This window comes from Sciurus carolinensis, chromosome 16, assembly GCF_902686445.1.
Source record: "Sciurus carolinensis chromosome 16, mSciCar1.2, whole genome shotgun sequence".
NCBI lineage: Eukaryota > Metazoa > Chordata > Mammalia > Rodentia > Sciuridae > Sciurus > Sciurus carolinensis.
Window position 1 is genome coordinate 55180671 of NC_062228.1, and position 144179 is coordinate 55324849.

At 40.6% G+C, this 144179-nt stretch overlaps 1 protein-coding gene and 3 pseudogenes across 9 annotated transcripts; 1 reads left to right on the top strand and 3 right to left on the bottom strand.

The window, feature by feature from the left end:
• Positions 1-44299: 44299 nt before the first annotated feature.
• On the bottom strand, positions 44300-83105 carry LOC124966154 (zinc finger protein 189-like; annotated as a pseudogene).
• Positions 83106-99353: 16248 nt separating this feature from the next.
• On the bottom strand, positions 99354-100484 carry LOC124966803 (actin, cytoplasmic 1-like; annotated as a pseudogene).
• A 6799-nt stretch (positions 100485-107283) lies between these two features.
• On the bottom strand, positions 107284-115991 carry LOC124966031 (insulin growth factor-like family member 4). Of its 9 annotated transcripts, XR_007105310.1 has the most exons (6): positions 115885-115991; positions 115463-115510; positions 115115-115374; positions 112442-112612; positions 108099-108319; positions 107284-108018 (listed from the first exon to the last, which is right to left on the bottom strand). XR_007105310.1 is itself a non-coding variant. In XM_047527127.1 (4 exons), exons 1-4 carry the CDS (start codon positions 115901-115903, stop codon positions 112568-112570), a joined length of 372 nt encoding a protein of 123 aa, XP_047383083.1. In that variant the 5' UTR covers positions 115904-115991; the 3' UTR covers positions 111797-112567. The 9 variants fall into 9 exon arrangements, 3 of the variants coding, with proteins under 3 accessions (XP_047383083.1, XP_047383086.1, XP_047383085.1); XR_007105311.1 differs by lacking the exon at positions 108099-108319 and having other exon boundaries at positions 107288-108018; XR_007105309.1 differs by lacking the exon at positions 107284-108018 and having other exon boundaries at positions 108026-108319.
• Positions 115992-140452: 24461 nt separating this feature from the next.
• On the top strand, positions 140453-141277 carry LOC124966155 (voltage-dependent anion-selective channel protein 1-like; annotated as a pseudogene).
• Positions 141278-144179: the final 2902 nt, after the last annotated feature.

The window sequence follows — 144179 nt, forward strand, 5'->3', positions numbered from 1 at the left end:
CAGCAAGCCTGCATGCGTTTGGCGAGGGATCACACACAGTGCTGCTTCTGAGTCTGTCTTTAGTTTCACAAATGCATTTTCCACATTCTTTTCTTCTTCAGCCACCTCTTCCTTCATCCTTTCTCTCTCTCTCTCCTTCTCTTCCCTGAGATTCTACTGCCTGTTCCTTTGGATTATTGACTTATGTTAGTTATGAAGTCTTTGTTACCCTCAACAAATACTTGGTATGTGTTTTGTTCTTTTTCCAGTTGCATGATGCTGGTGCAGACTCATGTTGAAATTCAACTGCTGTTGTGGGGGCATCAGGAGGTGGATCCTTTAAGAGGTGAATGGATGATTAAGAGCAATTAATGTATGTGTGAACCAGGTGCAGTGGCCGCAACTGTAATACCAGGGATTTGGGAAGCTGAGGCAGGAGAATTGCAATTTGAGGCCAAGCTAGAAAACTTAGTGAGATCTGTTTCAAAACAAAAAAATAAAAAGGACTAGGGATGCGGCTCAGTGGTAAAGCACCCCTGGGTTTCAGCCCCAGTGCTACAGAGAGGGTGGGAGGATTGCTGTCTATTTTGCAGTAGTGCATACTTACTCTTGCAGGTCTGGATTAGTTAATAAGAGCTGACTCTTATACAGCAAGACTGCCCCTCAGGTCTTGCTTCTTTCACCCCTGCCAGAGTGCCCTTCTGCTTTCCCATGAGTAGAAACCACATGAGGTTCCGCCAGAAGCTTCACAGATGCTAAGACCAGACTCTTCAATAAACCTATATTCTTCATAAATCACCCAATGTCAGGTATTCTGTTATAGCAAGAGAGAATTGTCAAAAACTTGAAATGGAAAATAACAAGAGTAAAGCCATTTTGTTGTGACCTGACTCTATTGTATGCTTGCTTATAATCTTTTCCTTTCAGGCTCCTGAAGCTGTATCTATGTAGGTCCTTCCCTCAGCCCTGACTATAGCTCTGATGCATAACAAAATGACTCTGAAATGTGTCATCAAAACAGTTCTCTCATGTAATCAAAATATCTGTCTCCACAGGGTCTTTCTCACCTACATGTACCTCAGTTATTCTCTACCCAAACTTTATAAACTCTGGACTTCTAAATCTCAGGTGCTGGTAGTTCTTTGAGGCATTAGCCTGCTCCCAGCCACCCTTTGCCTGACTTTCTCATTAAAGAACACTTTTTCCTTTTCAGTTTGGCTCAGCATTCATTGGGGGTGTGTGATTCTCATGCATTCCATAACATTTTGAGGCCCCAGTGAGATTGGGGTTTGAAAGGCCACCCAATACCTGGGACTCAGTTTTACTTAAGATATTTAAGGCTGTTCTTTGATTTTGTTAACCTGTAAATGCCTATGATTATTGTTATCATACACCCTGTATTCTAAATTGTACTTTAAAAAGTTAAACTTAGTTATATGTAAAGCTTAGAAAAATACTTTGTCAAGTTGGTGCTCTCCAAACTAAAATTATGTGTAACAAAAGTCTTAGATTTGTATAAGCACAACAATTTGATTCATATTTATTCACATCATTTGATGTTTTATAACTGTATAAAGTGACCTGTTGTGAATAAGTCATATATAAAATTTTGTGTTATTCTTTGTAAGCACAAAAGGATGGGAACAGACCTAGACTGATTCAAAGAAGACTTTATCCATGTGCAGATTCAGGCACCATTGGGCCCACTTTCCAAATGTGAAAATGGCCCTCAGTTACACAGTAGAGTTTGGTTGTAGGGTATAATGATGTAATTATTGGGATGTGCAGTATTGACTGTCAGGGGCTAATTGAACAGGTTAAGACTTTAATTTATGAAGGTGGTTGTACAAAGGTTAAAACTCATTGTTATCTGGGGAGAAAAGAGTCCAGATCCCAGGGATGAGTACTCAGTTCTTGCCCATTGGTATTTACTGTGCCTCCATTTAGGACTAATTAGCCATGGGGGAAGGTCATGGTTTATGGCTCAGCATTCAGTTTCTGCCCCTTCCTCCCAAGGCCCATTGTTCCTTGGCTAGATTCCCCTCCCTCCTCCTGAGCCACGCCTCTGTCCACTTTTCTTTGGGGGCTATGTTGCAGAAATATTATTTTTCATAACCCTTCATTCCAGACTCTGAAAGGAGAGAAAGAATTAGGGTGCTGAGTCAGATTTGGCTGCTTTGAGCTGAGAAGGGGTGAAGTGGAGAGACCCTTACTTTCAGAGTTCTGGAGCCCAAGCATGGAGACCCTGGTGGGGAGAAATGTGGTGGGGGGACCTTTATGTCATTATATTTGGAGTCCTACTTTTGTGATTTCAGAAAGTCAGGCTGTGACTGTGAGGAGGTGTGTTCTGGAGGCAGTTTGAACTGGGCAGGTTACTGCATTATGAAACTGCTTCTGCACAAAATTAAGAATAGGGAGAAGAAAGGTTATTATTAGAAAGGTGAGCATTAATTAATTCGCTAGTGCTAGGAAAACAATTTTCTAGTGTCAAAACAGGACTTGTTTTCTAAAATGCCAGGAACATACACCCCAAAAACATATCAGGTAAAATAGTTGGGACCCTATTTTCCTTATCAAGGCTGTTGTGCCTCATTTAATTTTAGGGTGCACTATCCGTGATTTCAGGATCCTGGGTCAGGCTTATTTTCTATATTCCAGGTGGTCCTAGAGTTGTTTAACCTTTTCTCTCATCACTCCAGATTGGTTTACATAAAAATGGCATTCTTCCCTGATTGGTTGTAGAATGACAGATGTCATGGAGTTCAGTTGAGTTTGCAAAGTCAGTGCCAAATCAGTGACCCATTGGATATCTTCAATAACTGTGCTATTTTTTATAGTGAATAGAGGTTTGTAACCCTGCTGCTCCTGTGTTAATTCTGGTGGATGTTTTTAGTCCTATGAGTAAGGGAATAATTTGAGGGTGGGGCTCCTGCATCTAGTGTGTGTACTATTATTGAAATGGGTAGGCTTTGGTTGTGAGGTGAAGTGTCAGTTTGAGGAGTAATTTTGATAGGCAGGGATAAATATGAGTTCCCAAAGGTGGGGGAAAATAAACCTCAGAATTTGGGGACATTATGTCTGTGGGACTAACACAAATGTAGATCTTAAGTTCCAATAAAGGAACTATTGTCTTTTCTTTTAAACCTAGTTATGGCTTATTTTGTTTATAACTATTTTGCCGAATATTCAAGACCAAGCTGGTCAAATTGACCTTGTTCCTATTTGCTGTTAAGAGTCAGCTGAGTTTCCACAGGGGTCACTCAGGAAGCTGAAGAGCAGCTTCTTAGCTCCTGCTGTGTGCTAGTTAGGGTCTTCTTGATGAGGTGGCTTCCCTTGGAAGAATTAGGGATGACTCCCTTTTCCAATGACCCTCCTCTTTGCAGCAGGTGCACTGATTGACTTTCTGTTCTCCAGGTGTCAGAGGTCTCACTAATCTCCCTGATCAGGAGGTCATATGGCCCAGAGTTGCAAAGCTCCTTAGAGAAGTTCTCCCATACCCTGGGTTCAGACCTATTCTGAGGGCAAGAGCCAAATACTGGTTTTCTTGATCTTTTTGTTAATCTTGATCTTAAACTTGATCTTAAATATCCAGTAAGGCAGTTTCACCAGTCTTAAAGTAAGAATACTGGGCTTTAACTTTAATGTCTATAACCTTACATTTACAATTTTATTTAACTCAGGTCTGTATTAATATTTGAAGTTACTATTATATACTATCTGTCCTGCAGGTGATGGTTTATTATGTCAGGTTAACCTAAGTTGTGTGTTCTTGAAGGAGAGCCACTGCAAAATCTAACAGGTAACAGTTTTATAAAATAAAATTAGCAAGAGTAAAAACATATTCAGCTTGCATGATAGCTAGCTTCAATCTTACTGAGTTATATATTATATCCCCTATTTGAGATTGCAACAAAAATAAATCTTTTGAACACAACTTTAAATGAATTGGAGTCTGGCCTACTGTGGAGTCATTCTAGCATGCAGTGAGGTGGGAGGCAGAGCCTTATCTTAGTTAAGGTGGGGCTCTGAACAAATTTTAGAGAATGTATTCTAATTCTGATTCTGATCTTTGCCTCTTTCTTAAATGTCATTTTAAGAAGTTTACATATATTGTTTCCTGAATCTACATGAACATTAGTTAATACAATGTAACATTATATCTAAAACATGAATCAAAGAACGGCTGAGAGAACATTTAACTTTTCTTTTGTGTGGCATAATGCTTTCCTGTTTCATAATATAAACTTTAAACAGATCAGGCTCTCATTATCTTTTAGATATTCATTTACATTTTTATCCCAGTGTAGAAAGTAACCTAAGGTTCAGGTCCAGTTACAGAACATTAAATGATATGAATAACTCCCCAATAAAATTCACTATTCCTATAAGTTTAAAATTACCATTACAGACAAGTTTAGTTTGGAGAACAGCAGCCTGATAAAAATATTCATTTAAATTTTCTGCTTTAAAGACTTGTATACCTGGAAGATATGAACATTTAGTTTGTCATACTGATATTTTAAATTAACCAAGTTTAGCTTTTAAAGGGAAATTTAGACTCTGTAATGTAGCATAGTACTCTAACAGTTGTTGTTTAACCATAATTGTACAAACCCCAGCTTTTTCAAGACCAATTCTTTTAAAGAATAAGACTTAACAGACACAGTGTTAAGAGTAAATTAGTGTTTTTAAGAAATCCTTGTCAGTTCAACATATGGATTAAACTTTGATTTATATCAGTACATTAGTATTTGACCTTAGGATAAATCTTAAATAGCTTTAGTTGATTGTCTCACATACATAGATCCAATTTAGTTACACATAAACTTGTTGAAATTTGTCCTTTACTTACATTCAGATTTTCTTAGCACTTATGTGTTTCATCACACAAAGACTTTCCTACTCAGAAACATTTTCTTTTTCCTTCAACTGAATTTATTTCCATTTCTAAAACCTTCTAGTTTCCCTTTCCCATTAGTTCACATTCTGAAACAACTCATGAAATTTTTTAATTTAGATAAATTACTCCACTTTAATAAGAATAAATACTTTGTTATTTACAGTACTCTAATTGAAACAATTGAAACTTTTGGATCCCTTTGTACAAGTTTGTTTATCAACTTATGAAAACACAATGTTCAAGTGTATCAAGTGTATCACCCCAAGGAATTCAAGAAGTTAAGATACTTTGTTATATTTGTTAGCATATTAACTTTGCAAACTGTGAGCTCAAAAATATAGCATTTAAGAATGACAAAGCAAAACAAGAGTCCTAGAAGAAAAAATGACAATGTCCATTAATTCTTTTAGTAAAATATCATGAGAGAGTGAGAAAGAGAGAAAGACAGAGAGAGGGAAGGAGGGAAAGAGAGAGAGAGAGAGAGAGAGAGAGGGAGAGAGAGAGTGTCTTAAAACCATTTTCTGTGTTGCAGCCCAGGAGAAGTTTAAAATGGACATTTTTTTCTTCAATCTCAGGTTGGTCCCTAGCTGAGCCTACTGGTTTACATTCCAATAGAGGCTTCAGCAAGGCTAGGCCAGGGAAATTTCTACCTAGGGCTTTTTAACAGGTCAGGTTTGGATACAGACAATTATGAAATATTATCGCCCACTACTATTGAGGAATGGAGCTACTATATCAAAGTCCTTACTGAGACATGCCACCAGTTTTTGGTCTGGTTATGGTTATTTTTTCTTTCTCTCAGGGACAGGCAGGTTTTTTGCTCCATAGTTAAGTTGAGGGTAGGGCCTTAAAATAAGGCTTTTTACATAACTTTGGACTGGGACCTCACTTCATTTGCCATTTTACAATAAGTGATTTTTTTAATTTTTGGAGAATTTCTTGATCAAATGTTCCATATTTGGGCCATTGGTGTAGATTATCTAATTTGTAGTGTGGCCAAATTCGAGTGCTGAGCTTAATGAGGCTTTTGATTTTGAGGTAATTGATTGATTCCTATGTTTTGGGGGTTTGAATGGGATGTCAGATGAAACCAAAGCATCCCCTGGATTCTTTCCAACATCAAGATGAACCATGCCGGCGATCCAAGATGGCGGACTGGAGGGTGACTGCACCCCCAGTCGCTCCAGAACCCAGGAGTTAAGAAGGGGAGGCATTGAGAGACTCGGACTGAAATAGAGCCACGGGTGAGTCTGCCCACTGGGTAAAGCTCCGCCCCGGTGGCAGGCCCAGATAGAGGTGACTTATCGGAGCAGGGCAGGGCAGCTAGAGTCTTCCACAGGCAGCCCAGCACACTCCGGTGGTGGGCCCTGCCCACACAGTCAGCTTCTCCAGGTTCTAGGGGAGCAGGCCCCCTAGTGAGAGCCTTTCTGACCAGAACAAGCTCCAAGTCCCGGAGCCAGTGCAGCGTACTCCGGCACGCAAGCAGCTTCAGGGACCAGGATAGGGCAGCCAGAGACTTCCCCAAGCAGCCTGGACCCCTGCGGTGGGAGGTGCCTTTCAAGGCTAGCTTCTTGGAGCAGACCGCCCAGTGAGAGCCTTTCTACATAGAGCCAGCCACAAGTCCCCGAGCCAACGGAGAACTTCGATCCACAAGCAGTCTCTGGGATCAGGACAGGGCAGCCAGAGACCTCTTCAGGCGGCTCTGCCCACTCTGGCCGCAGGCTCTTTCCATGGGGCGATCCAAGATGGCAGACTAGAGGGTGACTGCACCCCCAGTCGCTCCAGAACCCAGGAGTTAAGAAGGGGAGGCATTGAGAGACTCAGACTGAAATAGAGCCACGGGAGAGTCTGCCCACTGGGTAAAGCTGGGCCCGGGTGGCAGGCCCAGATAGAGGTGGCTTATCGGAGCCGGGCAGGGCAGCTAGAGTCTTCCACAGGTAGCCTTCCACACTCCGGCGGTGGGCTCCTCCCACATGGCCAGTTGCATGGTGCAGGCCCACAGTGAGAGCCTTTTCGCACAGAGCCAGCTCCAAACCCTGGAACCAGTAGGGGGCTAGGGGCAGCTTTCTTCAGATACACTGCATTATCAAATTCCTCCAAGACATCAGGCTACTGAAGGCTGGGAGGTGATACACTGGAAATCTACCAGGACACTATAAGCCAATAGCGGAAATCTGCAATATCTCAGGGTCCCACTGACAGCTGACCAATATGAGAAAACAAGGGAAGAAAATGTCCCAAACAAACCTAGATACTACATCAATAAAATCCAATGACAGCACAGCAGAAGAAATGTCAGAAAGGGAGTTCAGAATGTACGTAATTAAAACGATCAGGGAAGCTAATGAGGAGATGAAAGAGCAAATGCAGGCATTGAAGGAGGAGATGAAAGAGCAAATGCAGGCATTAAATGATCGCACCAATCAACAGTTAAAAGACCAAATATGGGAAGCAAGAGATCATTTCAATAAAGAGTTTGAGATACTGAAAAAAAAACAAACTGAAATACTTGAATTGAAGGAAAAAATAAACCAAGTTAAAAACTCCATAGAAAGCATAACCAATAGGATAGAACACCTGGAAGACAGAACCTCAGACATTGAAGAAAAATTATTTAATCTTGAAAACAAAATTGGCCAAACAGAGAAGATGGTAAGAAATCATGAACAGAATCTACAAGAATTATGGGATATCATGAAAAGGCCAAATTTAAGAATTATTGGGATTGAGGAAGGCTTAGAGAAACAAACCAAAGGAATGAACATTCTATTCAATGAAATAATATCAGAAAATTTGCCAAATCTGAAGAATGAAATGGAAAACCAAGTACAAGAGGCTTATAGAACTCCAAACATACAAAATTACAACAGACTCACACCAAGGCACATTATTATGAAAATACCTAACATACAAAATAAAGACAGAATTTTAAAGGCCACGAGAGAAAATAATCAAATTACATTCAGAGGGAAACCAATAAGAATATCAGCAGATTTTTCAATCCAGACCCTAAAAGCTAGAAGGGCCTGGAACAACATTTACCAAGCACTGAAAGAAAATGGATGCCAACCAAAAATCTTATACCCAGCAAAACTTACCTTCAAATTTGATGATGAAATAAGATCCTTCCATGATAAACAAAAGCTAAGGGAATTTACAAAAAGAAAGCCAGCATTATAGAACATTCTCAGCAAAATATTCCATGAGGAAGAGATGAAAAACAACGATGCAAATCAGCAACAGGAGGCACTAGCCTAAAGGAATAGCCAAATAAAGGAGAAACCAAATCATGTCAAAAACAAATATGAATCAATTGACTGGGAATACAAATCATATCACAATAATAACCCTGAATGTTAATGTCCTGAACTCATCAATCAAAAGACATAGACTGGCAGATTGGATTAAAAAGAAAAATCCAACAATATGCTGCCTGCAAGAGACTCATCTCATAGAAAGAGATACCCATAGATTAAAGGTGAAAGGATGCGGAAAAACATACCATGCACATGGACACAGCAAAAAAGCTGGAGTATCCATCCTCATTTCAGATAATGTGGACTTCAAACCAAAACTAGTCAGAAGGGATAAGAAGGACATTACATGCTGCTTAAGGGAAGCATAAATCAGCAAGACATAACAATCATAAATATCTATGCCCCGAACATTGGCTCATCCACGTACATCAAACAAATCCTTCTCAATTTCAGAAATCAAATAGACCACAACACAATAATACTAGGCAATTTTAACACACCTCTCTCACCACTGGATCGATCGTCCAAACAAAAATTGAATAAAGAAATTATAGATATCAATAACACAATCAACAATTTAGACTTAATGGACATATATAGAATATACCATCCAACAAAGAACGAATACACTATATTCTCAGCAGCACATGGATCCTTCTCTAAAATAGACCATATTTTATGACACAAAGCTACTGTTAGCAAATACAAGAAGATAGAGATACTACCTTGTGTTCTATCAGATCATAATTGATTGAAATTAGAAATAAATGACAGAATAAAAAACAGAAATATCTCCAATACCTGGAGATTAAATAATACACTATTATATGATGAATGGATAGCAGAAGACATCAGGAGGGAAATAAAAGAATTCTTAGAAGTAAACGAGAACAAAGACACATCATATCAAAATCTCTGGGACACTATGAAAGCAGTACTTAGCGGAAGATTTATTTCATGGGGCGCATTCAAAAAAAGAAGTAGAAATCAACAAATAAACGACTTAACACTACAGCTCAAAGCGCTAGAAAAAGAAGAGCAGACCAATACCAAAAGTAGTAGAAGACAGGAAATAGTTAAAATCAGAGCCAAAATCAACAAAATTGAAACAAAAGAAACAATTGGAAAAATTATCAAAATAAATAGTTGGTTCTTTGAAAAAATAAACAAAATTGATAAACCCTTAGCCACACTAACAAAGAGAAAGAGGGAGAAAACTCAAATTACTAAAATTCGGAATGAACAAGGAAACATCACAACAGACACGAGTGAAATACAAAACATAATTAGAAGCTATTTTGAAAATCTATACTCCAACAAAACAGAAAACCTCGAAGACACCAACAAATTTCTAGAGACATATGAATTACCGAAACTGAACGAGGAGGACATACACAACTTAAATAAACCAATTTCAAGCAATGAAATAGAAGAGGTCATCAAAAGCCTACCAACAAAGAAAAGTCCAGGACCAGATGGGTTCTCAGCTGAGTTCTACAAAACCTATAAAGAAGAGCTCATTCCAAGACTCCTCAAACAATTCCATGAAATAGAACAGGAGGGAACCCTCCCAAACTCGTTCTATGAAGCCAATATCACCCTGATACCTAAACCAGACAGAGACACATCGAGGAAAGAAAATTTTAGACCAATATCCTTAATGAACATCGACGCAAAAATTCTCAACAAAATTTTAGCAAATTGCATACAAAAATACATTAAAAAGATAGTGCACCATGATCAAGTGGGTTTCATCCCAGGGATGCAAGGTTGGTTCAACATCCAGAAATCAATAAATGTCATTCACCATATCAACAGACTTAAAGTTAAGAATCACATGATTATTTCAATAGATGCAGAAAAAGCATTCAATAAAATACAGCATCCCTTCATGCTCAAAACACTAGAAAAAATTGGGGTAGTGGGAACATTCCTTAATATTATAAAGGCCATCTACGCTAAGCCCATGGCCAATATCATTCTAAATGGTGAAAAACTGAAAGCGTTCCCCCTAAAAACTGGAACAAGGCACGGATGCCCTCTTTCACCACTTCTATTCAACATCGTCCTTGAGACTCTAGCCAGAGCAATTAGACAAACCAAAGAAATTATAGGGATACGAATAGGAAAAGAAGAACTCAAACTATCCCTGTTTGCTGATGACATGATTATATATTTAGAGGAACCTGGAAATTCCACCAGAAAACTTTTAGAACTCATACGTGAATTCAGTAAAGTATCAGGTTACAAGATCAATGCTCATAAGTCCAAGGCATTTTTATACATAAGTGATGAATCTTCAGAAAGAGAAATTAGGAAAACTACCCCATTCACAATAGCATCAAAAAAAATAAAATACTTGGGAATCAATCTCACAAAAGAGGTGAAAGACCTCTACAATGAGAACTACAGAACACTAAAGAAAGAAATTAAAGAAAACCTTAGAAGATGGAAAGATCTCCCATGTTCCTGGATAGGCAGAATTAATATTGTCAAAATGGCTATACTACCTAAAGTGCTATACAGATTCAATACAATTCCAATTAAAATCCCAATGATGTACCTTGCAGAAATAGAGCAAGCAATTATGAAATTCATCTGGAAGAATAAAAAACCTAGAATAGCTAAAGCAATCTTCAGTAGCAAGAGCGAAGCAGGGGGTATTGCAATACCAGATCTTCAACTCTACTACAATGCAATAGTAACAAAAACGGCATGGTATTGGTACCAAAATAGACAGGTAGATCAATGGTACAGAATAGAGGACATGGATACAAACCCAAATAAATACAATTTTCTCATACTAGACAAAGGTTCCAAAAATATGCAATGGAGAAAAGATAGCCTCTTCAACAAATGGTGCTGGGAAAACTGGAAAACCATATGCAATAGAATGAAATTAAACCCCTATCTCTCACCCTACACAAAACTCAACTCAAAATGGATCAAGGACCTCGGAATCAGACCAGAGACCCTGCATCTTATAGAAGAAAAAGTAGGTCCAAATCTTCAACTTGTTGGCTTAGGATCAGACTTCCTTAACAGGACTCCCATAGCACAAGAAATAAAAGCAAGAATCGACAACTGGGATAGATTCAAACTAAAAAGCTTTCTCTCAGCAAAGGAAACTATCAGCAATGTGAAGAGAGAGCCTACAGAGTGGGAGAATATCTTTGCCAACCATACTTCAGATAGAGCACTAATTTCCAGAATCTATAAAGAACACAAAAAACTCTACACGAAGAATACAAATAATCCAATCAACAAATGGGCTAAGGAAATGAACAGACACTTCACAGAAGAAGATGTACAAGTAATCAACAGATATATGAAAAAATGTTCAACATCCCTAGTAATAAGGGAAATCAAATCAAAACTACCCTAAGATTTCATCTCACCCCAACTAGAATGGCAATTTTCAAGAACACAAGCAACAATAGGTGTTGGCGAGGATGTGGTGAAAAAGGAACACTCATACATTGCTGGTGGGGTTGCAAATTAGTGCAGCCACTCTGGAAAGCAGTGTGGAGATTCCTCAGAAAGCTTGGAATGGAAACACAATTTGACCCAGCTATCCCACTCCTTGGCCTATAACCAAAGGACTTAAAATCAGCATACTACAGAGATACAGCCACATCAATGTTCATTGCTGCTCAATTCACCATAGCCAGATTGTGGAACCAACCTAGATGCCCTTCAGTTGATGAATGGATAAAGAAACTGTGGCATATATATACAATGGAATATTACTCTGCAATGAAGAATGATAAAATTATGGCATTTACAGGCAAATGGATGAAATTGGAGAATATCATGCTAAGTGAGATAAGCCAATCTCAAAAAACTAAAGGACGAATGATCTCGCTGATAAGCGGATGAGGACATATAATGGGGGGTGGGAGGGGTTAGCATTAGGTTTAGGGTTATGGATAAGGAGAGTGGTAAGAATGAAGGAAAGAAGGACTGTATAGAGGGAAAAGAGGGGTGGGAGGGGTGGGGGAGAAGGGAAAAAATAATCAAACGTCATTGCCCTATGTAAACGTATGATTACAAAAATGGTATGCCTTGACTCTATGTACAAATAGAGAAACAACATGTATCCCATTTGTATACAATAATAATAATAAAAAAAAAGATGAACCATGCCACCAAAATGAGGGCCAAAAGGTGGGGTCTCAGGGCAGGGTACCTATCTGCTAGAGACCAGAAATACCAAAGTTTCACACCAATAGAAGGACACCGGGTCCCGTGGACCAAAATGCATGGATCTTAGGGCATGGCACCTATCTGCTAGAGACCAGTGTGGGGACCCCCAGAGTCATGTTGGCCAAAAGGTGTGGGTCTCAGGACAGGGTGCCTATCTGCTAAAAATTGGATGGACAAATGGAAAGATGGACTCAATTGGACGGACGGGATTTTACCTCTCTGGATAATTTAACGGCTGGTGTTGGATGCAGGAGCAAAATGGCCAAAAATAGGGTTCTCTGGTCCAGAGGTCTGTGGGGTATCAGGAAGGGAGGAATCAGGGAGAGGATGGCAAGGGTGTGGGAAGGAGGTCAGAAAGAGGATACCTCCAACACCAGTAAAGTACTTCATACAAATCCTTGCATCATCCACGTAGCATAGGCCTCGAAAACCTAGCCCATGGTTCGGGTTGGTTACGGGTCACGTACCAACAGTCAGCCAACCAAAGTGGACTTGCAGGGTGTGGAGAATCTCTTTCCACAGGGTAGGGTGTGCACAGTCAGTTTGGGGATTCAGCCATATCATAAGCAGTGGGAGGGGGAACACCTGGCTTCAGAGAACCATAGGGGTGCTGGGCTCTAAACAGTCACTCCCCAGTTATCATCAGCTATTTAACCTAACTGCAGGGGAAGGGGAATGGGTAAGAGGGAAGGATCAATTTTACCTTACACCCATTTCCCAGTCAGGGAACCAAAATGTAAGCATAAAAGGACGGGAAGCAGACCTTGATGGATTTAGAGAATCCTTTACTCCTTCACAGACTTGGACACCATTGGGGCCCATTTTCTGGATGGGGAAAATGACGCTCAGTTACAGAGGGGACTTTGGTTTTATAGGGTACAATGATATAACCATTAGGAGATGTGTACATGCACTTTTGACACCCAGGGGCTAGTTGAACAGGTTAAAACTTCAATTTAGGAAGGTAATTGTTAAAAGGTTGAACTCAGTGTTGTTTGGGGAGATAAGCATCCAGACCCCAGGGATGAGTACTCAATTCTTACCCACTGGTATTTGCTGTGCTTCTATTCAGGACTACCTAGCCATGGGGGAAGGTCATGGTTTAGGGCCCAGCATTCAGTATCAGTCCCTTTCCCCCAGGACCCACTGTTCCTTGGCTAGTTTCTCCTCCCTCCTCTGGAGCTGCACCTCTCTCCATTTTCCTTTGGGGGCTATGTTGCAGGGATATTATTTTCCATAACCCTTTACTAGAACCCTGAATAAAAGCTTGCTTTCTTTTCCCCCAATGCTCACCTATCAGACATTGACTTTCCATGTGATGGGCTTCCAAACCTGAGTTTAGTAACAGAAGCCACAATTAAGCATCATATTTGCCTTTGTATTGCTTTATTTTGAATTCTATCATGATGGGAGATGATACTCAGAGCACATGGTCTCTAAAGTCTTGAATGTATCCTGTCCACCCCTGAATTTCAGAGCCAGATTGACCTATCCCTCCTTCTAAGCTGCTGCAGGAAATGGTTCTGAACTCCCTGCAGGTCTTTCTTCTCCTTTCTTGGCATGCGTTCTGGGGTTAGTTTTAAGTGATAGCTTGTGATTGAGTCTTTGTGAATCTTGGTCATTGGAGAGGATGCAATGTCCCTGGGAGTGATCTTTGGCTGTCTGGAACTAGGAAGGTGAAGACATAAAGGAATTCTACTAAAAGACAAGATGAGAGTCTAGGGAAGAGGGTTTCCTGGGTTGTTATGGGGTGCAACTTAAGAACAGACTGATCACCACTGAGAAATACAAATTTGAGAGTCTTTATAAAGTCAGTCGACTGACTGTCTCACACAATGCCCCCAAAAATGGCTATTGGGAGAACATTTCTGACCATAGGGTTGTAGGGGTTCTTATACCAAAAATTACATCAATCACAAGTGTCCATTGCTGTGATTCAAAATTACACATTAACACCATGAGATCATTGACAGAGGGGGAAGTGGGTCAAAATGACCCTTACCTAGGTACAAACTAAAGAATGGTTACTAACATCCACAGGATCACTGTTCACATGGTACATTGTTTAGAAGCAATAGGAATCAAAAGAGAGCAATTTTTCTTTACATAGGAATTAGCATTCTGTATTGTTAAACATGTCACACTAAGTAACTGATGATGGGCACAGAGGCGGGTGTTCCCATGGGAGAAGCTTATTTCCTACATAACATTGAATCTCAGAGAAAAATGGAGTCTGTTTAGTCATTTCCCTTATATAACATTCTCATGGAGCCAGACCTGTCAGCCCATCACAGGGTGTGTGGAGGGTGGTGCTGGGGCTGAGGTACTACAGGGGTGATGAATGAGCAAGTGGGAATGGAGATGGTAGGTGTGGACAGGAGTGGGGACGTGCTGGGCCTGGGGCTGGACTCAAGTTGGGTTCTTCCTTATCTAAGATGCAGTTTGTATTTCCCAATCTTTTCAAATGACCTTAAGCAGAATGGAAACTGGAGGATTTGAAACAGGGACTTAGTGCAGCTTGAAGCCTACATGTGCCTCTGGGAGGGTTTTTTCCACATGTTTATTGGTGCATGATAGTTGTACATATGAATGGGATGAATTGTTATATATTCATACATGCACAAAATGGAACACTGTAATTTGGCCAATATCACTCCCTAGCACTTCCCTCCTCCCTCTCTGCCTCCCTCCCCTTGATCCTTTCCTGCACTGATCTCCCTTTGATTTTTAAGAGATATGCCCTCACCATTGTTTTCCTTTTTCCTATTTTCTGCACGATGAGAAAAAACATAACTTTAACCTTCTGAATTTGATTTATTTCACTTAACATGATAAGGGGATGTACGGGATGTGAAGCATTCCACCTGCACAGGTGGCTTTCTTCCCATCCACTTTAATAATAAAACATATACATATCACATTTTCCTTGTTCATTCATCCATTGATGGATGCCTAGGCTGGTTCCATAGTTTGGTTATTTTGAATTGTGCTGCTATAAACATGGGTGTGCAAGTATCACTATAGTAAAATGACCTTCATTCTTCAGGAAAAATACCAAGGAGTGGCAGAGTTGGGTCATATGTGGTTCCATGCCTAATCTTTGGAGGAACCTTCATACTGGTTCCCATAGCAGAAGTACTAATTTCCAGTCCCACCAACAGTGTAAAACTGTTCCTTTTTCTCCGCATACTCTCCAGCATCTATTATCATTTCTGTTCTTGATGACTGCCACTCTGGTTGGTGAGAGACAGGATCTCAGTGTAGTCTTGCTGTGCATTTCCCTAATTGCTAATGATGTGAACATTTTTTCATAGACCCTTAGTGGTCCAGCTTCCTCTGTGTCTTCATCTGCCACCTCCACTTCTGAGTCACTGGAACTAGTGCTGAGCAGGTCACATGTCCGAGGGCCCCAGTTCTCACTAGTCGCTAGCACCCTAGTGCAGGTTCTGGGCCGGCATGTCTCCTCAGGTTAACTGTGGGCATGGCTTGACGTGCAGATATTCCTCTGTAGGTTCTGATCAGGCGTCTCTCTCAGTTTGGACTCTTCCTAGCTCCATGTCTGTGGTTAAGCTTAAGGACACAGTGGGGTCTTGTCAGCCCTGCGGCAGCAACCAGTTTGAATGCTGCTTCTGACACTTGTAGCACCCCTCTTCGTGTGTTTAGGGGATCCCTGTGCTCATGCGGTCATCCCCACCCTTCCAGTGGGGAAGCTACCTCCAACGACATCCAGGCTGGATTTCCCCACAAAGCCCACATCACTTCCATCTCCTGAATCAACCAATCTCTCTCTGGGATCCTGCCCATTGTGCCCATTGTTCAACCCCAGGACTGCAAAGGTTCCAGGTACTGTTTTTCAATCCCAAAGACAGAACTTGGAAGACTCCTTGGAGAGGCTTTGGCCATTTTATTCCTACCTTGTTCCTTTGTTGTTTGGCCTACTCCATTTATGCCAGCAGTGCTGGGCGCACAGGCTGCAGGACTATACAGGATAGATGCCTGCCCCGGTGCAGGAGGCTGTCTTCAGGTATCTATGAACAAAGACAGTAAAACACTTGCCAGTGTTATCATGAAGTGAGCTTCATCCCAGGCAGGAGTAATTCAAAATGACTTGAGTTTACCTCTCGAATAACGTATTTCTAAGAACTAAGCCTCAGAGGTTATAATTTAGACAACAGTTATTTGGTGTTGCAATTAAGTTATGCAGCTACATTCCTACAGAGTGTACAGGAAGAAGAAACTCTTTTTACATGCATCTCTTAAATCTTTGGCCTTGAAAACTTGGCACAGGGGTGCTTACATTTCAAGAGGGATTAGCCAGAATCTGAGACAACTATATACAATCGTATAGGTAGGGACCCAGGGTGAATCCTATAGGTAGGTTCCTTGAAGAGAGGCTGACAGGAGGGGAAGGGAGTTAACCCTTTCCCCCAGCATTGGTTTTTCATCATGAAGTTCTCAGAATTTTATTTTATAATCATGTCTGGTTTTTCCAATACACAAAGTATTAAAATTCTAACCAATGTAATTCTACATGCATACAAAAAGTTTCAGCCATGTTTTGATTAAAATGCTGTAAAGAGTAAGTATTTCATTTCATTAAAGGAATAAGATTTGTTTAAATAAGAAAAAATAAATCTCTCCTGATGTGAGGGGAAAACTAGTGAAAGGCTTTTCCACTTGGGTGTAGTAGTCTGGGGACTTATGACTTCGAGATGAAGACATTGGTCACAGTCCATACTGAAGAAACATTACAAAGTGTCAGGGGTAATGACTGGAATCTATGTGGTACAGGCATTGGAAAGACACCACAGCTATTGGCGTGGTCCATGATTTTCTATTTGATTATGCCCTGTAATTCTTGAATCAAAGGAACCTTGACTGGGCCCATTACTCTGAGTACCTGAAAATCAGCTATCCTGTCTTGTTGGGTGATGATGGGGGGATAAAAACTGCTAGCAGAAAAGAATAATGATTTTCAACACTAAAAGAAAGTTATAGATACAAAAATATGCTTGAAGAAAAATTAGAAGATAAAAGAAATATTTCTGAATGCAAAAATATCTTTGTATGGTCAAATAATAATGTTCTAAAGTTCAGGATGAAAGAGAACAAAACTAAGGATGTAAACAAGTTATAGAATGTCTAAGCTGCAGAAGGCTTAGCAAAGGTAAATCTCAAAAAGTTTGCATATGTGATTATGTAACCAAAAGCTTGGTCCTTGTCCCTTATGCCAATTCAATAATGAGGACACGGATTTGAGTATTGGCATCAGATCTGCTATTTTGCCACTGCCATTATTCTGCTCCCCCACACCACTTGACAACCCAGATTGTTAGCCTGCAAACTTCCTAGCCAGCAATTTGTCCAGATTGTTAGTGTGCAAACCTCCTTACCAACCACTGGTCTGTTGTTATTAGCTTGTGAAATTCCACTGCTTAAGAATATCTCCCCCACCCATTTTCTCTCTCTCTCCTCCTGGCTTTTACTCTCCCTCTCTTTTGCACACACTCTCCCTCTCACCCAGCAGGGAGACACTGTCCGTCCACTTGATAAACAGTCTTATGTGAGTTCCCTTGTCCGTAGTGGTTTCTGGGTGCTTACATTGAGAAAGGAAAAAGAAATTTTATTGCTTTGCTAGCAAAGTAGAGCACAGAGGACTCCTGTACCAAAGGCTGTGATTCTGCCCACCAGGAGGAACAGGGGTTTTTAAAGGAGCTCTTCAAAGGCTACATTCCAGGTGTGCCCTGACAGGGCGTCCCAGGGTACCCTGATGGTATGTTAACATTCCCCTGTTAATTTGGGAGATATTTACTTCCTAGGTCCTCTGACAGACATCTCTCCTTCTTGCAGAGCACAGATAGCTCAATGTAACCTGGTACCCTGCACCCAGGTTAGGGAGTGAGAGAGGGAGAAGAGGAAGAGGAAAACAGGTCCCTTTAAAAAATAAGCCTCAGAGCTATATTCAAAAGGTGAAGTGGACCACTGTTACAATTAAATTGACTATAAGTAGCACCATCCATTAAAATTATTCAAATTTAATAGGAAGCAAAGTCTGAGCATTGATCTGTTCTTATCTATCAAGATAATTTCTTGTGTATGTTAGGTTTTATTATTCAGTGGACTAATCTATAAAGAATTATGGTTCATATAGTTCTGGTGAAGCAAACAACTGTAATTGCAGGTTATTACTCTATACTGTGGATTCTAAATTTTTCTTCAAAGATTGAACTTGGTTAATATAAGGGCATCTGTGTAATTGTGATGTTGTTACTGGCTTCTTTGTATATTAGATATATCCATGTCTTTCAGGTAAAATGTAAAGTCTAGGAGAGCACTTTACTAAGCTGGTGTTCTCCAAACTAAAGTTGTCTGTAGCAGTTTTCTCTCAGACTTACATAGAAATAACAAATTTGGTTGTGTACTTATTTACATTATTTAATACTTTGTAATTAGATAAAAATAACCTATCGTCAATAAGTGACATGTATAAATTTTTTACTCTTTACACTAGGATGAAAATTTAGATGTATTTTTGGAAGATAATAAGGTGAGCCTAATTTATTTAAAGGTTAACAAGTTGGAACATTTTGCCACTTTTTCACAAAAAGAAAGTTAAGAGCTCTTATTTTTTATTCGATTCATGTTTCAGATGTAATCTTGTATTGTGTTATTTGTAAAGAGTTCCATCTTACCTGAGGTAAGACTCTACCTCTCACCCTACTCCATGTTAGGTGGCTCCAAAGTAGGCTAAATTTAAGGTTATTTAAAGATATGTGTAAGCTCAAGGGCCAGTGCTGGTGGCCAAACAAAAGTGGGCAGAAAGCAACCAAAGCAAAGCTTTATTGGAATTTGGATCTCAGGTGAAATTCCCAGGTCAGGGTGGAGAGCCAGAGAAAATCGCACATGGACCTGGCTGCCCAGGGTATTTATAGGCCAGAATAGGTGGGGGGGGGTCCTTCTGAGTAATAGGTGGTTGTATGGGTCAGTGGGGTTTTTCTGCCCCTGTTTGATTGGTCGCTGTTTAGCGTGCTGCCTACTACCTCAGTCATTTTGCTCTGTCTCATATAGCTACTCAAATCCCAACCTAACATCATGTTTGAAAGATAGATTTTTGTGTAAACATTAATAGATATGGAAAATGAAAAACTCCCCAAGATAATGTGACCTGGAGAAATGGAGTAAAAAGAGGACCATGCACTGACAGCCTTCATCTTCAAAGACAAATGTTTCCCAGGTGCTGGCTGCTGACAGGGAGGAAGCATATTCTCACACCTAAAGTAACCATCTCTAGGGGGTGTTAATCTCCTTCAACATAAATCCTCTACAGATGCTCCCCAAAAAACCCCAACTCCCAAAAGTTCAAATTCCTGAGTGCCCAAGGAAACTGATACGTTCACTAGATCACCCCTCAAAATAACCTATATAAACCCAGTCCCTTTCTTTGTTCAGTGGCTCATTTTCCACCAGGAAGATGGGTCCACTGGTGCCATTTCCTCCCTGTATCTCGTCTTCCTGTGTGAAACTTTGTTCCTGAATAAACAGCTGAGATGATTCATGAGGTTTACATCCTGCCTGGTCTTTTTTGTGCTAATAAAGACTACTGTGATCTCAAAATAACCAAGGGATATAATACAAAACTAAGAAAAGGTAAATTATAAAAGATAAGTAAATTTGTAAGAATTTTAGAAAAAAGTAAAATTTGTAAAGTGTCTCATGTGATTTCATTGATAAATTTATAGATCTTTCTGGAGGCAAAATAGACAGCAAGGATACATTATTGTTATTATAGAAATTATTAGATTGGATTCAGCTGGATGGAAGAGAGGGAGCAGAACAGGCAGCTCACTTGCACCAAAGAACAACAAAATCAGACACTGGCAGATGAACCCTAATGCCATCTTTTATCCACTTGTCACTCCGTGGGACACTCCAGATAATTCAAGACTATAAAGTCCCCAGCCAGCTGGAGTCACATGTAGATTCCTGGGCCCTCTACCCTTGCCTTTATCCTGGAGGACTAGTGAATCTTGCCTGAGAGCCAAACCCCAATAAAACCTTTTCGGCCACTTTTGGTCTGACTCCTATCTGGTCGCCTGCATCTGACCTTACATTTGGTACCAAGACCTGGGAAGGTCTTTGGATCTCCCCCATTGGGATTTGAGGTTCACCCTCTTCCTCAAACAAACCAGGAATTTCCTGTACTGCTGTGTTTCTCCTCATCTGGACCAACAGAAGTGGAGTAAGTTCCCTCCCTTGGCCTCTCAGTTTACCCTTCACTACAGGTCTCTGTCCGTGAGTTGTGCCTGCCACAGATCCCTGCCCATTCTGTTTTGGCACTGGCAGACTGAAGATGTTCCAGGCTCAGGCTAGACCCACCTTTGGTTCTGGGCCCCCAAAGGCTGCAGAGATGTCTCGGCTTCTGGCTCACCCACTTTCCATTCCTCGGGTGAACACGAGCAGAATTTGGGATGCCTCTTTCTGCTCCTGTTCACCCCCTGGGTAATACTGAAAGGCCATGGGAAATGCTGGATCCTCCCTAGACCCCAAGACTCCTTTGGGCTGTCTGTACCTTAATTTCACTAAATTAGTACTTGCCCAAGTCTTAGTCATAAGCAGCTGGTCTTTTACTTGACTGCTGCCTGGCCCCAGTACGTTTTGGGTAATGGCTCAAAATGGCTTCCAGAGGAAACTTTTGATTTTCAAATCCTCACTGATTTGGACAATTACTGTCGCCGGACAGAGAAATGGTCAAAATTACTTTTTATTCAGGCTTTTTGGGATTTATGCACTCACTCTTTCTTTTGTTCTACCTGTTCTATTGCCCTGGTTTCCTTGTCAGAGATGGTCCCAAACCTCTCCCCCATTGTTTTTCTCCTTCTTCTTCCATGTTTTCTGATCCACTGGAACTACTTTTGTCTCTGCCTTCTCCTCATCACCCTCCTTACTCAGGTCAGACTTCCCCCTCCTCTTCCTCCCCTGCTCCCATATCTATAACTCTGCTCCTTCCTCCTAGAGCTATAACTCCTCCTCCTCTTCCTCCAAGGCTCTCCCCTCCCCTTTTTCTCCTCCCCCAGAATGTCCCTCCACCCACCCAACTCCCTCCTCCCCTGTTACCACTCACACCAAACCCATCAGACCCTCCCACCCCCCAACCTGGAACTCCTCGTCCCCTACAGGAGGGAGCTGACACAGAGGGCATTGTGCAAGTCCATGTCCCATTCTCACTCCAGGATCTTTCCCAGATTGAGAAGCATCTAGGGTCTTTCTCTGCTGAGTCCTCTACTTATATTAAGGAATTTAGGTATCTTTCCCAGACTTATACTCTTATCTGACATGACGTTCATGTCATTCTTTCTTCTACTCTCACCCCAGATGAATGAGCCCACATCCAACAGGCAGTACAGGATCCTGCTGATGAGGTCTGCCTAACAGACATAACCTTACCCACAGGGACAGCAGCTGTCCCAATAACTGAACCAAATTGGGACTATCAGGAAGGCCAGCAGGGCAACCATTTTTGTGCTTGCATGGTCCAATACCTCATGGTAGGCATGCAGGCAGTCTCCAATAAGGTGGTGAACTTTGATAAACTGAGGGAAATTACCCAGGAACCAGATGAGAATTCAACTTTATATCTTAACCACCTTACAGAGCCCCTTACTAAATGTGCTAAACTGGACCCTGAATCTCCCTCTGGGGCTACAGTGCTAGAAACCCACTTTATTTCTCAATCAGCCCCTGATATAAGAGAAAAGCTCAAATGAGTTGAGTAGGGCCCTGAAATCCCTATCCAAGATCTGGTTAAAATGGCCTTCATAGTCTATAATGCCCTAGAGGAAATGGTCAGGCAGGCTTGTTTACAGAAAAAGGTGACACTCTAATCCCAAGCCTTTGTAGCTGCTTGTGGTCTGTGGCTTCAGCGAGAGCTTCAAAGGGAGGCCAGAAATCCTCTCCACCAGGGGCTTGCTTCAAGTGTGGATGCAAATGTCACTGGGCCCATCGATGCCCAAACCCATGACCCCCCACCAGGCCATGTCCCACATGCAAACATGCAGGACACTGGAAGAGTGATTGTCCTATGACTGGCTCCTCTCCAGCACCTCCACATGAGAGTGTGACCAGTCAGGCAGTCCCTTCCCTTGAGCTTTTTGGATTCACAGAGGACTGAGGGAACCCAGAGTCAAGGACTCCCATCACCCTCACCAAGCCCAGGGTAATACTCCAGGTACAGGGTAAGTTCATAACTTTTCTTGGGAAACAGGGGTCTACCTATTCCTATTCTGTCTTGCCAGCCCACTCTGGTCTTTGTTTCCTTCCAAGGTTTTGGCTATGGGAATTGATGGAAAACCCTCCTTCCCAAGTAGAAGAGCTAGGTTGCCCTGGGTCCTGGAAGGACATCCTTTTACACACTCTTTCCTGGTCTTTCCCTCCTGTTCAGTTCCCCTCCTAGGCAGAGATGTTCTCCAACTCCTAGGAGCCACCCTACAACTTCTTCCCAGGCACACTGCTAGTACTCACTTTCTTCTACCTCAGTTTCTTACATTCTCTAGCACCCTCACACCTCCTATCCTACAGTGCCCCAGACCTGGTCAACCCCCAAGTCTGGGACACCTCCAAGCCAGTCATAGCCTCTCACTACAAGTCAGTCCTTATCCAACTAAAACCTCAAACTAAATTTCCTTCACATCCCCAGTTTCCTATTTCTCCTACCCACAGGGAAGGACTTAAACCCATCATAGACTGTTTACCTACTCAGGGACAACTCATCCCTACTGATGCTCCCTGTAGCACCCCATATAGCCAGTACGTAACCCTCAGGGATCTATCGGTTGGTCCAGGATCTCCACCTAATTAATGAGGCAGTTATTCCTATTCACCCACTGGTTCCCAACCATTACACCCTTCTTTCCCATGTTCCTCTATCTACCACTCACTTCACAGTCCTGGATCTGAAAGATGCATTATTTACAGTTCCTCTTCAGTTCCTCTTTACCCTGACTCCTATTACCTCTTTGCCTTCACATAGGAGGATCCTACATCCTTTAGGTCTCAACAATTGACATGGACAGTTTTACCCCAAGGTTTCAGGGACAATCCCCACCTTTTTGGGCAAGCCCTGGCTCAGGATTTGGCTACTTGTTCCTTGGGAGATAGCACACTTCTACAATATGTGGGTAACCTCCTCCTATGTAGCCCATCCCTCAAGGCCTCCCAGACTCACACTGCCCAGCTCTTTAACTTCCTGGGTTCTTGAAGCTATCAGGTCTCTCCAACCAAGGTCCAGCTTACCACCTCTTCAGTCACATATTTAGGCATATTCCTCACTCCTACCTCTAAGAGCCGCATGACAGAATCCAAGCCCCGTGTGACTTACAGCCACCTAAGATGGCAGATTATATTCTCTCCTTCCTAGGTTTGGCTGGCTTCTTCAAACATTGGGTCCCTAACTCTGTGCTTCTTGCCAGACCCCTACATCAAACAGCAAAGGAGACCCCTCATAGGCCCCTCACCTTCCCCAAAATGATAGGTAAATTTTTTACAAGCTCAGAGATGCTCTCACATCCTCCCCCACTCTTTCTATCCCCAACCCTAACCGTCCTTTCTGCCTTTTTATAGATGAAAAACAGAGTGTTGCCACTGGCCTCCTCGTGCAACCAACCAAACCTTCCTACAGACTGGTGGCAAATCTCTCCATAGTTTGGTTCTACTATTTGTGGGTGGCTATCATGCCTCTGGGCACTGGCAGCAGCAGCTGAACTAAGAAAACCCTAAAACTCACCCTACTCCAACCAATAACTGTGTTCTTCATCCATCGACTACAGGATCTCATAAGCCATAAAACCCTTCCACTTCTGAACCCATCATGGATTCAGGAATTTCATCTCCTCTTTATAGAAAACCCCACCATTACTCAGAGTTCTTCTTTTTCTCTCAACCCTGCTACACTTCTCCCTCTGTCCCCTCCTCCCTCAACCATCAACCATTCCTGTCCACACATGCTAGAGGCCCTAAGTTCACCCAGTGAAGACCTCTTCAATCACCCATTCCCCTAACCTGACCTAACCTTTTTTGTAGCTGGCAGTTCTGAGCTGGGTCCCGATGGACACCATAGAGTCACTTACACAGTAGCTACCACTGCCTCAGTTCTGGAAACCAGCTGCCTTCCAGAAGAGACCACTTCCCAAAATGCCGAACTCTTTGCTCTGATTAGGGCCCTAATTCTGTCCAAAGGTAAACAGGTTAACATCTACACAGATTCCAAATATGCCATCTTGATTGCTCACTCACATCTGGCTATTTGGAAGGAGCACGGATTCCTAACCATGAAGATGTCACCAGTGGTCAACACCTACCCTAATTAGTAAGCTCTTAGAGGCACTTCAGCTGCCATTTGAAGATGCCATCATACACTGCCAAGGACACCAAAATTCTTCAGACCCTATATCCATGGGTAATAGCAAGGCAGACTCTATAGCATGGGGGCTAACAACAAAGTTCTCAACAGCCTCTGCCCTATTCCTACCAACTACCATTAACCTAAATATTTTCCACATGAACAGAAGGACCTAATAACACAAGGTGGCTATTTCAGGGATGATGGGTGGATTTTCCCGGGGGACCAGATTGCCCTTCTTAAGCAGCAAGCTTACAACTTATTGATGGGCATTTATAACTCTTCATATTGGCCCCATGCCTATTTTGCAGTTTCTCCAACTCCTCTTTTATCTTCCAGAAGTGAGAACCACTCTCTAGCAGGTCCACTCAGCTTGTCTTGTCTGTTCCACAGTATCACCACAAGGGAGCATCAAACCCAGGCTCCCAACACATCAGATGAGAGGCCATCAGTCAGGCGAAGGCTGGCAGATCACATGCCTAGACACAAAAAGCTCCATTACTTACTTACCTTGGTTGATAATTTTTCAGGCTGGAAAGTAGCCTTCCCCATCCCCATGGAAACTGCAGACATTGTTGCCTCCATCCTCCTTGAGCAGATTATTCCCAGATTGACTTCCTGCACCCATCCTGTCAGACAATGGTCCAACCTTCACCTCTCAGGTTGTTCAACTAGTCTCCAAAAACCTCAACATCACCTGGAGGCTCCATATCCCCTACCGACCCCAATCCTCAGGTAAGGTTGAAAGGGCTAATGGCATTCTCAAGGATAATCTCACTACACTCCCTATTGAATTTATACTTTCTTGGCCCAATCTCCTTCCATTGGCCCTTGCTTGATTCTGGGCAGCCTCTAGAGCCCCCTCAGGCATCAGCCCCTTAAAGTTACTCTATGGGTGCCCTTTCCTAATCAACCAAAACTTCCCAATCACCCCTCCTCCCCTGGCATCTTATCTACCCTACCTCACACTTTTGTACAAATTCCTCAGGGAACATGCAAATCACTCCCTTCCAGCGCTGTCCACAATCTCATCTCCAGGCAGACCACAAACCAAATTGGCTATTGTTCCTCTTCACCAGGCAACACTGTTTTGCTTCAAGAATTACATCCTCAATAACTACAACCTTGCTGGACTTGTTATACTTACCACTCCAATGGCGGCCAAACTTCTGGGTCATTTCCTTGGTACCATGTCTCCCACCTTAAAAAAGTGCCCTTCTCAGATATCCAGAGCTGGGCTTCCACCATGCTGGGACCCACCAAACTCAAAATCTCTCACCAATCCCTTATTATTCTTAGTACTCATTAACCTCTCTCAAGCCTCTATCCCAGCCTACAGGTGGCATTTCTACACTCAGGAAACATGGCAGCAGGATGGAACCTCCCACTCTAAGATCTTAGCTTAAATGGACTGTTCCTCCACAGGATGTGACTGGGAAATCACCTTTGATCTCAAAAATTTAAAAACTATATCTGACCCTTATTGTTTCACCTGTATGGTTAGCTTTCTATGACCAAACCAACACATATTGCAAAATGGAACCCACCATATATGCAGGGTGCCCTTACAATAGCTGTAGAAGACATTTCCCTAAGCATAACTGGGAAAAAGCAGTAAGAATGAACATCAAAGACCCCTGATGGGGGTTGATGGTAAAGTTTACAGAGGGCCAACAGCCAGCTGTCCCATCGTTTCACTTAGAATCTGGAGAGTTTATACTCAGGTGGTTTCTCAGGTTCATCTAACCATCCAGGAGCAGGAAAAGAAGATCCAACACCAGTTCAATGCAGATACTCAGTCAGCCTCATGCTAATCCTTTCTCATGGCTTACTTTGATACATCAAGTTCTTCAGTGTCAGTCTTTCCAGAGTCAATAACACCTCAGATTGCTTTCTCTGTGCAGGTCTGGACTGGATCTCCCTAACAGCCATTCCCATGAGTACCCCCCCTTAACACTTCCTCAGCACCTCAAAGAACCCCCTCTTCACCTTTGAAGGGAGTTCCCATTTATCACAACTCCTCAGAGAACTTTGCTTACTGCTATACTTCCTCTACCTCGGTACCTGGCTGAACCACACAGGTCTCTTCTCCAGTGTTTGCTCCTCCAGGATTCTTTTTCTGGTATAATTGCACTCTGACTAAAATATCAGGTTCCAATATGCCCTTTGCTTTCTGTGTCCCTCATCTTTGGTTCCTCAGTTGACACTATGTAGTGAAATGGAATTAATCTGACTTGCTCAAAATCCCATCCCTAGGGTGAAATGGGCTATTTTCCTACCAGTGGTGGTGGGAATCTCCCTAGCCTCCTCACTCATGGCCTCTGGGTTGGGAGCAGGAGGACTTGGTCATGCAGTCACTGCCATCCAAAGGTTAGAACAGCAACTCCAAGAGACAGTAGAGTCATCTGCTGCCTCCCTGGCATCCCTACAAAGACAAATAATGTCTATTGCCCAAGTTTCCTTACAGAACCGCCGAGTGCTGGATCTTCTGATAGTGGCCAAAGGGGTAAAATGTCTGTTCCTAAAAGAAGAATGCTGCTACTACATCAATGAAACTGGGCTGGTTAAGAAAAACATCACAACTCTCAGGCATCTGAGTGAAAGACTGAAGCAACAACAGTCAAATGACCCTTGACCAGGATGGCTGAACCCCACTCCTGTCACCTGGTTGACCCCCATCCTCACTCCAATATTAGTAATAGGATTCTTACTAATGATTGCTCCCTGTCTCCTCAGGTTTGCCTGGAGTCACATAAGCGAGGTTGCCAGGGTAACATACAACAAAATGCTCCTGCACCCTTATAACTGCCTCCCCACCAAATCAGCACCCTAACCTTTCCTTCCCCATGACACTCCCTAATAAGGAAATAGCCAGATGGACTTTGGTGCCCTCTATCACCAAAAAGGTCAGAACATTAGGTTGGATTCAGGCAGATGGCTGAGAGGAAGCAGAACATCAAGCAGCCCACGCATGCCAAAGAACAACCAATCAGAGGGTGGCAGATGAACCCTAGTGGCACCTCGCTCCCACTTGTCACTCAGTGGGACCCCTAGCCAATTTTGGACTATAAAGGCCCCAGCCAACTGGAACCATGTGCAGATTCCCTGACCCTCTACCCTGGCCTTCACCCTGGAGGACAGGTGAATGTTGCCTGAGAGCCAAACACCAATAAACCCCTTGTTCAGCTGCTTTCAGTCTGATTTCTATCTGGTCACTCACATCTGACCTTACAGAAATTATGTTTCTTGGTTCAAAGCTATTATACAAACTAAATATCTTTGTGGTCTTGTTAATTTCATTTTGTATTTTCCTAATAGAACTTTATAACTTTTCACTGTTAGTGTTTTAAAGAAATACTCCTTCTAACAGGACATTCTAAGTTAATTTTGAAATAAGCCATAACCTATAGGACAGACAAAATATAAGGCTGTCTTCCAGTGCTAATGTTGACACCCAATTTAATGGAAAGGATAAATAACTGTAACATTATAAACATAGAAGTTAAAACCCAGTTCTCCCATTTTAAGACTAGTGAAATTGACCTGTTGGATGGTTAAGACCAAAACAAAGTTAGGAAGTTAAAAGACTAAAGGAAAATAGCCAATATTTGGCTCTTGCCCTCTGAGGGCTGCTATGACCCAGAGAACAATGGGTCTTCTCTAAGGGCTTTGCAATTCTGGGTCACATGACCTCCACATCAGGGGAATCAAAAGGACCCTGGAGAACAGGAGGTCAGCCAGTGCACATTCTTCAAAGAGCAGAGTCACTGGAAATGGAAATGTCCCTGATGCTTTGAAGGGAAGCCTCATGTGATTAGCAAGACCCAAGAGTGATCCCCTGAGGAATCTCAGTTAACAATTAGTAATAGATAGACATAAATTCAATTTTAACCTATCTCTATCCATTTACCACTAAATGCCATAATTTCATTCTTCTTTAAGGCTGAGTAATATTCTCAAATATATATAATATATATTATATATTATATATATCATACTATATAATATAATAGATATATCATATATAATATATATCAACAATATTATATTATATATAATATATATTGATATTATATATATATATATCAACAATAGTTCTTTTAATGTACAAAGAGATGTACATTTTTGTCAGCACTCCCAAAAGTAAATAAAACTGGGAAGAAAATGTTTTTATACAGAATACCTAATGCATGAGTTTTTTTCTGTGTCATTTTGAGACCTGCAGGTTTTCCTAACCTCCTACACAGGCAGACTTGAACTGTTCCTGGGTTTTTTTGTTTGTTTGTTTTTGTTTTTGCAGTATGGTTATTACAAACTATTGCTTGGCCTCCACTTCTAGAATTTGCAATTCATCACTTCTCCTTGATGACTTGGTTTTAATCAAGACCTGAGAAGAAGAGAGTCTTCAACTGAGCTGGAAAGGACCTCACCAAGTGCTCCTGATCACTTGGATGGCTATCTGAACTGCTAGAAAGGGGAAAACTCAGTAACAGGCATAGTTTTCACCTCAAAAAGTTTATACCTAGGAGAGATGACAATACCCAAGGGTGCAATGAAAATAAAACCAAAAGGTATTAAAATAAAAAGGAGGGATTTGTGAGAAATAGAAAGTGTGGTGTCCATTTTCAGAATATTCACCCTTAATTTGATTCAAATCTAGTCCCTCCCCTTTGTCCACTCTAATTGGAAAATTAGCCAATCAAGTAGGTTGTAACCCAGAACTCCTTCAATTAGAGTGAAGGGCCGTGCTGTGGCAGGTTAGACATATAGGTGGCGGACTGCCTGCCCAGGAGCCAGGACTTGCCAGCCAGGTTCTGGTGGGGCGCTCTTCTGGCAGAAGTAAACATTTGCCCACCCACTTTTGAGTACGTATTTGATTTCTTGCCTCACCTCTGTTGATAACAAGTCTGAGAGAAAAACAAGTATTTTTTTGTCAAACCAAAGAGACAGCATTTTAGTTAATTTTCTAGCCTGCCATTTTCTTTCAACCTAGCCTCCTCTCTAAAGTTAGTAGCTCCCCAGTAGTAATAGTAATCCACACCAAAGAATGTGCCGAGGACAACAACCAACATACAATGGGTAATGGTCAAGTACCCTTGCATCAGGGACAAAAGCTCAGTGCACCTGCTTTCAGTGTTAATTGCTATCCACCCTTCTACACATAGAAGTAAAATTCTTGCCCTCCTGATAAAGTTGATTAGGCTCCAAGTGTTTATTTCAGCCCTTGGGTTTCCCAGGATCCCCTCTCCCCTGCCATTAATTCCAACACATCCAAGCACTAAACTAGATAATGTCAACCGAAAGGTTCTGAGAAGAGCCAGGCCACTGTGACATGCTCTGTGCTCCAAGATCAAAAGACTCATCTTATTAAGCTGACAGTACCTCACCCCTCATGCTCACCATTTAGAGTTTCCTTTAGAAGAAAAAACTTGAGGCCTCAAAAGTGCCTCTTGCTCTCAAGCACCCACCCTCCCTCTGCCTTTGAGTGTGGATCTTGCTCCACTATTTGTTTTCCTAAGTAAACCTCCTTGCTCTCCCAAATAAGTCTGCTTTTGTCTCTTTTGAAGTGTCCTGAAATGCTTTTCTGTGTAAATCAAGAACCTTCCAGGGATGAGATGAGGTCCCCTTTTCCTTCTTGGGACCTCCTCAGACCCCATCTTGTGACATCAATGAAACAAAATGGGTAAATGAGGTCATAATGGTGGGGCACTGACCCAAAATATTTAGTGTCCTGAAAGCTAAAAAAGTGATCACACAGAAGTTGAGTTGAATATAGGACAGAACACAGGCCAGGATGGGGAATGTTATTCTTTATATCTGAGGTGTCCCCCAAAAGCTCATGTGGGAGACAATGCAAGAACATTCAGAGGTGAAATTATTTAGGTTATGAGATGTGTAATTGACTCAATAGCTTAACCCACTGATATGGATTAACTAGGTTTAATCGTAGGCAGATGTGTTGTTGGTGGAGGAGTTGCGTCACTGGGTTGTGCCTTTGGGTTTGTTATATTGTCCCTGGTAAGTGGAATTCTTGCTCTCTGCTTCCTAACTGCTGTGTCCTGAACTGCTTCATACCCCTCCTGTGTGAGACCCAGATAAATGTTATATCCTCCATGTTGTTCTCATCAGGTCTTTTGTTCACAGTGGTGGAAAAGCTGACTAATACGGAGGGGAGAGGGAAAACAGTTGTGGGAGATTTCTAATGTTCCATAGCAGAGTGGGGTAACTCTAGTCTAGCACAGATACTTACACATTCCAGTATAATTAGAGGAGAAGAGTTTCAAGGTTCCCAGCACATGAACATGACAATTTGAGGAGATAGAAATGCTAATTACTTAGCATTTGAGCTCTGATGTTTGATTATTACATGCTATTATAATAGGCTCCTTCAGAAAAACAGTCCTGAGATTCTCCTTCCTAGTCCCTTAACAATTCCTCCCTTCTACCTGCCATTCTAAATTCTAAGAGAAGCTCCACCTAGAATGGTTCATGGTAAACAGCATGCATTGTGCCAATGAACACAAAGCATATCAATTAGCTTGCAGAAGAGTGTCTGTTTGAAGATCAAATGCAGGAGCTGATTCCAGGAGGTTAAGGTCAATTGCAAGGTTTTGAAGAAGACTGAGGCCCTTGCTGATGGAGACCCCACTCAGCCTGCAGCCTCATTGCTTCTTTTCCCTCCCGTTCTAGGTTTTTAGGACCTAGAACCTCTATCTTCTTCCAGGCTGACATTGAATAAACTTGATTCCTTCTACCAATACCTGTCTTGCTAATATCAGTACCTGAAGACAGGAAGCCTGAACATTCATTTCAAGTACATTTTGTGCATGTGTTGAATTGGAGTATCTGACTTGACCATCACATACTGTATACCCATATTGAAATAGTGCACTCTTCCCTATAATTATGTACAAATATTATGTGCCATTTAAATTTTAAATTGAAAAAAATTTTTGAGAGCCCACAGGAGAAGGTGGCTGTCTGCAAACCAGGGAGAGAGTCTCACCAGAAACTGAACTGATGGATGCTTTGATCCTAGGCCCCTCCCCTTCTCCAGAACTGTAAGATGATACATGTGTATTGTTGAAGCCACTCAGTCTGTGTGTTTTGTTCTGGCAGCCCAAGATGACTCATAAAGTATCTTCATACTGTTATCCAGAATGAGGAAAGACTTGAGTGGACTAAAGCAGTGGTCAGTAAGGAAGCAGCAGCCATTCATTTGGACCAGGATGTGTTATAGGGAAAATCCCAAATAAACCCTCAAGCTTCACTTGCTCTTAGTTGACTTTAAAAATCACTAATTTCTGGTTTCACAGAGCTGGATGGTACATTATTAGTCTCCCACTTTCTGTAGGTGACAGATCTGACATGTGGGTTTTGAGATCGTGGTCGTGTAGGTTGTTTTCCAGGGGTTTGAAGGCTGCTTTTGCAAGGTTCTAACACAACCATGGTTTCTGCCTGTAGGGGCATTTCAGAATGGGAGGCAAGTCTGTCCCATATTGGCAGCTGACCTCTGCAGGGCCCAGTGATCACAAGAGCCTCCCTGCAAATTTCCTCAAGTCCCCTTTTTGAAGTCTGGCTGGTAGCCCTCCCACTGCCTGGGATTGAGAAATGCAGTACGAGGGTGACTCCCCACATCAGGGCTGCCAGCAATGCGACCTCACCTCCTTGGAGACCCAGATCCAACCCAGTGACTTTAGGGCCAGTCAGGCACCACCTGGCAACAACATGCATATCGTTTTCTCATGTATCATTGGCAAAGTCGGCTTGGGATGGGACCCAACAGCCAGGCACTGAAGCAGAGTTCCAAGATGGCCACAGTGATGGCAGGATCACACGGTGTTGGTCCAGCTCTGCTGTGGGAGCTAATTATGGGCAAGGGGACAGACAGATGCAAGTGGTGGAGACACAAAGTCCACAATGTGGTCCAACTGTGCTGAGCCCACTTGCTTTCTTTTCCAAAAAGCAATATACCTGCCAGGATATCAGCAAACTCTCCATTATCTGAAGGAGAATTGCATGCCTGAAATAGCATCAGTAAGAAGGACCCAGTGACCGCGAGGGGGGAATTTTTCTGACCCTATTTACAGATATGATCCCAAAAACTCAGAGAGATAAGTCTTCCTAATCATAAATTCTGTTAGAATTTATGGTTAATAATCCAATTAGAACTGGTCCACTTGAGCCAAGGTGACAGTGGCAGTGGGGACTTGAAAGTCTGATGTCATCCAGCTGTCAGTCAAAAGTCATGAAGTGGACCTGGGCAGGACTCTCTGGAAGTGTCTCTGGGATTCCCAATAAAACTGTAATGCAGGAGAGGCACGCTGTCCCTCCTCTCTGAGAGGACCCACTCTGTTCCTTGAGAGTGTCCCCTTTCCCTTTTCCTAAACCTTCAAAAAACTCAGACCTGTTACTCTGAGGGACATGTCTGAGATCCTTCTGACTTGATTATGCTGCCTCAGTTTTATTGTTACAGTCCATACCTCTGTAACAATACCTGCAGGTACCTGGGCAAGTGGATTTCAGGCCATGGAAGGTGGGTGGTGATTCTGAACTAACTATGGTCTGGGTAGGGAGCTCCTCTCTCAAAATGTAGCCACATTCACATGCAAAATGAAAAAAAGTCCCATAGCTTTTCCTCTTCCTGATCAGTTGTCCTTTGCACAGGGACAGTTTCTAGTCTGACTTTCTGGAGGATTCTAACAGGAGTTAAGACTTCAGTTGATCATAGATTTTGGTGCCCACAGCCAACACAGGGACAGATGTGAGGATTTTACATATTCAGTTCCAAGTTTTCAATCTTTGGATTATTTCATTAACATTGGTGGACTAAAATAAGTTGGAAACAATCTAGAGTTTATATGTTACATAAACTTTATTGTATTATAATTATCATAGCATAATTATATTTCTGTCATGACATAATTGCATTTTATATGCCACATGTAAGTTTTTATAGGTGTTCAACAACAGGGGCAAAGGAACAAAATTTAATTAGCAAATTAGACTCCCTTACTATCCCTTTTCTTAGTGGTTATCCCTCTGTATCCCTGAAGGATTGGTTCTGGTACCCTGTTAGATATCAAAATCTGTGGATACTCAAGTTGTTCAAATAAAATGCTATAGTGTCTATATATGACCTACACAATCTTCCCTTATATTTTAAGTCCCGTTTTCTTATAATACCCAACACAATGCAAATGTTATATAAATAGTTTTTATGCTGTAGTATTTTGAGAACTGGGACCAGAAAAAGTCTGTACATGTTGAGTACAGTTTCTTCCCAAGTCTTTTATATTGCTGTTGGTCGCATGAGGATGCAGAATTTGAGGATAAATACAATGGAAAAATATTAAGTGCCTACTCTATGTCAAACAAATAATAAGAACAGGGAGATGTGGCAAGAAAGGCAAACAAGACCTGTCTCAAAAAATAAAAAATAAAATAGGGAATGTGGGTCAGTGATAAAATTCCCCTGGGTTCACTTCCCAGTACCAAAAAATAAATAAAAATAAAATTTTAAAATGTACCTTTGCTGTTCTCACCTCCATTTATTCTGGGGGTGTGGGGCTTTTCAGATTCATGTGCTTTTTGGCACTATGAAGTTTATCTTTGCTGGTTAGACTGCCCCTCTCCCCTCAGCTCCTGTTTGTCAAGGGCTGTGAATCTGACACACTCAGGTGTTAACTACTGGTAACCATTTGTTCTATTTCTTCTTTGACTGATTTTTTACATGCTCGGTTATTTCACATTAATAGCTAGATATTTTATTCTGAAAAGGGATCACTGGATTTTTTTTCTCACAAATTTCCACTTTTTCTGTTTATGCCCTTTGGTCTCATTTTATTTATTTTTTCCTGTACCCTGCGGTATTGCCACCCATCTTAGCCATATTAACGTTCTGAGGTGGGAACTGCTCAAGGTAATGAGTTCACCTCTTTTTATCAACTGGGATAGCCATGCTGGTTGTCAAGAGCACTTGGTAGGATCCTCTCCTGCTCAGTGGAAGCTTGTATTTTATCCAGGTCTTGATTAAAACCAAGGTTCCAGGCTGGAAGTGAATAATTGTGACCCCCAAAGGAGGAGTCTGGGCAAAGAGTCCCTTTAACCTGAGGCATGATGAAATGGAGGATATGACCAGAATATATTCTCTTTCAGATTGGTCTTTAGTTTCCAGGGAAGGGAATTCTGCCATCTTTCCCTGGTAAGGGAGCCTATATAGCAACTCATAATAAATATAAGGTCTAGATTGTGAAACCAGCAAAAAAAAAAAAAAGAAAGAAAGAAAGAAAAAAAGAAAAAAATACAGAAACACAGATCAAGTGTCCCTATGTAGGAAGTTAGGTAGATTTGTAGGTTTCAAATTGAATCAGAACAAATGTGTCTCTGACAGAGTTTTTGTGAGATTTATCAGGCACTCCTTATGAAAACCCTTCCTTTAAACCCTCCTGATTTTACTTACTTTTGGCAGGACTGACACAAATGTACATTTCAAGTTACATTAAAAGAACCAAGGCACAGTGGTACACACCTGTAATCCCAGTGACTCGGGAGGCTGAGGCAGGAGGATAACAAGTTCAAAGTCAGTCTCAGCAACTTAGGCCCTAAGCAACTTAGTGAGATCCTGTCTCTAAATAAAAATAAATAAATAAAAAGGGGATGTGACTCAGAGGTTAAACACTCCTGAGTTCAATCCCCAGTACTAAAAAACAAACGAGCAAACAAAAAACCCAAAGCAACAATTGTTCTTTTTTCTTTTCTTTTTTTTTTTTTTAAATCCTCGTATGACTGTGCTTTGGTTACACTCTTATGCCAGGTTTTCAAGAACAAGTTTGCCAAAATTGACCTTTTTCCTATCTGTTGTTAAGAGTCAGTAGAGATTTGTCAGGGATCACACTTGGGATCATGTGAGAAGCCCCTTGGCTCCTTTAGTTTTCTCCTGTCAGTTTTGCCATCTGCTAGAATGGGACAGGGTCTAGCTGCCCACAAAGAGCTTCTCTTGGAAGAATCAGGGACCTTTACCTCTCCAAGGACCCTCCTCTATGCAGAATGTTCATGGTGGGATTTCTGTTCTCTAAGATCTTTACCATCACACTGATCAGAAACTTGGGTGACTCACTGGAGTTTGGAGTTGCAGGATCCTTAGAAGGGTTCCATTGTTCCCTGAATCTTGACTGATCTTAAAGGGCAAGAATCAAAATAAGGACTATTTTTTCCTTAACCATTTTACTTCATTGACTTTGGTCTTCAACTTTTGGTTTTAAACATCTAGCAGACCAGTTTTACCAGGCTTGAAGTTAGGAACATCAGGTTTATACTTCAATGTCTATAATTTTATAGTTAACCCTTCCATTTAATTGAGGTCAGTATTAGTACTGAAAGTCAGTCTTACATCCTGTCTGTCCTATAGCTTATGGCTTATTGTCTCATATTGACTCAGATTGTTCTATTAGAAACAGTATTTCTGCAAAATACTAATAGGCAATAGTAATAAAGTTTCCTAAGGAAAATACAAAATGAAATTAACAAGAATGAAAAACATGCAATTTGTGTAATATTGCCAACAGGTTATATTTCCTTCCTGTGTGTATTTTTAAATCTGGTACGAAGCTGAATTCCATTTTTTCTCTTATATGTGAATGCAAACATGAATTCAAGAAATATGCTGCTGGTACTACCTAGTGGTTGAAGTAGAAAACAATCATACAATAGAGAAACCCAGCAATGGTACAAACTGTTTTTGAGAAAAGATGGATATAATTGAAAGTGAATTTGGGGGTATTGAGGGGCAACAGAATATTTCTGAATCTTTGGCTTAAGAGAGAGTAGAGAAAAGTTAAGCATTATTTTCAGATAACATGAGCATATTGGGATTTTGCACATTCATAGTTCTACGAGTTCAATGAAGAAAACTCCCCTCTCTGTCAAATGACTCTGATCTTGCAGGTTGAGTTAGCAGCCTAAAGTGGGCTCAGTGAGACGTGTCCTAGACGTCTCTTCATTCTGTCCACCTCCAAGTCCATCCACCTCTCTACCTCATAAGATTCAGTTTCATGATTTTTTTCCTGTCCATCTTTCCCAAGATGACTTAAGGACAACTCTCTTCTGGTCCAAAATACAGTACTTATAGAATTCCCCTCACTCTGTGCCTGGACCTGTGCTGGATGACATTCTGGCTTTTCAGCCCTACAATACCTTTGTGTAGACATGATTTATACTGTCATTGTGTGGTGGAAGCTCTCAGGTTATCTGTTGAACAAACTGTCCCAAATAGTGGCTGGACACAGCATCAGTAACATCATCATCTCTCACACTTCTGAGGACACAGTCATGCCAACTGTTTTTCAGGGGTCTTGGGTTCTCATGTCACTGCAGAGAACTGGTGACTGAAGCTGTCACCACTGAAGGTCACTCAGTTGCTCTCCAATCTGGTGCTTTTTCAGGGTTATGGTGCAGATTAGCAAAGCAAACAACCATGGAATACATCACAGCGATCATTATCTTGTGTCAACCTGTAGGTGGAGCTTCCAACACACACTGTGATACTTGGTAGCAAGAGCCCCCTCCCAGTGAAACCAACTCTCATTTCTTACTTTTAATTTTGTACTGGAGATTGAACCCAGGGACACATTACCACTGAGACACATCCCCTCCATTTATTTTTATTTTGAGACAAGATCTTGCCAAATTATTGAGGATCTCAGTAATTGTTGAAGCTGACCTCAAACCTGTGTTTCTCCTGCCTCAGTCTCCTGAATCCATGGAATTACAGGGTGCACCACTGCACACACCTCTTATACTAAATTTTGTAGACAAAACTACACATGTCCTTTGGGCCTATGTGACCATCACAGTCCTTTTAGTACAAACTGTCCATCTTTGTAATGCAGCGTTTGTGACCTGATTCCAACACCAGTCTCCGGGTCACAGTCTGCATTCTGGAAATGTCTGCACCTGCGGGAATGGCAGCCCTCCATTGGTTGCAGTGGCAGCAGCCAGCTGAGCAGCAACATGGCTGTGGGTTGGGAACTGTTCCAAGTGGCTGTGGGTAGGAGTTATCAGACAGAATGGAGATGTGCTTACCCTCATCAAAGGAAACTCCAATGCATGATTCTCTGTAGAAACCAAAAGCCCTCCTGGGGTAAGAATCAGCTTTAAGTATTTGCAAAGTCCAGACTGAGGGGCACTGCTAGAACAGTTTTGCTGCTGTTGAAGAAGAACCTTGCCGCCTTCTGGAGTCTCTTCCTAAGATGTAACCACAGTAGACTCAGAAACCACATCTACAAACTTCATAGGGGGTGCTTCATAAAAGTTCCAGGTGGGGAAAAAGAGGAAGAGGTACCACATGTTCCTTGTTTGGGGGTTTCCACTTGACTGCAGGCCAGAACTTCAAGAGAAAGTGAAAGCATAAGTTTAAATCCACCTCGTTGTGTCCACTTTTATGTACTTCTGAATATTTTAATCAATCATGGGAAGACATGTTAAATAAAAGTGACCAGAAAAATTCATGATATTTGACCTAACTTTTCTCTAGTGACAGAGGAACAACCAGCACCACAAATTTAAAAGGAAGGTGTAAAACAAATACTACTTTGTATTTGTATCTCAAAAGTTATGCTTTGTCCATCAAAATTATTCTAATTAAATGTTATGAGGATGTTGCTTCTCATTTCACAAATTATTTTAGTCTTTCTGTCCAAATCTTGTATCTTTACAAAAGAGCTAAAGTCCCTTTCAAAAATAATAAAAAGTTGTCAAGATCCTGTGAGCCAAGACCTAAGGTGTAGAGGGAGTGTGGTGGAGTGGTCCAGGTTTGAGTCTTCCATCATGAAAATCACCATCCCTCCTTTGGGAACCTGAAGTCCTTAACCTCTCACCTCTAAGATGCCACACAATCCTTGCTTAAGGAAACACCAAGGGAGGGGGACAAAGAAAGAAAGAGTAGAGCCAGGCATGGTGGTGCACACCTGTAATCCCAGCAGCTAGCTAGGCTAAGGCAGGAGGATTGGAAGTTCAAAGCCAGTGTCAGTAACGAAGTGAAGCCCTAAGCAAGTTAGTGAGACTCTGTATCTAAATAATAGATTTGTAGAAGGGCTGGGCATGTGGCTCCATGGTTAGTTGTCCCTGCATTCAATCGTGGCAAACAAAACAAAACAAACAAAGAACAGTACAGATCTGGTAAAGTTCTGTCCACAATTTGCAGGTAAAAAAAACAAAAATCAAGGAAATTTTGTCCTTTTCAAGTAAGTGCAACAGGCTGCCATCAGTGGTTCCATCTTGTCTTTCTTGTCTCTCCTGTGCCCTTCCCATTCTCAGGCTATGGCCTTCACCTGCATTCCTGTGATCCTGCTTATTTTCCTGAGCTGGCACCAGGAGCCAGCTGCTAACCATAAGAACTGACTCAAAATGGGATCCTCTTAATGCAAGATGAGAGGATGCCAGCACAGGGTTAACCAGCTCCAGTCAGCGCCTGATGTCTGAGTCAAGCTCCTGGTAAAAGCTGATGCCTGTGCATAGTTCCTGACCTGAACTTCACCTAAAATATCCTATGCCTGGCCAGGTGTGGAGGTGCACACCTATAACCCCAGTTCCTGGGGAGGGAAGGAGGATTTCAAGTTTGAGGCCATAGCAACTTAGTGAGACCCTGTCTCAAAAAAATTTAAAAAGGACTGGGGGTGTAGTTCAGAGGTAAACACCACTGGGTTCATTCCCCAGTACTAAGTAAACAAATAAACAAACAAGCACCTTCATAGAAACTCGAGTAAAGGTAATGTGAGACATTAATCTGTCCCCTTTCTGGATTGCTAGCACACTTAATTAAAGCTTGCTTTCTTTTCCCCCAATGCTCATCTCTCTGACATTGACTTTCCATGTGATGGGCTTCGAAACCTGAGTTTGGTAACATAAACCACAATTAAGCATTATATTTGTTTTATTTTGAATTCTATCATGATGGGAGATGATACTCAGAGCACATGGTCTCTAAAGATGTGAATGTACCCTGCCTGCCCCTGAATTTCAGAACCAGTCTGACCCATCCCTCCTTCTAAGCTGCTGCAGGAAATGGTTCTGAACTCCCTGGCAGGTCTTTCTTCTCTTTTCTTGGGGTGTGTTCTGGGGATAATTTTTACTGATAGCTTGTGACTGATTCTTTGGTGATCTTGGTCATTGGAGGGGGTGCAATGTCTCTGGGAGTGGTCTCTGGCTGTTGGGAACTGGAAGACACAAAGGGATGCTTCTAAAAGACAAGATAAGAGTCCAGGGAAGGGAGTCTCCTGGGTGTGTGGAGGGTGGTGCTGGGACTGAGGTGCTTCAGGGATGATGAATGAGCAAGTGGGAATGGAGATGGTAGGCATGGACAGGAGTGGGATGTGCCAGGGCTGGGGTGGACTCAGGCTGGGTTCTTCCTTATCTAAGATGAAGTTTGTATTTCCCAGTCTTTTCAAACGGCCTTAAGCAGAGTGGGTAGGAGGGTGTTGGAGGATTTGAAACAGGGACTCTATGCAGCTTGAAGCCTAAATATGCCTCTGGTAGGGTTTTTTCCACATTCTTATTGGTAAATTATAGTTGTACATATGGGATTGGTTGTTACGTGTTCATACATGCACACATTGTAAAAATAGGACCTAGGCTGGTTTCAGAGTTTGGCTATTTTGAATTGTGTTGCTGAAAACATGGGTATGCATGTATCAATATAGTAAGATGACTTTCATTCTTCAGGGAAAATAACCAAGGAGTGGCAGGGTTGGGTCACATGTGGTTCCATGGCTAGTCTTTAGGGAAATCTCCATACTGATTCCCATAGTGGTTGTACTAATTTCTAGACCCACCAACAATGTAAAAGTGTTCTTTTTTCTCCACATCCTCTCCAGCATTTATTATCATTTGTATTCTGATGACTGCCACTCTGGCTGGTGTAAGATGGGATTTCAATGAACTTTTTCTCTACTTTTCCCTAATTGCTAGTGATGTTGAACATTTTTTCATGTATTTGTTTTTCCTCCTTTGAGAAGTGTCTGTTTAGTTCATTTGCCCATTTATTCATTGGGTTATTTGATTTTTTTGCTGAAAAGTTTCTTGAGTTCTTTACATATTCTAGATTTTAATCCTCTGTCAGAAGAGTAGCTAGCAAAGATTTTCTCCCATTCTGTGGGTTCTCTCTTTGCATTCCCTTTTTTTTTCTGTGTAGAAACTGTTTAATTTTATGCCATTCCATTTATTAACTCTTGGCATTATTTCCTGAGCTTTAGAGCTTCTACTGAAAAAGTCTTTGCCTGTGTCTAAAAGCTGGAGTGTTGACCCTACATTTTCTTCTAAGAGTGGCATAGTTTCTGGTCTAATTCCAAGGTCTTTGATTAATTTTGATTGATTTTTGTGCAGGGTAAGAGATCAGCGTCTACTTTCATTCTAGGTATTGATAACCAGTTGCTCTGGGAGGGTCTTGATTGGCCACGACTAGATCAGAGAATCCCCAACATCCAGATGACCCTAAGGAGGACCAGATTGGACATGAGGAAGTCTCACTATTGCCCTGAACTGGATGAGAGGGGCTGGGATGGGTTAAGAGGAGACTGACTGCAAATTACTCATGCTTTCTTTAATGACCCTAGTTCTTTATTCTCATTTCCAAATGGTTCCTGAACAAGAATTGGGGTGTTCTTGGCCCTGAATCTCAAAGTTAAGGGGCCTTTGTGTCCTCCTTTCTTGTCTTACAAAAAAAAATGAAATGCTTTCAAAATAAAGTAGGTATAGTTTTGGAGCACCCCCTCTGTGATCACAGCCCATCAGAGTGGCTCTGCTTACAGGCCAAGTGCTGGGCACATCTCATCTTTACTCACATCTGATGGTCCTACTATCATCAGTGCCCCACCCCAGGGCTGCAAACACCCCAAGCATACTCTTCTGCAATCCCAAAGCAAGAACTTGGATGACTCTGTGGAGAGGTTTGGGACACTTTATTACTTATTTCTCCACATTGGCAGCTGGGATACGATGGAGGACGGCTCCTGCCCACAAGCTGGGAGTTGTGCAGGACAGGTGGTGTGTCCCCTGCTCAGGTGAGACCTTCAGAAGTCTCATGAGTGCATCCCTCCACTTTGCAGCCAGGGTCACTGTTTAGACCCTCTCCAAGACCTGGAGAAAGGGACACTGCTGCCCCTCCCCATGTCCTTCCTTTCACATTCTTTCAGATCTTCTCTCAGTGAGAGAAGAGGCTTTCTGAGACTCTGGTGTTTCCCCCAACCCTCCACCTTCTGTGCCTCGAGAGCTGCTCCTGTCCCTCAGAGGCCCTGGCACCTGCCTCCATCCCCCACGGCAACAGCACAAAGTGCCCAAGGGGGGTGAGTGTCTGTGACTGGGGCGCACAATTTGCTTAGACACAGGGCCAAAAGCAAGCAATGCAGGGTTTCTGTCCATTTCTGTTCTGTTTGAGTCCATTTCATCCCCTCTGTGGATTGGGCTCCCCAGGGAAGCCCGCGTGCTGCGGTCACAGCGAGTTCTGAGCCACGCCAAAGGTCCGTCTGTCTGGTGAGGTGCCGCAGCGTGAGTGGCCAGAGCCAAGCCCAGGAGAAGGCTCCTTGTTGCAGACCTTGGGGAGAGTGATGGGTGTTGCCAGGCACCAACACCGCCATCCAGCTCCAGCAGGCAGCGCGCAGGGAGCCCAGTGATCTCGGTTAGTAAAGCAGCTGTGCGGTGGGCTGCCAGGCAGGTGTGTCAGGCCTGGTTCAGCTGCTGCCCCTCGAGGGTGGAGAGAACCAGACACCTCGGTGATGCACCCAGACCATAATAAGTCCATGCAGGCCTTTCTCAGGTGATGACACAGGAGGGTCACCCCGCCTGGACCTGTGAGTGCCAGGTTCCCAGCACACTAGGCTTCACATGGAAGTTTACCCACTCTGCCTCTCTGGGGTTCAGGATGGCAAACCACCCGCACTGGGCTTACTTGTACAGTCCGTGACAGTCAGTGCTCCTTGTCTCCAATGGGATGTCTTGAGGAGCCTGCAGCAGGAAGTTGTCACTTGTGCCCAGGCTGGTTTAAGAAAATGCTCAGTGGGGGCTGGGCTTGTTGCTGAGAGGTAGAGTGCTTGCCTTGAATGGGTGAGGCATTGTGTTGGATCCTCAGCACCATGTAAAAATTTAAAAAATAAAGATATTGTAGCCATCTGCAACTAAAAATATATATAAATATATGAAAAAAAAAGAAAGAAAGAAAATGCCCAGTGGAAGTGTCCTCTATCTGTAGCCTTAACCCTGGGGGCCCCAGGTGAGTTGACATACAAGAGGCCCCAGCCATGGCTGTCTGGGTTTCTGGGGGTCCTCATGCTGCAGGCAGGAGAGCACCCCACCCCTGCAGAGTCCCTGTCAGTTCCCAGGCTTGTTCCAGCCTATTCATCCCATCACCTAATCCAGCTCCTGTTAGGTGTAGCAGGTTGGAAATCCATGGTTTGCCCTGGTCTTGAGCCCACTGTGGTATGTCATGGCTTGTGAGAGGGATTCCTTGGTCACTCTCAATCACCTGTGGTCACTCTCAAGCACACATGTCACTGGGCTGGACCAGTCCCTTACTAATTGGCTTCTGATTTATTTTCCTGGGGAAGGCTCTCATCAAGCCTGGAACCTGTCCACACAAGTCAGTCATATTTGGTCCCTTGTGATAGTGGGAGAAGGCCTCTGCCTTGGCTGAGGAGGGGATCACCTTGATTGATATGCCCCTGACAGCTTCCAGTCATTGCAGGCAGACTGCAGGTAGGCAAGACCATTCTACCAAACAGTAGCAGCACCAGACATGTTCATGGGCAGTCTCCAGCATGTCACAGCTGCCCTCATGGTCTTCTGACCTGACAGCTTTAATCTGCATTGTAGCCAAGCAGCAATTTCTTCTGCAGGGCTTTCTCCAGCCATCTCATCTTTGCCACCTGTACAACCTTGACCAGTGCTTCTCTGGTGATGGGCTTTGTAGGAAGAAAGACAGCCTAAGTGGCACACAGTTATCTTCCTACAAGCTACAACATTCTTCTTCCCTCTTCTGTGCCTGTGACTAAGATCCAGTGGGGTCTTATGTCCCTTAATCCACTACCATGAGCCCCATCCAAAGCTGTCCAGAGTGACCAGGATGGTAAGTTCAGCAGGTTTCAGTGTGTCTAGTGTCCCAAGGGTTTGTGCCTGTTTTATAGTCTGATTAGATGCCTCAGTATACTGGACAGTTCATTCCCATACTGTCCCCCTCCTGTACAAATCATATAGTGGTCACAATACTGAGCCACACAAAGAATGAAAACCCTCCAATAACCCAGAAGCCCAACAAATGGTTATATTTGCTTTACTGTGTTGGGAAGTGGAAACCGAGGTATAACTTTGTCCTACTGAACCAAACAGTCCCAAGAATTTCACCCCTTAGCCAGACCCTGCTTTGTTAGGGTTCACAGCCACCTTCTCGCTTACAAGTGAGTCAGAAGCATGGGCACAGCCTCAGTGAGAGATCTGGCCATGAGAAGAATGTCAGCAACATAATGAAATGTTTTTCATTTGTAGAGCTAAGGACCACGATGTCCATCATCAGACTTCCTACGTGAAGCCTGCCAGATCTTGGCTCTCAGGGGCTCTATATGTGCTACAGAAGGCATTAGTATGGGTGTGTTCCAGCTGGGTGTCAAGCTCTTCTAGAGAGATGGTTTTGGCAATGGCTGTACAAAGTGGAGGGACCCCTTCACTCAGTTCCCTGTCGTCCACTGTCATGTGCCAAGTTCCATCCTGCTTTCTTACCTACCACACAGGGGAGTTAAAAGGACTATAGGCTGGGTGAACAGTATTTACTCTATCCAATTCACCTATGGTCTCTGTTACCTCTTGATGACCATGGGGGGCTATATTTTTGGTGGCAATGATTCAGTGGCCACAGGCAGAATAATGGGGGTGTTTAGTATGCTCCCTTAATATTAGCTTCACAGCCTACACGTGCTTCATCTCTCCACAATGCAAGTGAAACTTCCCCGTAGTGGATTATAGGCATTTATCCCACTAGACATCAACACCTGCAGTGTGCTGGGGAATGGGACCTAAGAACACAGCATAGGAGGTGGGTGGCAGGTGCCCACACTGCACAGTTAGCACTACAGTGCCATTTTCCCATATCCATCAGCAGCAGGTAACCTGCCTGAGACATAATCAGGACCACCATGCATCAGTGACCTCAGCTCCAGGTCCACCCACCCTGTCTCTCTCTGAATATTTTTTAAGACCAATATGTAGTCAATTCTATATTTGGTCTCTGGTGCAGAGGCATGACTGGGACCCCTGAACCTTGACTTTCCCCTACTTGTCCCACAATAAGGGGATTCAAGGACCCCTCACTGGGCTCTGCCTTCATCACACTTCTCAGCAGGAGAGGTGGTGCCCGTCTCTTTCTGGAGGAGGAGTCCATGCTCCCTGTCCCACTGTCTCCCCTTTGGTTTCCTAACTCAGAGGCAATGGCTGGAGCCTCTGGTCCTTTGGCAATTGATCCACAGCTGTGCCAGGGAGATATTAAGTCTTCATCTATTTTCCTTTCCTCCACTCCTGCTGCTGGTAAGTCCACCGCAATCCTTTTCTGGACACTCAGAAAGGTCCTTCAGCTTTGCTGGATCATGACTCCTGCTTTCTGCCAGGATCTTTCCTTCTCCCTAGACCTGCACCCAGTTATGTTGCTGGCCACAGGGGCTGCCCTACGTGCAAGGGGTAACATTCAGTAAAATTGACACCAGGGCACTGTAAGTGGAAGAAGGGTTGCATGTGACCCTACATCCCTCATCCCGGCCGGGTAAGTGTACTGTCCAGTCCTGAAGGGCTGCACATCAACAGCAGGTTTCACCCAAGGTCCTGCCCACAGCCCTGTGGTTACCATGCACAGGCAGGTGCCTCAGGTATAGGAAGATTTCCTGGATTTGACCACATACTGTGAGTGACAAGAAGCAGCCAAGCTAGTCATGACCCCACTGTCATCAGCTGTGCTGTGTGAAGTCACTGGTGTCAGGCAGGTGAGCAGTCACTGAAGTCCTTGAGACAATTCCAGGCCATTCCACATCGTCCGGGCTGCTCCAGTGTCCCCACAGGAAGTGTGGCCATGCAGGCACTTGTTTTCCATCTCTGCCTGAACTTGACCCCAGTCCCACCAGCTCTGGGGCATGGTCTCCTGGGGAATGTGAATGCCCCTCCTGGTGGGAGCAGATCAAGAGGACCCTCAGGCAGCTGACAGGGGCTCTCACTTGTGGAATATTAGTGGTCCAACTTCCTCCATGTCATCACCCGCCACCTCCACTTCTGAGTCACTGGAACTAGTGGACTCCCTGAGTGGGTCCCATGTCCGAGGGCCCCAGTTCTCACTAGTCACTAGCACCCTAGTGCAGGTTCTGGGCCGGCATGTCTCCTCAGGTTAGCCTGTGGGCATGCCTTGATGTGCAGATGCTCCTCTGTAGGTTCTGAACAGGCGTCTCTCTCAGTTTGGACTCTTCCTGTACCAGGAGTGGTACTAAATGGCTAGATCCAGGTCTGTGGCTAAGTTTAATGACACAGCCAGGCCTTGTCAGCCCTGGGGCAGCAACCACTTTGGATGCTGCTTCTGACGCTTGCAACACCCCTTTCATGTGTTCAGGGTGTCCCTGTGCTCACATGGTGACCCCCACCCCTTCAACAGGGAAGCCACCTCCAACCATATCCAGGCTCCTGGCCAGGCCAGATTTCCCCACAAAGCCCACGTCACTTCTGTCCCCTTAGTCAACCAGTATCTCTCTGGGATCCTGCCCAATGTGCCGATTGTTCAACCCCAGGGCTACAAAGGTCCTGGGTACTGTTTTTCAATCCCAAAGAAAGAACTTGGAAGAGTCCTTGCAGAGGCTTTGGCCATTTTATTCCTAATTTACTCCTTTGTTGTTTGGCCTACTCCATTTATGCCAGCAGTGCTGGGCCCACAGTCTAATATACAGGATAGATGCCTGCTGCCGGTACAGGTGGCTGACTTCAGGTGTTATGAGTCCATTCCTTTACCTCACAACCAGCATCACTGCTCAGATCCTCTCCTGAGGCCTGGAGGCAAGGGGAGTGGCCAACCCCTCCCCATTTCCCTCATGGCCTCTGTGTTTTAGAGACCTTACCTCACTGCAGGCTTCCCCAGGCACTGCCCAGAGTTCAGTCCAACAATTAGGAGCACACAAACAGAAACCCAAAAAGGGTCATCATTACTAACAATTTTTTATTTGGAAGACACCAGCTTGGTAAAGTGTTCTCCTAAAGACAGGTGTGGTGGCCCAAGTAATCCTAGGACCTGGCTGAGGTAGAAGGATGTCAAGTTAGAGGTTGTCCTCAGCATTTAATGAGGTCCTGAGCAATTTAATAAGACCCTCTCTCAAAATAAATAAATACATAAATATATAAATAAGGGCTTGGGATGTGGCTCGGTGGTAGAGTCCCCTGGATTCTATCCCCAGTAACACACACACACACACACACACACACACACACACACTGTTGTGCCCAGTGTCTTGAGACCCCACAAAGACCACCAGAGACCACGATCAATGCAAGCAACAAAGAGTCATTTATTAGCAAGCTCGAGCCTGATCCTCCGCACACTCGGTAACTGGTGACGCTGAGAGGCCCCGAGCCCATGTTTAGCAGGATTTTTATAATGAAAGGCTAGCAGTTTTACAGTGCTCTTTTTGATTGGTTAACATATAAAATTGCATACAAAGTATGTTATCTTAAGCTCTGGGTCACTCTGACCACCGAGAGGAGAGTGGTCTTTATTTTTAAGTTCGCTTTTGTATCAGCAAAGTTTGCTTTTGGGTCAGCCTGATCACTAGGGTAAGGGTGGTCAGCCACATGGCCTTTACAGACAAAATAAGGGATGAAAATACTTTTTGACTTTTCTAAGGGATTGAGGGCAGTTTGGGAAAAGCCTCATATTTACACAAGTGCAGGCTTTTTCTATATTTTCATTCCCCCCTCTCCAAGAACATTTAGAGAGTCAATCTTGGGTCTCTATAGTTTTGATTCTTGCTGCTTAATGGGCTGATATTGGGCCCTTAGCACTATTAGTTGGACCGTGCTTACATGGTCCTTAACAAAAACTATTTATTAACTTATTTAAAATGCAGGGACCAAAAGTTAAAATAAGCAAAAGCAGAACTAAAGGGCCTACTAGGGTAGAGATTAGGGTAGCAAGCCAATTCAAATCAATTTTTTTTTTTGCCTCCCTCTCTCACTTTCTCTTGGTGAGACCCTCTCTGACCTTAGCCATGGATTCCCTCACTACTCCAGAATGATTAGCATAAAACCAACATTCTTTTTCCCAGGGCTGCACATAGACCTCCTTGCTTACAGCCTTTAAAGGCAGGTAAATTTGGTAATCAATGAGCTTAGGAGATCCTTGACATTTTATTCTCTCAAGGACAGTCTTCAACTTCCAGAGGCAGATAGCTTTCATGGCCTTCATTTCCTCAATTTGACCTGATCCCCCATTTCTACACTAACTGCCTGTCCCCAGTTCTGGCTTCATTCCCCACCCCCATCTAATTTTAGGAACTCCTTGCTGCTGTAGGGAAAGGGGGTGACGATCGTTCTGGCTGCTTCAAGCTGGAAGGGGGCAGTGTGGGGCAAGCAGTTTGGAGTTCCCTTTTAAAAATCAGGTCAATTGAGGGGTCCAAGGTAAAAGTCTGGTTGGGGAAGAGCAGGTTGTAAAGTCATCTGGGGATGGGTGCTTCTATGAGAGAGGAACAAAAAGACATGAGTACTGAAATGAGATTGGTACAAAGTAAATGTTGCAGCATCTGGAACATTCCAATACATATCACAAAGATGACAGAAGTCAATAATTCCTCGCCAGGGGGTGGAAGAACTGAGAAGTTGATCCCATAATAAGGCCTAGCAAAGGCTGGAGAGGACAAGGCCTTTATTTGGGGACTTTAACATTGTCCAGGTTATCAGGAATGTAAACACAACATTTAAATCTTAATGTCATTGATGTCCCCAGAAAATATAGTTAAGCTACTTAATGTCATCTGATTTTGTACAATACCCCTTTATTTGTATAGCCTGTGTTAAATAGAGATATCTATGTTTCTGTTACTTAGGGCTAGATAATCATACTAGCAAAGTTAGATTAAGCCTACCTGTGTAGCTTAGGAAGGTCTGCAGACCTTAAACTGACTAAAATCTTCTGACTCTGGCAGTTTCTCTTGATAGTTATCAGGCACATTTGCCTAAGAATCTTTCTTTTGTAGCTTCCACTCTTAATTTTAGTGGGCTAACACAAGTGTACATCTTCAGTTACATTTAACTATTATTTCTTTTAAAAGCCCAAGAATGGCTATGGTTTTAACTGTTTTGCTAGGTGTCTAAGATCAATCTGGTCAATGTGACCTGTTCCTGTCTGTTAAAGAGTCAGCTGAGTTCCCACAGGGGTCACTCATAGAGAACTTAATAGTAGCTTCTTAGCTCAGTTAGTGCTGTTCATTAGGCAGTGTCTCCTTGATGAGGTGGCTTCCTTTGGAAGCATTAAGGGACCACTCCCTTTTTCCATGACCCTCCTCTGCAGCAGATGCACTGAGCGATTTTTCATCCTCTAGTGATCTCAACAATCTCCTTGATCAGGAGGTTGTGTGACCCAGAGTTGCAAAGCTCCTTAGAGAAGTTTTCTTGTTCCCTGGGTTCAGGCTGACTGAGGGCAAGACCCGAATACTGGCTTTTCTTGGCCTCTGTATTTAATCTCAATCTCTAAGTTTGATCTTAACCATCCAGCAAGTCAGTGTCACCAGTCATATAGTAAGAGTACTGGGTTTTAGCTTCAATGTTTATAACTTTACAGTCATTTACCCTTTTATTAAAGTACTACCATATACTATCTGTTTTGAAGGTGATGGCCTATTATCACAAGTTACCTAGGTTGTATGTTCTGGAAGCAGCTACTTCTGCAAAACAGTAACAGGCAACAGTTTTACAAAATGAAATTAGCAATCTTCATACATGTCTTATTATTAAGTTAAAGACCATGTAAGCATTATTCTTTGTTTTCAGGAAAGCTACAGAGACTAGAACACCTACGTGACTTTTTTCCACAACTGCAAAGTGCAATGTTAGGAGATCTGTGTTGCTCTCAAAGAAGTCCACTGTCCAAAGTTACTGTAAGGTGGGCAGGAACTAGAGAAGGGAGCTGATGAAACACTGGTTATCTAGCAAAACAATTTCTTTCTGCCCAAGAGCAGATCAATGTAAGAGCTGATAGGACACCTGTACAGAGCCTCCCCAGGGAGGGTACTGCCACAGCAGTTAGGCATCTTGTGCCCCTGCACAGGAACACTCCCAGGCACCAGGCATGCTACAGTCATGAGGTCAGAGGCCCCAATCTCAGTCACTGTTGTCCCATTTTTGCTATTGCGCATTACACTCTTTCTTAAATGTCATTTTAAGAAGTTTCCATATATTGATTCCTGAGTCCATATGAACATTAGTTAACACAGTCTAACATTATATACAAAACAGGAATCAATCAAAGAAAGGCTGAGAGAGCTTTTAACTTTTCTTTTGAATATCAAAATGCTTTCACCTTCTACAATATGAACCTTTAAACAATTCAGGCTGTCACTAACTCTTAGAAATACATTTACATTTAAAATCCTTTATCTCAGTGTAAAAAGTAACAAATTTTACACATACCCCATTGATAATAGGTCCCATAATAGAACATTAAATGATAGAAATAAATCCCCAATAAAAAGTACTCCTTAAGTTTAAAATTACCATTACAGACAAGTTTATTCTGGAGAATAGCAGCTTGACAAATTTCCTGCTTTAAAGATCTGGAAAACATGAACACATTTAATATACAAAGAGTGACCATTTTGCAATTACCTTGATACCTTTATTTTAACCAAATTTAGTTTTGAAAGAAAAATTTAGACTCTAATGTAGTACAATACTTTAACAGTTGTTTAACCATAATTGTATAAACCCCAATTTTTAAGACTAATTGTTCTAAAGAATAAAACTTAACAGATATAATGTTAAGAATAGATTAGTGTCTCTAAGAAATCCTTGCCATTTTACCATGTCATTTTACCATATAGATTAAACTTTGGTTTTTATCAGAACATTAGTATTTCACCTTAGGAAAAACCTTAAATAGCTTTAACTGTCTCACATACATACAACCAACTTAGTTACACACAAACTTGTTGAAACTTGCCCTTTACTTACACACACTTTCTTAGCACTTACTTAGACCCTAATGTATTTCATCACATAAACACTTTCTTACCCAGAAACATTTCCTTTTCCCTTTTACTAAATATATTTCCATACCCAGAACCTTTTATTTTCTCTTTCCTATTTGTTGACCCCTTTTTGTTCACATTCTGAAACAACTCTTATGAAATTTCTGAATTTAGATAAATCACTCTATTTTAACAAGATAAAATACTTTGTTGTTTATAGTACTCTAACTGAAACCCAGTGAGAAGGGAGATGGTAACTCTAAATCCAAATCTAAAAGCTCCTTGGAGCTTTGCAGAACTGGAGGGGGAGCAGGGGGAAGTGGTAAGGGAGCAGATGGAATGCTCACCCTCTGGGTTGGGGTTTTACCTGTTAGGACATAACTTTTAATAACCTTGATTTTAGTAATGACACAAAGCAATTTTAAACAATTTTTAATTTACCAACCTATGAAAACACCAATAATGTTTAAGTATGTTACTCCATGGAATTTAAGGACTTAAGAGTACTTAATATTATTTAACAGTTAGTATTTTAACTTTGCAAATTAATCAGATGTCACTAACACATTTGAGTAGTCCCATGCATGTTAAATTTAATTTACTTATTTTGTAAAAACCAAGATATCAGACAAGTGTCCTGAACAGTATTTGCAGTCTCTTTCCTGTTGAAGAAAAGCCCTAGAAACAATTGATATTAGGCATTTTATTAACATCAATATTTCATTAGTTTGATCACCTACAAACTTGCAAATTATCTTCAAAGATATTTTACTTTTATTAATTTACCCAATTTAAATTGAACCCTTTTAAATCACGTGAATAAAAGTATTTGGATCCATTTTTTTTTTAATTTTCACTTTATGCATGCTTATTATCTATGTCAATTTTGTCAGGTACATACATAGACAATACGACCTTAAACAATAACACATACACATAACACAAAAGCAAAGGACTTGTAATGTTTATCTCCATTGCAATGCAACAGATGTTTAAAAATAACTCTAGAATTGGATAAAAATAGAACTGATCAAAAAAATCATTAACGTAGGTATGTAGGATCAAAATTATGAGCTCAAAAATACAGCATTAAAGAAAAACAAAACAAAACAAGAATCCTAGAAAATGAGTTAGTTCTGTGTCACAGCCCAGGAGTTTAAAATGGACACCTTTTTTTTTTTTTCCTTCAGGTTTTCCACCCTCTCCTGCTGAGACTGCTGCAGTTTACATTCCAATGCAGCTTCAGCAAGGCCAGGCAGGTAGGGAAGGGGGGAATTGCCCAGGACTTTTTAACCCCTTTTTTCCTGGTTGAGAAATCAGGTTAGGTTTGAATGCAGAAAATCATGAAACATTATTTCCCACTACTTTTGAGGAATGGAGCTGCTATATCATACTCCTTACTGCCATGGGTACTCCAAGGGTACAGCATTACAACAGAGAGCCACCGCTGGTTGTCTATCCGGTTGAAAACCTGTTCCCTGTATAATTCCAAAAGGTTGAAATGAATTTGACCATTGATTAGTATTTCTCCTTCTGTCAGGAGATTTATAGACCCGTTTTCCTCTAGGTTGGAGATGAGAAATTAAGAGTGAGAAACAGTGAAAATAGTAGCGGACTAACATAATGAAGAATTAATATGAGATAAGAGTAAAGACCGTACGGTACAATACACAAACAGACAGACATATAGCGTGCTAAATCAAAATTGGCTAGTTGGTTTTTTGTCGACAAAAACAAACAATTTCCGATTGCGACAAAGAGTCACCCAGATGCAAAACAAAAGCTGCCCAGATGCAACATGAAAGTTGCCCAGATGCGACAAACAGTTGCCCAGATGCGACAAAGAGTCACCCCAATGTGACAAAGAGTCGTCCAGATGTGACAAAGAGTCGCCCAGATGCGACAAAGAGTCACCCCGATGGGTCGAGGGGATGTCTCCCGAGACCCTGCTGGGGTCCTATAGCGCGTCCGCCAGGACTTTGCCAGCCCAGAACCAGAACCTGCAGGCAATCTAGACAAGAAAAAATGCGACAATGCCTTACTCACCGGTCGAAGGTGTCACTTATGACTCTATGATCAGGTGTCTGGGTGGGCATGGGGCATCCTGGGCGAGCCCCCAAGATGTTGTGCCCAGTGTCTCGAGACCCCACAAAGATCACCAAGTGTAAGGAGTAATAACTATACATGCGTTGTTTTTTTAAATATCACTGAGGACTGTCTGGGAAGGAAGATTATGACTAATTTTAAAAATCTTTCTATTATGTTCCTTGCTGCATTTTTTTAAAATCATCTTCTTTTCATGGCTACTCTGCCTCTCAGAAAATGATACAAAGTATATAATAAATAGATATTTGTTCAATGAACAAATGTGAATGAAAGGAGGACTTTCTTTCTTACCTTTGTTTCCCCTCAGAAACTTTTTCTTGATTTAAATTCCCAGCATTAACCCCTCAAATGCTCTCCTAATTCCCAAAGATCAAGTTACATGACAAAATCACCTTAAATAATTCCTGCATCCTTCCTCTCCTGCCAAAAGCTCAATCAGAAAAATATTTATTGGTCACTTACTGTATGCAAAGGACAGAGCAAAGGACTGACCTTAACTTCCCCAAAAGCTTGTCCTAGCGAAGTCATTCCATCAACAAGTGTTGGGGCACTTTCCACTACTCCAGGTGCAGGGACTGCAGGAGGTGGGGGCCCTAACCTATGCAACTTAAATTCTGGGTGCCAGGGTCTCAGACTTTTCAGACCCACACTGTGTTCCTCAAACAGGACATGTTAGCTTCCTTTCTGCTATCTGGGGGACATTCAGAGGTCACACAGCATACATGGTGAATTTGAAATGTCCCACCTCTGATGTAAAGAAGAAATTCAGGGAAAGCAGGGAGTCAAACTGAATGCTCGGGCAGGACTCTTGCCTCCATAGTGATAAGGTCACATGTTTGAACTTCTGCATGGAACCACCCTGAAAATGATCCTTAAGAAAAAAAAAATTAGATAGTAGACACTCTTCTGGAGATTTTAGTCGTTAAAACTGTACAAATTCACTGGGCTTATTTGTAAATACAGATTCTATGTGCAGATCAATAGAGAGTGTACTTTGGTCCCCTCAACTGTCCCGCAGGACCTGCATGATGGTGACTGACCTGCGCATGCACAGATGGTTAGGGCCCCTCCTCCATCTGTCAATCACTTGCCTGGCTGTCCCCAGGGCTAAGAAAAGCAGAAGTGCCTCCACCCCTCAAGAAAGCTGGGAGTGGCCAGGTGAGGCTGAGGCAGTCACTGAAGTCAGAGGTCATCCTTTCTCACTGCACACCTTCAAACTTCAGGGAGTCTGGATACTCAGGAGAATGTGGTGTGTGAGCCCCACCCAGTCAAGGGCCAAGGGTGTTGGCCTCCCAGGTGTCAGACAGCAGGATTCCAACTGAGGAAGGTGATGAAGTAATGAAGAACCTTACAGTAAGGACCAGGACTGTGGTCCTGCCATGCCTTCCCCCAGGCCTGAGTGCCAGGCTGCATCTAGTTTTTTCTTTCCTTTTGGTACTGGGGATTGAATCCAGGGTCATCCTCAGGACTTTTAATTTTTTTTATTTTGGGACAGGTTCAGTTGCTGTGCCTGGTCTTGCACTTTGGATCCTTCTGCCTCAGCCTCCCAAGTCTCTGGGATTACAGGTGCCAGTAACTGTGTCTGCTTTTTTTACATCTTTTCATTTAAAAATACAGACCTGTTTTTCTTCCTTCCTTCCTTTCCTTTCTTCTTTTGTCTCATTCTGTTACCCAGGCTAACCTCCAATTCCTAGACTCAAGGGATCCTCCTGACTCAGTCTCCCAAATGTTTGGAACTAGAGGTCTGGGTCACTTGGACCTAGTTGCTAAAAGCAATATTTTTAAGGCTTTCTGGTTGTCTGGGAAACAAGGTTCTGATAGCTATTGTGTGAGGGTGCAGAACAGACAGAAACCTTAGAGCACATGACAATAGTCAAGAGCCAGCTGGTGGGATCAGGAAATATTTTCTCATATTATTTTTATTCTTTATGAATTTTATTTATTCATATTAATTATAAGTGATACATTTCAATCTGTTATGAATTTTAATTTAAACATATTACAACTAGGTACAGAAATGCAGGCCTGTAATCCTAGCAATTTAGGAGGCTGAGGCAAGAAGATCAGAGGTCAGCCTTAGTAATTTGGTGAGACCCTGTCTCAAAATAAAAAATAAAGTGGTTTGGAATGTATCTCAGAGGTAGAGCACCCCTGAGTTCAATCCCAAGTACCACAAAATAGAATAAAAATATTTTATTATAATTTTAGAATATTGCTCCCAAATCTAAGTGACCTATGATCTCATTTTCTAAAATTGAGGGGTTTTTTTTTCCCTGTGAGTATGTACATGAGTGTCTTCTTACTTAAAAAAAAAAGTGCTATCTTTTCTATATTTTTTATTATGTAGCTTTCTTTTCCCACTCAGAAAATACATCATTTTCCCATGTGTATTAGTGAGCTTTTCATTCTGGTGACCAAAATACCTGACATAAACAACTTCAGGAAAGAAAAGTTAATTTTGGCTCTGGTTTTAGAGGCTCCAGCCCAGGGTCAGGGACTCCAAGGCAGAAACCTCATGGCACAAGGGCATGGTGAAGGAAAGTTGCTCAGCGTATGGAAACAGAGAAGGGGAGAGAGAGGAGAGAGAAGGGGAGGTGTGGGGAGTGAATGTTCCCCATTTTGTAAGTGCTCACAATTTGAGGCACCATAATTATCAAACATTAAACCAGCTGGAGCACCAGATAGGGTTTTTCTCCAAAGCTTCCTTCTTCCTTGAATTTCTGCTTCTCCTTTTGGTGGAGATTCCCCTTCTCCTGAAACTACCTGGGTCTTCTGAGCTGCCTGACAGAACTTGTGAATTGGATCAGGTCAGGTACTGTGTGTGAGGCTTGTGTCCAAGGCTTTTGCCCCAAGTCCAGCTCCCTCCCTGTCTCATGTTTATCTGCTCACTGGCAAGACAGTCCTGATGGGGCCCAGAACACAGGGCAGTCACCACTATGAGTCTTCTCAGTGAGCCAGTGAGGTTCCTTCTGACCCAGGAGTGAACATGTTTTTGAGGGGCTCCCCTGTGTGTCTGCTGCGCGTCCTGGGATGTTCCCTGTGCCATCTCCACCCTGCTGGGCTGAAGGGAACAAGGGCCTCTGTGGCCTGTTTGTGATCAGGTGCTCATACAGTACCTATATAAAAAGGGGCCAGGTTGCAATGATCAGGAGAAAAAGATGAAAAAGGGAAAGGATGACTTTATATAAGGGAGGAGTGGCAGGAGGAAAATAGACTCAATTCTAGCAAAAAAACAAAAAAAGTTATGACAAGTGTTTTTGAAACAAAGGATATCCAAATTAAACAACTTAGAGTAAACCAATAACTGTCATCCAACCCAAACAAATTTCCAATAAGACCATGGCTTCCAGTCATCAGATCCTTTCACCTTTATCAAGTCAATCATCATAAACACAGACTAACAGTGGGACTAACAGAGAGAGGAGCGCACGGGGTGGTGCACATCTGTAACCCCAGAGATTCCAGATGTCCCTGCAGGAGGATCTCAAGTTCAAGGCCAACCTTGGCAACTGAGCGAGGTTCTGTCTAAAACCAAAAAAATTAAAAGGGCTGAGATGTAGTTTAGTTGTCATTCAACCCTGGGTTCAGTCCCCTGTACCAAAACAAACAACAAAAACCATAAAACATTCATAAGAAATCAGATACATAGGGCATGCATGTTGTGATACAATAATAAATCATAAAAAAGATAAAAATTAAATTAAAAAACAAATCTTCTTTTTTTAAAGTGACAGATTTTACCCATAAGTATACCAGAAAGCCTAAATTCTCCCTATTGGGCACAGAAATAGAATTAGCACTTCCCATTCTTCATAAATCACAGTGTAGATTTCCTCACACCAGCCTGGATTCTCTTTGTAGCTTCCCTGTTAGCTGGCACCACAAGTTTACAGAACAGAAACCAAACAGTATAAAAACTGGTGAAATAAAGATCTAATAAATGGAGACATAGCCTGCAATTATGGACTATTCCCTTTCTGTTTTTTCTTCAAATATGCTAACAGAATTCTGTATAATTGCGTGGAATATAAATGCTGTCATTTACTCTTCACTGTTCACAGTGAAGCCCCCTCAGGAGATGTCAGTGCTGCTGAAGTTGAATTGGGCTGTCAAAAAAGGAAAGATATTCTGACTCTCAAAAAGAAGCAGGCACTGGGCACAAGGACATCCCACTGGCCTGTCATCCCAGTGACTCAAGAGGCTGAGGCAGTAGGATGGCAGTTCAAGGCCAGCCTCAGCAACTAAGTGAGGTCCTCAGCAACTCAGCAAGACCATGATTTTATATTTAAAAATTACAAAAAAAAAAGAAGCAGCACATTAGAATGCAGGAAATGCATATGTATTTTTGAAAATTAAAACAAGCATTCTGCCAGCAAGCCAGCCCATCTCCATGAGCCTGTCCTTTCCTGCAAAAGTAGCAAAAAAAGGGGGGGGGGCAAGCTGGAGACACCTGAGCAGAGCTATGTAACCCCACCCTCACTGCACTGGAGGTGCAGCCCCCTGCTCCTGTCCCTTTATGAAGTGTTAATGGCCTACAACCAGGGGTTGCTCTCTCCCTCTGAAGAGGGCCCACATCTTCCCTTGAATGTTGTTTGCTTTTTTAAAGTATCAGCAACTCTGACTGGGACAGGCATGAATTCTCTTCCTTCATGGATGCTGAGGAACCACTTGTCCTGAGTTGAGGTCCCCCTCTCCAGGGACTCCTCCAGTGACATTTCTTATGGCACCCAACATGGGAACTCACAATTTACCCAAACACTTCTGTTTCTACCTTCGTTATGACTTATTCTTGTAAGCTCCTGTACTTCCAATCTCTTCCTCTGCTTCCTCCACTTATGAAGAACGAAGAGCTCAATTCACTTTATTTTCTATGGCTCCCTATTTATTTATTTATTTTATTTTAATAAATCTCTTTTTGGGGGGTGACTGGGGAACCCCTGAGCTGTATATATTCAAGTGACAATAAGGTGACTGTTGACAATGTCTTTGGGATCTGGTAGGAGTCTCTGAAACCTTAAAGGAGTTCACTGATATTGTCTCTAAAAATGAAAGGAGGGGACTGAATTGTAGCTCAGTGGTAGAGCACTTCCCTAGCATGTGTGAGGTCGTGGGTTTAATCCCCAGCACCATTAAAAAGTAGAATTCTCCCAGTGACTTGGGAGGCTGAGGCAGGAGGGTGGGAGTTCAAAATCAGCCTCAGCAACTTAGGTCCTAAGCAATTTAGTAAGACACTGTCTCAAAATAAAAAACAGAAAGGGCTGAGGATGTGGCAAAGCACATCTGGGTTTGATTCCTTGTACCCAAACAAAACAAAACAAAACAAAACAAAAACAAAAACAAAAGAAGCCTCTACCTATGTTTCTCTACTGTCTGTGTGATATCTGTTCTGGTAAGAGCTGTATCTCAATCATGCTGGAGTGTAAACTACATATGAATCTCCCCCAGGGCACAAAGGATAAAAGAAATATCTCTTAAATTCAGCTATAAGACTTAAAACAAGTAATCCGAATTTGCTCCATAGACATGAGCTATAAATAGATCTTTTTCCTTTGAAGTTTACCTAACTCTGCTCTATCCCAGGATGCCTGTCTATTGTAAGATCCTTGTTTTATTTTTGTGGCAGTGCTGGGGATGGGGTCTCACCCATGCTAGGCAACTGTTCTCCCGCTGAGCTGCACCCAGTCCTCTACAAGATCTTATGTCCTTGCCATTTTAAATTCATAATTTCTCAAGTGCACCTAGATTACTTGAGATCTAAGGATATTCTTTTCATAATGACCTCATTTTTCTTGAAGACCCAAAAGTGGAGGATCCTGGGCCTCCTGGGAATGCTTGGAAGCAGGACTCTTCCTCAGAATCTTTTTAAGGAATGACCCAGCATGGCTCATTCAGCTGTTTCCCTTTGGCAGAGCCCCCTGGTCACTGGTCAGATGGGCAGCAGGGACAGACTAAAAAGTCTGATCCTGGTAGGGCTCAAAGAGTGCTTCAGGGAATATGGGACAGACCGAGAGTGCATCCCCTATAGAGGCCTATTTTTTTCCCCCAAGAAACCTTTGAACCATGCAAATTAAAATATGGCAAATTCAATATCTATCCTTGAGAACTGATCCCTTAGGTACATATGAAATAATCTGGATTATTTTAAGGCAGAGAATTTAAAGGAAAATATTTTTTCTATACAATGGCTTGGTCTAAATATGTATTGGACAATGAAGGTGTTTTCCATAATTAAGAAAGAAAATAGAGAAAATAGATTCTTTGCTTTTTCCACTTTGTTGCCTTTTAAAAAAAACTGGTTATTCAAGGGTTGTTATCTTAAGCAATCATTGAAGTGCTAATTCTGAACCTCACTTGGAACCAAAGAACAAAATGGGATTTTCCTAGAGGGTAGTAAAGATGGATAGGTTGACTGGGATCTACCTGTGAATGGATAAGTGGTCATTTAAACCATTGATTCAGGTCCACCATGGGTGGTAGAACCTGACCAGCAATCCCCAACTGTAAGGGTCTCCCCCTTGTCTGTGTCTTCTATTGCATAATCTATTGCCCTGTCATGTGACAGACATCTGTGACAAGCTCTGTTCTGGTTTCTGGGGCCACAGTTTGGTTGTTTCCTCATCTTTTTGGCAATGCGTATTTGCAATGGATTGACAGATTTGGCTTATGGAAATGTTATAGTCCAGGTTATATGGGCAATGACTAAACAAAGTCCGTTTTGCTCTGAGGCTCCATGTTTTGTAGGAAATGCTTCTCCCACGGGAATGCCCCACCTCTGTACCCATCATCAGTTACTTAGCATGACGTGTTTAGCAATACAAAATGACAATTCGTATATGATGAAAACTTGTTCTCTTTTGATTCCTATTTCTCCTAAACAATGCATGTTTGAATGATGATGTCAACCATGATTGTTTAGATGTTAGTAACCATTCTTTAGTTTGTACCTAGGTAGGGTCATTTTCACCCACTTCCCCCTCTGCTGATGATTTCATGATGTTAGTTTGTAATTTTGAATCATAGCAACAGTATAAGAACCCCTGCAACAATATGGTCGGGGCTGTTCTCCCATTAGCCAATTTTTGGGGCATTGTGTGAGACAGTCAGGCGGCTGACTTAATAAAGACTCTCAAATTTGGACTTCTCCGTGGTGATTGGTCTGTCTTAAGTTGTGCCCCATGACATTTGGAGTTCACATTGAGATCCTCAGTTCCTGGTGAAGAGCCACCACTCAAAACTGACCTGGAATCTCCTGCGAAGGGAGAGGCCACACCATTGCTCCTAGGGCAAGGCCTCTGAGAGACATTCCTCAGCCCTAGGCTGCCCGGTCTGTGGAGTCCCACCCCAGGACTTAACTAAATTTTTCCAGAGTCACCTGTTACTATGTCCCTTGGGGGGACAAGGTAAGTCTGTTTCTGGTGGATCTATATCTGGGGACTCTGAGGAAGGCTGGACACAGTATTACTCCCTGAGTCTGGGACTATGGCAAGATGTTGCCCAGGCCCTTAGTTCAGGAATCAGGAGTGGCCACTTGTCATTGTCTTTGGTGTCTTACCTGTTCTGTGTTTGTTCATCTTTTTCTGTTTTTTGTTGCCCCTGAGTGTGAACATGGGTCAGTCTCCCTCATATTCCTCATGTACCCACTTCAAAACATATTGACCAATTTCCAGGAATTCCAGAGAAGGGTGGCTGACTACAGAACTTGGTATGACATCTTTTCTCTCTCTAAATTCTGCGAGAGTGAATGGCCAACTTTTGAGGTCGGATGGTGCCCTCAGGGGACCGCCAAGTTGTCTTTGGACAGCTTGGACATCCTGATCAAATGTCTTATATTCAAATTTGAAAAAAATTTATTAAATAGGTTTTTAACCACGTTCACTAAAGCTTACATTAAAATGTAAATGACTGCCAACAGGAACTCCCAAAATTGGAGTTGGTCCACCAAAATGCCAGGCTAAAATTTTATGACTGCTATCCAAAAGACCAGAAAAACAGGTTTAGAACAAGACTCCAACCTGAGGAGGCTCTTCCAAGGAGACAAATGGAAAGAGGCTCCCTTGCTGTCTCTTTGGGAAACTCATTCTGGGAGGGTTGGGGCATGGCCTTTTTCTATACTTTCTTAATTCTTTTCTTATTAAGATTGGAACCACATCAGGATGGAGACCAGAAAGACTTTTAAAATTATATTTTTAAAGTTCATCATTTTGATCTGTTGTGCATAGGTTGAGTTTTAGATCAGACCTACTTTATCCAACTATAAATTCTTTCTAATGCTCTGTTTCATTCAGAGGCCAATGTACAAGTGTTAACTCTCAGTCTAATGAGTTTTTAAAAAATAAGCTACAAGATCTTTGTCTGTATGTTTGTTTTATGTATATGTACACTTGTGTATTGTAATGTCTACATTTGTTTGGTACCAAAATTGACATATGAACTCATAAATTAAAATTTTAAAAGTGGATCCAAATGCCTTTGATTCACATGATTTAAAAGATTTTTAAATTGGGTTAAAAAAGCATGACTTTCAAGTTACTAACAGCTTTGTCTCTAGGTGGTCAAAAATAATAAGATGTTAATTTTATAAAATGTCTAATATCCATTGTTTTTAGATTTTTTTTCAACAGGGAATAAATGACTGATGTTTCCCAATATACTTCTTTGATATCTTGTTTAAAAAAAACTAAATTAGGTTTGACATATGGGATTGATTATGGATGTGTTTGTTAGTGATATCTGATTGGTTTACAGAATTAAAATTCTGTTAAATATAACATCAAGTACTCTTCACTCCTTAAATTCCATAAGGTAACATACTTAAAACATTATTGGTGTTTTCATAAATTAATAAATAAAAAAGTGTTAAATTACTTTGTGTCATCACTAAAAACAACATTACTAAAAGCCTCAACAAGCGTAATTCTTTATAAATGATCCAAAAGTTTCAACTACATTTTAAATAGACCTCTGTAAATAATAAAATATTTCATCTTATTAATATGGAATAATTTATCTAAATCCAGATATTTACAAAGGTTGTTTCACAGTACAATTTTTTAAAAAAAGGAGATCAACAGATTTAAAAAATTTAAATTTCTAGATATAAAAATATATTTAGTGAAAGAAAAAAATGTTTCTAGGTAAGAAATCTTTTATATGATAAAATAAAAGCTGTAATACATCTAAGTAAACAAGAGGGTCTAATAAGTGATTTAAAAATTGTAAATTAAGGGTAAATTTTAAAAAGCTTGTGTGTATATATAAGTAAACAACAGTTAAAATGTTTCAAGTTTTTTCCCTAAGGTAAATATTAATCTACTGATATAAACCAAGTTCAGTCTATATGTTAAAATGACAAGTAATTCTTAAAATATTAATTTACTCAACATTGCATCTGTTAAGTTTTACTCTCTAGAGCAACTAGTCTTAAAAATTGGGGGTTTGTACAACTCTGGTTAAACAGTAATGGTTATTTTTGAGTGTTGTACTACATTACAAAGTCTAAATTTTCTTTGAAAGCTAAACTTGATTAATATAAAAGCATCAATGTAATTATGATTTAATTACTCTTCTTTATATGTTAAATGTGTTCATACCTTCCAGGTGTACAAGTCTTTAAAATAATAGGTTTCAAAAAAAATTTTTATCAAGCTGTTGTCCTCCAACCTAAAGTTGTACTGGTAATTTTAAACTTATAAGAATAGCAAATTTTATTGGGGATTTATTTATATCCTTTGATGTTCTGTAACTGGACCTGAACCTTATGTTGCCTTCTACTCTGGGATAAAAATGTAAAGATATTTCTAAAATATCTCTTAATGTGAGACTGATTTGTTTAAAGGTTAACATTGTGAAACATAAAAATACTTTCCCACTTTACTATACAAAAGGGAAGTTAAAAACTCTCTCAGCTTTATTTTTGTAAAAAATTAATTGATTAATTTTTTTTATTTTACAGACTGCATTTTTAATCATTGTACACAACTAGGGTACAAATTTTTTTTCTATGCTTGTGCATGATGTAGTTCAAACCATTTGTGTAATCATACATGTACATAGGGTAAGGATGTCTGTCTCATTCTACCATCTTTCATACTCCCCTCCCATCTATCATTTCCCTCTATGTAATCTAAAGTTCCTCCATTATTCTCTTACCACCCACCTCCCCATCCCCATTATGTTTCGTCATCCACTTATCAGGGAAAACATTTGGCTTTTTTTTTTTATGTTGGCTAATATCACTTAATATGATATTCTCCAATTCCATCCATTTATCTGCAAATGCCATAATATTATTCTTATCTATGACCGAATAATATTCCATTGTGTATATTGGCCACAGTATCTTTTTCCATTCATCTGTTGAAGGGCACGTAAGTTGTGTACACAATCTAGCTATTGTGAATTGAGCTTCTATAAACATTGATGTGAATTCATTACTATAGTATGCTAATTTTAAGTCCTTTGGGTATAAACTGAGGAGTGGGATAAGGGTCAAAATGTGGGTTCATTCCAAGTTTTCTGAAGAATCTCCATACTGCTTTCCCAAATGACTGCACCAATTTCAACTCCACCAGCAATGTACAAGTGTGCCTTTTTCCCCACATCCATGCCAACATATATTATTGTTTGTGTTCTTGATAATAGCCATTCTAATTGGAGTAAGATAAAATCTTAGAGTTGTTTTAATTTGCATTTCTCTAATTACTAGAGATGTTGAATACTTTTACATATATTTTTTAATCATCTGTATATTTTCTTCTGTAAAGTGTCTGACCAGCTTCTTGACCCATTCATTGATTGGGTTCTTTGTATATTTTGTGTAAAGTTTTGTAAGTCCTGTGTAAATTTTGAAGATCAGGGCTCTATCTGAAGTACTTGTGGAAAAGGTTTTCTCCCACTCTGTAGGCTCTCTTTTCACATTATGGATTATATCCTTTGCTGAGAAAAAACTTTTTAGTTTGAGTCCATCCTATTTATTGATTCTTGCTTTGAATTTTTGTGTTTTGGGAGTCTTGTTAAAAAAGTCTTGTCCTAAACCAACATAATGAAGATTTGGGTCTATTTTTTCTTCTCTTTGGTGCAGGGTCTCTGGTCTAATTCCTATGTCCTTGATCCATTTCAAAGTAAATTTTGTTCAGGGTGAGAGAGAGAGGTATAATTTCATTTTACTACATATGGTTTTCTAGTTTTCCCAGCACCATTTGTTGAACAGGCTATCTTCACGGCATTGTATGTTTTTGATTCCTTTGTCTAGTATGAGGTAACTGTATTTATGTGGGTTCATCTCTTTCTCTTCTATTCTGTATCATTGGTCTTCCTGTCTATTTTGGTGCAAATATCATGTCATTTTTGTTTCTATTGCTCTGTAGTTTACTTTAAGTTCTGGTATTGTGATACCTCCTGCTTCACTCTTTCTGCATAGAATTGCTTTGGCTATTTGAGGTCTCTTATTTTTCCAGATGAATTTCGTGATTGCATTCATGAGGAACATCATTGGGATTTTAATTGGAATTGCATTGAATCTGTATAGTTCCTTTGGTAGAATGGCTATTTTGACAATATTAATTCTGCCTATCCAAGTACATGGGAGATCTTGCCATTTTTAAGATTTTCATTAATTTCTTTCTTTAGTGTTCTGTAGTTTTCTTTGTAGAGATCTTTCACCTCTTTTGTTATATCAATTCTCAAGGTTTTTTTTGAGGCTATTGCAAATGGAGTAGTTTTCCTAATTTCTCTCTCAGAAGATTAATCATTTCTAAATAGAAATGCACTAGATTTATACTCAGTTTTCTTTTATTCATATTTTAGATGTAATATATTGTGTTAACTAACATTGATATAGAGTTAGAAAATAATATATGTAAATTTTTAAAAATGATATTTAAAAAGAAGACAAAGATCAGCTTCACAACTAGGTCACTTTATCTAAGATTTGTGAAGAACCCTGCCTTACCTGAGATAAGACTCTGCCTCCCATCTTACTGTGGCTCCAAAATAAGCCAGACTTCAACTCATTTAAAGTTATATTCAAAAGATTTTTTTGTTGTAAAATTGCTGTGATCTCAAACAGGGGATATAACGTATAGTTCAGTCAAAATTTAAGATAGCTATTACACAACTAAATATGTTTTTACTATTATTAATTGCATGTTGTATTTTCATCGTACACTCTAAGACCGTTGCCTGATTAATTTTTTTTTAGAGATACTGCTTCAAGAACAAACAATCTGAATTAATTTGAGATAATAAACCATCACCTATAGGACAGAAAATATAGACCCCAATTAAATAAAAGTGGGTAAATGACTGTAAAGTCATAGGCATTAAATTTAAACCCCAGTACTATTACTGTATGACTGGTGAGACTGGCTTTCTGGATGTTTAAGATCAAGACTTAAAGATTGAGATTAAAATAAAGGGTCCAAGAAATCGAATATTTGACTCTTGCCCTCAGAGTCAGTCTGAACCCAGGGAATAAGAGAACTTCTCTAAGGAACTTTACAACTCTGGGCCACATGACCTCCTGACCAGGGAGAATGTGAGACCACTATTGAATAAAATGTCAATCAGTGCACATGCTGCAGGAGGGGGTCATTGGAAAAAGCAAGACATCCCTAATGCTTCCAGAAGAAGTCACCTCATCAAGAAGACCCTACCTAGGGAATGGCACTAAAGGAGATAAGAAACTGCTCTCAAGTTCCCCATGTGTGACCCCTGTGGGAACTCAGCTGACTCTTAACAACAGACAGGAATAGGCTAATTTCACCAATGTGATCTTAAACACCTAGAAAAACAGTTAAAACTAAAATATAGCCAATCATGGACATTTAACATACATCATAGTTCAATGTAACTTAAGATGTACACTTGTATTAGTCCCCAAATAAGTAAGACTAAAGGTGACAAAAAGAAGATTCTTAGAAAAAAATTCTTGATAACTATCAAGAAAAACTGCCAGAGTTAGAAGTTTTTAGTCAGTTTAAAGCCTACAGACCTTCCTAATCTCCTTTACAGGTAGACTTAATGTTTGCTAGTATGATTCTCTAGCCCTAAGTAACAAAAATAAAAAAATTGCTACTAAACACAGGTTATACCATTAAAAGGATATTTTACAAAAATCAGACAACTTTAAGTAACTTAACTAAATATCATAGTTACATTCCTGAAAACTCCATAATCTTAGAGATTTACAAATAAAAGTCTTATCCTCTTCAACTTTGTTAGGCTCTGTTAGACCTTGTCCTGGGGACAACATCTCAGCTTTTCCACCTTGTGTTAAAAGATTATTGATTTCTATCATCCTTATGATATTCATTGGCATGCTCCAGATGCTATTTAGTTTGTACTCATTTTTTTTCTCTCATAGAACCAGACTTTTACCTCTAGTTAGACCCAAATTCTAAAAGGGGACTCCAAACTTGTCCCACCCCACAATGTCCCTTCTCAGCTCAATACAGCAAGAGCCATCATTGCCCTTTTCCTACAGCAGTAAAAAGTTCCTAAAATTAGAAGAGAAATAAAATTACAGTGAGTGTAGATAGTTGATCATGTCAAAGCACAAATTGGAGGCTGATTTGGGTCTGGAAATTTGGAAATGACTTCTGAGAGATTAAAATGTTAATGCTTCCAGAGCTCTTTTCTCCACCTTTACCAAGATAACTTGCTCCTGCTCCAATCTGTTGTTAAGTCTCTCCAACAGGTTCATCTTATGAGAGAATGAGCCCAAAGACACCACTGATTTCCAACACCCCATTCCAGTAGGAGACTCTATCTATGTCAAATAGTTCCAGAAAAAAGGACTAACACCCAATGGAAATGGAGGGGACCTAATTCACAAAATGGATTCATCTCATCTGAGTCAAGACATCAGAAAAAATGAAAAGACTCAGAGACCCCAACCACCCTCTAAAGACTAAAAAATATCAATCATGCTTTTTTTTTCTCTTGCTTAGTCTATGTTACAGGGCACAAGCTACTAAAACAACATATTTCATTGGTCAAATTAATGTATATGTATGACCACTACAACCCCTTACCTAATTTAAAAGATAAATCAAGGATTCTTGCACTTCTACTGTGGTAATTGGGACTTCCTCAAGCCCATATGACAACAATCTTATGACCCCTGAGGGAACATGGTTTATTTGTAACTCTGTGCCTGGCCCTTCAGTTTTTCAAGATTACCAAATGGGATGAATTCTGTGTTACTGTTCCCATCATTCCCCAGGTGTACTACTATGATGGGGAGGGAAAAAAAGGACATCTGGGGCTAATACTTTGTTCTAAATGAGTGTCCCCTTTCTTAGTTCCCTTCCTAGTGGGATTAGGTATAGCTGGCTTCACTGCTGTAGGAACCACTGCACTCACTACAGGAGACAAAATTTCAAAATTTTAAGTGGAAAAATAGATCTAAACTTAAGCAAATTAAGAACTCTGTAAACCACTTAGAAAATTCCCTTGACTCATTTGCTGAGGTAATTTTACACAACAGAAGAGGGTTAAATTTTCTGTCTTTAAAATAAGGAGGACTGTGTATGGCCTTAGGGGAGACCTGTTTTTTTTGTATACTAACCACTCAGTTGTCATTTGTGATAGTTTACCTTTGATTAGGAAAAGGCTCAAGAGAAGGGAGGAAAGGTCAAAAACCTGAGGGAAATTGGCTCCAAAATCATTTCTCTTGGTCCGCCTGGTTAACTACTTTAATAATCATGATGGCAGCCCCTCTCATCCTAGTTATGTTGGGCCTTTTAATTGGACCATAGATGGTAAACTGCTTAACTAAATATGTTTAAAAACAATCTAATCTGTTAAACTGATAATGTTACACACCCACTACCATTATCTCTATACTAATGAAAAATCAATGATTTGATTATGTACATAAAACCAGTGGGGAATGTGATGGTTTGACATATTTTACTCCTTGGAAATGTTATAGGTTAGGCTGTATGGGCATTGAAAAAACAGACTCCATTTTACCGTGAGACTCCATGTTATGTAGGAAATGCCTCTCCCATGGGAATGCCCCACCTCTGTACCCATCATCAGATGATCAGCATGACATGTTTGGCAACACAAAATGGCAAAGCTTAGATAATGAAAAATTGTTCTCTTTTTGATTCTTATTTTTCATAAACATCATACTGTGTCAACAGTGATATCAACAGTGATTGTCTAGATGTTAGTAACCATTCCTTAATTTGTACCTAAGAAAGGTTATTTTGACCTGCTTCCCCCTTCCACTTATAATTTCAGATCCCATGATGTTTGAATTTTAATTCATAGCTATAGACACTTTTGATTGATGTACTGACTTATGGTATAAAAACCCCCACAACCCTATATCAGGGCTCTTCTCCCAATAACCATTTTTGAGGCATTGTGTGAAACAGTCATCCAAGTGCCAAATAAAGACTCTCAACTTTGGACTCCTCAGTGCTGATGGGTCTGTTCTTAGGTTGTACCTCATAACACTTTCTGGAGCCTTCCTAAGTCTGGGGCAGTGGCTGGGGCAGTGGGAAAAGCCCACTCTTCGGTTGGAGTGATTTAAGCCATGCATTCCTGTGGCTGCTTTCCTTCAGACAGCTTTGTCATCTGTCCTGTGTTCTGAGGTGCTGCAGAGAGCAGCCCCCTCCTCCAGGCCTGCCTCGCTCTTGGTTGCAAACAAAGGACAGGTTCACATGAGTCAGGGGCAGCCCAACTGTCCAAGCACCTCAGGCTGAGTCATTAGAATCAGTCACCCTAGGGATTTTGGGGGTTGACTTTGAACCTGGGTCTACACAGACACCTCTTGGGATACCTGGGCTGCAGCTCCTGACTTTGACCTAAAAGTACAAATTGAGCATTTCCAGTGATTTGTCACATTTTATTTTATATTGTCCACTTACACTGATTGATTTTACAAATTTTTTATGTGTCTTTCCTGCCATTAGAGTTTCATTTGTGTGTTTTTTAATTGTATTTTTTTCTCCCTATGAGTGAGATAGAGAATGAGGGAGAGAGAGAGAGAGAGAGAGAGAGAGAGAGAGAGAGAGAGAGAGAAAGAGAGCACTTGTGCTGGTGCTGCTCTTTCACCTTTCACCTTTGCCTTCGTCTTCTCCTCCTCCTCCTGTTGGTACCAGGGATTGAAACCAGGGGTGCTTAACCACTGAGTCACACCCCCAGCCCTTTTTCATTTTCTTATTTTGAGAAATGTAATCAAAAGTAAAAGAAATGGAGATAGAGCTTGAAGGACCAGCGATGATGCTTTATTAAATAGCAGAGGGGCATTTTTAGGAGGAACATGGCACCTGGTTACAGCAGGTTTGATTTTTATAGGGTTAAGTGAGTCTTAATCATCAGAGCAGAATGTGTAGAGACTTTAATAATAGACACTTAATCATAACAGAATGTGTGGGTTGGGAAGTCAGGAGAATAGCTATAGAACAGGAAACTGGGAATGTTCAGAACCTGTTGTTGCTGGGAAATGGTGAAAGTCCAGAGCACATTACTTTCCTTCTCTCCCTCAGACTCTATTCTCCTTTTCTCCCTGGGGATTGTTTTCCCATATCCTTCAAGAAAGGGTCTGGATAAGTTGTCCAGTCTGGCCTTGAACTTCAATCCTCCTGCCTCAACCTGCTGAGCTGCTGGGATTACAGGTGAGTGTCTGTCAAGAGCAACTTCTGGCCTACAAAACTAATTATGCTGGATTCATGGAAAAGACATAAAGGAGGCAGGGTGGCTTTGTTACTGAGTTTAGGTTTGGAACCTTATTCATTGGAAAGACCAGTGTCTGAGAGATGAGTGTTGGGGGAAAGAAAGACTTTATTTAAGCTCAGTGTGCTTGTGCATACCTGTAATTTTATTGACTCAGGAGACTAAGGCAAGAGGATTGCATATTTGAGGCTAGCCTCAGTAACTTAGTGAGGCAGTAACCAACTTGGTGACACTCTTTCTCAAAGAAAATATAAAAGGTCTGTGATTGGTGCTGAATGGTTATCACCCCTGAGTTCAATTCCCAGCACTGGGGGAAGAAGAATTCAGTCAGTGGTCAAGAATGAAGAGGGAGCTTTGCTCACAAAAATGGTTCTCAACCTCAGGGGATTGAGGGCTACAGATGTAAGATAGGAATAGTGATAGAGAGGGACAGGCTGATAAAGGGGAGGAATGCTCTTGTCTTCTCTGGGAATAGGCAGAGAGCTTCCAGGAACTCCATGGTTACATATTTACACTCCTTTCATTGGTATGTTTGGTCATGGTAGTTGGTGTATTTTTCATTGAAGAAGGGAAGGATGTGTGCCTATAAAGAGTGTATGTGTGTGGAAGAGAGAGAGAGAGAGAGAGAGAGAGAGAGAGAGAGAGAGAAAGAGAGAAAGAGGGAGAAAGAGAGGGGGAGAGAGAGAGGAAGAAAAGGAGGCATGTTTAGGTCAAGTGAACCCTACATTATAGTTTTGGCAAAAAAAAAAAAATTCTCAAACATTTAATAGGTTTAGGTAGAATCTGACCCAAAAGTTAAGGCATTGAAGGGGACAGACACAGCATGAAGACAGAAATGCCAAGTCATTCATCCTGTCATGTGACAAGTGATGGGACAAGAATTAACAAGGCTGCAGTCACTTCTCCCCTGCTATTTTGCTGCTGCCATTATTCTGCCTCCCCCACACCATTTACAACCTAGAATGCTAGCCCATGAACCTCCTAGTCAGTCATTGGTCCAATCATCAGTCCATGAACTTCCTAGTCAGTCATTGGTCCAATCATCAGCCCATGAACTTCTTAGTCAGTCATTGGTCCAATCATCAGCCCATGAACTTCCTAGTCAGTCATTGGTCCAATCATCAGCCCATGAACTTCCTAGTCAGTCATTGGTCCAATCATCAGCCCATGAACTTCCTAGTCAGTCATTGGTCCAATCATCAGCCCATGAACTTCCTAGTCAGTCATTGGTCCAATCATCAGCCCATGAACTTCCTAGTCGGTCACTGGTCCAATCATCAGCCCATGAACTTCCTAGTCAGTCATTGGTCCAGATTGTTAGTAGCCCATGTAATTCCACTTCTTAAGAATAGCTCCCCTGCCATTTCTCTCTCTCTCTCCCTCTCTCTCTCTCTCTTTCTCTTTCTCTCCATGCAAGCAGACACTCTGCCTGTCCACTTAATAAAATCTCTTGCATGAGTTCCCATGTCTGGAGTGGTTTACTGGCTTCTTTCGACAAATACATGTTCTCAGCAAGAGTGAACCTTGGGTGCATGAAACACAGGCTAGGCAACCCCCATGTTCAGGGAGTGATCCACCACCAAGCTAGTGGGAGACTAATAATGTATTTCCCAGCACTGTGACCTCCAAAATGAATAATATTTAAGTCAAAGAAACCAACAATTTACTTAAAAAGTGAAACTATAGGAATCCAAAGAAGAAAGAACATCAGCTCAAAGTGTAGAGGTTTTTAGTTGAATCAAAAGGAAAAGTGATTTTAAAGTATCAGAAACAAGATTTGTGGAGATGATAAATTGTTTTTGAACTTAGAAAAGAACAGCAATGACTATCTTAAGTGGTCAAAGTTGGGCCCAATCACATATTTAAGTCCTTGAATATGATTGGGTTGATTCCATCTGTTAACAATTTCTCTACCTAAGGATACTGTCAGGCTCAACAACTCTATAAAATTTAAAATTGTTTACAAGGTATCTTTCAAATAAACTATTATGTTACTCTCAAAGAAAGTGAAACCATAGGGTTTATTCAGGTTTTTCCTTGGTGACACCTTCAAGGACCTGCTGTAATAAACTTTCATTACACATTATTCAATTTGGAACATAATTTCTCTTATTTGAAAAGGCATAGTTTATGCTGTATTTATTTCCATGTCATCTGTAGCTTTTTCAAGATTGTGAGTCCTTGGGGTAATGATCCCCAGTTCATGTTTATAGAATAGCTCAGTGACAGGAACAACACAGATATTTGATAAATGAATGAGACCATCTCTAGAAAGTTAAGCTGCCTCTCTAGTTTCACTTTAGAAGTTTTTTTCCAGGCTCCTCTTGAACTACTTATTTGGTATTTTCCAACTAATAAATGACACTCTCATGCCCTGGATACTTAGAAGAAGAAAAAAAGAGAGTCATCATGTTTGTCAACTTTGCATTACTGTGACTAAAATACCTGACAAGAACAAATCAGAGAAGGAAAGATTTATGTGACTCAGGGTTTCAGATGATTCAGTAAACAACTGGATCCAAGGCAGCTGTGGAAGGGAGTGGTAGAGAAAACTATCAGTTCATGGGAACAGGGAAGCAGAGAAAGAGAGGAAGGGGCAAGAGAGAAGACGAACTCTTTCCAGGCATGCCCCAGGGACCCACTTCCTCCAACTGGGCTCACCTCCTAGTAGTCCCTTTATCCATCAGTGGAGGGCAAAAGACAGATAGTCAGTGTAGATAATGGATGATTGAGTCAGGAAGATGAGGGATAATTGAAAAAGAAATAAAATTCCAGTACCTCCAGGGCACTTTCCCCTCCTTGAAACCTGTGACCAAGGTTACCTCTGCCTCCAGGGGCTTGGTCGTCCCAATGCAAATAGTTGTTAATGAGCACCTCAGGAGGTGGGCCTTTCCCATCTTTTGGTCACAGTAGCAAGATAAGAGGAGGAGGAGGCATGAGAAGAAAGGAAACCTAAAATTTAAAAGAGGCAGAACACCCAGAATCCTTTGGGCACCAGACCTGGGCTCTCTCCTCTCTGGAGGAGTCTCCTTTTCACTCCTGTATCTTAAATATAATTCACTTTGTATGCTTACCTCAGTGTTTCTCATGTGTTTGATCTTTAACACCAGGGAACCATGGACCTGACCCTGATTTTCAGGGCTGGTGTCAAGCTCCAGTCCTTATACTCTAATCATTTCCCACAGTTCCACCGCTGAGCACAAGGGTCTCTGGGGAATTTCCTTTGCAATACTTTTCTTGCTCTGTGACTCATACCCAACATGTCCCTAAGTTCTTCTCTACAATGTGGTCATGAACTTGGAAGGTCCTAGCAGAGGTCTCCTCCACTCCTGGAGACCACCTCATACCCTCAAATGACAACAGCTTAACAGCTTCTTTCTGAGCAGTGGGGTCCTCTGCTCTTGGAGACCTCCTTGGATCTCTAAATGGTGACATATTGAGTCCTGCTGTTTTGAGTACTTGGCACCCAGAAGATGTTTGTTGTGGGGCTTAAGTCTCCAGGAACGATATGACACAGGTCCTCCTGAAAACTGGGTCCTTGTCCCCAGTGCCAATTCGATAATGAAGACTTAATTTTGAGAAAAAGGAAAAAGAAGGTTTATTGCTTTGTTAGCAAAGGATGAACATTGGGGATTCCTGTTCCAAAGGCTGTGATTTTCTGCTCATTAGCAAGAACAGGGAACTTTTAAACAGGCGACCCAAAGGCTCCATTCCATGTGTTCTCTGTCAGACTGCAATTCACTTGTTAATTTGGGAGATGGTCACTTCTGAGATTTTTCTGGTGCCATCCCCAAGGTCTGGATTACTTCATTCCTTTGGGGGGTGTGTACTCAGGGACAGATAAATCTGCCTATACTGAGGAATAAAGGTAATCCTATTTCCCCTGAGATTAGAGATGGGGAGAGACTAGTGAGGAGCAGGGAGAGAGAAAGAGAAAGAAACATAACAATTAAAAACTAAAGTTGCAGAGACAGAGAAGCACTGGCTGTATTCAAAGCGTAAAATGGACCACAGTTACACTCCAACCCCACCTGCAGAGCACTTATACATGAGCCTTTATCCTGGGTTTATAGTCTGGATCTGGAATGTTTCCCAAAGGCCATGTGGTAAAGGCAATCTCAGTTTGGCATCATTGGGAGGTGGTGGAACCTTTAGTGGTGCCAGTGGGAGGTCATTGGGGGCATCACCTCAAAGGGAATTGTGAGAGTCCAGTTTCCTTCTCTTTCACATCCCAGCTATGAGGTGAGCAGTTCTCTGCCATGATTTGTTGTCTCACCACAAGCTCAAAAGCAATTGAACCAATCAGTTGTGTTCTGAGACCTCCAAAACTGTCAACCAAACTTTTTATTTTTTCTTTATAAGTTGGTTGTCTAAGATATTTGTCAGAGTAATGGAAAGTTAACAGAAAATTGGTATGAAAACTGGGGTGGTCTTTGCCATTGTCATATACCTAATGATGTGGAAGAGCTTTTGGTTTGCAAGAGGAGTTTGGAAAATTTGAGGAGCAGTCCAGAAAAAGTCTAGAATGCTATAAATAAGCTTACTAGGCAGTCCTGGTGAGGGTTCAGAAGAACAGAATGCTGAATGTGGACAATAAAAACTATGTTGATGAGGCTTCAGATGAAAGAGGGTCTAGAGGCCTTCCTTGCTACACCATGGCAAAAAATCGATTGCATTCTGTCCATTCCCTGAGACTTTGTAGGAGGCTGAGCTTAACACTGATGGACTAATTTATCTACGGCAGAAAATTTCAAATCAGCAAATTGTTCATCCATGAGTATTACTGGCTGCTTTCAGACAAATTTACAGAAAATTTTAAAGAAAAAAAGAGTAGAATAGAAAGATTTGGGAAATTTTTCATTTGGTCAAAAAGGGAGCAAGTTTAAAGGTTTGCCAAGGAGGGGAGGGTTTGGTTGCTAGTATCAGTAAAAAGCAAAGTGCTTTAAACACCTCAGGAGAGGATGCTGGAGGCCATTTCAGGAAGCTGCAGGGGCACTCCACTCCTCACAAGCCTGAAGATGTAGAAATGCAAAGTTGTTTCAAAGACATTTCAGGGCAGACTTTTTCTGAGAAAAGTGCCCTGGCACACCCAAAACACCTAGGGATTTGTTTCTTCATGTCCAGAGATCCAGGAATCCACAAGCCATTAGACTAGAGAGTCATGTGAACCCATATTCAACTCCCACTAGCATCAGAGCTTGGTGTTGTCCAGTGTCTGTGATGCTGGTTTTTCAGAAATGCAGAATGCAACAGTCATGGAGGCTTCCACTGAGTTTTCAAAGGAAAGCCTGGGAGGCAGGGCAGTGTGGCCCAGAGTGGGAGTTCCTGCAAGCCTCCCTAACTGGGAGATGAGTGGAGCCATGAGAGTGAAGCTGAAGCTGCACTGGAGACCTCAGGGAGAGAGACGTCAGGAAGGTGGGATGCCTGCAGATAGACGCCAGTTCAGGGGAGTGGTCATGTAGACTGCAACCTGCAAAACCCAGGGGAAAAGACTTGCCAAATCCTTGGAATTGACTTCCTGCTACATTATGACTTAGACTCTTCACTTGGGTCTGAAAATTTTCATTGTGTAGTCAAAAAGATGAAGGATATAAATTTTGGCATCTCTGTCTTTTTGCCTCTGTTTCCTTTGTTTTTAGTCACTTTGGATTCCAGGAACAATGAGTCAGATTGATAAGCTTCTTGTGATGTGTGGAAATCACTCCTGCAGGCAACAGCAACATTTTTATTGTCACAGAACAAGGCTGTGCCCCACCAATTGTGACATAATGATGAACTAGACGTGCCTGAAAAACATTACTGCTTTTTCAGCTATACAAAACTTCTAAATACATAGAACCCCCAACACTGTCCCTCATCCTCCTTTCTATATAGCCTTAAAGTTGTTGCCAACCTCTCAAAGAAAGGGCTAATGGTGAATATTCCTTTGTCTTTCTGATGTAGCTACTCTTAATAAATTTCCTTTCTGTTCTCACCTCTATCTATTCCATGTATAGCTTAGGTTTAGTGACCAAACACAATTTGTTGGGACCCCCAGGGTTGGGCCTCTGCTCTAGGACTTTAATAACACTGCCACAGTATGCTTCAGAGGGCAGATGTGGAGCATGGAGTTTTAATTTTTGATCTGTTGATTTTTGGTCTTAATTTGGTCCAATCACTTATTGCTATTCCTCACTTTCAAAATGGGAATGTGCACCCTCTCTCTGTCCCACAATTGTACCTTGAAAGAATGACACTTTTTTACTTTTGCAGGAACTCACAACTGAGTTTGTCTTCAGTCTCAGAGGAGGTTTGGACTTTGGCTTTTGAACAATGAGAGAACAGTCAAAACTTCAAGACTGGTTGGAAATTGACCAAATGTATTTTGCATTGCAAGATAGGTGTGAATCTTCTGGGGACAAGTGCTATAGTTTGCATCTTGAATGTTCCCCAGGGAAGGAAGAAATAAAACTGTACCTTTCACAGATGACATCATTTTACATGTAGAAAATTAAGCAGAATTAACCAACAAACAAACAAACAAACAAACAGAAATCCCAGGAAAACCTTCCTGAAACTAAGAAGTTTAACTTATAGCAAGGTTGTAGAATACAAACTTAGTAGACAAAAGACAATTGCTTCCCTACAGACCAGCAATAACCAAATACAATTTGAAATAAAATACAAACAATTTATGTTAGCACTCTCCCAAATGAAATACATTTTAAATAAATCTAACCAATCATATATAATATCTACTGAGGAATACCACAAAACTCTGAAGAACAAAAGTAAAGAAGTAAGTATATGGAAAAGTATCCAATGTTCATGGATAGGAATGCTCAATATTACCAAGATACCAGTTATTTCTGTCTTGATCTATGGTCTCAGTGCAATTCTAATAATAAGTTCAGCAATTTATTTTGTCAATATTGACAAACTGATTCTAAGGTTTATTATGGAGATGCAAGGGATTCGGAATAGCCAACACAATATTGGAGAATAGAGAGTTGACACTTTCTGATTTCAAGACTTATTATAAAGTGTGTAATTCAATGAAGTGTGATAAGGATGAAAGAAGAGAGAAATAGACCAATGGAATGGAATAGAGTGTCCAGAAATAGACCCACGTAAGTAGTCAACTCATCTTTGAGAAAGGAGCAAAGGCAATATAATGGAGCAATGGTACTCTTTTCAACAAATGGTGGTAGAACAAGTGGCCATTATGCAAGAGAGTGAATCTAGGCACAGATTCCCACATCCTTCATAAAAATTAACTCAAAATGGATCATAGTCCTAAATATAAAATGAAAAACTATTCAACTCCTGCCAGGCAGCATAGGTGGAAACCTAAATGATCTTGTGTATGGCAATGACTTTTAGATACAACACCAAAGACATGATCCATGCAAGAAATGACTGAGAATTTAGACATCATTAAAAATAAGTGTCCAGACTGGGTTAGATGGCCCATGCCTGTAATCCCAGTGACTTGGAAGGCTGATGAGGCAGGAGGATTTCAAGTTCAAAGCAAGTCTTGGCAATTTATTGAGGCACTTAGCAATTCAGCAAGACCCTGTCTCTAATAAAATATAAAACAAAGGACTGGGGATGTTGCTCAGTGGTTAAGCACCCCTGGGTTCAATCTCTGGGATCAAAAAAAAGTTCTGGTTTGTGAAAGAGGATGTCAAGAGAATGGGAAGATAAGCCACAGATTAGGAAACATTTACAAAAGACACATAAGGAAGAGTTACCAAAAATATGCAAAGAACTCTTAAAATTCATCAATAAGCAAAAAATCAACCCAATTAAAAATGAGTTATTTTTTCTTGCTATTGAGTTAAGTTCCTTTTACATTTTCCTTTTACTTCTGTTTATTAGAAGCATAATTTGAAAATATTTTCTCCCAAACTGTGGGCTGTTTTTTTGCTCTGCTACTTCTTTCCTTTATAGTTTTTTGGGGTTTTTTTAGTGTGATGCAAGTTCACTTGTCTATTTTTGCTTTGTTGCCTGTCTTTTTGTAGTACTTTCCAAAAACATAACCCAGACTGTCACAGAGAAGATATATCTCCAGAGAAAGTTCTGAGGGGTTCCCAGAAGAGAAGGTCAACTCAGGACCAGTAGGGTTCTTAGCATACATGACAGAAAAGAATTTTAGCACAAGCCAGACAAAGGCATAGACAGGGGTTTATTCAGAAAGGTAGACACCCATTCAAGGAAGAATACAGTTATCTCAAGAGTGAGGAGCAGCCATGACTTGGTTTTGAGGTTTAATATTTATGGAGGGGCTGTATCAGGGGCAGGTCTGAGGTAGATCCAGGGTGGAGCTGCACAATTTCATGCCAGTTTTCCCTGTGCTTATGTATTTTCCTCATTTCACAAGGGCATGGGCTAAGGACAGGCAGCCCAAGATTTACAACTGTGGTTTCTACACCTCAGTGGCATGTGGGTGTTTCCTTTAAGATTCAGCATTGCTCTCTCTTTATCCTAAATCCCTATCTCAATATCAGTGTTGTGGATCTTTCCCCCGTGTTTCCTCCTTACAGCCCTGGGTCTTACTTTGGAGTCTTTTATCCATTGTGAGCTGACTTTGAGTGTATGGTGTGAGATAAGTGTTCTGCTTTTCCAGCAGCATTTGTTCATGAGACTGTCCTTTCCCCTGTGTGTTTTTGGCAACTTTGTAAAAAAAAATCAATACATTATAAATCTTTGGATTTTTCCTTTAGCTTTCTATCCTGTTTCATTTGTTGATGTGCCTTTTAGTCCAGTACCATGTTAATCTATAGTGAGAAGTATCAAATATGTGAGTACAGGAGTCTGGGATGAAGAGACGGATTGACTATGATAAAACACAAGAGAACATCTTGGGATGATGTAAAGTCTCCATCTTGATTGTGGTGGTACATTACACTGGTATATGTCAATTTATTAATGTTCATTTAAGCATTTAGTTAAAATTTTAAAGTTAAATCATACCTTAATAAAGTTGATTTAAAATCACATATGTGTACTTTGCAGTAAAACATATCAGGAAATCATGAGAATCATTCAAAAAGTTTAGAAACTGTGGATGAAGCTGCTGCAACATCACAAAGGAAAGGTCCACAGGGTCAGAAATGAAAATGAAAATGAATAATAATAATGATGATAATAACCAGATTTGACTCTGTTTTCATATAAAATTTGGATGAATCTATTGACATGACTCCCAGACCACCAAGTTGTGCTTCCAGCCCTCTGGTCCCTGCTGAGAAGCAGCAGCAGAATGGTGGAGTGGTGGAGCAGCAGAGCAGCACCCTGGGTGGGCTTGAGCCCAGGCCATGGTCACTGGCTGCAGTCCTGATGGGCCAGTGCCAAAGTGAGCCAAGGTGCATGGACCTGTCATCTTGAACCACCCCACTGGCCTGGTAAGACACCTTATGTAGAAGCCCACTCCATGCAGTATTGAAGATCTACAAACCCTAAGTGTGCACCATCTGCCGATTTGGTCACTACAACCTCATGCTTCCTCACAAGCAGTGAGAAAATGGCAGTGGGGCAGACTTGATTGGTATTGCAGGGCTAACCAATAGTGTTTGGCACTTTCCCAAACCCTAATTAACAACATTTTGGATCAATAGTATATTATACTATTCTAAACTGTAATTAGCATAAGTTTGGACCAATAGTGTTGACCCAGATGCTGTATAAACCCCTAGATTAGCACACCCAGACACTAACCCTATTGGGTCCCCTCTTGCCCTGCCAGACTTCTGTTCCTGTTTCAATTCTTCAATGAATCCTGTAGTTATACTCATTCATCCTGCTAAGTGGACTTCATTCTTCAAATTCACAAAAATCCAGGAAGAAGAAATAAATTGTGAGCTTCTGGGGGCTGCTTCAACACTGGGGTACATGGACACCCATTAGGAGCTGTGACACTTCTCAGTTGCAGAGGCTTGCAGCTTGTGCAGACCCACCTGGCAGCAGAAGCAGAGCAACTGTTGCTTCATCTTGTGCCCAACATGGGGTTCTTTGGAAAGGTGAGTAAAATGGACCAACATAACTATTGTTTTTTCCCCAGAGTTCTATACTCCTGTTAGAAAATGTTATTATTTTATCTTATTATATGCCAGGCACCTAGGGCCAGTTAAAAGCAGATAGCACAGTTCTCAGTCTAAAGACATGGGTGACAGGCTTACTGGAGGAGGCTTGCTCAATCCCCTTCATCTCTGATGGAGGAATGTTGATCAGGCTCTGCTTCAACTTCTCTCTGTAGAACATGAACCAGATTGACAGATCAGTTCAAGTGTTTACTTCTTTCTTTCAGTTTCTGACTGACTTGGCCTGATGGGAGAGTTTTCCCTCACCCAGTGTATTCTGAATCCTGACACGAGGTCCTAGTCTGATCTGAGGTCTTTGGGAAAGAGGCAATGCACTAATCCCCTGAGTGTGAGCAAAGGGGCCTCTTTTTCCCTCTACTCTTATTTGTGCTTCAGAACCCACATAGACCCTGTTTTCTGATCAATTTTTTAAGTAGGATCTATGGATAAGGTAATTGGGAAAATTCAAGTCCTGGTGCACTCTTTAGGACCGAAACCCCGCCCTGGTCCCAGGTGTGCTCACACTCACAAAGGGTCCCATTCCCTAGGTTCCCAATCCTGCCAGTTTCCCTTTGAATGCTTTTAAACTTATCAAAGAAAAAACAACATGTGAACACATTCAAGTGATTTAAGATCAAATATTTTAAAAAATCAAATGAAGAACTATTTTTCCCCAAAACGGGTACTGTAAATACAAACATCTGGAAAAGTTAAAAACTTGTCCAGGGCACATGACCTTCAGGGACACATCTCTCTCTAAGCACAATGACTGAGTTCCTTCAGGACACACAACCCCACCTATAGTGCCTCCATAGTTGGGGGTAAACAGTACAAATAAACCCAAACAAACCAGAGTTTCTCCTTTTAAGAGGAAAATTACACAAAGAAAAGAGATTTTGAGTCATGTGTTGGTAAAGGCAGCTAATCCAATCAGCCCAAATCCTAGTCAGGCCTCAGTACATGGTCACTCATGTTTTGAGGATCACAGGAGATAACAGAAACTGAGCATTTTTTAAAAAACAAAACTGGTTTTAAGGACTGAAATGATGATTTAACAGGTTTATAAAATAATCATTAACTAGGGTAAGCTCTAGAACCAGTAATAAGAATTTTAAAATTGAATGCAAAATTTAGATGCCATGAACCTAAAGCAATACCAAAATATCTCAAGCTTCCTAACATAACCTCCAGGTCTTTTTATTTCCAATTCTTTGTAATCAAAATATGTACACTGTCACATGCTTCTGGTCATGCAGGAGTAAGATTATTCATATAGTATTACAAATATCTCTTACAGATGGGACAGCACAAAAGAAGAATTAATTTCTTCCACTGTTTTAGGACCATCTTTGTGGGAAAAAAGGCACTCCCAAAGATTGCTTGGTAACACCTTTGTGAGGTTAGGTTTGTTAGTTACTCAGATGACCTTTACATGTGAACTTAATGGTTCACTCACTTCCCTGATCAGGGAATAACCAGGCACTGTAACAGCCTTTCATTAACTCACATGCCAAACAATTAGCTTCCTAAAACAAATGACAAAAACTTTGTATACTGGTTTCAAAATCATCTGGGTGTTGTTTGACAACTCATATGCTAATCGCTAGGCTTTGGCATGCACAGCCAAACATAATGGAATTGAAGGACCACATGAGATGGGGGCAAAAGATTCTCTGAGTGACTATTCTCAGTGATTTCTAGGTCAGCTGCTCCCAGTTTCTTCACACTCATTCAATTTTGTCTTCAGAGCACCTCCATGTTCCATTCCTGGGTTCTACCTCTCTGCTGAAAGATTTGTTAAAGGATACTTAGATAAATTAGTGAGTTTTTGTCCATGATCATGGAAACAGAGTCATCAGAAGTCAGTTGCCCATGGGCGCGTGTCCACTACTCACAGGACCTTTAGAAACCATTCGTCTGAAGCCCCAGACAACATGATTTGTCAGAAAATCTGGCCTATATTGAGACACACTAAAACTGCACCTGGGTAGCTAGTCTCAAAGTAAACTGAGCCTACTTATTTCTCTACATTTACTGCATCCATGAAGTATGCAATGTTTGATGCCAAATAGAAGAAATATGGCAATCGAAGGCTTCATCACAAGCATCACATTCGTGGATTTCTTGGGTTTTCACCTCTGCGTGGATCTTCTGATGGTTTACAAGGCTGTGCCATTGACTGAAACTTTTGTCACACTTCTCACACTTGTCAGATTTCTCTCCTGTGTGTGTTCTCTGGTGTGGAACTATACTGAGTTCTGGCTAAAGGCCTTTCCATATTCCATAGGTTTATGGGGTTTATTACCTGTGTGAACACCTTGAAGTCAAATAAGATCACAAGCTGACTGAAACTTTTCCTGCACTCTTTGCACTGATAAGGCTGTTCACCAGTATGGATCCTCTTATGTTCATTAAGAAATAAACTCTGAGTGAAACTTTTCCCACATTCTCTACAAAGAAAGGTTTTATCACCTGTGTGGCCAATTTGGTGTTGTATAAGGTATGTACTTAATCTAAAAACTTTCCCACATTCACCACATTTATGGGGTCTTTCCCCAGTGTGAATTCTCTGATGTTCCACAAGTAATGAATTTCAGCTAAACCTTTTCTTACTTTTTGTACAATGATAGGGTTTCTCACCAGTTTCGTTCCATCATACTCAATAATGTATGACTTCCAACTGAAGACCTTCCCACAGTATATTTATGGAGTTTCTCACCTATATGAATCCTTTGATGATTAACAAAACTCCTATGGCTGAAACTCTGTTTCCATTGATTACACTGGTAGGGTCTTTCTCCAATGTGGATTCTCTGATGTTCAGTAACAAATGAACAGCAGTGAAACTCTTCTGACATTCATTGCATTGAAAAGGTTTCTCATCAGTATGGACCCTTCGATGTTGAATGAAATGGGCATTGTGGACAAAACCATTTCCACATTCTTCACATTTATGGCATTTTTCTTCTGAGTTTTGCTTCTTAAGGATAGTATTAGTGTTTCTTCTGACTGTTTTTTGTTCCTGGGTCAAAGATTCCTGTGGTATTTCCCATAAGAAGATTTCTCTCTGTATATCTAACCTAACAACAAATTCAAAGATTTCTCTACCCATGGGATCTGGTCAATTTAACTTTTTATTCTTGTCTTTATTATATCATGTGGCTCCACTTCTTCTTCAATTTCTTCAATTTCTTGTTTTACAGTTGGTTCTTCATCCTTATCTCTGTTCAAAACATCCAGTGAGACCAGGTTCCCATAAATCTCCATCATGACATCTTTATAGAGGCTTCTCTGAGCTGGGTCCATATAATCCCACTCCTCACTGTCCTTCTTCAATTCTCTGTTCACATTCACTTGTGACTCAATTCAATTCAATTCAATTCAATTCAATCAATTCCATCATGTCCTTTTAAACATCTACCTTTGGTCCAGGCATCCTGCTAGGTGCAGAAGACACAGAAGAGGTCAAAAATGGTGACTTACCTTTGGCTCCAGTGGGGGGTCGGGTAGGCCACTCTCCCAGTCAGTGAAGAGTTGCAGCCTCGTGGAAAGGCTCTGGTGAGGCCTAGCCAGTTGCTGGTCATTAGGCCCAATGAAGATGACACTCCCTGACTGGGTCCCTCCAGGTCCTGCCTCAGTCTCTGAGTGGTCACTTTCCCAGAGGCATATCAGATGTACTCCCTGGCTGTCCCACAACCTTGAATCCCCTCCCCTGCCTGGATGCACAGTCTTTCAGAAACTGAATACTTTGTGTTGGCAAGAGTGACTAATCCAACCAGCTGGCCTCAATACATGATTGCTCACAGTTTGAGGATCACAGGAAGCTTTAGGTATTTTGTATTGGTAAGAGCAACTAATCTAACTGTAGGCCTCAAGGGATGTCACCAACAGCCTTGAGTCTCAGCCACGGCCTGTCGGGGGAGGGAATAAGTAAGCCTTGGAGGTGTGTGCCAGGTAGAAATAAAAAGTCTGAAAGGTATTATTAAGAAATAAACAGAGACCAAGATTTGATACTGGCTCTGAGTCTCCCCACCCTCCCCCCTGCCCCTCCACCTTGGATGGACACAGTTGCTGAGCCCATCCTCCCACACCAAGGTTGGACAGTAGTGTTGAGCCTGACCCCCACACACCAAGGTAGGATGCTGGCACTGAGCCTGCTTGCCTGCGACCCTACTGCTGAGGGACACTGCACCTGCCTCTGTGCTAATGCAGCACACCTTCACTGGGGCTCCCCAGCTTCTTTAGAGGCTGATACAGGCATTTTGAATTATTCCTGAGGGTGTGACCATAATCATTCTAAGGGAGACTCCCTTTCTGAGACACCGAGACTGGAGGCCCTTTGACAGGTACCTCTATTTACTCACTTCCATTCTACACCCTTCCCCATCCTCTTGTTTACAACTAGAAATACTGTAAATAGTAATCGAACTGATCTTGTTCATTTATGTTCAATAATGTTAAAGTCTTTATAGGGACTATCTGTTTCAGGGCTGCATTTTCTCTGTATTGGGAGCAACTGGTATTGATATCCCCTTCAAAGGAGAGGTAGTGGAAAACTGCAAGGTCATAATAAGCATGCAAGGGGGAACTTCAGTATCTCTGATCTTCACTGTAGAGGGGAATATATAGAAACAATATGGAAAAAACAAGGGAAGAAAGTGTCCCTAACAAACTAAGATGCTATTGTGATAGAATCCAATGACAGCATTGCAGTAGAAATGACAGAAAAAGAGTTAGAATCTGCATACTTAAAATGATCCATGAAGCAAAAGATGAGATAAGAGAGCAAATGCAGGTAATGCATGACCATTCCAGTAAACAGTTAAAAGAGCAAATGCAGGAAGCAAAAGAACACTTCAATAAAGAGATAGAGATTCTGAAAAAAAAAAAAAAACAGAAATACTTGCAATGAAAGAAACAATAAATCAATTTTAAAAACTCAGTAGAAAGCATCACCAACAGAATAGATTTCATGGAAGACAGAATTCCAATGAAGACAAAATATTTAATCTTGAAAATAAAGTTGAACAAACTGAGAAGATGTTAAGGAGTCATGAACAGAACCTCCAAGAATTATGAAAAGACCAAATTTAAGAAATACTGGGATTGAGGAAGGCACAGAGATACAAACCAAAAAAACCTGTTCAACAAAATAATATCAGAAAATTTCCCAAACCTGAAAACTGAAATGGAAAATCAAATACAAGAGGCTTACAGAACACCAGGTGAACAAAATTACAACAGATTCACACCAAGAAACATTATCATAAAAATTCCTTACATACAAAATAAAGATAGAATTTTTAAGACTGTGAGAGAAAAGTGTCAGATTACATATAAAGGGAAACCAATATGGATATCAGCAGATTACTCAGCCCAGACTCTAAAAGCAAGAAGGGCCTGAACAATATATTTCAAACTTTGAAAGAACATGGATGCCAACCAAGAATCCTATACCCAGCAAAACTAACCTTGAGATTTGATGATGAAATAAAATCTTTCCACAATAAACAAAAGTTAAAAGAATTTACAATAGAAAGCCTGTCCTACAGGACATTCTCAGCAAAATATTTCATGAGGAAGTGAAAAACAACATATAAGTCAGCAAAGAGAGGAACTACTCTAAAGGAAAAGCCAATCAAAGGAGAAACCAAGTCAAGTTAAAATCCAAAAATAAGCCAAAATGACCAGGAATACAAATAAAACCACAATAATAATCCTGAATGTAAATGACTTAAACTCAGTGATCAAAAGACATAGACTGACAGATTGGATTAAAAAGAATGACCCAACAATATGCTTCCTTCAAGAGACTCATCTCATAGACAAAGACATCCACAGATGAAAGGTGAAAAAAAAATGGGGAAAAACATACTACACACATGGACCCAGTAAAAAAGCAGGTGTCTCCAACCTCATATCAGATAAAGTGGACTTCAAACCTAAGTTAGTCAGAAGGGATAAAGAAGGACATTTCATACTGCTAAGAAGAAACATAAAACAGCAAGATATAACAATTTTAAATATTTATGTTTCAAACAATGGAGAATCTATGTATATCAAACAAACACTTCTCAATTTTAAGAATCAGATAGACCAAAACACACTAATAGTGGGGGACTTTAACACACTGCTCTCACCACTGGATAGATCCTCCAAACAAAAACTGAACAAAGAAACTATAGAACTAAATAATACAATCAATGATATAGATTTAATGGATATTTACGGAGTATTTTATCCATCATTGAGCAAATATACTTTCTTCTCAGCAGTTCATGGATCCTTTTCCAAAATAAACCATATGCTGTGCCACAAAGGAGCCATTAGTAAATACAAAAAAATAGAGTTCCTACCCTGTGTCCTATCAGATCATAATGGAATGCAATTAGAAATCAATGATAAAATAACAACCAAAAACTACTCGTACACCTGGAGGTTAAATAATATGCTATTGAATGATGCAATGGTAACAGAAGATATCAGGGAAGAAATAAAAAAATTCTTAGAGGTAAATGAGAACAATGACAAAACATATCAAAATCTCTGGGACATTAGGAAAGCAGTACTAAGAGAAAAGTTCATTGCATTGAGCTCATACTTTAAAAAAATAAAAAGTCAATAACTAAGTGACCTACATTACATGTCAAAGACCTAGAAAAAGAAGAACAGATCAACACCAAAAATAGTAGAAGACAGGAAATAATTAAAATCAGAGCTGAAATCAATGAAATTGAAACAAGAGAAACAATTCAAAAAATTGACAAAACAAAAAGTTGGTTCTTTGAAAAAGTAAACAAAATTGATAAACTCCTAGCCACACTAATGAAGAGAAAGAGAAAAAACTCAAATTACTAGAATTTGTAATGAAAAAGGAAAGATCATGACAGACACCACTAAAATACATAAAATAATTAGAAGCTACTTTCAAAATCTATACTCCAACAAAATAGAAAATATTGAAGACATTGACAATTTTTTAGAGACATATGATCCTCCCAAACTGAATCAGGAAGACGTACACAATCTAAACTCATCAATTTCAAGCACCAAAATAGAAGAAGACATCAAAAACCTACCAACCAAGAAAAACCCAGGACCAGATGGATTCTCAGCCGAATTCTACAAGAGCTTTAAAGAAGAACTGATACCAATACTCCTCAAAGTATTTCAGGAAATAGAAAAGGAGGGAACCCTTCCAAATTCATTCTATGAGGTTAGTATCACTCTGATACCAAAACCATACAGAGACACATCAAAGAAAGAAAACTTTAGACCAATATCCCTGATGAACATAGATACAAAAATCCTTAACAAAATACTGACAAATCACATACAAAAATATATTAAAAAGATAGTGCACCATGATCAAGTGGAGTTTATCCAAAGGATGCAAGGTTGATTCAACATCTGGACATCAATAAATGTAAGCACATCAATAGGCTTAAAGTTAAGAATCACATGATTATTTCAATAGATGCTGAGAAAGCATTTGATAAAATACAGCACCTCTTCATGCTTAAAACACTATAAAAAATAGGAATAGTAGGAACACACCTCAACATTGTAAAGGCTATCTATTCTAAGTTCCACAACCAACATTATTCTAAATGGAGAAAAACTGAAAGCACTCCCTCTAAAAACTGGAACAAGGCAGGGATGCCCTCTTTCACCACTTCTATTCAACATCATCCTTGAAACACTTGCCAGAGCAATTAGACAGACCAAAGAAATTAAAGTGGTACAAATGGGAACAGAAGAACTAAAGATGTCACTATTTGCTGATGACATAATCCTATATTTAGAAGATCCAAAAAAACTCCACTAGAAAACTTCTAGAACTAATAAATGAATTCAGCAAAGTAGCAGCATTTAAAATCAATATGTGTAAATCTAATACATTTCTATTCATAAGTGATGAATCTTCTGAAAGATAAATTAGGAAAACCACTCCATTCACAGTAGTCTCAAATAAATAAATAAATAAAATACTTGAGAATTAATCTAACAAAAGAGGTGAAAGACCTCTACAATAAAAACTACAGAACATTAAAGAAAGAAATTGAAGAAAACCTTAGAAGATGGAAAGATCTCCCATGTTCTTGGATAGGCAGAATTAATATTGTCAAAATGGCCATTCTACCAAAGACGTTATACAGATTCAATGCAATTCCAATTAAAAGTCCAATGATATTCCTCATAGAGAAATAGAGAAAGCAATCATGAACTTCATCTGGAAGAACAAGAAAACTCAAATAACCAAAACAATTCTGAGTAGAAAAAGTGGAACAGGAGGTATCACAATACCAGGCATTAAATTATACTACAGAGCAATAGTAACAAAAACAGCATGATATTGGCAGCAAAATAGACAGGTAGACATGGTACAGAATAGAAGACACAGAGACAAAACTACATAAATACAGTCTCCTCATACTAGACAAAGGAGCTGAAAACATACAATGGAGAAAAGATAGACTGTTCAACAAATGTTGCCAGCAAAAATGGAAATCCATGTGCAGTAAAATGAAATTAAAACTCTATCTCTCACCCTGCACAAAACTCAAAATGGATCAAGGATATAGGAATTAGACCAGAGATCCTGCACCTAATAGAAGACAAAGTAGGCCCAAATCTTCATCATTGTGGCTTAGGATCAGACTTCCTCAACGCACAAGAAATCAAAGCAAGAATCAATAAATGGAATGGACTCAAATTAAAAAGCTTTTTCTCAACAAAAGATACAATCAAGAATGTGAACAGAGAGCCTACAGAGTGGGAGAAAATCTTTTCCACATGCACTTCAGATAGAGCACTTATCTCTAAAATTTATAAAGACCTTACAAAGCTTTACACCAAAAATACAAAGAACCCAATCAATAAATGGGCCAAGGAACTGGACAGACACTTTACAGAAGAAGACATACAGGCAATTAATAAATATATGAATAAGTGTTCAACACCTCTAGTAATTAGAAAAATGCAAATTAAATCAACTCTAATATTTTATCTTAATCCCATTAGAATGTCTATTATCACAAACACAAACAATAATAGATGTTGGCATGGATGTGGGGGAAAAGGCACACTTTTACATTGCTGGTGGAGTTGCAAATTGGTGCAGCCACTCTGGAAAGCAGTGTAGAGAATCCTCAGAAAACTTGGAATGGACCTACATTTTGACCCAGTTATTCCACTCCTCAGTTTATACCTAAAGGACTTAAAATCAGCATACTACAATAACACAGCCACATCAATGTTTATAGCAGCTCAGTTCACAATAGCTAGATTGTGGAACCAACCTAGATGCCATTCATCAGATGAATACATAAAGAAAAAGTGGCATATATACACAATGGAATACTATTCAGCCATAAAGGAGAACAAAATTATGGCATTTGCAGGTAAATGGATGTAGTTGGAGAATATCATGCTAAGTGAAATAAGTCAATCCCAAAAGACCAAAGGTTGAATGTTTTCCCTCATAAGTGGAGAATGATATATAATGGGGGCGGGGAGGTGGTGAGTGAGAGAAGAATGTAGGAACACTAGATTATGTAGAAGGAAACGAGAGGAAGTCAGGGTATGGAAAATCATGTAATGAGACAGATATTATTACCCTATGTACAAGTATGATTACATGAATGGTATGAATCTACACTGTGTATAACCATAGAAAGGAAATGATGTACCCCATTTGTGTACAATGAACCAAAATGCAGTCTGTAAAAAATAAACTAATAAATAATTAAAGAAAAAAGAAATACACACAGAATATGAGAAATATATTTTTACAGTGGGGGCATTAATGAGTGGAAGAGATCTGCTAGGTCTGATCCTAACACGTGGAAATTCCCATGAATGCTTTATTTAGAATGAAATGCACCAAAGGAATTTATGGTGAGGAGGGGTTCTTCAAGGTATAAGAAGTGAGAAACCTAGGGGAGGTTGACTTGGTTGGGGACTCATCACTTGTGCAGTAATGCTTCTTCCTCCAGGCAGCTGGCTCCATGAGACTAGGTGGGGCACTGGTATCTCTCGCCAACTCCTGGGAATTGCATTTGAACCTAGGGCTGTTGGAGCCAATAACTTCCTCAGAATGACAGACTTCTCTTTGAGCAGGACGTCGGCCAAAGCAACAGAGCAATCTCAGATGGGTGAAATTGCACCAAGAGTTCTCCAAAGGGCCTCCCTCTGCTTCAGAGATGGCGCAGACATGCCCACAGCTCACTTCTGACTTCCAACATTTGAGGTCCATTGGGGATGGAGGGACACTTCAATCTGCTTCAGATAATGGAGAAATGCCAAGGGACACCTTCCCAATTATCTTTCAGGTAGGTAACTCTCCATCTGGCACAAGCACTCCTACACTGGGATTCCTTAGATCTTCAAACCCTGGGGGAAAACATTTTTCTGTAGTCGAGTCCAAATCAAATACAAGTTGGAACATAGAGAGAGATGGCCCAAGGAAAGGATAATTTATAGTACCATTTTATAGTTAGACTTGCATGAACAGAGTTGGTCAAACCAATTTAAGATGAAGGAAAAGAGGTGTCACTTTTTTAAAAAGTATTTTTAAAATGGTATGGTTTTTTAATACCTTTGTTTTATTCATTTATTTATTCATTTATTCATTTATTTATATGTAGTGCTGAGGATCAAACCCAGTGCCTCACACAGAGTCACAACCCCCAGTCCAAGAGATGTCACATTTAAATCCAAACTGCTAAAAACTTTCTTGTACTCTGGGATTCTGCTTTCTCCATATGCACCTACCTAAATGCTATAAAAAGGCAAAGAAAAAGGGAAAGAACTGACTTTGACCCAAAAGTGCACTCTGTTCTGATGAAGATGTTTCACATGCTCCTCTAAAGAGTAATTATGATTGGGTTATTTGCATTCTTGGTGTAGAGTTTTTGAGTTCCTTATAGATTCTAGAGATTAGTGCTCTATCTGAAGTATGAGTGGCAAAGATTTTCTCCCACTCTGTAGGCTCTTTCTTCATATTGCTGATAGTTTCCTTTGCTGAGAGAAAGATTTTTAGTTTGACTCTATCCCAGTTCTTGATTCTTGCTTTTATTTCTTATGCTATGGGAGTCCTGTAGAGGAAGTCTGATCCTAAGCCGACATGTTGAAGATTTGGTCCTACTTTTTCTTCTATAATATTCAGGGACTCTGGTATGATTCCAAAGTCCTTGATCCATTTTGAATTGAGTTTGTGCATGATGAAAGATAGGGGTTTAGTTTCATTCTGAATTCATTCATATGGATTTCCAATATTCCAAGCACCATTTGTTAAAGAGGCAATCTTTTCTCCATTGCATATTTTTGGCACCTTTGTCTAGTATGAGAAAATTGTATTTATTTGGGTTTGTGTTCGTGTCCTCTATTCTGTAAATTGATCTACCTGTCTATTTTGTACCAATACCATGCTGTTTTTGTTACTATTGCTTTGTAGTATAGTTGCAGTTCTGGTATTGGGATATCCCCTGCTTCACTTTTCCCGCAAAGGATTGCTTTAGCTATTCTGGGTTTCTTATTTTTCCAGATGAATTTCATGATTGCTTGCTCTATTTCTTTAAGGTATGTCATTGGGATTTTAATTGGAATTGCATTGAATCTGTATAGCACTTTTGGTAGTATGGCCATTTTGACAATATTAATTCTGCCTATCCAAGAACATGGGAGATCTTTCCATCTTCTAAGGTTTTCTTTAATTTCTTTCCTTAGTGTTCTGTAGTTCTCATTGTAGAGGTCTTTCACCTATTTTGTTAGATTGATTCCCAAGTATTTTATTTTTTTTTGAGGTTATTTTAAATGGGGTAGTTTTCCTAATTTCTCCTTCCAAAGATTCATCACTTATGTATAAAAATGCATTCGATTTATGAGCATTGATCTTATATCCTGCTACTTTACTGAATTCACTTACGAGATCTAAAAGTTTTCTGGTGGAATTTCTTGGTTCCTCTAAGTATATAATCATGTCATCAGTTAAATAGAAGAAGATCTACAAACAATCAACAGATATATGAAAAAATGTTCAACATCTCTAATAATAAGAGAAATGTAAATCAAAACCACCCTAATATTCCATCTCACCCCAATTAGAATGGCGATTATCAAGAATATAAGCAACAACAGGTGTTGGCAAGGATGTGGGGAAAAAGGTACACTCACACATTGCTGGTGGGGCTGCAAATTAGTGCAGCCACTCTAGAAAGCAGTGTGGAGATTCCTTAGAAAACTTGGAATGGAACCTCCATTTGATCCAGCTATCCCACTCCTCGGCCTATACCCAAAGGACTTAAAATCAGCACACTACAGAGATACAGCCACATTAATGTTCATAGCTGCTCAATTCACAATAGCCAGATTGTGGAACCAACCTAGATGCCCTTCAATTGATGAATGTATATTCATCAATTGAAACTGTGGTATATATATACACAGTGGAATACTACTCAGCCATAAAGAATAATTAAATTATGCTATTTGCAGGCAAATGGATGAAATTTGAGAATATCATGCTAAGTGAGATAAGCCAACCTCAAAAATCCAAAGGGGGAATGATCTCCCTGATCAGTGGATCATGACTCATAGTGGGGGGTGGGAAGGAGGTAAGAATGTAGGAAAGAGGAAATGTATAGAGGGAAGAGAGGGGTAGGAGGGGTGGGGGGGAGGAAAAAATAACAAAATGAATCAAACACTATTATCCTTTGTAAAAGTATGACTACACAATGGTGTGCCTTTATTCATGTATAAACAGAGAAACAGAATGTATCCAATTTGTGTACAATAAAAATAAATTTAAGAATAGGAAAAACAATAAAGAGTATTATGGCTGTTTCCTTTTCTTAGAAAACCCTATTTTTTTAGCTCAGTTTTTCTATTTGCCTTTGGTGCTGTGCTCCTAAATTAATTGTTTTCTGATCATTTTTTTCAGAAATATTGTTTTGTCTAACTGGAGTTTTTTCTAAATATTGGTGATGGTGGAAGTGAATTTGACCCACATGGAGGATAGGTAGCCATCTGAATCCTTGATTTCAGTGTCTATGGCTGAAAGACTCTACCCATAGTTTTCCCAATTTCCCAGATCCTCCCTCTGTTTAGTTTAAGTCATGTAAAAATCTGTGACAGATTTAATTTCTAAACAGTTAAACTTGATAGACACTGTGTAATCTTTTTGATTTTTTGTCTCCTACCTGTGGAGATTCAGTATCTGGTAAAAAGCTACTAAATCTTTGTTTCCTGTCTGTTTTATGTACATTTCTGCATGCTTATCATGTCTGCATACATGCTTGTAGCATATTTTTTTACATGGTACCAGAATTAGCTTATTGATATATAAGTGCTCATAAATTAAGAAAAGTGGATCCAAATGCCGTTAGTTTATGTAAAACTTTGATCAAAAGATCAATTTAAATTGGTAAAAGTAAATATATCTTTGAAATTACTAAACACGTGTTTCTAGATGGTCAGTTAATCAAAAAGTTTTAGTTTCTTCAAAATGTTTAAAGTACAACATCTATGACTTTAAAGTATTTTTCTTTGGCAAGAATAACTAGGCTTGTCTGATATCTTGGTTTTCATGGGTAATATTCAATTCTTAAGGAAACATTTCTAAGTAAATATGTGTTAAAAGAGACATCCAATGCTCATTAAGATAATTTCCTGTGACCGTTGTTTTATTAGGAAAATCCTAAGTCTTAAAATAATGAAGATTTATACCTGTTTTAAGATCTTTTAAACAATTACTCCACAAGTGGTTAAATAAGCAACAGTTATTTTAGGTCATTACAATATAGTTGTCATCCTAGATATATGTGACTAGATATATATATACATATAAGTACTAAATGGTTGAGCTTTGTTTATTTTATGTGATGCTGAGGATCAAAGCCAGTGCCTCACCCATGCTAGGCAAGTACTCAAACACCAAGCCCCAACCCTATGCACCACCATTTTAATACCTAGCTTGTCTGGTTGCTTTGAGTAACTTTATATCTGTTGCCTATTAGTGTTTTGCATTTAGGTGTACTACTCCTAGGAAAACAAGCTGAATTTAGATAATAAACTACCATCTACAGGAGAGATAGCGATGCCTGTTTTTCTTCCAGTACCAAGTGCAGACTTTCAGTACCAAAATTTAAAACCCATTACTCCCACTTTAAGATGGGTAAAACTGCCCTTCTGGATGTTTAAAACTTAACTTGGAGACCAAAATCAAGGCAGTAAAATGGCTAAGAAAAAACAGCCGATATTTTGGCCCTTTCTCTCTAAGGTCAGCCAGAACTTGGGAAATGATGGAACTTCACAAAGGGCCCTGAGACTTTGAGTCACCCAACCTGCTGATCAGGAGACCCAAGAGGACCCTAGAAAACAGGAAGTCAACCAGTGCACATTCTTCAAAGAGGAGGGCCAGTGGAAAGAGAAAGATCCCTGATGCTTCCAAGGGAAGCCACATATGATAAGCAAGACCCCCATCCATCCTGGCACATGGTGTGACTTGTAGAGGAAAGATGAAGGAGCCAAGAGGCCTCTCACAAGTTCCCAAGAGTGATCTCTGAGGAATCTCAGTTGACTTAATAGTAGATAGGAACAAGGTCAATTTTAACCAACTTGGTCTTAAACTCCTGGCAGGAGAGTGTAGCCTAAGCACAGTCAGGTGAGGGAAGACAATATTTTTGTAACTTTAGACATACATTTGTGTCAGTTCTCAAAAAAGTAAGCGTAACTTGGAGGTCTAGGGTCCTTATACAAGAATGACTGATAATTACCATGAAAGTCTCTGCCAGAGTCAAAGTTTCTTCTAAGTCAACTACTCAACTCAAGACCTACACATCTTTCTTTTTCTTTTTCTTTTTCTTTTTTTTTTTTTTTTTTGAGGTGGTGGATACTGGGGATTGAACTCAGGGACACTTGGCCATTGAGCACACCCCCACCCCTATTTTGTATTTTATTTAGAGACAGGGTCTCACTGAGTTGCTTAGTGCCTTCCTTTTGCTGAAGCTGCTTTTGAACTATTGATCTTCCTGCCTCGGCCTCCCAAGTTACTGGGATTACAGGTATGTACCACCAATCCTGGAAAAACATACAAACTTTCTAACCTCCTACACAGGTAAACTCAATCTGTTTTTCACTGGTAAGATAATTTAGCCCCAACATATGTTCCGCTAAAAGATGTAATGTGACACATGAAAGCCCTAACCTTCTTTTCCAAAAAAACCCTACCTGATGCAGTTAAAGGAGATTCCTCTACCAAACAGGTGACACTAATGGAAAAGCTGTTTTACAAGTATCAGGTGGTAAAGATTACATATATTTATTGCTCAAGTAAAGACATTATACAAACTAAATAGTGTGTATATGTTTCTAACAACTCCACTAATGTTTCTAAAGTATTAAATGACCTCCACTCATAAACCACTGGCATGTTAGACCCCACCTTAAGCCTTAATAAGTTTCTCATATTCATGGTTTTCAGGAACTGACTAATAAATTGCTTTTCTGCTAGTTCTTTACAGAAAATGTGTTACTGTCTTGCTTATTGCTATCTTAATATGATCTCTTCCCCATGTATGCCCGATGTGGTCATCTGCCAACTGCCACCATGGATCTCTGGACTGCCCTGATGTGTGAGATGCCCAAGCTACAAATAGCCTTATGAATGGAATCCAAATCCAAGCTCCCACCCTACTGGGGGCCCTAAGGTAGGCCTCCGTAAGAAGACACTAAATCCTGTCTCCTGCTAACACTCCTTTTCAGTTTGAAACATAGAGGTCATCATCCTTTCCCCCAGTTAGGAAAATGTTATAAACACTTCTTCAGAGCATGGAATGCCATGAGTCTCAGGTCACCAAGTTGTACATCCAGCCCATTGTCTCTACTGAGAAGCAGCAGCAGAGTGGAGGAGGGTAGCAGACCAGGTTCTGGAGCATGGCCTGTGGTCACATGGAGGCCACCATGCCAGCACAGACCTAAGACCATGAAGACAGTACCAAGTTGAGCCAAGGCACACCAACCCGTGAGGATGCTGATGCAGGAACCCACTCCACACACTGTTGTAGCTCTGGAACTCCTAAGCATGCATGATCCACTGACTGCAATCTCCAGCTTTCCGAGGAGCAGCAGGGAAATGGAAGTAGGGCACCCTGAATGGGTTTGCAGGGCTAATGGATAGCATTTAGCACTTATCCAAAAACTAATTAGCATAATTTTGGGCCAACAGAATTATATCTTTCCAAACTTTGATTAGCATAAGTTTGGAACAATAGAATTGACCCAAGTGCTATATAAATTTGTAGACTAGCACACTTAGATGGGAACAACTCTTGGGTGCCCTCTTGCCCTGCTGGACTTCTGTTCCTGTTCTTCAATAAACCCTCTGTTATACTCACTCTTTCTGGTCTCTGGATTCCATTATTTTTTCCCCTGTTGATCAAAGAGTATTTTCTTTTTCAAAAAACTTTTATTTATTTTTTATTAACATTTTTTGGACAGTGATAAAATTTTTTTTCATACTTGTATATAGGGTAATAATGTCTGTCTCAATCTACCGTCCTTCTCATCCCCACCCATCTCACCCTTCCTCTCACTCCCCTCTGTATAATTCAAAGTTCCTTCATTCTTCCCTACCCACACCCCACTATGGATAAGCATTCACCTATCAGAGAAAATGTTCAGCATTTGGTTTTGTGGGATTGACTGATTTCACTTAGCATGATATTCTCTAGTTCTACCCATTTACCTGCAAATGCCATAATTTCATTCTTCTTTAAGGCTGAGTAACATTTCATTGTGTATATGTACCATATTTTCTTTACCATTCATCTGTTGAAGGACACCTAAGTTAGTTCCACAGCTTAGTTATTCTAAATTGAGCTGCTGTAAACATTGATGTAGCTGCATCACTGTAGTATACTGATTTTAAGTCCTTTGGGTGTAAACTGAGGTGTGGGATAGCTGGTTCAAATGGTGGTTCCATTCTAAGTTTTCTGAGGAATCTCAATACTGCTTTCCAGAGTGGTTGCACCAATCTTCAGTCCCACCAGCAATGTATGAGTGTACCTTTTTCTCCAAACCCTTGCCACCATTTATTTTTGCTTATATTCTTGATCATTGTTTTTCTGCCTTGAGTGAGATGGATCTCAGTGTAGTCTTGATTTGCATTTCTCTAATTCTAGAAATGTTGAACATTTTTCCATGTATTTGTTGATCAACTGTTTTCTTCTCTGAAGTGTCTGTTCTGTTCCTTAGCCCATTTATTGATTGGGTTATTTGGTTGTTTAGTGTTAAGTTTTTTTGAGTTCTTGATACATTCTGGAGATTAGTGCTCTATCTGATGTGTGTGTGGTAAATATTCTCTACCATTCTACAAACTCTCTCTTCATGTTATTGATTGTTTTCTTTGCTGAGAAGAAACTTTTTAGTTTGAATCCATCCTATTTATTGATTCTTGATTTTATTTCTTGCACTTTAGGAGTCATGTGATGGAAGTCAGGTCCTAAACCAACATGATGAAGATTTGGGGCTGCTTTTTATTCTACTAGATTCAGGGTCTCTGTTCTAGTGCCTAAGTTCTTCATGTACTTTGAATTGATTTTTGTGCATGGTGAAAGATAGAGGTTTAATGTCATTTTGTTTCATGTGGATTTCCAGTTTTTTTCAATTCCATTTGTTGAGCCAATCTTTTCTTCAAAGACTATCTTTTCTCCAAAGAATTTTTGGGGGCCTTTGTCTAAGTACAAGTTAACTGTATTTATATGGGTTTGTCTCTGTGTCTTCTATTCTGTACCATTGGTCTACCTCTCTATTTTGGTGACAGTACCATGTTGTTTTGTTACTATTGCTCTGTAGTATAGATTAAGGTCTGGCATCCTGATGCCTCCTGTTTCACTTTTCTTGTTAAGGATTGCTTTGTCTATTCTGGATCTCTTATTTTTCCAAATGAATTTCATGATTGCTTTTTCTATTTCTATGGAAAATGTCATTGGGATTTTAATAGGAATTGCATTAAATCTGTATAAATGCTTTTGGTAGAATGGCTATTTTGACAATATTGATTCTACCTATCCAAGAGCACAGGAGGTCTTTCCATCTCATAAGGTCTTCTTCAGTTCTTTCTTTAGTGTTGTAGTTTTCATGTAGAGGTTTTCACCTCTTTTGTTAGATTGATTCCAAAATATTTCATTTTTCTAAGGCTATTGAGAATGGGGTTGTTTTCCTAATTTCTCTTTCAGTGGATTCATCACTGATGTATAGGAATGCAATTGATTTATGGGTGTTAATTCCATATGCTGCTACTTTGTTGAATTCATTTATTAGTTCTAGAAGTTTTTTGGTGGTTTTTTGGGATCTTCTAAATATAGAATCATGTCATTGACAAATAGTGATAGTGTGAGTTCTTTTCCTATTCATATCCTTTTAATTTCATTCTTCTGCCTAATTGCTCTGACTAGAGTTTCCAGAACTATGTTGGATAAAAGTGATGAAAGACAGCATCCTTGTCTTGTTCCAGTTCTTAGAGGGAATGCTTTCAATTTTTCTCCGTTTAGAATGATGTTGGCCTTGGGTTTAGCATACATAGATTTACAATATTGGGGAATGATCCTACTATACCTAGTTTTTCTAGTGTTTTGAACATGAAGAAGTGCTATATTTTGCTTTTTCTGCATCTATTGAGATAATCATGATTCTTGTCTTTAAGTCTATTGACGTGATGAAATATATTTATTCATTTCTGTATGTTGAAACAACCTTGCATCCCTGGGAGGAATCCCGCATGATTGTGGTGCACCGTCCTTTCAATATGTTTTTGTATGTGATTTACCAAAATTTATTGAGAATTTTTGCATCTATGTTCATCAGGGATATTGTTCTGAAGTTTTATTTTCTTGATGTGTTTTTTTTTTTAAGGTGTGCACTTTTATTGAACGGTCTCAAGTCAGTGTACAGATAAACCCTGGCTGCCTCCACACCTCAGCCCACTCTCAGGGAGACCAAAAGCCTTCATACATCTCAAGTTGGGGGACAAAAGGGGGGCCACAATGACTGACCATTCAAAAAAAAAAAAACAAAATAAAGAAGTATTAAAGCGAAGATTAAAAAAATTTGCATTACATAATTTACACAAAAGCAATGCTGTCACCTCCCCTGTATGGACTCGGGTGAGGACTGGGCCATCCTCCAGGAGGAGGAGTGGGGCGATTTTGGGGAGGGCGAGGGACTTCCTGTAACAATGCATCTCACTATATTTGGAAAGACTATTAAAAAAAAAGAACAATGTACAATCAAGGTCCTCGGCCATATTGTAGAACTTTGGGAATGCTCACTCCAACCAACTGCTGTCACCTTCAACGTTCCAGTTTTTAAATCCTGAGTCAAAAGTGCCAAAACAAAAAACAAAAAGAAAAAGAAAAAAAAAAAAAAACAAATGAAGCCATGCCAATCTCATCTTGTTTTCTGCACAAGTTAGGTTTTTGTCAAGAAAGGGCATAACGCAGCTAAGTAACAGTCCACCTAGAAGCATTTACGGTGGACAGTGGAGGGGCCAGACTCGTCGTACTCCTGCTTGCTGATCCACATCTGTTGGAAGGTGGACAGTGAGGCCAGGATGGAGCTGCCAATCCACACAGAATACTTGTGCTCAGGGGGAGCAATGATCTTGGTCTTCATTGTGCTGGGTGCCAGGGCCGTGATTGCCTTCTGCATCCTGTCAGCAATGCCTGGGTACATGGTGGTGCCACCAGACAGCACTGTGTTGGCATAGAGGTCCTTGCGAATGTCAACGTCACACTTCATGATGGAGTCAAAAGTAGTTTCATGGATGCCACAGGATCCCATGCCAAGGAAAGAAGGCTGGAAGAGCGCCTCAGGGCAGCAGAACCGCTCATTGCCAATGGTGATCACCTGGCCGTCAGGCAGCTCATGGCTCTTCTCCAGGGAGGAGCTAGAGGCTGCAGCAGCCATCTCCTGCTGGAAGTCCAGGGCAACCTAATACAGCTTCTCCTTGATGTCACGCAGGATTTCCCACTTGGCTGTGGTGGTGAAGCTGTAGCCACACTCAGTCAGGATCTTCATGAGCTAGTCTGTCAGGTCCCGGCCAGCCAGGTCCAGATGCAGGATGGTGTGGGGGAGGGCATACCCCTCATAGATGGGCACTGTGTGGGTGACCCCATTACCAGAGTCCATCACAATGCCAGTGGTACGACCAGAGGCATACAGGGACAGCAGAGCCTGGATGGCCACATACATGACTGGGGTGTTGAAGGTCTCAAACATGATCTGGGTCATCTTCTCACGGTTGGCCTTGGGATGCAGGGGGACCTTGGTCAGCAGCACAGGGTGCTCCTCGGGGGCCACATGCAGCTCATTGTAGAAGGTGTGGTGCCAAATCTTCTCCATGTCATCCCAGTTGGTGACAATGCCGTGCTCAATGGGGTACTTCCGTGTCAGGATGCCTCTCTTGCTCTGGGCCTCATCACCTACATAGGAATCCTTTTGGCCCATGCCCACCACCACGCCCTGGTGCCGCAGGTGCCCCACAATGGAGGGGAAGATGGCCCGGGAAGCATCGTCACCCGCAAAGCTGGCCTTGCACATGCCGGAGCCATTGTCAACGAGGAGTGCAGCGATATCATCATCCATGGCAAGTTGGGTGGCGGATGTGGACCAGCAGCAGCTGAGTGGCGAGGTGACTGTACTCGCAGGGTGGACGCAGTCTTGGCAGTCTCTTGATGTGTTTTTATCTGCTTTTGGTATAAGGGTGATACTAGCCTCATAGAATGAGTTTGGAAGGATTCCCTCCTTTTCTATATTATGGAATACTTTGAGAGTATTGGTGTTAGTTTTTCTTTGAAGGTATTGTAGAACTTGGCTGAGAATACATCTGGTTCTGGGATTTTCTTAATTGGTAGGCTTTTGATGGCATCTCCTATTTCATTGCTTGAAACTGACCTGTTTAAATTGTGTATGTCCTCCTGATTCATTTTGGGTAGGTCGTATAACTGTAGAAATTTGTCAATGTCTTTAAGATTTTCTATTTTATTGGAGTATAATTTTTCAATGTCGTTTCTGATTATCTTCTGTATTTCAGTAGTGTCCTTCATGATATTTCCTTTTTCATCACAAATTTTAGCAATTACTGTTTTCTCTCTCTTCATTAGTGTGGCTATGGTTTATCAATTTCATTTAGTTTTTCAAAGAACCAATATTTTGTATTGTCAGTTTTTTTAATTATTTCTTTTGTTTCAATTTCATTGATTTCAGCTCTGATTTTAATTACTTCCTGTCTTCTGCTTTTGGTGTTGATTTGTTCTTCTTTCTCTAGGGTTTTGAAATGTAATGTTAGGCCATTTCTTTGTTGACTTTCTGTTCTTTTAAAGAATGAGCTCAATGCAATGAACTTTCCTCTTAGCACTGCCTTCAGAGTATTCCAGAGATTTTGATATGTTGTATTGGTATTCTCACTTACCTCTAAATATTTTTTTACTTCCTCCCTGATTTCTTCTGCTATTCATCAATCATTCAATAGTGTATTATTTAGTCTCCAGGTGTTAGAGTGTTTCTATCTTTATTTTATCATTAATTTCTAATTTCATTCCTATTATCTGATAGAATGCAGGGTATTATCTCTATTTTTTGGTATTTGCTGAGAGTATCTTTGTGGCATGGGAATTTGGCCTATTTTAGAGAAGATATCTGTGTGCTGCTGAGAAGAAAGTATATTTACTCATTGATAAATGAAATATTCTATATATGTCTGTTAGGCCTAAATTATTGATTGTGTTATTTATTTCTACAGTTTCTTTATTTAGTTTTTTAAAATAATTTATTTATTTTCACTCATTGTAAACAAATGGGGTACAACTTGTTTCTCTGGTTGTATATGAAGTAGAGCCATACCATTTATGTAATCATACATGTACATAGGAAAATGATGTTTGTCTCATTCTTGTTACTTTTTTCTTCCCCCCACCTCTCACACCCCTCTTTTCTCTATATACAATCCATCCTTCCTCCATTCTTGCCTCCCTCCCACCCTCCTTTATGTATCATCATCTGCTTATCAGAGAGATCATTTGACCTTTGGTTTTTTGGGATTGGCTTATCTCACTTAGCATGACACTCTCCAACTTCATCCATTTGCCTGCCATTGTCATAATTTTATTCTTCTTTATGGTTGAGTAATATTACATTTTTTTACATATACCACAGTTTCTTTATCCATTCATCAATTGAAGGGCATCTAGGTTGATTCCACAAACTAGCTATTGTGAATTGAGCAGCTATGAACATGTGACTGCATCACTGTAGTATACTGATTTTAAGTCCTTTGGGTATAGGCCAAGGAGTGGGATAACTGGGTCAAACGGTAGTTCCATTCCAAGTTTTCTAAGGAATCTCAGCACTGCTTTTCAGAGTGGCTGCACTAATTTGCAGCCCCACCAGCAATGTATGAGTGTACCTTTTTCCCCACATCCTCGCCAACACCTATTGTTGCTTGTATTCTTGATAATCACCATCCTAATTGGCATGAGATGGAATCTTAGGGTAGTTTTAATTTGCATTTCTCTTATTAGTAGAGGTGTTGAACACTTTTTCATATATGTGTTGATTGCTTTTAGATCTTCTTCTGTGACGTGTCTGCTCATCTCCTTAGTCCATTTGGGGATGGGTTGTTCGTATTCTTGGTGTAAAGTTTTTTGAGTTCTTTATAGATGCTGGAGATTAGTGCTCTATATGAAGTATGTGTGGCAAAGATTTTCTCCCACTCTGTAGGTTATCTCCTCACATTGCTGATAGTTTCCTTTGCTGAGAAAAAGTTTGTTAATTTGAATTTATCCCAAGTATTGATTTCTGCTTTTATTTCTTGTGCTTTGCGAGTCATGTTAAGGAAGTGTGATCCTAAGCCAACATGATGAAGATTTGGACCTAATTCTTCTTCTATAAGGTACAGGGTCTCTCATCTGATTCCATGGTCCTTCATCCATTTTGAGTTGAGTTTTGTGTAGGGTGAGAGATAGGAGTTTAGTTTCATTCTGCTGTATTTGGATTTCCAGTTTTCTCAGCACCATTTGCTGAACAGGCTATCTTTTCTCTATTGTATGTTTTTCCACCTTTGTCTAGTATGAGAAAACTGTGTATTTGTCTCTGTGTCCTCTATTCTGTACCCCTGGTTTAACCTATCTATTTTGGTGCTAATAACTTGCCATTTTGGTTACTATTGCCCTGTAGTATAGCTGAAGTTCTGGTATTGTGATACTCCCTGTTTCACGCCTCCTGCTAAGGATTGCTTTAGCTATTCTGGGTCTCTTATTTTTCCAAATGAATTTTATGATTGCATTCTCTATGTCTATGAGATACGTCATTGCGATTTTAATTGGAATTGCATTGAATTTGTATAGCACTTTTGGTAGTATGACCATTTTGACAATATTAATTCTGCCTATCCAAGAACACGGGAGATCTTTCTATCTTCTAAGGTTTTCTTCAATTTCTTTCTTTAGTGTTCTGTGGTTCTCATTGTAGAGGTCTTTCATCTCTTTCGTAAGATTGAATCTGAAGTATTTTATTTTTTTGAGGCTATTGTGAATGGGGAAGCTTTCATAAATTCTCTTTCCGATGATTCATCACTTATGAACAAAACTGCATTAGATTTATGAGCACTGATTTTATATCCTGCTACCTTACTGAATTCATTTATGAGTTCTAGAAGTTTTCTGGTAGAATTTTTCAGCTCCTCTAAATAGAGAATCATGTCATCTGCAAATAGGGATAGATGGAGTTTTTCTTTTCTTATTTGTATGCCTTTAATTTCTTTGGTCTGTCTAATTGCTCTGGCTAGAGTTTCAAGGATGATGTTGAATAGAAGTGGTAAAAGAGGGCATCCCTGCCTTGTTCCAGTTTTTAGGGGGAATGCTTTCAGTTTTTCACCATTTAGAATGATATTGGCCATGGGCTTAGCATAGATAACCTTTACAATGTTGTAGAATGTTCCTACTATCCCTATTTTTTCTAGCGTTTTGAGCATAAAGAGGTGCTGTATTCTATCAAATGCTTTCTCTGCATCTATTGAAATAATCATGTGCTTCTTAACTTTTAAGTCTGTTGATATGGTGAATTACATTTGTTGATTTCCAGTTGTTGAACAAACCTTGCATCCCTGGGATAAAATCCACTTAATTGTGGTGCACTATCTTTTAAATATGTTTTTGTATGCTATTTGCTAAAATTTTGTTAAGAATTTTTGCATCTATGTTCATTAGGGATATTGGTCTAAAATTTTCTTTCCTCAATTGTCTCTGTCTGGTTTCGGTATCAGGGTGATATTAGCTTCATAGAATGAGTTAAGAAGGGTTCCTCCTCTTCTATTTCATGGGATACTTTGAGGAGTATTGGAATGCACTCTTCTTTGAAGATCTTTTAGAATTTGGCTGAGAATCCATCTGGCCCTGGACTTTTCTTGGTTGGTAGGCTTTTGATGGCTTCAATTTTATTGATTTCAGTTCTGATTTTAATTATTTTCTGTCTTCTACTACTTTGGGTGTTGTTCTCTTCTTTTTCTAGGGCTTTGGGCTGTGGTATTAGGTCATTTATTTGTTGACTTTTACTTATTTTATTGAATGTGCTCCATGAAATGAATTTTACTCTTAGTACAGCTTTCATAGTGTCCCACAGATTTTGATATGTTGTGTCTTTGTTCTCATTTACCTCTAATAAATTTTATTTCCCACCTGATGTCTTCTGTTATCCATGCATCATTCAATACTGTATTATTTAATCTCCAGGTGTTGGAGTAGTTTCTGTTTTTTATTTTGTCATTGATTTCTAATTTTATTCCATTAATAAAATCTGATAGAATACAGGGTAGAATCTCTATTTTTTTGTATTTGCTAAGAGTAGCTTTGTGGCATAACATATGGTCTATTTTAGAGAAGCATCCATGTGCTCCTGAGAAGAAAGTGTATTTGCTTATTGTTGGATGGGATATTCTATACATGTCTGTTAAGTCTAAATTATCAATTGTGTTATTGAGATCTATGGTTTCTTTGTTCAATTTTTCTTTGGAAGATCTGTCCAGTGGTGAGATAGGTGTGTTAAAGTGACCTGATATTATTGTGTTGTGGTCTATTTGGTTATGCTTTCTGTGTAGTTTTTAATTTGGTTTATTCTTTCCTTCATTTCAAGAATTTCTGGGTTTTTTTTCAGAATCTTTATCTCTTTATTGAAATGATCCTTTGCTTCCTGCATTTGCTCTTTTAACTGTTGATTGGTGCTATCATTCAATGCTTGCATTTGCACTCTTATCTCATCATTTGCTTCTCTGATCATTTTAACTATTTACTTTCTGAACTCCCTTTCAGACATTTCTTCTGCCATGCTGTCATTGGATTTTATTGATGTAGCATCTGAGTTTGTTTGGGACACTTTCTTCCCTTGTTTTCTCATATTGCTCATGTATCTTCCCCTCTGGAGCACAAATCTGAGGTATTGTAGTTCCCCCACTACAGACTTATAGTGTCCCCGCAGGTTTCCAATAACTCAGCTTCTAGTCTTCAGTAGCCTAAAGTCATGGAGGAACTTGATAATGCAGTGACCCAAAAAGGATGCTGCCCCTCTAGGGATGGTGGCTTCCAGGTTGGGTATATTTCCTGCTAGTGGGCAGAGGCACCTCCACATGTTGACAGATGGTCAACTGCAGGGGCACAAGACTGTGACCTGGGGCCTAGCTGGTCTGGGCCTGGGTCTCTGGGTCTACCTCCCAGGAATGGAAGTCTCGTCCAGCAGCTCTCTCAATATTTCTTCTTCTTGAATCCTGAGTCATGGAGCAACATGGAATGCAGTCATACTCTAGTTCACCATCTTGGCCTCTCTATTTAGTTTTTGTTTGTAGGATCTATCCAGTCATGAAAGAGTGCTGTGTTAGTCACCCAGTATCATTGTGTTTTGGCCTATATGATTCTTGAAATTGAGAAGGGTTTGTTTGACGTACCCAGATGCTCCATTGTTTGGGGCATACATATTTATGATTGTTATATCTTGATGTATGATTCCCTTAAGCACTATGAAACGTCCTTCTTTGTCCCTTCTGATTAAATTTGGCTTTAAATCCACTTTATCTGATATGAGGATGGAAACCCTTGCTTAATTAGGCAATCCATGTGAGTGGTATGTTATTTCCCGACCTTTCAGTCTGTGGATGTCTTTTCCTATGAAGTGAATCTCTTGGAGACAGCAGATTGTTGGGTCTTGTTTTTTAATCTAATCTGCCAGTCTATGTCTTTTGACTGACAAGTTTAGGCCATTAACATTCAAGGTTATTATTGAGATATGTATTCCCAGTAATATTGGCCTATTTCTAGTTTTTAATTTGAATTAGTTTCTCCTTTGAGTGAGTATTCCTTTAGTGGATTTCCTTGTTTTGTTGGTTGTCACTTTTTTTTCCACGTCATGGAATATTTTGTTGAGAATTTTCTGTAGTTTGGGTTTTCTAATTGTCAATTCTTTTAACTTTTGTTTATCGTGGAATATTTTTATTTCATCTTCAAATCTGAAGTTTAATTTTGCTTGATATAGAATTCTTGGTTGGCATTCCTTTTCTTTCAGAGCTTGTATATGTTATTCTAGGACCTCCTAGCTTTGAGGGTCTGGGTTGAGAACTCAACTGAGACCTGATTTGGCTCCCCCTGTACATAATCTGATGTTTTTCTCTTGCAACTTTTAAAATTCTATCCTTATTCTGTATGTTAGTCATTCTCATTATAATGTGTGTTGGTGGGGATCTGTTGTAATTTTGTGCATTTTTGGGTCCTGTAAGCTTCTTGTATTTGATCTTCCATTTTATTCTTTAGTTTTGGGAAATTATCTGATATTATTTCATTGAATAGATTGTATGCACATTTGGTTTGTATCTCTGTGCCTTCTTCTACCCTGATTAATCTTAAATTTGGTCTTTTCAGGTTATCCCATAGTTCTTGAAAATTCTTTTCATGGTTTCTTAACATCTTTTCTCTGTGATCAAATATATTTTCAAGATTATATATTTTAACTCCATTGCCTGAGGTTCTGTCTTCCAAGTGGTCTAGTCTGCTGGTTATGCTTTCTTTTGAATTTTAAATTTGCTTTATTGCTTCCTTCATCTTGAGAATTTCTGCACCCCTAAGAATCTCTGCCACTTTATTGAAGTGATCTTTCACTGCCTGTATTATCTCTCTGATTTCATTCCTTACACCATTCTTTAATTTGCATGTCAGTTTATGTACATTCTAAACTCCTTCTCGGGAATTTTTTCCACTGTGGTGTTGATGGATTCTGTTATTGGAGTCTCTTGGTTTAGGATGATGTTTTCTTGCTTTTTCAAGTCATTTATGTGTCTACCTATCTAGCAGTATGGCTCTGAGGCAGGAGAGTTTCTACCCTGTGGAATTATAGTGTCCTTGAACGTTTCCAATACCTTGCTGTTTAGGGGGAGTCAAATAATAACAACCAATGCAAACAATGTACAGTATTAAACCAAATAGTTACTTCTATGATGTCTAAAATGTTAATTATCACAGTAAACAGAAATGATATGATCAGTTATTGCCTAGAATAAAAACATCAAGTTTGCAAAATGGTTTACAATTTCAAATGATGGCCAGAGGGAGAGCAGAAGTGATACAGGATTTGATGATTATGAGTGAGGAGAGAAGATGAAGTAAAAAATTAAAGGAAGAGTGAAGGAGAGAACAATAGAGATTGGCTGTTACCAGAAGAAAAGAGAATAAAGAGATAAAGGTAGGAGAAAAATAAACATGATTTTAAAATTTTAAAAATAAAAATAAGGCAAAACAAAATAAAAATATTCTAATCACACATCCTAGTTCACAAAAACTAATCAGTGAAAAATCAGTCAAAACTAATCAGTCAAAATTCTAGAAATGAGAACAAACCCACAAACATAAAAATGTATAAATGTACACGTACCACTAAGTTCACGGGTAAACAGAGAAAAAGTAAGCAAACAAACAAACAAAAAATAAAAGCAAAAGAAGTTCTTGATGAAAAGTTAAAGAATTCTTGCCATTGGAGTAAAAAATGTTCCCAGCTTCTCCTCTCAGCAGTATTAGGTGGGGTCTTCTGGGGTGTGATGCTCCACCCTCTGGATCGTGGAGTGAGAGAGGTCATCCCATAGGTGGAATTCCTGGAGGCACAGTTTAGGCTTAGGTGAATCCAGGCTCTTTCCTGAATGCTAATTGGTCTGGAGATTTTAAATCAGCTCACCTCCAGTGCCCACTACTTGCTGGTCCATGCTGGAGGACTTCACCCCAGAGAATCTCCCCTGGGTTCCACTCATTTGGTGGGGGAGCCAATTCTTAGTCCTCTACATCATCTTTGGACCCCATGTTTCCTGGTCTTGGGTTCAGTCTCCACACAATCTCTTCTGTCCCTGCCCTTCTGAGTTCCCAACCAGATGCATCTTTCTCAGCCAGTCCTGCAAGCAACTGGATTGGAAGGGAAGGGATAGAGCCAGGTGGGTTTCCCTGACCAGTTGTCCCCTCTATAAACCTCTCTCCATGTTTAATTTTCCCCTGGTGATTGAAGCATACTCTGTGTTGTGCAGTGTGTGTTTACTGAGTCTGTATTTCGAGCCAAATAGGTTTGTCAGGATTGACTATTCCTCAGCTGCCAGCTCCCATGACATGGCTGCAAAATGGTTCCTTCCTTTGTCCACAGCCCACCACCTGGAGAGATGGTGGCTTCTTTCCCTGCACGTGGATACTGTGCAGTGTTTCTTTCAGGTTTGGTGGGTAATGCCCTTGATCTCTAAATGCTCCATACCCAGATATGCTTTGGGTCTCCCAGAAATGTGAGTTCCTTTAATTCCCTTTTCCCTCCACTTTGCTCATGGAGGAACTTCTCTGACTGGAACTTCTGGCCTGGCTGAGGCATTGGCTGTGTTGCTGGGGATTTTTTTCCTTATTTTCCTATATCCAACCTCCTAAGTCCCTGATTTGCTTTGAGTGTCCAGTTTTGAATTCCAATAAAGTACCCCTCTCCCCACTTTTTGTGTTCATCCACCTTTCAGAGAAGCTACTTGTCTGCTTTCTTGGTTTCACACCACAAAGCAGCCAGGAAAATGACCTCCTCTATTCTGCCGTCTTGAAAATCTAGCTAGAATATACATTCATTGCAATTTTTTGGATTAGAGAGGAAGTGGTAAAAAGTCAAAAACAATGTAGCATAAGAAAAACAGCAAGGAAGCATTATGATGAGCACAACATAGATTGACAGAGATACAGTGAGTTATCAATTTAGAAACTGGTTAAATGTCCTTATTAAAAAGATCACAATATCATAACATTTTTTGTTACTATAGCTCTGTAGTATAGTTTAAGGTCTGGTATTTTGATGCCTTCTTCTTCACAAAAACAGCATGGTATTGGCACCAAAATAGACATGTAGACCAATGGTACAGAATAGAAGACACAGAGAAACCCCCATAAATACAGTTATCTCATACTAGACAAAGGTTCCAAGAACATACATTGAAGAACAGATAGCCTCTCCAACAAATGGTGCAGGGAACACTGGAAATCCATATGCAACAAAATGAAATTAAACCTCTATCTCTCACCCTGTACAAAACTCAACTCAAAGTGGATCTAGGAATTAGACCAGAGACCTTTCACCAAAAAGCAGAAAAAGTAGGCCCAAATCTTTACCATGTCAGCTTAGGATCTGATTTCCTTAACAAGACTCCTAAAGTGCAACAAATAAAATAAAATAAATCAATAAACAGGATGGATTCAAACTAAAAAAGTTTCTTCTCAGCAAAGGAAACAATCAATAATATTAAGAAAGAGCCTACAGAGTGGGAGAAATTCTTTACCAAATGCACCTCAGATAGAGCACTAATCTCCAGGATATATAAACAGCAGAAAAAACTTAACACCAAACAAACAAATAACCCAATTAATAAATGGGCTAAGGAATTGAGCAGACACTTCACAGAAGAAGATCAACAAATATATGAAAAAATGATCAACTTCTCTAGTCATTAGAGAAATGCAAATCAACACTACTCCAAGATATCATCTAACTCCAGTCAGAATGGCAATTATCAAGAATACAAGCAACAATAAATATTGATGAGAATGTGGGGAAAAGGTACACTCATACATTGCTGGTGGAAATAAAAATTAGTGCAACCACTCTGGCAAACAGAATGGAGATTCCTCAGAAAACTTGGAATGAAACTACCATGTGACCCAGACATCCCACTCCTTGGTTAACACAAAAAAGACTTAAAATCAGCATACTACAGTGATGCAGGAACATCAATATTTATAGTGGCTCAATTCACAATAGCTAAGCTATGGAACCAACCTAGATGTCCTTCAATAGATGAATGGATCAAGAAACTGTGGCATATATACACAATGGAGTAATACTCAGCCTTAAAGAAGAATAAAATTATGGCATTTGCAGGTAAATGGATGGAGTTGGAGAATATCATGCTAAGTGAAATAATCCAATCCCAAAAATTCAAAGGACAAATGTTTTCTCTGATATATGAATGCTGATCCATAATGGTGGGGGGAAGGGATGAATGGAGGAACTTTGGATTGGGCAGAGGAGAGTGAGGGGAGGGAAGGGAGCAGGGGAGTGGGAAAGATGGTGGAATGAGATTGATATTATTAACGAAGGTCCTCGTGTGATCCCAGGAATGGTATGGACTCTACATCATGTACAACCAGAGCGATGAATAGTTGTGCAGTTGTGTTCCATTAGTGTACAATGAGTCAAAATTAATTCTGGAGTCATGTATAACTAATTAGAACAAATTAAAATTTAAAAAATCCCAATGTAGCCCAGTGTGATGGCACATGTCTGTAATCCCAGTGACTCGGGAGGCTGATGCAAGAGTACCACAGGATTGAGGTCAGTCTCAACAATTTAGCAAGACCCTGTCTCAAAATAAAAAGAAAGAACTGGGGATGTGATTCAGTGGTTAAGTTCTCCTGGGATCAACCCCTGGCACTAAAAACAAAACAAAACAAAAACAACAAAAAACAAACTCAAATGGACATGCACATTTGTACTAAACGAAGGATAAATGTTTTTATGATAATGGAACTCATAAGTCCACAAAACTAAATAGCAACATTTTTATTAGGCAGAATTCAAGAATATAACAAAATATATATTTTGGGGACAGTTTCATAATGTACCCCAGGTTGTTCTTGAAATCCTGGGCTCCAGCAATCTTTATGTCCCATCCTCCAGGTAGCTGAGACTACAGGTGTGCAGCACTGTGCCTGACTCCAACAAAATATTTCATATTTACTAAATATACAATACAGGATTACCATTTAGGAAAATTTATGTGAAAAATAACATGATTGTCATGCAAAACAAATGTTCTGTATCTTGATGTGTTCGTTTTACTGATGTAAGCAATGCATATATTTAAAAGCACTATACCCTTAAAATTAGTGCATGTACTTAAAATTTATTGAGTAATCTTTCAATCAAAGAGAAAACACATAGAAAAAGAAAGAAATTTACAACAAAGTTGTAAGATTACAAAATACTCTCAGTATCCCCATAATAGTTACATAATTGAAAAAAATAATTCTAAAAATTTAATGTAAACATTTTTGGTGATTTTTCATTTTTGTATAAATTGAAAATTAAACTTTTTAAAAGTATACATTTTGATGACAAAATAAATTTGTAGAGATGGAAGATAGAAAAAACAATTCTTAGTCAGGCATGGTGGTACATGCATGTAATCCCAGCAGCTCAGGAGACTGAGGCAGGAGGATCATAAATTCAAAACTTAGCAAAACCCTATCTCAAAAACAAGCAATCAAAGAAACAAAAACAAAAACATAAAAGCAAAAAAAAAAACAGCTGGAGATGTGACTCAGTGCTTAAGTACCCCTTGGTTAAAAAAAAAGGAAAGAAATAATTGTAATTTTATAATTTTTATAAAAATTAATTTTAAAATTAATTTAATTTAAAATTATTTATAAGTTTTTAAATGAAATTTATAATATAAGATATAATATGAATAAAATATTTTTACGGGAGATAAATTGGTGGGGGGAAACCTTGTCACTGCCTGACAGAATGCCATTCCCAGCCCACCCCTTGTTCTCTGACAGCATCCATAAAGAGTGCTATGGTTTGAATGCAATTTGCCTTCCAAAGGTTCATGGGTTGAAAACTTGGTCCTCAGTGTAAGACTGTTAAGAGGTGGTGGGACCTTTAAAATGTGGGGCCTAGGAGAAGGTTAATAGGTTATTGGGGTATAGTTTTGGAAAGGGTTGATGTGGTTCTCATGGGACCCCAGAAGAGTTTTGATTTCCTGTCTAGGATGTGATCTATTCTGTCACATGCCCTTCTGTCATTGTGAAGCACCATGAGGCCTTCACCAGAGGCAAGCAGATGCTGGTGTCATGAACGTAAACCTCCAGAATTGTGAGTCACATAAACCTCCTTTCTTTATACATTAAAAGTCTCAGGAATGTTGCTATGATAACAGAAATATGGATGAAGACAAGGGGGATTTGGAGTAACTTCTTGCAGGTAGGTGAGTTGAAAGGTTTTCCACTGACCTTTGCTGATGTTTGGCAGGAGTAAAGCCATTATTGTCCAAAAATTGCATGTCTTGTTAGACTTCCTTTTCCTGGTCCTTTGGCTAGAGGGAGGACTTACAGACATGACTTGTTGGTGTTCTTCCATTACTCTTTCTGAGTTGTTGATATCTTCAGTTCTGGGTCTTGGATCTATGATGTAAAAGAAGGTCCAAGGAACTCACCAATATGGTGTCCTTTGGACCCAAGGACTCCAGTATGCCTTTTTTACTCCACCATTCACAGTCTCATCTGTGTTTTATAATAGTCAGGGCTTTTAGATTTACCTAGTGAGAAGAGCAGGAAAAATGGTCTACTCCACTGAAGCATAACTTTCCCTACTATGTTTTATTAGTAATAAAATAATTAAAAGGAAAAATCCTCAACATCTTAGTATCTTTAAAATTCTAAATCAATAAATAAAATTACACAGATATATATAGATTACTGTGTGATGTTTAAATACAGGAATAATTGTATAATGTCCAAATGAAGGTGATCCTGTTATCTCTTTCTCCTGAATTTTTTTATCTAAGCGCCCCCCCTGCATTTTTCACTAGGCCTTGCAAATTATGTAGAAGGCCCTGAACTCTGCCTACCTTCTCCAAATGGTCCCTAGAATGTAAAACTCCCTAATCTTGGAAAGGAGAACTTTCCCTGGACCTAAGAGCTCAAGGTCCCCACTACATTAGAGTGAGAATCCTGGAAAGTTGTGCTCAGGTTGGAACCCCAGTTTCCCAGCATGGGTGTCAGGAGGGCTAGAACTCTGCCCATCCCAGCCTTCTGGAACCCCCAACCCTATCAGGCTGCAGCATGCTATGCCATTGGCTTGTTAGGGAGAAATTTGCTGCTCTCCCTAAGTATTAGATGAGTTGAGGCTTCCTTGAGGATTGGGTGATTGACTTGACAGGTGTTAGATGGACTCTGCTATGATTTGGGTTCAATTTGTCCCCCTAAAAGTTCATGCCCTGTTGGCTTGATCTCCCATGTAAAAGTACTGAGGATGGTAGAACGTTTAAGAGGTGGAGTCTGCCTGGAGGTGATTAGGCCATGGGGAAAGCATCCTGGGAAGGTATCAATGCCTGTCTTGCAGGAGCAGCTTAGGTATCATGGGACTGGGTTGGCTACCTGAACCAAGTTCATCTCTGTGGTCTTGCTCTCTTGCTCCCTCTCTCACCATGTGACTTCTCTCTTCTGCACACACCACTAACCATTATAGTACCTGCTCCATCTGTGATGTCATCCACCATGGTGAGCCAGAAGACCTCACCTAAGGCTGAGCAGATAGGGCTGCCTGATCTTGGACTTTGGACCTCCAAAACTGTGAGCTAAAATACTCTTTTCTTTATAATATACCCTGTCTCAGGCATTTTGTAGTATCAGCACGAAATAGACTAAGACAGGCTGCAAAGACCAGCAAATAGGAAGGCTCCAGGGAACTTCTCCTTTTAAGGTAGATATGGGATTGATTTTCTGGGGGACCCTGAATTGAAGAGATAGGTAAATCACTAAACCCCTCTCTCAATCAAAACTTCCTATATGAACCCAATATTTACTTATTTAATAGTGAGAATTTGATACTTTTATACAGCATTAGGAAAGTGGAAATTCCCAAAATAAAAATAAAATAATTTAATTTCAGTAAATTAAATTTTGTTACTGGAATTTTGCAGCTTAATAAAACATCTATAATTAAGCCAATACCATTTCAAAAAACACATGCTTTCTGTTTTCAGTGCTATCGGGCTGGGCCCAGTGTTGCACACCTGTAATCCTAGTGGCTTGGGAGCCTGAGGCAGGAGGATCATGAGTTCAAAGTCAGCCTCAGCAACATTGAGGCACTAAACATCTGAGACCCTGTCTCTAAATAAAATGCAAAAATAGGGTTGGAAACATGCCTAGTGGTTGAGTGCCCCTGAGTTCAATCCCCAATATTGGCCCTTCAAAAAAGAAGCAATATTGTTGTCTTATTCTGTTTTCTGTTGCTATAATAAAATGCTGTAGATTGGGTAATTTATAAGGAAAGAAGTTTATTGTAGCTCATGGTTCTGGAGTCTGGAAAATTCAAGATCACACAGCAACATCTGGTGAGGGTCACATGCTACCTCAACTCCCTGTGGAAGGTGGAAGGGCAATGGGTGCATTGAGAGTAGAAAGAGCATTAGGAGCAGCCTTGCTTTGTAACAACCCACTTTCAAGGTAACAAATTTGGTCAGAACGAAAACTCACCCCCACAAGACAGCACTAAGACATTCATGACAGCTCCTCACACTGACCTCAATACTCCCACCTACTCCCAACCTCCCCGTCTCTAGGAGTCACTTCAGCATTGAAGAATTAAGATTCCACCACATGAACTTGGAGGACTCACTCAGACCACAGCAATAATTAAAAACCTCAGCATGGCTGATTACTAGAAATCAGATTCTTCTCCCAGGGTGGTCTAGATGAAGTCAGATCTGGCCAAGGGCTGGTTTGGTGTGTTCCTGAAGAAAGAGGAGGGGAGACAGCAGAGGGGCAGGGGGGAGGGGCAAGAGACAGAGGGAATTGAAGGAGAGTCACTCAGAGAAGGGAGGTGGAGCCTCAGAACAGGCTGCAACCAAGCTCTGTCCCCTGCTTCCCCTCCCCCAGCCTGGGCTGGAATCACAGGCTTACCTGGGCACAAATCCTGGAGATGGGGGAGGACCTGCAGTCGGGCTTCATGCCTGGGACCTTGAATGTCACCACTGCCTGATTCTGAGAGCCCGGGGACTCCAGGCAGCAGTGCTGGAAGCAGGGATAGAAGATGCAGTTGGGGACACACAGCCGGGTTGCATTCAGGGGCAGGATGGTGTCATTGTCACAGCACTGCTCCAAGGGGTCGTAGGTCTGGTTCCCACACCTGGGCGCTGGCTGGCACAGCCATGGGCCAGTGTCTGCAAGAGTCAGAGCTGGGTGGGCTCCAAGGGCCGGTGTAGGGCACACCCACCCCCATTGGCATCTCCTCACCACACCCGTCCTCACCTGTGACGCCTGAGCCCGAGCCCAGGAGTTCAGCAAGGAAGACAGCAGCTGAGAAGAAGGGGAGTGAGAATGAGAACGAGAGTGCTGGGAAGGGGCAGTCTGAGCACCATGCTGGGGATGGGATGCTGTCTCTGAGCTTTGACTGCTCTTCACACTCAGAGTGGACTTTGAGATGGACTGTGGGGTCAGGTCCTGGGGTCTGTGCTGGCAGGTGAGGAAATGCAGGGAGGGCTCTGGGAAGAGTGAAGCATCTGACATTTGCAGGTGAGCAGAGAGGATGCAGGGCAGTCAGGGAAGATGGCAGGGTGATCACCAGGTGGGAAGCTGAGAACTGAATACAGAAGAGAGAACTGAGTTCGAGGTTCAGAGGTACAAAGGGTGAGATAAGGCTTAGGCTCAACTTGAGGCTGGAGTCTCCTTACCAAAAATTCTGAACAGCATGGTTCTGGTTAGGCTGCAGAGCAGAGGGAGGCAGAGAAGTAGAACAGCTATCTGGAACCTTGGACTGTGGCTAATATCAGGGTATGGACACACCTGGGGAGGAATCTAAAGAAGGGCCCTCCCACATTATATTACAACAGAGGAAGTGTTGTTGCTAGGGAGGGTTGGGCACAAAGGATTTGCATGTAGGAAAAACCCACATATGAAACTACGTATCAGTTTTCAAATTGGCTACCACATGCTACCCTGGGAACTTTTTCAAAATTGTGACTCTGGCAAGTGCCTTTCTCTTCAATGCTGCCAGGGGAAACCCAGTTTTGTGTGCAAACCACCCACCAACAACCGGCTGTTTCTAGGCTTCGAATACTGCTCACCCTGGAAGTTTCAAGGACTCCTTTCAACTGCAACTCAGTCCACTTCTCCATCTGAACTGTAGAGAATTCTTCAGGTATTTGGGAGGAATTATGAAGTTTTAGCATAGAGCAGAGAAAAAACAGAGGCTAGGGAGAGCAAAAAAAGGAAGAGAGCTCTGGGATAAGACTCACAGAGGGAAGGGCAGCACTTTCATTTGTTTACACAATTCTTTATCCTAAAATTGCCTCATCTGTTTCTTACTATTATTTTATTGCCATCACCACTATTATATATGTGACAAGTATTATGTGTGTAAGGAGCTAACACCTGGAGTGTTATGACAGTGTGCCTCTCCCCACCTTGTTTTCCAGGGATTTCCTCTAAGTCACAGAGAAAAGACTGGGAGGGTGGAGGAGGAGTCAGGCAAAAGCATTAGAGTCACAGAAGTGCTTTGTAGCATCAGGGAGACCCCTGGTCCCCCTCTCCTCCTTACACTGGATGTGCAGTACTTGAGTTATCTGCCGCACATACAGCCTTGCCCTCGTCTCCTTCTGCAGATGTGTCTGTGTGTCAGGCTCTCACCATGCCTTCTCCTGACCCCTGCACCCCAACAGGAGTGCCCCTTGCAAAGAACACCCTCATCCCACTGTCAACTGTTCATTTATACAAAACAATTCTGGGAAAACAGATTATTTCTGTCTTAGCTAATTAGTTTAAATCCATATTTATGACTGAGCTGGCAACCCAGAAGTTCATGATCACCTGAAAGAGAAATCCCCAGGTGAACAAAACTAACTGTGGAGGAAAATAATAAGGTTGATCAGCAGAATTAATCTCTATAACTGGAATGTCTGCATGGAAAGTCCCATAGAACCTCCTGTCAAGCAAGTATCAGAGCTTATAGATTCTCCTAATAAAAAACCAGCCCAGCCTCTGTAGAGTCAGAGTTTATTACTTGTGTAGACAGAGAAAGCAAGGTGATCCACAGGTGTTGTGACAGGTTGACAGATTTGACCCCATAGAAATGTTATAGGCCAGGTTATATGGGCAATGACTAAACAGATTTCCATTTTGCTTTGAGACACTATGTTATATAGGAAATGCTTCTCCCATGGGAACACCCCACTCTGTTCTAAGTATATCATTTACTGAGCATGACTTGTTTGGCAATACCAAATGATAAAGTGGCAATTCTTGTATAATGAAAAATTGTTGTCTTTCTGATTCCTGTTCTCCTAAACAATGTATTATGTTAACGGTGATGTCAACAATGATTGTTTACATGTTAGTAACCATTCTTTAATTTGTACCTAAGTGAGGTTATTTTGACCCACTTTCCCCTCTGCTAATGATTTCGGATCTCATGATGTTACTTTGTAATATTGAATCATTGCAACAAACACGTATGATTGATATACTGACTTAGGATATAAAAACCCCTGCAACCCTATTGTCGGGGTTGTTCTCCCAATAGCCATTATTGGGGCCTTGTGTGAGACAGTCAGCCAGCCACCTTAATAAAGACTCTCAAATTTGGACTTCTCAGTGGTGATTGGTCTATTCTTAAGTTGTGCCCCATAACAATTGGAGGCCCCAACGAGACCCATGATGCCTGGTGTATAGCCACCACTCACCACTGACCTGGAAACTCCTTCTGAGGAGTGAGGTCACACCATTGCTCCTAGGGGAAGGCCTCTGAGAGACATTCCTCAGTTCCAGGATGCATGGTCTGCACAGCCCTGTCCCAGTACTTAACTAAATTCTCTGAGAGTCACCTGTTTCTGTGCCCCCCACCCTGGGACCGATAACTCTGTTTCTGCTGGATCTGGGGACTCTGAGGAAGGCTGGACGCAGCATTACTTCCTGAGTCCAGGACTGTGGCAAGATGTTGCCCAGGCCCTCAGGTCAGGAATCAGGAGTGGCCACTTGTCAGTGTCTTTGGTGTCTTGCCTGTTCTGTGTTTGTTCATCATTTTCTGTTTTTTGTTGTCCTTGAGTGTGGACATGGGTCAGTCTCCCTCATGCTCATCATGTACTCCCTTCAGTACATATTGACCAATTTCCAGGAATTCCTGACAAGGGCCACTGATGATGGAACCCACTGTGACATCTTTTCTCTCTCTAAATTCTGTGAGAGAGAATGGTGAACTTTCAAGGTAAGATAGCTCCGTCAGGGGACCATCAGATTGTCTTTGGGCAGCCTGGAGATCCTGATCAAATATCTTATATTCAAATTTGGAAAATATAAAAAGGTTAAAATGCTTTTTAACCATGTTCACTAAAGCTTACATTGAAATGTAAATGACTGCCAACAGGAGCTCCCAAATATTGCAGTTGGTCCACCAAATGCCAGGATAAAATTCTGATGGCTGCTGTCCAAGAGACCAGAAAAACAGTTTAGAACAAGACCCCAACCTGAGGGGGCTCTCCCAGGAGACCAATGGAAGCAGCTCCCTTGCTGTCTCTTTGTGAAACTCCTTCATGGAGGGATGGGGCATGGCCTTTGTCTATATTCTCTTTTCTTTTCGTCTCTAATGAGCGGGATAACATCAGGATGGAGGTCAGAAAGACTTTTAAAATTCTAGTTTTTAAGTTCATCATTTTGATCTGATGGGTCTAGGTTAATTTTTTTTTTAAAGTTCAAATAGTTATATGGGACCAAAATGTAAACCTTCACCTGATTATTTTAAGGATATTATCTTGTCAAATTTATTCCAAAGTTTATTTTCCAGTTTTATAGTATTTTTTTCTTATTTTTTTATCTTTTACTTTTTTCAACCAAAAAGAATAATAATACTATGGCATTTGCAAATAAATGAATGGAATTGGAGAATATCATGCTAAGTGAAATAAGCCAAGCCCAAAAAACCAAAGGCTGAATGTTTTCCCTGGTAAGTGGAGAATGATAAATAATGGGAGTTGGAGAGTGGGGAGTGGGAGAAAAATGGGGGAACTTTGGATTATGTAGAAGGAAATGAGAGGGATGGGGATATGAAAAACGGTGAAATGAGACAGACATCATTACCCTATGTACATGTATGATTACACGAATAGTATGAATCTACATCGCATACAACCATAGAAATGAAATGATGTAGGTTAATTTTTTAATCAGACCTATTTTCAACTATAAAGTCTTTCTAATGCTCTGTTTCATTCAGAGGTCAATGTGCAAGAGTTAAGTCTCAATCTAATGGGTTTTTAAAAATAAGCTACAAGGTCTTTGTCTGTTTGCTTTATGTATATGTACTCCGGTGTATTGAAATGTCTACATATGTTTGATATTAAAATTGACATATGAGCTCATAAATTAAAATTTAAAAATTGGATCCAAATGTCTTTGATTCACATGATTTTACAAGGTTTTTAAATTGGGTAAACAAAAGTATGGCTTTCAAATTACTAGCACAGTTTTGTTTCTAGGTGGTCAAAAACTAATAAAATGTTAATTTTATAAAATGTCTAATACCTATTCTTTCTAGATTTTTCTTAAACAGGGAAGAAATTACTGATGTTGCCAAATACCCTTCTCTGATATCTTAGTTTTTGAAAAATAACTAAATTAGATTTGACATATATGGGAATTATCATGGAAGTGTTTGTTAGAGACATCTAATTAGCTTAAAGAGTTAAAAAACTGTTAAATATAACATCAAGTACTCTTAACTTCATAATTTCCATAGGGTAACATACAACATTATTGGTGTTTTCATAAATTAATAAATAAAAAAGTGGTTTATAATTACTTTTTGTCATCACTAAAACCAAGGTTACTAAATGTCTCAACTGGTATAATTCTACATAAAGTGTTCAAAATTTTCAACTTCAATTTAAATAGAGTTCTATAAATAACAAAGTATTTCATCTTATTAAAATGGAATAATTTACCTAAATTCAGAAATTTACAAGGGTTGTTTCAAAATATAAATTTTTAAAAAAGGGAATGAGCAGACTAAAAAATTGAAAGGTTCTAGATATAAAATATTGTTAGTAAAAGAAAATAATGTTTCTAGCTAAAAAAAAAAGCATGTGATAAAATAAAAGTGTAATACATCTACATAAACAAGAGGGTTTAATTAAGTAAATAAAAGTACAAATTAAGGTAAATTTTAAGAGGTTTGTGTGTATATATGAGTAAACAACAGTTAAAACTATTAAATAGTTTTTTCTAAGGCCAAATATTAATGTACTGATACAAACCAAAGTTCAGTTTGTATGCTGAAATAATAAATAATTCTTAAAATATTAATTTATGCTTAACATTATGTCTGTTAAATTTTATTCTCTAGAACAACTAGTCTTAAAAATTGGGGGCTTGTACAACTCTGGTTAAACAGCCACTTTTTAGAGTATTGTAGTACATTACAAATTTTCTTTAAAAGCTAAACTTGGTTAATATAAAAACATCAATGTAATTATGATTCTATTACTCCATACATTAAGTGGGTCATATCTTCCAGGTATACAAGTCTTTAAAATAAAAGTTTAAAAGAACACTTTATCAAGCTGGTGTTGTCCAAACTAATGTTGTAATGGTAATTTTAAACTTATAAGAATAGCAAATTATATTAAAGATATATTTATACCATTTATCAGATATATTTATATCATTTATATCATTTATATCACCTTAACCTTATGCTACCTTCTACACTGGGATAAAAATAAAAATGTATTTCTAAAAGTTAATGAGAGACTGATTTGTTTAAAGGTTAATGTAAAACATAAAAACATTTTGCCACTTTACTACAAAAAATGAAGGTTAAAATCTCAACATTATTTGATTCATCTCTTAGATGTAATATCATATTGTCTTAACTAAAATTCATATAGACTTAGGAAATAATATATGTGAACTTTGTAAAATGATATTTAAAAAGAAGACAAAGATCAGCTTCAGACTAAGAAACTTTTACCTAAGATTTATGAAGAGCCCCGCCTTACCTGTCTGTGATAAGGCTCTGCCTCCCACCTCACTACACGCTAGAGTGGCTCCAAAATAAGCCAGACTTCAGTTCATTTAAAGTTATATTCAAAAGATTGGGTTTTTTGTTGTAAAATTAATATGATCCCAAATAGGTGATATAATGTGTAGCTCAGCCAAAATTTAACATAGCTATTACACAACTAAATATGTTTTTACTGTTTTTAATTCCATGTTGTATTTTCTTGTAAACTCTATAACTGTTTCCAGATTAATGTTTTGTAGAGGTACAGCTTCAAGAACAAGCAATCTGAATTAATTTGAGAGAATAAGCCATCACCTATATGACAGATAATACAGACCCCAATTTAATAAAAGCAGGTAAATGACTGTAAAGTCATAGATATTAAACTTAAAGCCCAGTTTTAAAACTCTTACTGTATGACTGGCTTACTGAGACTGGTTTGCTTGATGTTTAAGATCAAGACTTAAAGATTGAGATTAAAATAAAGGGTCCAAGGAAACCAATATTTGGCTCTTGCCCTCAGAGTCAGTCTGAACCCAGGGGACAAGAGAACTTCTCTAAGGATTTTTACAACTCTGGCCCACATGACCTCCCAATCAGGGAGATTGATGAGACCACTAGAGAATAAAAAGTCAATCAGTGCACCTGATGTAGAGGAGGCCCATTGGAAAAGGGAGACACCCCTAATGCTTTCAGAGGAATCCACCTCATCAAGGAGACTACCTAGTGAATACCACTAAAGGAGCCACTTTTTTTAGCCCCCCAAAATAAATAAAACTGGAGGAAACAAAAAAGATTCTCAGACAAACATGCCAGATAACTATCAAGAGAAACTGCCAGTTATATGTTTTTAGTCAGTTTAAGGCCTACAGATTTTCCTAACCTCCTATAAGGTAGACTTAATCAATGTTTGCTAGTATGATTCTCTAGCCCTAATTAGCAAAAATAAAGGGATCTCTACTAAGAAAAGAGATCATGACAATAAAAAGATATTTTACAAAAATCAGATGACATTAGGTAACTTAACTAAATGTTGTGTTTACATTCCTGATCACTCTGACAATGTTAAAGATTTACAAACAAAGGCCTTATCCTCTCCAGCCTTGTCAGGCATTGTTAGGCCTTGTTATGGGAACAATGTCTCAGCTCTTCCACCTCCTGGTAAGAGATTATTGATTTCTACCATCTACATGATATTCATTGACATGTCCCAGATGCTATTTATTTTGTACTCATGTTTTTTTTTTCTTCATAAAACCACACTTTTATCCATACAAAGACCCAGTTTCTAAAAATGTACTTCAAACTTCTTACCCCACCCTGCATTCTCCCCTCTCAACTTGAAGAAGCAAGAGCGGTAATTGCCCTTTTTCCTTTCAGCAGTAAGAAGTTCCTAAAATTAGAGGGGTAATAAAAAATTAAAAGGGCAGACAATATGGATAGGCAATTGGGTTGAATCACAAAAATAAAGGCCAGTTTGGGTCCAAAAGTTGGTGACAAATGACTTCAGAAAAATTAAAATGTTAATGCTTCCAGAGTGCTTTCTCCATCTTTATAGCAAGATAACCTGCTCCTGTTCCAACCTGTTGTTAAGTCTCTCCAACAGGTTCAATTTATGAGAGAACCAGCCCCCAGAGATCACTGATTTTTAACACCCATGTCTATGTCTATGTCTATGTCAAATAGTTCCAGAAAAAAGGACTAAGTTCTGACTTAAATGGAGGAGATCTTACTCACAACATGGATTCATCACATCTGAGTCAAGACAACAGAAAAATGAGAACCCTCAGAGACCCCAACCACCCTTTAAATATAAGACAGAAAAATGTTAATCATGCTTTTTTCTTTTGCTTGTACTATGTTATAAGACCTGAGCTACTAAAACAACATATATTGTTGGTCAAATTAATGCATATGCATGGCCACTACAACCTCTTACCTATTTTAAAAGATAAATCAAGGATTCCTATACCTCTACTGTGGTACTAGGGACTTCCTCAGTCCCATATGACAATCATCTTGTGGCCCCTGAGGGAACATGGTTTATTTGTACATCAGGAGTAGCTCCATGCCTGGCCCTTCAACTTTTTGAGATTACCAAATGGGATGAATTCTGTGTTACTGTTCACATCATTCCCCAGGTTGTACTATTAGGTTGGAAAGGGAGAAAAGGAACATCTGGGGCTAATACATTGATCTAAATGAGTGTCCCCTTTCTTAGTTCCCCTCTTAGTAGTATTAGGTATGGCTGGTTCCACTGCTGTAGGGACCACTGCACTCATTACAGGAGACCAAAAGGTCAAAACCTTAAGTGGACAAATAAATCCAAACATAAGCAAATTAAAAACTCCATAAGCTGCTTAGAAAATTCCCTTTACTCACTTGCTGAGGTAGTTTTACAAAATAGAAGAGGGTTAAATTTCCTGTTTTTAACAAAGGAGGATTATGTATGGCCTTAGGGGAGACCTGTTGTTTCTATACTAACCACTCAGGTGTCATTCATGATAGTTTATCTTTGAATAGGAAAAGACTCAAGAAAAGGGAGGAAAAGTCAAAAACTTAAGGTAAATTGGTACCCAAATCTGTCCTCTTGGTCCCCCTGGTTAACTACTCTAGTAACCACGATGACGGGACCTCTCATCCTAGATATGCTGGGGCTTTTAATTGGGCCACGCAAGACAAACTGTTTAACTAAATATGTTAGAGAAAGAATCCAATCTGTTAAACTAATGGTGTTATGTACCCACTACCATCACTTCTACATTAATAATGAATCAATGATTTGATTATGTACATAAAACCAGTGGGGAATGTGATGGACTGAAAGATTTGACTCCATGGAAAAGTTATAGGCCAGGCTATATGGACAATGAATAAACAGACTCCATTTTGCTCTGAGACTCCATGTTAGGTTGGCAATGCTTCTCCCTTGGAAATGCCCCAACTCTGTGTGAGATAGTCAGCTGGCCAGTTTAAAAAAGACTCTCAAATTTGGACTTCTCAGTGGTGATTAGTCTGTTCTTAAGTTGTGCCCCATAACAGTGCCAGCTCCCCATGCACAGGATGATACTCAAACCAAAGAGTCCCCCTGACTGCAGTGAGGGTGACAGACACTTCATCATCACATAAGCAACACGGTGCTGTAGGCTGGCAGTTTTACACCCTGCAGCTGAGCCATGAGTGGACCAAGTTAGAAAGTCTTCTACCTCCCCCACTGGTGGGGTGGTAAGGACAGACTTCCTTGTGACATCTTCCTTAAATGGATACATATGACAATGACATGCATGCCTGTGATCCCAGTGGCTAAGGATTCTGAGGCAGGAGGACCTCTAGTTCAAAGCCAGCCTCAGAAACTTAGCAAGATCCTGAGCAATTTAGTGAGACCCTGTTTCAAAACAACAACAATCAACAAAAATAACAAGAACTGGGAGTGTGGCTCAGTGATTAAATGCCCCCAGGTTCAATCCCCAGTACCAAACAAACAAACAAACCTCCTCCACACAGAAAAAGAGGACAAAACTAAATAACCCCACCAAAAAGTTACCTCCCCATGAAAAAGTACATGAACATTTACAGCAGTTTTATTCTTAATAATTAGACACAGGAACCACTGGAAATATCCATCAGAAGATGAGTGTGTAGACAGTCCATGGATCTCAAAGGCAATCTCAATAAATGGAGATCAAAGGGTCTCAAATCCTGATGAAAGATTATGCATAGTTTAATCCACTTATAGAATATTCCTGGATGGGCCAAACTCTATCCAAAGACAGAGAAGAGACTGTGGTTCCCAGGGGTTAGTAGGAGGTGATCACAAAAGAGACATTATTGGGGAGCTTTATAGGGTGAAGTGCTGTTCTGTGAAGAGACAATATTAGACAGCCTGAGAAACAGGAGCAGCTTCAGGAACATGCACGCCTGCTGTTGTGGTAGTTGGAGGTCCCTCCCCCACACCCAGCAGCCTCACACAGCCAGGACATCCAAGAAAGTGAAGTGAAATTCTCTCTGATTTTGCAGTGACTGGGTATTCTTCACTGCATCAATTTCTATATAAAAGCATTTTCTGTGGAAACATGACAATGCTAAGTCAAATGATGGTATCTGCATGGAAATCTTTACAGTGCACCAGATGGGCAGGAAGCATGTGAGCTGCTGCCCTGCTGGCATGTTTCTGGGCTTGTTCCTATCTGCTGACTACTCTCACTTCTTCCCTCTCATGCTCCTGAGGGTTTACCCTGGACAGGTCCTGGTGGCCTGTCTGCTATGCTGCTGATAGTTTAGATCCTGGAATAGGTAATATTGACACATTTCATTTACAACATATCTTCCTACAGGAAACATTGTTTTCATAGTAGAAGGAAGAAGTCATGTTTTCCTGCTCTTGTAGAGTGCTGTTCGTTAGACATCTAGGCACAATATTGAGTCAATTCTTGACATCTAAATTATCTCCAGTGCTTTACCTCAGGTTGCAACCCCTGATGGGCTTTTATGTGGCTTTCTAAGATAGTTCATGATATTTGGGGAAATTGCTTGCAGTTGATAAATGAGATAGACATAATAGCATATAAAACCCTATATCCTAAAAAATTTCTACCCAACATGTTACCAGAAAGGGATTCAATTTTGTAGCAATTCATAAGCAATATGCCTGGAGAGTGCAGTTTTCATGGTGTTTACAAAGGTATTTACCTTTTTGATGCTTAGAGATCCCGACATGAGCACACACCATTATTTCATTAAATCTGAAGAGGAAATGGATGCTTAGAGAGGTTAAGTATTTTGAAACAAATCCCACAACTTGTGTTAGAACTGACTCCCAAGATCCACAAAAAGGAATTGTGAGCACATTAGTTGAAACTATGAAGTTACTAAAGCCAGGAACTAGGTAGAGCATTAGTCTCTGGGGAGTGTCATGGAGATTTCAAGACAAGGAGGAAGGAAAACTTTCATTTTAATTAGTAAAAATCATGTACTGGAGATTTTCCTTACCTGTGTATGTGTTTGATAATATAAAAAGGATCCAGGTTGAGCAAAAAACCAGGAGCATCACCGGCTGTCATGATAAGCACAGTGAGGGCATAAGCATGAGTCCTATGGATGTGAGCAGGTGCCTCACTGCACCAGAGAGGGCAACTTGAACAGGCAAGGATGGTGGGCAGGAAAAGCCTGAGAGGAGCCTAGGAGAGCAGAGTCACTTAGGTGAACGGCAAGGAAGGGCTGCAAGCAGGAATAGGCAGCTAATCTGGGACATGAAGGCCTGTTTGGGGCAATGTAGGAAGTAACTGTTGGGTTGACGGGGCTCTGGCAGGGAGGGGAGTAGGTGCTGGAGGACATGCAGGGCCAGGTCCTGGAGGATGTCACCAGGGCTGATGGGGAGTCCTCAACAACTCTGAGCTGTGAAAACCCATAATGAGATCTGCATTCGTCCAAAGCAGGTTCCACTACTGCTATCCTGGGGTGTCTTCACCCCACACACTCAGTACTCAGTCCATCATGGCTGCAAGGCACTTTTCCAGGCACCACACCATGTGCACTGTTGTAAACTTCTTTACAGATTTATTCATTTGGAAATATATGTTGACTTGTGGGCATTGGAGGCAAATCTCTGTGACCTTTTGCATTTCCACATGTATTTCAGTGAGGCAGCGACTGTCCTGTTCCACTGTCTTTTCAAAGACATCACACAGTGAGCAGTGGAAGACAGAGTGGTGTCTCTCTCCGGGCAAAGCAGATTGCTCGTCATCATCCTGCATAACTATGATGAGCACTGCCATCTTGCTCCAGGATGAAGGCCAGGCAGCAGACTTACTGCCCACTTTCAAAAGGCACTACTTAGCTGGGTGCTGTGATCCATGCCTGTAATCCCAGTGACCAGAAGACCGAGGAAGGTGAATCACAAGATCAAGACCAGACTGGGCAATTCAGCAGCACCCTGTTTCACAATAAAAATGAAAAGGTCTCAGATTAAGTTCAGTGGTAAAGAGACCCTGGGTTCAATCCCCAGTACAAAAAATGGTGGTATTCAAAGTACTCTACATTTTTGTGCCCCCACTTTGCCTTTATTTTTTAATATACTGCAACTCAGAAATGGTCTGCCTCTTGCTGACAGAAACAGACATAGGTCTCCAGCTCCTGTCTGTATGGAGTTGCACTGCATATTCCAGCCTCGATTTTTCCTGCAGAACGTGCACATTGAATGTCCTTCTGAAGTTGAAATTTTCCTCTTTTTTGTGCCATTTTTGTGATGATTAATGGGCATGGACTTGAGCCCAGCCTTTTGGGCTGAGACTTGGTCAAACTGAAGCAAGACATGTGATCTAGTGGCAGGGATGAGTGTGTCTCCTCAAAAGCAGCTGTGTCTTGTGATTTTGTAGATCAAAATGATGTATCTAAGCTGGTTACCCTCATAAATATGCAGCCATCTGTGCCACCCAAGGCCAGTCTACTTGCCAAAACTTTGCATCTCCTCTGCGGTTGGGTGGCAGAGACACTTCCCATTCTCAGAAACTGATAGAACAGTGCAGAGAGACTTGATGGTGATTTGATAAATGCACAGCAGAGCTGGTTCTCTCTTTCCATTACAGGAACAGTACTTGTAGTTTCAGGGCCATCTTGGTTTACAGGACTCAGGGCCAAACAATGTAATAATGCACTCTGTGAGACACACAGGCAAATCTAAAAGAAGGTTGAAGGCAGCAGAAAGAACAAGGAAGAACTTGGAGGTAAGGCCAGGGGAAGTGAACTGCCATCTCAGCATGTGGGAGTGTATTTATAAAGAGGACCTCAACAATATTTAGTATACCACATTCCCTTCTACAGAGTGACCTTGCAACCTCATCTTTCTCTGTTTGAACCCAGGACAGGCTGAATCATCCAAGGCTCCCACTCTGAACCCAACCTTGCAGCAGCCCCAGATACATGGAGAGGCTATATCTGAGTGCTTTGATCAAGTCCCAGCTGTGCTGAGTTTTGCATCTCCCTGTCCCAGGGACCAGACATGTGCAGTGGAGCCTCCAGAAATATCCAGCTTCCAGGTAATGAGTCATCCCAGCCTTCATGTCTTTCTTGCTGAAGCCCCAGAAATCATGGAGCAGAGACACATTGCTCCTGACCTGCAGATCCTATGGAAATAGTAAAAGTGTTCTTTTATGGCACTACATTCTGGTGGCTACTAGTGAAGCAGCATTTCCCAGGCCAGAAGGTGGCACAAGACAGTGAAGAGCTGCCCTGCGTGGAGACCTCCAGCACAGTTTTGGCTTAGGTCTGCATAGACACAAGAAGATTATGAAGGAAAGGTTCATGAAGGCTGGTGGCCTTTGGTCTGACTTGCTGAAAGCTGGGAGTAGAGAGGAAAATGTAACAGAAACCTGAAAAGAAAGAAACTCTACATTCTGGTGTAAAGTGTGGTAACAATGACACTTGTCATAATATTGAAAACAATAAGCATACTTAATGAAATTATGGAGTTAGTTTAAAATATTTCTAGGCCAAATAGTCCAACAACTTATTTATTTTAGTCCCATTTAGGAATAAAAGAGATATAAGATGGAATAAAAGTAAAATGTCCTGTTTCCAGGACAATTTTAGAGCATATACATACAAGTGCCAGAACTTGCTGGATTCAAAAATAAAAGTTTCAAAGCTCCTGTCTCTCCTAATGGCAAGTTTCCCAAATTTTCAGAAAATGTCTTGGTAATCATAAAATCAAGGTGAGGCTGTTTGATTTTGGGAGACCTCATGTCTCGGTCTGTTTTGGTTGCTCTAACAAAACATCTGAAGCTGGGTGCTTTATAATAAAAAGAGCCTTTTTAGAGCTCAGAGGTTTGAGGGCTCAACCTCCCAGCTGGGTGGCCCCATGTCTCCTGCTCTGATGAGGCTTCCTGCCTCTGACACAGCATGGTGGAGGGCATCAGGGTGGGGGCTCATGTGAGGGGGGAGATGACATGTGAGACAGGAAGCAGGAGAGAGGGGCCCAGTTTACTTTTTACAATAATAACAACCCTCTTCCTCAGGAAGTCACCAGAGTGGGCAAAGAACTACACTAGTTCCTTCAAGGACAGCACCCTGAGTGACCCTACCTGCCACTAGGCCCCCCTCTTAAAGGTTCCACCACCTCAACACCACCATAGTGGGATCAGGTTTTCAGCATGTGAGCTCTTGGGGACACACTCAAACCACACCCAGACCATTTCACCTCAGAAATGCCCAAGGCAGGTTGCCCTCTGAGTGTCTCAAGGGCATATCTCCCAACCTTCCCTGCCAAACTCTAGGGCGCTAAGAATCTATTCTCTTCAGGTTAAGTTTACAAAGGATATTAAAAGGACACACAGTAATAGTCATTTGAAGCTGTACAGAAGGCGAGGACTAGAAGGGTCTGAAGTTCAGGGTCTCCTGTCCCTGTGGATTTGAGTTGCCTGACCCTCTAAACCCAAGATTGCATGACCAACCTGGAATCTCCCAAAAATCTTAAGGTCATTTTCAGCACAGGGGCCTGAAGAGAGACAGAAGGTCTTGTATCAAAAAGTTGTGTAGTGTGGTTTCTGTCTAGTGGGATGACTCCCCTCAATAAACTTACAGAAAGCCTAGCATATAAAAGATAATTTCAAAAAACAAAACACTGTTGACCTGGGTGAAAAATGATGCAGAAAAATGAAATATGAAGATGCCTTTAGAACTTCAAATTTTGTAGGCAGGAAGAAGACTCCAAAAAAAAGTCAGGAATAATCTAGATTTTGTGGAAAAGGAAGGATCACTCTTTAGGGACTGAGGGTGCTTTGGGTGCAGCCAACATACATGGAGAAGCATTTCAGGTCAGCAAAGGGGGCCAAGCACAGAACAAGTTCTGCCACCCACCAGTTATTTCCTTCAGACAATTGCTCATTAAAAGACATGCAAGAAGCAGGTCTGGTTGAAAGTAAAGAAATTGTCTCATGCAATTTTGGAGGCTTCAAATGGGATATTAATGGGAAATTAATCCCTTTTCCACTCCTATAAGAAGATACCTGAGGCTGGATGATGACTGAAGAACAAACATTCAGGGTGAGTCAGTGCACAGGAGATGCAGGAGAACCAATGGCTAGTTCCAGTCCAAGTCCAAGGGTCTGACAGTCAGGAGAGTCCCTGGTATAGGTCAAGGCCTCAGCAGGCTTGAGGCCCAGGAAGAGCTGCCATCCACTTTGAGTCTGATGATAGGGGGAAAACACCACCACCAATGTGCTAGTTTGAAAGTAGTCAGGCAGATGGAATTCTCTTCTGTTTGAGACAGGGTGTCTTGGTCCGTTTGGGCTACCATAGACTGTGCAGCTTATAAACATCAGAAGTTTATTTTTCACACTTTGGAGACTGTAAGTCCCAAATCAGGTGCCAGTTCAGAAGGGTCACATTCTGGTGAATCCCCTCTTCCAGGTGCAAAACAACAATTTCATTTGTATCCTCACATAGCAGAAATAGGGTGAGAGATCTCTGGAGTTTTTGTGAGCACTAATGCCAATCATGAGAGCTCCACTTTCATGACCTAATGGCATTGAATGACCTCACACCCTAATACCATCATGTGGGGTTTAGGATTACAACACATGAATTTGGGAAGCACAATTGCTCAGTCCATTAAGGAGATCCAGCCATTTGTTTACTCCTTCAGTTGGTTGGGTGAGGTTCATCCACATCAGGAAGGGCTACCTGCTTTATTCATCTGCAGCTTAAATGCTAACTCATCCAAAAATACCTCACAGAACAGCCATAATAATGTTTGACCAGACATCTGGGTATCTCTGTCAAGTTGACACATAAATTTAACTTCCACACAATGCTTTTGACATCTAGCATTTCTTTTCCATTTCTTCTTAGGATTTCCATCACCCTATTACTTTTCCCATCTCTTCTTGCATGTTGTCCACCTCTTCCATTAGTGACCTGTATTAATCCCACTTCTATTCCTATAAGAAGATACCTGAGGCTGATGATGCCTAATGAAAAGAGTCTCATTTAGCTTACAGTTCTGGAGTTCTAAGGGCATGTTGGTATCATCTGCCCAGCGCTGATGAGGGTGTCAAGGGAGATGGCCACATGTGGGAGTGTATGCAAGAGTGCTCATGAGACAGGAATGCAGAGACATCCATGGGGTCAGGCTCACTATTTTATAAAAAACCCCTCTCATGGGAACTCACCCCATGAGACAAGCACTAATCCCTCCAAGCTGTGTCCTGATGACTTAACCATCTAATACAAGGCCCCAGCTCTTGAAGTTTCCACCACCTCTTAACATTGCCACATTGAGGACTAATATTCCAGTACATAAATCTTTGAGAGATACAGTCAAGCCCTATCCAAATGAAAGCATCCCTTCCCAGGCTCCCAAGGTCTATGTCTGCCTCACCATGTGTAATGCATCCTCTCCCCAATTATAGTCCCATTAACTATTTTTTGTGTCTGTGTGTTGTATGAAGTGTTTTGAGTTCTTGGTTTTCTAGATATTAAACTTCTCTCTGAGGAAGAGGTGGCAAAGATCTTCTCCCATTCAGTAGGTTCTCTCTTCACACTCAGTTGCTTTCCTTTGCTGTGCAGAGCTTTTTAATGTGATGCCTCTAGATCAAAATTAGGGGGAGGGGGAAAGGAGGCAGTGACAATTTCCATGAAAATAGAAGAGAGATCAGTGGAGTAGAGAAAGGTGATTGAGGGGGAGGGAGAAGAGAGGAGAGGGAGGAACAGTGGAATGCAATTGACTAAGCTATGCTATGTGCATGCATGGATACAGCACATGGAACTTCAACTTCATGTATGTCTGTCTATAAAGCACCTATTTTTAAAAACTACAAATAAATAGAAGGAAGAACAGAGTGGAGGAAGGGGAACATAGGGAGGGAAGAGGAAATCAAAGGAGAGGTACTAGGAGAGGTACTGGGTGTTGAAATGAAGCCAATTATAGTCCTTGCTTATATAATTATATCTAAATGAATCCCATTATTATGTCTAACTATAATGCAATAATTTTTAAAGGTCCCCAAATTTTAACTCATTCCAGCATCATTAAAGGCTCAAGGCAAACTCTTCCCAAACTTGATACCCTGTACAATAAAAAACAAAACAAAATAAAGTAAGTTACGGGACTGGGCACAAGAGAGCTGGCCCAGCACACACAAGGCACTGGGTTAAATTCCCAAAAGGAAAAACAAAAGGCTCCATGCTTCCAGGATACAAGGACAGGACAGGCACAGGGTAAAATACTCCTGGACATGAATGAGTGAAAGGGGTCACAGGCCCAGCAAGACCAAATATCCACAGGGCAGACTCTAAGCCTTAAGCACCCTGATTGGTACCCAGTGTAGACTGCAGTGTCCAAGGGCCTTGGGCAGCCCTGCCACCCCTGGGTTGCTGTTCAAGCCCACATGGCTGCTCTCCTAGGCAGTGCAACGATGTCTGTGGATTTCCTATTTGGTTGCTGCATGGTGCTGATTGCTCTGCATGTCTGAGGCCCTGGCAGCAGATCCACTCCCATTGCCCCATGGGGGGTTTCTATGGCACCTCCACCCCTGCAGAAAACTTCACACTGTCTTCCCAGGTTTACCATGAAAACCTTGGTGGAAGCTTCCATGACTACTTTGCTCTTGTATTCTGTGTGCCTGCAGGACCAGCACCTCACAGATGCCACCAAGGGAAGAACTGCACTAGCCTCAACTGGACCTGCTTGAACCATGACTGGAGGAGCCACAGAGCACTGTGTGGGAAAGCAGGGACAGAGTCCTGAAGAAGCTCTGGACAGTGGGTCCATGGAGAAAATCCTGATTCCCTTTCTTAAAACTCTCTGCCCTGGAAATCTTCTGGCCCTTTGATGGTGAGACAGACTTTCAGGTTTCTGAGATGCCCTCAAAGCCTAGCAGAAGGAAGGTAAGTCACTGGGGGTGAGCTGGCTCTGCAGGAACACAAGATGCTGCAGTTAAGGTAATGGAATCTTCCACCAGGATTTCAAAGAACTGGGCACTCAGGCCAAATGCAGCAGGATTGGAATCCCTGCAGAGAGCCCCTGAGAGGATGATGAGCAAAGATGTGAGAAGGAAGCCAGAGCTGCAGTGGAGAACCCCAGGATTACCGGATGCCAGTAACATGGAAATTCTGATGAGGAAACTGCAGGAATCAAGCAAAAACAAGTGGAGAGAGAGGCCATGTGGACAACAGTCAGCAAGGCCATAGGGCAGAACTGTACAAGCCCTTTGGAGACAACATTGTGATGCTGTGTGCCCCAGATGCTGGAAGTGGAGCTACAGATGTGGTTTTCAGCTGGATTTTGGTCTTGCTTTGGTCACATCCCTTCTTTCTACGCTCCAATTTCTCCCTTTTGAAATGGAAATGTTCACTTTGTGCCATCAGATATGGGAGATCTGTACCTTGCCTTTGATCTTTACAGGGACTCACAACCAAGAGTTTTCCTTGAGCCTTAAAGGAGATTTCAGACTTGGACATTTGGGAAATGCTGGAACTGTTGACTGTGGAGAATCCTGGAAGTGGAGTACATATATTTTGCATTGTGAGATGGGCATAAACTTTAGGGGTCAAGGGTGAAATGTAATGGTTTAGATATATGATGTCCCACGAAAGCTCATATGTGAGAAAATGCAGGAATGTTCCAAGGTGAAATGATTAGATAACAAGAGTCTTGACCTAATCAGTGGGTTAATCCATTTAATAGATTAAGATTTTTGAGTGGATTAATGGGTGCTGACCATAAGCAGGTAGGGCTTAGCTGGATGAAGTAGGTCATTCATGTTGTGTATTTGGGGAATTATCCCTGGCTTCTTGCACTCAAGCTGTCTCTGCTTCCTGGCTGCCATGTCCTGAATGGCTTTCTTCTATCACTTAATTCTTCCATGATGTTCTGCCTCTTCTTGGGCCCAGAGCAATGAATTTGACCAATTATGAAATGAACCTCTGAAACTATGAAATCAAATAAACATTTCCTCCTCCACCTTGTTCTTGCTGGGTCTTTTCATCACAGGTATGAAAAGCTGACAAACACATCATGTGCTTGTTAGTGGCAGCAATCTCTCCATATGTATGACCAATTACTTTGTTTTATAAAGAACTAGGGCTTTAAACTGTGCACCCATTTCTCTAGCCTTCTGATTGATTCTCTGGGCTCCACTATATCCTTTTGATTATTTTCTTTTCTGGATGTTATTCACACTGTTTATCCTGTTTGCAACTCAGAATCCTGAAAGAGCCATAGGACTTCAGAATGGAATTTGAAAAATGAGACTTGAACAGGGAAAAGACTCTTGCAAAACTGAGCAAATCCTCATGACATTGAACAGGGAAAGGCACTGTTCTAAGTGACTCATGTGGTAGAGACATTGGTTATGCATTGTGCTCATGGACACCAGCACCAGTAGCAACATGCAGGGTAAATATTGAAATTGGTGAGATATACAAATGGAAAAATAGATGAGCAACTTATCCCTGAAGCTCAGTGTTGCCTGGAGAGTTGTACTGGGGCCAGGAAGAGTGTGAGTGGATGCTCAATGGGAAGGCTTCAGTTGTTCTTTCACTAGCTTGGCAGAAAGTCTTGATAGAATAGGTGTGAGAAGTGGAAGTTATATATGGTTTTCATTTATTTATTCAGAGTGAATAAGAATACACTGTGGTCTAAAAATCCTGGGTGTCTCTTTTCAGAGTGCTGTCCTGATATACCCTCTACAGATCTTAAGTGAAAATATCACATGATACTTTTGTTTTGAAAAACAAAAAAAAAATCATGGAATCCAAAATACTTCAGCCCCAGGATGTTATGCACAAAATTGTGCACCACAATCATTGATCCTCTCTTCCTTTGCTTTGGGGAATTTTTCTCTAGTTAGTGCTTTTCTCTAGTTCCAGTCTCACATTCTCCATAGGGGAAATTCACTGATGCATCCAGGATCAAATTCCCAGGAGTCTGGTCAAAGCTGGGAGCTGGTGGAGGGTGAGGGTTGAATGTTGGAGCTTCCAAGAAACAACTGAATGAGAAGCAGAGAACCCATCAAAGAAGACTTGGAGAGACTTAGGATTCAGCATGTCCCCTCAGTCAGGGAATACTCCCCCTTGCTTGTGGGAAGGGTGAGCTTGAGAAGCCACAGGGAGTCACAGATGACTGAAAATCATCCCCATCGCCAACTCCATTTCTTTTCACAGAGCTGATTTGCCTCTTTGCACACCTGTGCTCACACTCACAGGGATTTCCAGTGCTGAACAGGGAAAAGAAACGGGGCAATTCGTGGTTGTGGAATGGGGTCCCTACAGAAGCTCAGCACTGGAGCCAGGCCTGATGTTCTCTGGCAGTCTAGGACATTACCCAATGTGCCCCAGGAGAGGGCTGGTCAGCCTCCAGGTGAGGAAACCAGACCTATTACACATGGAGAGCTGGTGTGTGAGCTAGACCACAGCACCCTTTACCCACCTGGGATACAACTACACCTAATGTCACACTTCTTGAAATGCATCTATGTCTTTCTGAGCCCCAATTACAAAATGTCTCTCCTTTTGTCTTTTCAAATGGGAAATAAAAAAAAATAAAAAAAATTAAAAAAAAACTTGTCAGGGAAGCCAGAACTGACATTCTCTGGAAGAGGCTTAGAGAAAAGCTTTAGAGACTGTGAGTTCAGAGTCATTTCTCATCAGGATAGAATGAAATGTAAAGCATACCAAATGCAAACATTTTTTAATTGTGTGCTGAGTTGAAAGGGATGCTTTTTACCTGATGATTTTGCTTTCAAATTGTGGAGTTAGTTAACTAGTTCTGCACTATTTCCTTATTTTTCCTCTTTGTTGACTCCTGAATCAGAGTTGAAGTTCATTTAGAGAACTGAGGACTTCAAAACCTGGTAGGAGAGCTGTGCACCCACTGATGAAATTTTTTCTCTGCCTGACTCCATCTTTCTTCTTGGACTAAACAGTCATTCTCCAACTCCATTCATTTACCTGCAAATTTTATTCTTCTTTATGGCTGAGTAACATTCCATTGTGTAAATATATCACAGTTTCTTTATCCATTCGTCTGTTGAAGGGCATCTAGGTTGGTTCCATAGTCTAACTACTGTGAATTGAGCTGCTATAAACATTATTGTCACTGTGTCACTTTAGTAAGCTTATTTTAAGTCATTTGGGTATAAACTGAGGAGTGGGATAGTTGGGTCAAATGGTGGGTTCATTCCAAGTTTTCTGAGGAATCTCCATACTGCTTTCCAAAGTGGTTGCACCAATCTGCAGTCCAGCAATATATGAGTTTATTTTTCCCCCAAATCCTCATGAACACTTATTATTGCTGGTATTCTTGAGAATTGTCATCCTGATTGGAGTAAATGAAATCTTAAAGCAGTTTTGACTTGCATTTCTCTTATTGCAAGAGATGATGAACAGTTTTTCATATGTTTGTTGATCAATTGTATTTCTTCTTCTGTGAAGTGTCTTTTTAGTTTCTTTGCCCCCTTATTGATTGGGTTATATATATTTTTTTTTTGGTGTTAAGTTTTTTAAGTTCTTTATATCCTGGAGATTAGTGCTCTATCTCAGGTGCATGTGGTAAAGATTTTCTCCCATTCTGTAGACTGTCTCTTCACACTATTGTTTCCTTGGCTGAGAAGAAGATTTTTAGTTTGAATTCATCCAATTTATTGATTCTTCATTTTACTTCTTGCCCTTTAGAAGTCTTGTTAGGAATTCAGGTCCTAAACTGACATGGTGAAGACTTAGGCCTACTTTTTCTTCTATTAGGCATAGGGTCTCTGTTCTAGTGCCTATGTCTTTGATCTACTTTGAATCGATTTTTGTGCAGAGTGAGAGATAAAGGTCAATTTCTTTTTGTTACATATGGATCTCCAGTTTTCCCAGCACCATGTGTTGAAGAGGCTATCTTTTCTCCAATATATTTTTTGGCACCTTTGTCTAGTATGAGATAACCATATTTATCTTGTCTCTGTGTCTTCTATTTTGTGCCATTGGTCTACATGTCTATTTTAGTGCCAATATCATGCTGCTTTTGTTACTATTGCTCTGTAGTATAGTTTGAGATCTGGTATTGTGATGCCTCCTGCTTCACTCTTCTTGCTAAGGATGGCCTTGGCTATTTTGGGTCTCTTATTTTTCCAAATGAATTTCATGATTCCTTTTTCTATTTCCATGAAGAATGTCATTGGAATCTTAATAGAATTTGCATTAAATCTATATAACACTTTTTGAAGTACAGTCATTTTGACAATATTAATTCTGCCTATCCAAGAAAAGGGAGATATTTCTATCTTCTAAGGGCTTCTTGAATTACTTTCTTTAATGTTCTGTAGTTTTCATTGTAGAGGTATTTCATCTCTGTCGTTAGATTGACTCTCATGTATTTTATTTTATGTTTGTTGAGGCTACTGTGAACAGGGCAGTTTTCCTCATTTCTCTTGCAGTGGATCCATCACTTATGTATAGAAGTGCATTTGATTTATGGGTATTGATTTTTTATCCTGCTACTTTTCTGAATTCACTATGAGTTCTAGAAGTTTTCTGGTGGAATTTTTTGTATCCTCTAAATATAGAATTCTGTTGTCAGCAATAGGGATAGTGTGAGTTCTTCTTTCCCTATTCATATCCTTTTAATTTCTTTCATCTGTCTGATTGCTCTGGCTAGAGTTTCAAAGACAATGTTGAATAGAGGGCTCCCTGTCTTGTTCCAATTCTTAGAGGGATGCATTTACTTTTTATAGACCGAATATCATACATACTTCCTTGAAGCCCTAAATGATCACAAATATTTCTGCCTGGATTTCCAAAATATGGATAAATTGTAAGATGTTTTATTTGATACTTTTGAAAGTCATTTAGTTTGTACCCAATTTTTCAGTGTTGTCCCAAAAATACTGCAACAAATGTACATACATTATAACATGGACTTGGAAAGCTGCTTTTGCTAAACACAGTGACTTTACTGAGATCTTCAGATGCCCAAAGGGTAACGAATGCAGGATAAAGCTTGACATCTAGGCCTTTGCTTACATCTGTCTCCTTTATTAAATAAATGCCCAGCTGCATTTCAGTCTTATTTTGGTATTTCTATGACCCTATTCCTCTCTTTGAAATAGAAATTATTACCCTGTAACACTGTGTGTGTGTGTGTGTGTGTGTGTGTGTGTGTGTGTGTGTGTGTATGGGACTTGCTTTTGATAAGTCAAGAGTTTACTTTGAGTCTCATAGGAGATTTTGGACTTGGACTTAGGGTAATCATGAAACAGTAAAATTGTGGCTCCTGGCAAAGAACGAAATGCTTTGCATTGTTAGATGAATTTAAACTTTTGGGAGCCAGGGCAGAATATTATGGCTTGCATAGAGGTGTACCCCTAAAGTTCCTGTGTTCATACAGAAATAATCAGAGGTGAAGTGATTAGATTCTGAGAGCTGTAACCTTATCAGTCCATCCTAGTTTAAATGGGCAGACTGTGGGCAGATGGTGCATGATTGGAGGATATAGTTCACTCTGGGGTGCCCAGGAAGGGTTCATCTTCCACGTGGCCCCTTGCCCCTCCCCTCCCTCTTTCTCCTTTCTGACTGCCATGAATAGAGAAGGACTCCTCAACCATGCCCTTCTGCCACGTTGTACTGCTTCACCTTGGGCCCAGAACAATGGACTTAGCTATCTCTGGACTAGTCCTCTGAAACCATGTGTCCCCCCAAAATTTTTCCTTTTCTAAGTTGTTCTTGTTGGGTATTTTGGTGACTCGAAGCTGACTAGACATCTAGTCTCTACTAACAATCCATGTTGCCTGGGCCTTACCTGACTGTAGTGCATGCTGGGAAAACTGCGGGTACTTGGCAAACATTTCTGTAATGAGAAGCAAAAATACGACTAGCATTTAAATAAGATCATTTTATTGAAAAATCTTGATTGGCAAAATATTATTACAAACCATATTTCCTCTTTTTCAGTGGCTTAAAAACAACACTCATTTCTTTTCCTTATATACACATAGTTGGGGCAGGTCTCAGATTGTGGGAAGGCTCTTTTACTTAATGGTAATGGGTGAACAGACTGGGCCTGGGGAAATTTTATCCATAATGGCTCATTTGTGTTCCCAGGAGGCTGGTGCTCAGTGCTATTTGAGAGACTAGGCCAGGTCTTTGAATGGGACCCTAGTTCTCTCACATGGGTCTTTTATCAGGGCTCCTTGGTCTTCTTTGCAGCCTGACAGAGGAACTCCATGAGAATTTTTAATTGTTTTTGTACTGGGGATTGAACCTAGGGGTTCTTTACTACTGAGTTGCACCCCAAGTGCTTTTTATTCTTTATTTTGAGATAACATCTTGCTAAGCTACTGAAGCTCACCTCAATCCTGACATTCTCCTGCCTTGGCCTCCCAGGTGCTGGGATTTCAGGTGTTTGCCCCTGTATCTGGCTCATGGGCAGTTTTTCCTAGAAAATTGCCCAGCAGTCACAAATTTTATGGTCTACTTTGGAAATTAGACTTGATGGTGGAAAACTGTGGGAAGTCATTCTTTTTTTTTTTTTATTGTAAACAAATGGGATACATGTTGTGGGAAGTCATTCTTATTTAGCAGAATCAGATTAGGTTGAGCCATGGAATGCCGAGGCCTGACTTCTAGGAACTGCTGGGAAGTATGTGCCACTGCAAGGGAGTAGTTCCCTGTTTCCTTCTGGAATTTTCCCCTTAAGAGAATGGCTACTCTAACTCCATCCTATCCTGTCCATCATGGAAGAAGCTTCTCCTGATCCTGGCCCCCTTTACCTGTGTGTCTATAAATAAAAAGAGTTGGGAAAGTTGTTGTAAGAGACCAGAGCTGATATGGTCAGACCTGTCATGCCCCCTCTCATTTAAAAAGAGTATGGCTGTTGTGTGTTTATTGAGTAGATAAATTTTGGGGTTACTTGAGTGATATACCTTCATCAACCTCCTCCAGCAGTTACCCCTTTTCTCCTCCATGTGAGATGTGGTAGAGAGGACCCCCAGAGAGAACCATGCCATTGATGTGAAACTCAGATCATTTCCAACACAATCTTCAGGGAAACCCCAGATTTTATGGGATCAGGGGACAAATTAGATTTCACTCTTCATTGGAAAGTATAGGAAGCATTTGTGGCCATCATTAATCTAGCAGATACATGGAAATTCAATATTAAAAGTAAATAATCAGTCTCTGTGCCTCAGTCCCTGTGGTAGACAATGGCACTCCCATAGCTCCTGTTGCCACCACCTCTGAGTAGAAGACGGTTGTATCTGCCACATACAATGATCTTGGCAAATGTTGCAGGGACCTCTTTACCAAGGGCTATGGATTTGGCATGATACAACTTTTTTTTTTTTTCAAAACAAAATCTGAGAATTGATCAGAATTACAATCTCAGGCTCAACCAATAGAGAGACCCCCAAGGTGACTGGCAGCCTGGAAACCAAGTACAGGTGAACAAACATCACCTGATGCTTACAGGGAAGCAGGACAGTGACAACACCCTAGGCAGTGAGGCCACAGTGGAAGATCATATGCTCTGGGCTGACACTGACCTTTGATTCATGCCTCTCACCTAACACTGGGGAAACGTGCTGAAATCAAGACAGGATACGAGCAGGAGCACATCCACCTGGGCTGCAGGGTGGCCTCTGAATCCCTGGGACTTCCACAGAGGCGCTCTGGTGCTTGGTCAGAGGGTTGGTTTGCTGGCTGACAAATGAATTCTGAGACTGTAGTGTCCCAAAGAGACCCAGAGCAACTTCACAGATGGCTACAAGACTGACGAGTTCCAGCTTCACACTAATGGGAATGACAGAACTGAGTTTGGTGGCTCCATTTATCAGAAGGTAAACAAGAAGTTGGAGACTGCTGTCTATCTCTCCTGTACAGCAGGGAACACCTGCTTTGGAATAGCATTGAAGTATCAGATCCACCCTGATGCCTGCTTCTCAGTCAAAGTGAACAACTCCAGCCTGATAGGTTTAGGATACACCCAGATCCTAAAGCCAGGCATCAAGCTGACATGGTCAGCTCTGCTTCCTGGCAATAACTTCAAAGCCAGTGGTCACAAACTTGGTGTAGGACAGGAATTTCAAGAGGAATGAATACTGTACCATTGTTGATTTTAAACTATTTTGCAGCATAGCTACCTTCAAAATTAAGCTTACCTTTTAATGCTGTATGTCTAGAATATAAGAATTGCTAAAAATCATGTTAGAAATCAGGTTAAAGAAGATTTGGTTTTAAAGCATCACCATTTCAGAGGTATGGAGGGAACCTGAGTCCAAAAATGGTCCTTTCAGTGGTAGACTTGTTTACAAGTGGTCCTTGGTGACCCCTCTACAAACACCAGGTCTCTCTTTCTCTGTCTGTAACTTAGAAATGCCTGGAAGTGGAAGATGGTAATTGGTAATGTCTGGGCACTTTGTAAACTGCACTGAGTAAATGAATAAAGTGTGACTTCCTGGGAGTGAAACACTGGCTTCCTAACCCTGACAGATGAGAAGCTCGTGCTTGGTGGTGTGTACAAATTCATTCGAAGTGACTTTTTTTAAGAAATATCTTCATAACCTTTTTCTGCCCTAGCCCCTCATGACCTTGTATACACCACAAGTAGTCTTCAGGGAGTGGTTACTCTTTCTTTGGTGCCATTTGGAGGTGGAGTGTGGACATAATGAGGCATGTAATTCTGGACTTAATTGGTTTTCATATTTTTGACCTTTTCAACAGTATATGAAATAGCTTCCAGTACGTCCAGCTACAATCTGGAAAGAGACTGCATGATTGTGATCCACAGTGACAACACTAGGAATGTAAATTGGACCTCTGTTATACTCTCACCACTCAATTTACTTTTTAGCAGCTTAATGGGGACACTTTACTGTCTTGCATTCTTTGTGGGACAGGATCTTCTCCTTCAAATAATGTAATTAACATTACTTAAAATAAAACTTGAACATTACTGAAACCTCAAAATTCATTTTGTAGTATAGCTTTACATTTATAGAGAAATTAGGAAGCAAATAACAGTTTCCATATACCAACAATCTGTTTTCCACTATTACTAAGTTCTTAAATCAACATGGTACAATTGTTATAATTAATGAAGCAATATTGATACATTGCCACTGACTAAAGTCGACATCCCATTCAGAATTCTCAGGGTTGCCCACCAGAGAGGTAAATGTAGGGTCTCAGGGAAACCACTGAAGCAGTCAGAAGCAGTTTCCAGGAGTTTGGTCAGTGCTGGGAAATGTTGCAGGGTGCATGGGACTGAATGTTGGAGCTACATGAAAGAAATAAATGAGAACAAGAGAGCCCATAAAGGTGGCTGTGTCCCAGGGGCACCCTCCATCCATCCAGGAAGCACTCCCTCCCTGACTCTCCCCTCACTTTTTAGGAGCATCCCTTCATGCCTCCCATCTCTGGGTCTCAGACAGTACAAGACCAGCTCCCAGGAACACTGCCCACTCCCTGAGGACCTAGATCCCTGAATGATCAGCCCCCAAACAACACTGGCCTTAGAACACCAGAACTACCTAACAACATGCCCAGGTGGGAAACACGTCTACCAATCGGCCCCATCACCAACCCATTCTCTTTCCATAGGGCTGGGTTGCAACTCTTCCCACCTGTGGTTAGACTCAGAGTTTCCAGTGAGGAAAGGGTGATGAATAGTAAGGAGAAAATTTTTAGCTTGGGGATGGGGCTCCCACATAACCCAGAACTAGAATCAAGCCTATTGCTCTCTGCCGCCCACATCTAATGTACCCCAAGGTAGGGTTGGTCAACTTCCAGGTGAGGGAACTTCCAGGTGAGATCTATTACACATGGAGAGATGATGTGTGGACTAGACCACAGCACCATTTACCCACCTGGGGTTACAACCCCACCTAAAGCCACACTTCTTGAAATGCTCCTCCAAACTTGGGGATCTTCTGGTGCAGGTGACCTTGAAGAAAAGGTCCCAGCTGTGAACTGTAGCTACAGTACTCCTACCACTATCAAGGAAGGCACCAGCTGAGAACCTGATGGGTTCCGGGAAAGAGGGAGCATGGAGAGAGCAGTGGAGAGGGTTTCAGCACTTGCTCCTCCTGAGAAAGGATGTGCTGTGTTCTCCACTCCCCAGATCCCCTCCCAGGTTCTCTTCCACCTGCTCTGTACCTATGCCTCTCTGAACCCCAAAAAGCCTCTCTCTTTATTGGAGAGTAGATACTGAGATTGAGCCCAGGGACACTTTATTACTAAGCTGCATCCCCAGTACTTACTATTTTTATAAATTTTGAAATAGGATCTTGCTTAATGGCTGAGGGTTTCTCTAATTTGCTGAGGCTGGTCTTCAGCTTGTCATGTCCTGCCCCAGTCTTCCCAGTTTCTGGGATTATAGGCATGTGCCACCACACTCAGCTTTCTTTATTTTTCTAGTTGAAAAAAGACTCATTCAAAGATGTACAGAAACTGAACAGACACTTCACAGAAGAAGAAATACAATCGATCAACATGAAAAAATATTCATTATCTCTTGCAATTAGGGAAATGCAAATCAAAACTTCTCTAAGATTTCATCTTGCTCCAGTCATAATGGCAATTATCAAAAATACAAGCAATAATATGGGTGGTGAGGATGTGGAAAAAAAGGTACACTCATATATTGCTGGTGGGACTGCACATTGGTGCAACCACTCTGGAAAGCAGTATGGGGATTCCTCAGAAAACTTGGAATGAAAAAAACCATTTGACCCAGCTATCCCACTCCTTTGTTTATACCCAAAGGACTTAAAATCAGCATACTACAGTGATACACCCACAGCAATGTTTATAGCAGTTCAATTCACAATAGCTAAACTATGGAACCAACCTAGATGCCCTTCAACAGATGAATGGATAAAGAAAATGTTTTACGTATACACAATGGAGAATTACTCAGTCTTAAAAAAGAATAAAATTATGGTATTTGCTGGTAAATGGATGGACTTGGAGAATATCATGCTACATGAAAAAAGACCC

Coding starts and splice junctions, on each gene's coding strand:
- LOC124966031 (XM_047527127.1), bottom strand. Junction 115,375..115,462: donor CTCGGGCTCAGGCGTCACAG/GTGAGGACGGGT, acceptor TGACTCTTGCAG/ACACTGGCCCATGGCTGTGC. Junction 112,613..115,114: donor TCTCCAGGATTTGTGCCCAG/GTAAGCCTGTGA, acceptor TTTACATCATAG/ATCCAAGACCCAGAACTGAA.